Source organism: Dasypus novemcinctus, chromosome 24, assembly GCF_030445035.2.
Source record: "Dasypus novemcinctus isolate mDasNov1 chromosome 24, mDasNov1.1.hap2, whole genome shotgun sequence".
NCBI classification, from domain to species: domain Eukaryota; kingdom Metazoa; phylum Chordata; class Mammalia; order Cingulata; family Dasypodidae; genus Dasypus; species Dasypus novemcinctus.
In genome coordinates this window covers 16,219,557-16,362,470 of record NC_080696.1, presented here as the reverse complement: position 1 = coordinate 16,362,470, position 142,914 = coordinate 16,219,557, and the positions used below count along the sequence as shown (strand labels likewise).

Below are 142,914 nucleotides of genomic sequence, written 5' to 3'. Positions count from 1 at the left end.
TGCACCCCACCTTCCTTGTGTGACTCCCAGCACACCTCTGATCAGAGGTGGGGACCTTTATAATGGTATTAGTTCCTCCCGTTGTCCCTCTGTCAAAGAAAGCTCAAGCCCATCTCCTCCTAAGCCTTCCTAGACCCTCAACCACAATGAGCCATTCCTTTGTCTCTATCACTCACCTAGCTCAGGGCATGATTGGTTTATTACTGTTTCACCTTTTACCTGCCTTTACTAATGATAACATTAATATAATATTCAACATCTTAAAATATCAATTGCATACCAGGCTTTGAACATACATATTTGTATAAAAGTCAACGCATCCTTATGATGTAGGTAATGGGGTTATCCTCATTTTACCATATGAGGAAATTGAGGCTCAGGGAGATTTGGTCACAGCTGAAAGCAGCAGAAGTGGTGCCCAGACCAGGTCTGTCTGGCCTTGAAGCCATGCTCTTACCCCTACCCTACGGCCTCTCCAACTAGACTGCAGGGTCCCTGAGGGCGAGCATTGCATTGGATGCACCTGGTGGGGGCATTATGCACAGTAGGCACCTTGGCCCCCTTTGGTCATTGCTCCTGGAGCCTCGGAGATCAGACAAGCGTTGCTTGGGTTCGTGCCAGGACAGACCCTCTTATAAAGCATCCAGTGCTCTGGGCACATCCTGGGCTGTACCCTCTCAGCATCCACCAGTACACCAAGCCCGTGCTTCCCTCTTCTGTACTTCCTGCTCAGTCTTGGTCATTCCAAAAACCACAGCACATCCATGGGGGTCCTGACAAGTGTCAAGATGCTTTGGGTAGAAAATAACAGAAAACTCAAAGGGGCTTTCGCAAGGAAAGGCCTGTATTGGCTCGTACATCTTTTTAGTTGGTTGATCATTAGTCCTGAAGTAGTTTGGGCTTCAGAAGTGGTTTGACAGGCAGGGCTCCTTTCCCTCCAGTTGTGCCTTATTCTACTTGCAGCTGGCTTCCCTCATGCTCCAAGCCTGCATGCCTTCCAGATGGCTTGTGCCCTAGAATTCCCAGCTTTATGAGAGCTGGATCCCCTCCGACCCACTCCCCGCGGCACCCCGTGGGAATCCCATGTGCTAGACGACTTCAGCCTGGGTTATTTGCACCAGCCCTTATAGCACGGGGGAGAGGACTTACTGAAACTGGTTTGCACCAGTCAGCCCCCACCCTGGAGCTGGGGCTGGACCAGACACAATCTGCGTGGCTCAGTGCAGGAGGAGGGCTGGGAGGGCTGTTTGGGAGCAACCACAAGTCCCTAAGGAGGGACTGGGTGGAGTGGGAGAGCCGAGATGCCGGCAGAGGGGCCCGAGCTAACTAAGTGGGTTCCTAGACCAGGCACCGCCTCTTTCCAGCCGGCGTCTTCTGAGGCTCTCAGCTGTATCAGCCCCTGGCAAAATTAGTCTTTCATCCCGTAGGATGAGTTGTCCATTGGCCTCAGCTGTGTCTGAGGCTGGGCGCTCCAGAAATGATCATGAGTCAAGGACTAAGTGCTTCCAGGGACCCTGGGAAGGGAGAGGAGTTGGCAGAGCAGGGGAGGAAGCCAGGTAAAGCCCCCTGGGTGGCAGCTGCAGCCCGACCCAGAGGGGGAACTCTCGAGTGTGGGTTACACTTCGGAGCTGTCTTGACCCGAGGCCAGGGAGCTGGGCTCTCACTCTCCTGCTCCCGTTCGACGTCAGCCTCAGGTTGTGGACATTGGAAGAGAATGTAGATTTCTAGGCACCTCCAGTGCAGCCCGAAGGGAGTCCCCCCAAGACGCAGCACGGTGGATGCTGCAGGAAGCAAAAGCACATCAGAGCTGGGAGGGGCTAGGGGGAAAATGAAATGGAGCAGAAAGGGATCCAAGGGGTTCAGTGGAGCCCCGACATTGCCCACTCCAGGCTGCTGGGCCCCAACCAACCTGGGAACATGCACCCGTGCTGGCCCGTGAACCAGAGACCTCTGTTCCCTGGGCTGGACTCCACCCACAGACGTGTTCTGTGCAGTCCGCTCTGTGCTGCCCTGCCCGGTGTCTTCAAACCTTTGTATTAGCTGCCAATGTTTAAATGTCAGGAGATTTCTGCATAAAAATCCCAACCCCCAACTCCTCTTGAAAACTCAGATTTGTTATCGGAGGTCCCCATATCCACATGGCCGCGTTGCTGGAGGCCCGAGTCTGTGCAGCCTGGACAATTTTACCCGGTGATCCTGATGCCACAGTCCCCACCACTCTCTATTATATCCCAAACCCTCATGCTATTATTTTCCCTAGAGTTCAGAAATAATTTTTGTGCCCACATCTCTAGGGGGAGGAAAAAGACAGGGCATGAGGGGGGCCTGTGTAGAAAATAAAATGAAGTTTATTTCAGTGGTTGATGTGGATAGAAGGTGTGCCCGCGTCTGATGAGCACAGCCCAAAGATGCCATCCTGAGGCCCCTCCTGGTGCCTGCCGGGCCCCTCTGGGCTTTGAGTGTGTTTCTCCTGCTGGGAGCTCTCTGCCCCCTCCAGACTCTTGCTTTCCCGTGAAGATCCAGCTGTTCTGCCGGCCCCTCCTTCTCCCCATTTTAAGAGAAGCAGCTGTTTGCTCCTTCCAGCTCTCCGAGGGCTGATTTCATTTCTTTCCCGACAAACGTTTGGAGCCAGGAGGGAAATGGTTTGGCAGGAAACCAACATACATTGGAAGGTACCAGATGCCGTGGGGAGGTTGGGAACATGGCTTAGAGGGAAGACTGCATGGAGACTCTGATGACCTCAAGAGGCAAGAAGCACCCAGAGCCCGGGCAGGGTGCCACGTCAGTGGGATTCGCTTGGTCTCCTCGGGGTTGTTCTCGACAACGTTAGCTGGGGCGGGCCCAAAGGGTTCTTCTTAATGAGTTTTCTCTCTGGCCTGGTCCAAGAGGGCTTGAGACAAGCCAGTGGGGAAACGGAGGCCAATGGCGGGCGCCCACGGGAGCTGCCTCAACGCCCTGGCCTTCTTTCTACGGGGGCTTTTGCCAGCGTCTATTTTGCACGCCAACAGTGCAGGGGATGAAAGGAGATTTGACAGATGACGAGACGGTCGGGAGGTACCAGAGCCTGGAAACCAGTTTGCTCTCAGGGCCGGGGGCTCCTGGGAAGGATGGACCCAGGTCCAAGGGCCGTGCCCACACCGTCCTCGGCCACGTCCACTTCCCGGGGCTCCCATCGTCCGTGGCCGCCACCCCCCGGCCCCAGGCCACTCCCGAGTTCACCTCCCAGCTCAACCAACGTCCCCGACTGAGTGCTGCAAAAATTCCTTCTCCTTCACTATGCCAAAAAAGCTTTGAAAATTTCCAAAAGGAACGTCTGAGTAAGACACAAGGGGGAAAACCCGGGCAGCAGAGGAAAGAGTGAGTTTGCAGAGCGCAGCTTGCCGAGCCCCAGTTGACCAAAGGCCTCGTGGAGATGCAATCCCGGCAGAGCGGGGGAGGTGTCGGCTGGCCCCTGCCAGCGCAGGCCGACTTCCCGTGGAGACGCGCCCGCGGGGCCCTGCCTCCGGGCCCGGCGTGGCCCTCAGCGTGTCGCAGGCTGGGCCCGGGGCTGGGCCTGGAAGGGGCTGTCCACGGCCCTGCCCTCCCCAGCAGCCCTCTGGCTTTGTAGGGTCTTGTCCTGACCCCACCGTCTGGCACGAAGAAGGGCCTGGACTTTGTCCTTCACCTTCTGGAAGCTGCGGGCTCTGGGGTGAGGATGGCCCCCCACCTGCTCTCCCTCCCCTGCCTCCGGCTGCCTGTCCAGTTTGCTCAAAGCACGTTCACAGAGTTTAGGGCTGGTGGCATCCTGGAGCTGCTGAGCTCCGCTGACTCCCTGGGGCCCCTTGCCTTTGGTGTCTACCTCGAGGAACTGAACTCATCCTTGGGGAAGGCGTGGCTGACCCACCCGTGTGAAATGGCTTCAAAATAGGGCATACGTGATATCATCACACGTGAAACATAAATGTCCTCCATTCCCGTCTCCCTTCTCCCTCTCCAGAGAGAGCCACTGTCCAGCTTCTTGCGCATCTTTTGGAGATATTTTATGTAGACATAGAAACATATAATTTTTTTTCAGTAATAAATTTTGGAGATCATTGCATATCAGCACATCAAGTACCGCTTCATTAAAAAAAAAACGGCCACTTAGCATCCCCATGGAGGACTGCGTATTTATTAAATCAGGTCCTTATTGCTGGGTCTTTGGGTAGCTTCCAGTCTTGGGCCCTTACAAAACTGCAGTGAGTGTCTTTGTAACTAGATGGTTTGGTGGGCACGTCTGTCTGGAGGATGAATTCTGGACGTGGGATTGCTTGGTCAAAGGATATGTGTATTTAAAATTTTTATGACTATTCCCCAAAGCCCTCTAGAGCAATTGGACTGAGTTTTGTTTTTTAATTTCCATCAACAATATTTGCGAATGTCTGTTTCTCTTTACCCTTACCAACAGAGTGCTGTCAAACTTTTTTCATATTGGCCAGTCCAGGAGCCAAACGTAATTGTATGCAGTAGTGATTATAACTTTTTTAAATACACATGTGGTTAAACATCTTCCTGTAGTTTAAAAACTGTTGGCTTGGCTTTTCTAGGCGCTCTGCTCTAGCCTTGACCATTTTTTCATGTTGGATTGTTGGTCTTTTTTCTTATTGATAGTCAGAAGTGCTTTATAATTTAAGGAAATTGGCCTTTGCCAACCATATGCATTGCAAATACTTTTTCTGCTTTGCTGTTTGCTTTTTGAATTTTATTTTTGCCTTTTGATTTTAAAATGTTTTGTGTAATCAAATTTATTATTCAAAAACATGCCTTCTGGGCTTTGTGTCATGCCTTATAAGAAGATCTTTCCCATTCAGAGATTATATAAAAAAGAAAGCATTCCATTTTTTCTAATGCTTTTAGGTTTCATTTTCAGTGTTTAACTTTCCATTCCATCGAGAATTTCTTTTGGTCTGAGGAGTGAGGAAGGGACCCAGCTTTCTTTTCCCAGTCATCCCAACGCCATCTATTGAATAACTCATCTTTTTCCACTGATAGAAATTGTAAAACTAATGCTCTTAAAATGCTTCTTCAGCATTTACTCAGCAGGGAACTAATGGAAAGAGGGCTGCTAGGAATTCCCTTAGCCTCATGTCTGTTTCCTCTGAATAATTCAGTTTAGGATCCAAACTTGCAAACTCTACTTAGAAAAACAAGGCCCTGCAGCTGATGAGCCCTTCTCACCTTAGAAGACGGCTTAGCGAGGCTTGCTCCGCCTCTATTTCCAGGTTGCTGGCCCAGGAGCTCTGCTGGCCAAAACTTGATGAAGGTCCACTTTGTGCTTAGCCGTGCACTGAGGATCCCAAAGCTTCGTTCGTCTCATTTACTCTTCGCAGCACACAGTAAGGTGGACTCTCACGCTACCCCGTTTTAGGGATGAAGAAAGTGGAGCTTGGAGAGATGAAGCTACTTGCCCATTAAGGTACTACGGCTAGCAGCGGGAGGGGAGCCCAGCTCTGACTGCAGGGCCTGAACTCTTCACTGTCACCAGAAGTTGTAACCTTAGGGCCTCACGGAGGCTGGGGCTGTGTCCAGTGAGGTCTGGGCAGGTCCTAGGCAGCACATTGTCTTCAGCACCCCCAGGTCTCGACACCTGATTGCATCTCAGGATTCTCTCAGGGAAACCATTACTATTTACCATTCCTCTACGAACCTCAGCCCCCAGGTCTTTATCTTCCTTTTTGTTCTCATCAGTACCATATATTTTTTTAAACATTTATTTAATCCCCCGCCCCATTGTCTGTTCTCTGTGTCTATTTGCTGCGTCTTGTTTCTTTGTCCGCTTCTGTTGTCATCAACGGCACCGGAAGTGTGGGCAGCGCCATTCCCGGGCAGGCTGCGCTTTCTTGCGCGCTGGGCGGCTCTCCTTATGGGTGCACTCCTTGCGCGTGGGGCTCCCCTACGTGGGGGACACCCTGCGTGGCGCAGCACTCCTTGCGCGCATCAGCGCTGCGCATGGCCAGCTCCACACGGGTCAAGGAGGCCCAGGGTTTGAACCGCGGACCTCCCATGTGGTAGACGGACGCCCTAACCACTGGGCCAAGTTCGCTTCCCTCATCAGTACCATCTAAACTTACCTCTTCAGAGATCCATTCACCAGGGCCCACTCACTGTTGGGCGACAATGGGTGGCATGATGGTTAGTTTCATGGGTCACCTTGGCTAGGTTATGGTGTTCAATAGTTTGGTCAAGAAAGCACTGGCCTGATTATTACTGTGAGTGTATTTTGTGGATGGATTTGCATCTAGAATCAGTTTAGTGCATCCAAGACTGATTGCATCTACAATCAACAAAGCGACTGCTGTCAGACATGAAAGGAGTCTCCTCATCTAATCAGTGGGAGGTCTTAAAAGTCAGAACTGAGGACTTCAGGAATCAGAAAGAAGAATTTCTGCCTCAATTTCAATCAGCCAGCTTCGTCTGGAGTATTCGGACTAAAAACTTCAATATAAAATTTCTCAGAGTTTCCAGCTTGTGGCCTGCCTTACAGACCTTGGGCTTGCCATTTCAACTTGGACTTGCCATTTCAACTTGGACTTGAGCCAATTCCTTATATTAAATCTCTCTCTCTCCAACAGCTCTGATGTGGGCTGGGAGGAGCATCACAGGGGTCCATGTGACCGACCCCTTCTCCAGCCCTCACCCAGCCATCCCCACTTGCCTGGCACAATGCTTGGAATTCCCATTATAAGATTCACTCTTTAAAGGCCACTTGGATAATTGTTTTCTTTTTATAAATCTGAGCTTATTCAAAGAAAATTGACTTCCACTTGGCATGTGAAAAGGTCAGGACGTTACATTGTTGGAAATGTTTATATGCTTGAAAAGAGCTGAGAATTCTCTCTGCTTTTAAGTGTTAAGACAGCATCTGGAAGCGTGAGCATTTTAACTGGTTGTGTCTTGGGTGGTGGTTGGCAGTGGAGATAGATAACCTGGCTATCAGCTTATTGGGACAGATTTGGTTTTGATTAAAATATTAAGAGTTATAACCGTCTTGGAATCTCCCAACACTCATTCTTTTTCCCTTTCATAAACAAAAAATTTTTTAAAGTATATTAATTTTAGGTTAACCTTAATTTCACCAACCTTTTCAGTTTGAAAATTTTTAAACCATAGAAAAAATTGCAAGAATAACTATTACATTCACTCATTAACATTTGTCACATTTGCATTGTTTCTTTCATATACATTGGTTAAAAACATATTGGCAATATTTATTTTCTCTTTCTTTCCTCCCTCCCTCCCTTCTATCCTTTTTTCTCCTTTCTTCTTTTTCTTTTCTTTTCTTTTTTTGCTAAGCCATTTGAGAAAAGTTGTAGACATCCTGGCATTTCAACCAGATATTTCTGTATGTATCATCTCAAGATCATGAAATTCTCTTACCTAAGAATGAAACCATTGCCACACCCAGCGAATTTAGCATAGATACAAATCTAGTCTCTGTATACAGTCCATATTCAAATTTTGCCAATTTTCCTAATCAGCCCCTTTCCCTTTTGACCAAGGACCATTGCCTTCTGTTGTCCCCTCCATCTCCTTAGACCTGGAACATTTCCCCAGCCCGAATTACCTTTAAAGAGTTCAGGCCATTTGTTTGGTAAAACATTTCTCAATTTGGGTTTGAGTGATTGTTTCTCATAAAGAGATTCAGGTTAACTCTTTTTGTGTGTGAAGGAGGGGACAGGATTAATCTTAATTTTCATTTTAGTTTTTGGTAGCTCATACTCCCAGGAAATAAAATCCAGATCTTTTAAAAGAATATATCCAGAGAAATCTCCTCCTTCCCCTGTCCCCCAGCAACCCAGTTCCCTTCCTGGAATACAAACCATTTTCCTAGTTTCTTATTTTATTTTTTTTTGAGGTACCAGGGATTAAACCACTCAACCACTGAGCCACACGGGCTCCCCTGGGTTGGTTTTTTGTTTGTTTTGCTTGTTGTTTTGTTTTTGTTTGCTTGGTTGGCTTTTCAGAGTCACTGGAAACTGAACCTGGGACCTCCATGGGAGAGGCAGGATCTCAATCATTTGAGTGCATCTGCTCCCTTCCTAGTTTCTTTTTTGCTTTGTTTTATTCTTTTTTTTCTTTTTTCTTTTTTTCCCCTAGTTTCTTGTGTCTCCTTCCAGAGACAACACAAGTGCAGTGTTGCATGGCAGTGCCCACCCTTCTAACTGGGCAGCAGTGGGCAGGAGTGTCTGGTTGTGTTACTCACTTGCCTAAAAACCTCGGGAACCTCTTGGAGGGGGCGTCAAAAAGCCTTCCAGGGCCCCAAGGGTCTGTGAAGCTGCCCGCCCACCCCTCCGGCTTCCTCCCTCCACGCTCTGGCCTGGAGAAGCCCCGTCGCAAGGGCCCCCCTTCCAGCGCCTCCAGTGTGGAACACACTCTAGCTCCCTGTCACCAGCCTCTCGTCATCCTACATGTCTCGGCTACTGCCCCTCCTCAGGCAGCGTCCCCAGGTCCAGCGAGGTGCTCTCAGGACACCCTGTTCCCTCTCCTTGCTCCGGGAGGCAGGAACCAGATCCCACATGGTGCCAAGCGCCGTGCCTACCGTGCAGAAGGCTGTCCATAAGGATTTGTAGAGGGGGTGCAGGAGCCCACGTCACGTGGGGCAGCACCAGCAAGGCATGGCTGGTGGGAGCACTGTGAGGACCACGGCAGGGGTCTCGGCAAGCACTTTTGTCTGCCTGTTGGGACGGCCACTTCTCCCATTCAGAGATGGAATTGGCTTTCCTACTCCTTCAGTCTGAGCTGGGTTTTAATTTCTTCTGATGAAGAGAAGGCAGGGCAAAGGATGATGTGTAAGTCCTGAGGCTGCCTTCACCTCTTTCTTCACACCTTCTTGGAGCTTTACGGCCATTCTATGAGGAAGCCCAAGCAGCCAAGTGGAGACGCCCACCCAGAGAGGAATGCAGGCTTCTGGTCAACCCCACCAGCTGAGCTCCAGCCCAGCTGGGAGGCCATTCTCTCTCTTCAGCCATCCCAGAGTCCCAGCTGATGCCACACAAAGAAGACCCATAGATTTGCGAAAAATCATGAATTTTTGTTGTTCTAAGTCACCGAATTTTGTTACAGAGAAATAGGTGGCCAAAGCAGGGTCCCTTCTTCTCTGTAGATGGAAGCAGGCCAGCTTATCATAGGGATACATGGGTCAAACTGTCTGGGGCCTTGTGGGGACAGAGGTGAGAGCAGATCCCAATAGAGCAAGGGTTTTGTTTTTTTTTAAATATTTGTTTATCAAAGTAATAAATGCCCATGGCAAAAACTCAGTTATATCAGAAGAACTTACAATGAAAAGCCACCATCCGTGTGCTACCTGCAGTGCCTGCCCCTACTCGCAGCCCCACCTTCCAGAGAAAACATCCTTTTCTAACATCTTTTCTGGTAGTCATTTCAGTACTCCAAATCATGCCCTTAGACTTCTATTTCTCAATTACCATCTTTAGACAATAGCGCTTCACTCTGCCATATCCAAGATGAGGATTCAGCTTGCTCTTCCCAAGCCTCGAACTTCCAGTTACTAATTTGGTTCTTATATGAGCCTCTGAGCATCTCCTAGTCCAACAACAGCTGTGGCCCTCTCTCCATCCCCAACTTTCTGAGATGAGGCCATCAGTGCCCCATCCCTTTCCTTCTGCTTTTCTCCTTCCTTCAGTAGCCCATACTTTGCAACTCTACTTCTACCACTTCGTAGCACTGCAGTGTTAAACTTGGGGTGCAGGGACTCCTGGAAAGCACCCATGAGTTTCTCAAAATTAGGTGCATGGTTTGTGTGTGTATGCTGGAACTTTCATTAGATTCTCAAAGGTGTGTCAAAGCCCAGGAGAGGAATATTGGACCAGTTGTCTTCCATCCGCCCCCCAGATCTGCCCTCCACACTTCCCCACCCACTCTATGTCCCAGAAGGCTGATCCACATGGACTGCATCTTATGCACTTGGTGCTGCCAGTGGGGAACCCTGGCCAGAGCCAGAGGTGAGGAGGAGAATGAGGAGGGCACTTGTTTCTAGGGCCTCCTCGCTGCAGCGCCATCTTGGCCGGCTGTGTCTCAGCTGAAGGATGTCTGACTTGCAGGCCGGCTGCCTCCTCAGCTTGTGACTTCAGGCCGGGGGGTGCTGATGGCCTAGTTGCCCCTGCCCCATTTCACTGTAGCTTATGGGTTCCTACATCCCACCCACACCTTTGTAATAGTCCCTTTAATAACCCACCTTGAATCATCCAAATTTGATCATGGCATTTTCTTCCTGTTGGGACTAAAACTGGTCAGAGACGGAAGCTGTGTGCAGGAAGGTTTTCGTGAAGCGTCCTTAGAACTGTCCACTGCAGAAAGAAGCAAAGGGAAAGGGTGAACTGCAGTGTCCTCTCAATGGGTGTCTGAGCTGACCCCACGGGGAGCTGGGATGCTGGGATGGCCTTAGAGCATCTCTTAGTTATACTCCCAGTGCCCAATGGTTGAGGCTGGGAGGGAAGTAACCCTGGGCAAAGCAGATCTTTCCAGGTGAGGGAAATTCCTGGAAGGGGCTCAGCCAAGAGCCGGCAGTGGGCAGCAGCCCAGCCCCAAGGGGAACAGGAGCCTCAGTCTTGAGAGGGCACAAGGGGGTCCACCACAGGCTCTACCACCGGTGCCTGACCCTGGCCTGCTCTGGTCTGCTGGGCTGGTCTTTTATTCTTCCCCTCCCTGATACCTGACAAATGTTGGACATTTGTCAAAGGAATGGGTTTAAGCCCAACAACAAGATTCTCTGATAGATTGACATTCATAACCTCAGAGCATTTGTGTATCACTGTTATTTTAAATTTTTATTTTTTAACTTCTTATTTCAAAATACTTATAAATTTACAGAGGGAAGTGGACTCGGCCCAGTGGTTAGGGTGTCCATCTACCACATGGGAGGTCTGAGGTTCAAACCCCAGGCTTTCTTGACCCGTGTGGAGCTGGCCCACGCGCAGTGTTGATGCACACAAGGAGTGCCGTGCCAAGCAGGGGTGTCCCACGTAGGGGAGCCCCACGCACAAGAAGTGCGCCCCGTAAGGAGAGCCGCCCAGCGCAGAAAGAGTGCAGCCTGCCCAGGAATGGTGCCGCACACACGGAGAGCTGACACAACAAGATGACGCAACAAAAAGAAACACAGATTCCCGTGCCAGTGACAACAACAGAAGCGGACAAAGAAGAACACGCAGCAAATAGACACAGAGAACAGACAACTGGGGTGGGGGGGAGGGGAAATAAATAAATAAATAGGGCTATGGTGTGGACCATTGACCATGAGGTGCAGCGATGCCCAGAGATGTACTTACCAAATGCAATGGATGTGTCATGATGATGGGAGAGAATGTTGCTGTGGGGGGAGTGGGGGGTGGGGGCAGTGGGGTTGAATGGGACTTCATATTTTTTGAATGTAGTATTTTTTAAAAAATGAATAATAAATAAATAAATAAATCTTAAAAATAAAAAATAAACTTACAGAAAACGTATAAAAATAGGACCAAAACCCCCTGTCTGGATTTCACAACTGTTAACATTTTGCCATATTCTCTCTCTCTGTATACACACATACACACACACACTTCTTATTATTAAAAGAAAAAATTTGCATGCAATTTAGGATCTGATAGCCCTATTGAGCAATTCATGGATGGGGCAGCATCCCATTCAGAAAGTAGAAGGGAGCTCGGCTAAGGGAGTGGAAAGGGGAAGCTGATACAGCAAGGACTTGGAAGCAAGCCTGGAAATGTTCTGATCAACTGACGTCGAATCTCCATTTTTCGTAAGGGGCAGGTCTGACCGAGTGGCAGCAGGTAAGCCTTGGTCAGTACGGTGCCCGGGTCCATTCTGATGAGCTGTCTCCTGGGTGTTACCTCCAGGTGTTGCTTATCTGCAGCAGTGCATTCCCTTGCTCCATCTTCTCAGGAATCTCCTTCAAGTCCATTGTTTTTGTCTTCTGAAAACTTATCTCAGAAAGAAGCCTCTCCCACAATGCCCAGTGAAGGCGGCCATTTTATTTTACTTACCATTATTATTTGCTTATTTCTGAAACACTTGAGAAGGTCGGAGACATCATGCCTTTATCCCTAAATACTGCAGGGTCTGTCTCCAAACCCAAAGGCACCTTCTTACAATCCCACACCGTACAATGATCAAATTCAAGAGATGTACCATTGACTCAAAACTATTATCCAATGCATATTTGTGACCAAATGTCCCCAATTGTCCCTATAATGTCCTTTATAGAGACCCCTCCCCAGGTCCAATCCAGGGCCACACATCGGACCTCACTATCTCGTCTCTCTATCTCCTTTCTTTGTCCTTCTTGGGAGAACAGAGCCCAATCGCTTTGGGGAGCATTCTTCGGTATGCGTCTTTCTGATACGATCAGATTCATTTTCCCCTTGGCAGGAATGTGACCCCACCACATTGGTCTTTATCTTAAGACCTAGCAGGCCGTGTAGCATGAGATGATCTGGGTGGGTCCGACCTAATCAGATGCGTTCTTTAAAACCCGTTTCCTCTAGCGGGACGCGGAACGGAAGGGCAGAGATTCAACGCGCATTGCTGGCTTGAAGGTGGGGGGACCACGTGGAAAGGAACGCAGGTGGCCTCGAGGGGCCAAGAGCCGCCCCTGCTAGACAGTCAGCCGGGAGACAGGGACCTCGGTCCTCTAGCCTCAAGAAACTGGATCCTGCTGGGGAAGGGCGAGTTCGTGCCTAACGGACGCAATCGACTGTTTGGAGGGATGGGTGAGTTTGGGTCATGCTCTGTGACTGTCGTTAATATGGCTGAACTCTAGACTTAAAAGTGGCTAAAATGGACAACTTTAGGTTGTATACATATTACCAGGATAACCTTTTAAAAAATAAGTAAAAAGAAACTGAATACTACCAGCAACAACAAAAACGACCTAGCGGGCCCGGGCTCACGTGGGCTCACTTTGCTGTGCCCCTGCCCGTCCTCAGAGAGGGGCTGCTACTCCCCGGAATTAGAGCACCGGCTTTACGATGACAGAGCTGGGATAAAATCCAGGCGCCCCTGGCTGCAGAGCAGAATCTTTCCCTTTGCACCTGGTAGGACACATGACAGCGAGAACCACGCTTTTATTCCCAGCCTTGCGCCTCTCCCTCCATCCCCAGGTGATTTCGCACCTGCCTTCCTAACACAGCCCTTCGTGGTCCTAATTGGGATAACGGGTGGAGAGGCAAGCGAGGAGCTCGAGAGGCCGGCTCATTCTTCAAAAGAAAGCACTTAGAGCTACTCAGAGCGGAGGAGTAGCTCTAAGAGGGCGCGTGGCGGAGAGGGGGGAGGAGAAGCTGGCCGGGGCTGGAGAATTTGAGGAGGAGAGAAAGTCTTGATGAGCTCTGCATGTGGGATTTTGGAGAGAGTGCGTCTTAAAAGGCTTTTTTTTTTTTTAATTCACGAAGGTAAAGGTTCACAGAAAAATAAGGCATGAAATACAGTGTTCCCATATTCCACCTTATCATTAACACCTTCCATTAGTGTGGTACATTTGTTATACTTCATAAAAGAAATTTTTTATAACTGTATAACTGTACTAGTAACTACAGTCCACCGTTTACAGTAGGGTTCACTGTGTGGTGCCTTTTGAAATACACTTTGCAGGGGGGTGTGGGATTTGCTTCCCGGCCACTTACACCTTCCTCTTCCCCCATGTTTGCCTCTTAAGAGGCTTTTTTTTTTTAAGATTTATTTATTTATTTATTTCTCTTCCCTCCCCCCCAATCCTGGTTGTCTGTTCTCTGTGTCTATTTGCTGCGTCTTCTTCATCCGCTTCTGTTGTAGTCAGTGGCATGGGAATCTGTGTTTCTTTTTGTTGCATCATCTTGCTGTGTCAGCTCTCCGTGTGTGTGGTGCCATTCCCGGTCAGGCTGCACTTTCTTTCGTGCTGGGCGGCTCTCCTTACGGGGCGCACTCCTTGCACGTGGGGCTCCCCTATGCGGGGACACCCTTGCGTGGCACGGCACTCCTTGCACGCATCAGCACTGCGCATGGGCCAGCTCCACACGGGTCAAGGAGGCCTGGGGTTTGAACCGCGGACCTCCTGTGTGGTAGACGGACGCCCTAACCACTGGGTCAAGTCTGCCGCCTCCTCTTAAGAGACTTTAGAAAGAAAAATCTCCAGGCTTTGGGGGAGACGGTGCTCCCCCTGAATGCGCTCTGTGCTCAGATCCGCACCAAGGTGGCCCACTTATATGCCGTTGGCCTCCGAGTGGAGGTGGTTTCAGGGGGATCGACTTTGTTCAGTAAGCGCTTAGAAGCGAGACTGGTTCCCAAAAGGGTTTTTCCCAGGCCAAAGGTCATCAAGCGCTTTAGAGCAGCAGCACGGAGGAGACCGTATCTTTACTTCCCCCCAGTGATTCCATGAGGCTGAGCTCTGCGTCCCCAGCTAGGCCGGACATTCCAAGGCGCCAGCCCTTGCCGGGCCACGTGTGTCCGTTCAGGCCTCTCGCCTCTGTGGCCGCCCGGGGCCCCGGATGTTCCAAGGCCGCATCCGGGTCCTCCTCTGGCCTCGCCCCTTCCCACTGGGGGGCCGTGGACTCCCGGAGCACATGACGTCAAGGCCAGGCCCTGTGTCCCCAGGACCCTGGATGTCCTGGCCAAGTGGCAACGTGCCTCCGTCCAGGGTGGCCGGTCCCCTCTTTCGGTGTGTCCTCCTGAAAGCGACCGCAGCTGGGACGTGCCAGTGCAGGGGTGGCCAAGGGATGGCTCTTTGTGGAAGTGTGGGTGGACTTGGGCTTGTGGGCTGCGGGTGTGCATGCACATGGGCTTTGGGGGGCTGTGGGTGGGAGAGGAAAGGGTCTGGGCCCCAATCTGGAGTGACCGCTCCCTACACCCCACACCCTGGAGGGAAGCTCTGCAGACGCCAAGACTTCCAAGTTCAAACCTGGCCTCCCAGCTCTTGTGAAAGTCTTATTTGTCAGGGTAGGAGCATAGAATGTATTTTATTGAACAGCTTGTTTTTAATCACTTTACAATATTTAGACATGTGGCGTGGGGGCCTCATTTGTCCCCCTGGCCCTGGCCCCACAAATGTGAGGGGCAGGCCAACAGCTGGTGCCCAAGCCACAAGCTGAGCTCTTCTGGGGTCCCCAAGAAGACTGGGGACCACCAGCTCCTGGCTCAAAGAAGAGTGGAGACGAGGGGTGGACACGCTAAAGGTGGAAGCACATCATTACATTTCTTTTATTTTTTAATTTATTCCGCTCCCCCCCCCCCGCCCCCGTCTGCTCTCTCTGTCCATTCTCTGTGTGTTCTTCTGCATCTGCTTCTATCCTTGTCAGCGGCACCAGGAATCTGTGTCTCTTTTTGTTGCGTCATCTTGCTGTGTCAGCTCTCTGTGTGTGCGGCACCATTCCTGGGCAGGCTACACTTTCTTTCGCGCTGGGCGGCTCTCCTTACGGGGTGCACTCCTTGCACGTGGGGCTTCCCTACGCGGGGGACACCCCTGCGTGGCACGGCACTCCTTGCGCACATCAGCACTGTGCATGGGCCAGCTGCACACGGGTCAAGGAGGCCCGGGGTTTGAACCGTGGATCTCCCATGTGGTAGGCAGACACCCTATCCGTTGAGATAAGTCAACTTCTCACAAATCATTACTTTTAGGGGAGCTGCTGACCGCCTGGGACCCTGTAAAACTCCTTCCCAGCTTGGGGCCGTCTCAATGCAGGCGGCTGCGGAGCAGGCCCACCTCTCAGATGTGGGGTCTGAGGATTCAGGGGCGGGCAGTGAGACGTCCAGGAGGGAACGGCAGGGCTGGGGTCCATCCTGAACCCCGACTCATCCTTGGACTCCCAGCCCCGGCAGCAGCTTCAGCTCCCTGCCTGCGGCTTCTGCTCCTCGCTGCCGCCTGAGGAAAGACCCAGAAGGCGCAGGCAGCCCAGGCTGCAGGGCTGGCTGTGTGACAGGGACGCCTCTGTCTCCTGGCCAAGGCAAAAAAGTCACAAGCTATTTGCTGATAATTTAAGGACTCCAAGAGAGGAGGAGACCCTGGAGGTGAGAAATTCTCTTGCCAAGCGATTCTGACGGGGGGTGTTGACTGGAGCCCCCCTTCCCAGGTTTCCCAGATGCGGCCTGTCCTCTCGCTCTCTGACTCTCCCCTTGGCCTGAGAAGGACCTGAGGTCCCTTGTGTCCTCTCTTGATAGGAAATGCTGAGAGCGCGAGGCAAAGCATCCAGGGAGAAGGAACGGGCGCGTGGGAGACGCGGGGAGGAGGCTGCTGGCCCGCCTGCGGGGACAGCCGGGGGCAACGGAGACGGCCTGGCCAGGGCGAGGGCTTTGAGTTAAGTTCCTGATTTTCGGGTGACCGCGAGTGCACAGCCTGACCTGGGACAGGGGACCCCTGATTCAGGATGAGGCCTGGAAGCCCAGGGCCGGCCTGGGCCCTGTCGCGCTCCGGAGCAGGGCGAGGGCGGAGTCGATGGTGGGAGGCTCGAGGGGCGGCTGGAGGGAAGCCGTGGCTCTGTTTCTCGGCCCGGGCCCCAAAGCAGCCCAGGCAGGGAGTTTGGGGAAAAGCCACCAGCCGGGTAAAGCCACGTCCCACTGGGGACTGGGCCGTCCCTTCATTTGGGTCTGGGGGGCCAGCAGCGGTGTTCCCCACTGACCAGGAGTTCCAGGGGATTTGCCACGCTCTGTCCCCTGGGGGCCAGGGCCCCATCTAAGGGGCGCCAGACCCTCTGGGCTCCAGTCCTCGCGGCGGGGGCTTCCTTGGACCTGTCTACTCGCCGGCAGGGTAGGGGAGGGCCGCCGCTTCCGGCAGGTGCACACCCGGCTCAGAACCCGCAGCCCTCGGGGACAGGGATTTTACATATATATCCACACACATGCATTTCATTTTACAAAGACAAACCAGGACAACCAGGGCTTCAGTGGAGCCTTCCTGGGTGAAACTGCTTCCAGGAGCGGCCTCCACCGGGCAGCCCACCGTTCCTGCTTATTTTACAGAGGCATGAGGAGCGGGACCTCGGAAGAGGAGGAAGATAGGACAGAGAACAGGGTGAACCCAGAGCCCAGGCCTGGTGACCCCAATACCCTGACGAAGGGGACCCGGCAGCTGCCCTGACCACAGGCCGTACCCTCTCTTGTCATCCTGGCCCCCACTTTCTGCCTGCCCAGCTCCTCCGCTTTCTCCCTCCAGACCAGCGGTCCTCAATGCCAGGTCCCTGCACCAGCAGCCTCAGGTCAGCTGGGAACTTGCCAGAAATGCAAATTTTATCAGGCCCCTCCCCAGAGCCAATCAATGTGAAATTGGATTGGAGTGTCCTTATTTGATGATAACCCTGAACCGTTCACGAAGTCTTCCATTGGCTGGCAGCACTTGGGCTTACGTTCAGATTTGAACCCTGCTCTCAGAGATGGAGGCTGCCAAGCTAATGAGCAGAATTACAATATTAACTATAATTAATAAGTAATTATTCTAAGAATAAGCAATGTTCTTATTAGCAAAAACTATCTACCGACTGTTTACTATATGGCGGATACAGTGCTAAAGACTTCCTTTGAATTAAATCACATTCAGTCTTTGGAACAGCTGTATGGGGCAGGTACTGTCATAATCACATTCATTTTACTGTTGCACAGTTACAGTGAGGAAGTAACTTGCTCAAGGCCACTTAGCTCATGAGCGGAAAAAGCAAGATTTGAACCTTCAAACTTCAAAGCTTGTGTGCGTAACCACTGCACCATGCTGCCATACGAGAGTATGGACTTCATCCAGAATTTCCCAAAGGAGAGCATGCGGTAGAACCTCCTGGGATAAAGAAATCTGAGAACTTGGCTTTGTTTTTTAAAAGATTTAATTAATTAATTTATTTCTTCCCCTGCTTCATTGTTGGCACTCGTTGTCTGCTCTCTGTATCTATTTGTTGTGTGCTTTCCGTGTCTGTTCATCTTTTTTTAGGAGGCACCAGGAACTGAACCTGGCACCTCCCACGTGGGAGGGAGGGGCCCAGTCACTTGAGCCACCTCTGCTCCCTGCTTGCTTTTTCTCTTATTGTGTTTCCTTGTTGCATCATCACACTGTGTCATCCTGTTGCATCAGCTCACCGCCCAGACCATCATGTCAACTCGCTGTCTTGCCTGTCTTCTTTAGGAGGCACCAGGAATCAAGCGCGGGACCTCCCAAGTGATAGGCAGGCACCCAACTGCTTGAGCCACACCTATTTCTCCTCGGCTTTGATTCAGGTAGTCCTTGCAGTACCAATACAAATAGTGTTGCAGGCAATGATGAGGGAGACATGATGTTTCATACCTCTCCTAGAGGCACAGAGGTGGTGGTCTAGCCACACCATGGAATACTATACAGCAATGAATAGGAATGAGCAATGCATGCAATACTACAACTGAATCTCAAAAACTTAATATTGAGCAAAAATAAAAATGGCAGGCACAGAGAGCACATACTGTACACTTCTATTTATAGTGGAGAAACCTGGTTGACACCAAGTTGACCGAATGATCAAGGTTAACATCGACAGTGATAAAGACATATTGACACCAATTGATATGATGAGGACACACATCTTTTTAAAAATTAATTATTTAAAAAAGTGGTTTTATTAAGATATAGTCACATACCACACAGTCCATCCAAAATGTACAATTCATAGCTTTTTGTATACTCACAGAATTGTGTATTTGTCACTATAATCAATTTTAGAACATTTTCATTACTCAAAAAGGAAAACCCCATACTCTTTAGTAATCACCTCCCAATCCCTCTATCCTCCCCCAGTCCTATATAACCTCTAATATAATTCCATCTCTATAAATTTATTTATATTTACATTTCTTATAAATGGAATCAAACAATATGCAGTACTTTGTGTCTGATTTCTTTAACTTGGCATAATGGTTTTTTACTATTGTGACTTTTTAAAATTAGAGGAGTTGTAGATTCACAGAAAAGTCAAGGACAAAAACACACAATGATCCCATATAACCTCCCCATTGTTGACATTTTGCATTATTGTGGTACCTTTGCTACAACTGATGAAAGAATGTTAAACTATTACTGCTAACTATAGTCTATGATTTACATTTGATATGTTTTCTATATATACCCCTCTATTATTATATCGCCTTATATTATTATATTGCCTTGTTATAATTCATGAGAGAACATTTGTACTATTAACCACAATCATCAACCACAGAAGGGTTCACTGTGTTATACAATCCCATGTTTTAACCTCTAGCTTTCCTTCTAGTAACACACATGACCCAAAACTTCCTTTCAACCACATTTACTCACATAATTCAGTGCTGTTAGTTATGCGCACAATAACGTGCTACCATCACCACTATTTATTTCCAAACATTTACAATCAACCTAGATAGAAATTCTGCACAAATTCAGCATCAGCTCTCCATTCTCTACCCGCATTCTAACCCCTTGGTAACCTGTATTGCAGATTCTCACTTTATGAGTTGGCTTATTATAATTAGTTCATATCAGGGAGATGATATGATCTTTGTCCTTTTGTATCTAGTTTATTTCACTCAAGATAATGTCCTCCAGGTTCATCCATGTAGTTGCACGCATCAGGACTTCTGTCTTATAACTGAGTAATATTTATTGCATGGATATCCACTCTTTGTTTCTCCGTTCATCGGTTGATGGACAACTGGGTTGCTTCCATCTTTTGGCAATTGTAAAACATGCTGCATTGAACACCAGTGTGCAAACCTCAGTTTGTGTCCTTGCTTTCAGGTCTTCTGGGTACGTACCTAGTAGCAAGATTGCCAGATCCTGTGGGAATCCTGTACTTGGCTTCCCGAGGATCCGCCAAGCTGTCTTCCACAGCGGCCGCGCCACTCTCCAGTCTACCAGCAGTGAAGGAGCGTTCCTCTTCCTCCACATCCTCCCCAACGCTTGCCGTGTTCTGGGTTTTTATTATAGTGGCCATTCTAGCAGGGGTAAAACTCATTGTAGCTTTGATTCGCTTTTCCCTAACAGCTAGTGACGTTGAGCATCTTGTCATGTGCTTTTTAGCCATTTGTATTTCCTTCTGGGAAAAATGTCTATTGAAGTCTTTTGCCCATTTTTAAATTGGGGGTGCACATCGTTTTAATGGTATTCTTGCCAAAGCTTCATGACCTCACGCCAATCCTGAGAAAAACATTAAAACAACCCAAATTGAGGGATTTTCTACAAAATAACTGACAAATACTCTTCAGAAGTGTCAGAGCCTTTAGAGACAATGAAAATCTGAGGAACTGTCACAGACTGGACAAGACTAAAGATAGCGACATGCAGCATCAGGTCCTGGATAGAATTCTGGAACAGAAAAAGGCCGCCGGGGGAAAATTCGGTGACATTTAAATACGGTCTGCTGTTTAGGTAACCCATGAGAGCTCCCCAGTCCTGCTGGCTTTCTGAGCTTGCTCGCTGTGCTGTGGTAAGGTGAGAGGTTAACTTCAGGGGAGGCAGTGTGAAGAGTACAAGGGACTCTGTGTGCTGTTTTTACAACTCTTCTCTAAGCCTAAAATTAATTCAAAATTAAAAGTTAAAAAACCCAAGCACCAGGAGGAGGGGCAAGGAGAACCTGGCTTCCATCTCCTTTGTGCTCAGAAGACGCTGGAAAGGGGAGAAGAGGGTCCTGGCACCGCCAGGGAAAAGTGAGCAAGAGCCGCTCCTCGGGCCACCGCTCTGCCCCTCTAGACAGCCTGCCTCCCTCGGCAAGCCTTCGGGTGCCTGTCTGTCTGTCTGCACAGGAAGTCTCTGGAGGGCCCTGCGCCTGGCTGCACCGAAAGGCGACGTGTGGGCTGGCTGGAAAAGCCAACCAGGAACCAGACTTGGCAGTTTGGTAAAGAGAGGAAAATCCCGACGCAAGGTCCCAGCCTCGGGACTGTCATTTGCATTTATGGACTCAAGGTCCACTCAAGAGCAGGCTTGGCTGTGAAGGCTTTTCCAGAAGCACCGGAACACAGGGAAGGAATGCTCGAGTTCTGGCTTTTCTGCCAGGTGGCAGCTGCTCAGCCTGGTGACAGGGGCGCCGGGCTGGGCTAGGGACATGCTGTGGCGCTATGGCCATTCTGAGTGGCCAGCCCAGTGTGCGGCGTGGGGTGGGGAGGGGGCATGTGCTCTGGGGACCCGGGGGGTGTCAGCCCTGCTGGCAGGGGAGGAGGCAGCAAGGGGGTCATTTTTCCTGGCAAGGGGACGGGCTGGTCGTGGCTTGTCACCTCCTCCTGGACAGGGATGGATATGCATTTGGGCAGCCAGGATGGGCCACCTCTGGCCTCCCCAGAACCCCCCAGCCCCATCCCCCTGGGATCGTGCTGTGTCCTGCTGAAACTTCTGGTTTCTAATAAGCTCTGGAAAACAACCCAGGCTCTCGAGGCATTTTCCCTCTAAGCCATAGGGCCCAATAACCGAGCGCTGAGGACTGGCTCCTCGCGGGCGGGGCCTCTGCTGGGAATCTGGCCCCCTCCAGGGCGAGCGTTTAACTCTTCCAGAGAAGCACGGCCTCTCCTCACTCCTTTCAAAACACCAGGACTGATGTCTGGAAGAAGCCCGGGAGGACCCGCGATTGATTGTTAGCCGAGTGTCTGGAAGTGTATTGATCACGTTGTCTAGAAGTATCTGTTGGAACCTCGGGGGTCCCTGGAGCCTGGGGGATTCCTGGATAATTGGCTCCGAACCCCACCGAGAAGCAGCGGGGTCCCTTCCCTGAGAAATCACTCAAATCCCAAAGACCACCCCTCCACCCGGCTCCCCTCCCCACTGATCTTACCCACCTATTTCTCACTTGTTGCTACAACTTTCTGGGCTATGACTTAACGGTTTGGGGCTTTAGTCTTTGACTTGGGTTGGGGTGTCCCAGAGTTCCCAAAACTGGGGAAGGTGAACAGTTTATCTGGAGGCCATCCCGGGAATACTGGCTGGGGAGTGGGCAGGTGAGTGCAGCTCAGTGGAGGCGGGATGGGGGGGTTGGGTGGGGGGTCCCCGAGTCATTCCCCAAGGGCCGAGGGATTGGGGACGTTTGTGTGGCCACACACGACTGCACGCTCGCATCTGCCCGGCACACCTCCGGGCGGCCACGCCCGCCAGTGGGGGAAGTGGGCCCTGAGTCCTGGCGCTCAGTGATCGGAAAGGCCCGGGGGGGGTGAGGTACGCGGTGGGTGCTGCCAGCAGCCACAGGCACCCAGGGACGAACAAATACCTATCCGAGACTGGCGTGGGCAGCTGCAACCATCCCCTGTGTGTGGGAGTCAGGCATGGTGGCAACAGAAAAGGAGATTCTGAAAAGCCCTTTAGGGAAGGGGGGAAGAGTAGTGGTTTTTGTTTTTGTTGCTGCTGTTTGTTTTTGTTTTGTTGTTTTGTTTTTGAGGTTCCGGGCCCGGGATTGAACCTGGGACCTTGTGTGAGGGTGGCTGGTGCTCAACCACTGAGCCACGTCAGCTCCCGAGAGTTGGGTTGTTTTTTTAAGATTTATTTATTTTATTTATTTCTCTCCCCTTTCCCCACCCCAGTTGTCTGTTCTCTGTGTCTGTTTGCTGCATGTTCTTCTTTGTCAGCTTCTGTTGTTGTCAGCGGCACAAGAATCTGTGTTTCGTTTTGTTGCGTCATCTTGTTGTGTCAGCTCTCCGTGTGTGCGGCACCGTTCCTGGGCGGGCTGCACTTTCTTTCGCGCTGGGCTGCTCTCCTTACGGGGTGCACTCCTTGCGTGTGGGGCTCCCCTACGCGGGGACACCTCTGTGTGGCAGGGCACTCCTTGCGTGCATCAGCACTGCGCATGGGCCAGCTGCACACGGGTCGAGGAGGCCCGGGGTTTGAACCGTGGACCTCCCATGTGGTAGGCGGATGCCCTATCCATTGGGCCAAGTCTGCTTCCCAAAAGTTGGTTTTTTATAACTTCCTGCAAGCCCCTCGTCACGACAGACAATTCCACCAGGCAGAGACGGGCTTCCCCCTGGGGGGGGGGGGGCGTGGCAGGCCCCTGGGCATTGCTGAGCCTGGGGCAGGAGCCCAGAGGCCATGGAGGCTGTTAGGATCTGGGGTGTGGCGGGGGCACCCTAAGGCCCTCGTGGCCTGCCCAGAGCTGCCCTGGCGGTGCCCCCCAGTGGCGCTCACCCCGAAAGCTGCCCTTCTCTTCCGTCCCGGGAGCAGCACCAAGTGACCCTGAAACCAGAATTCCTTACAAACATTTTGGGTGAAACAATAAGAAGCACCAGGTCATTATCGGCGACTTTTTTTTTTTTTTTAATTTTTGTCTTTATTTATTTACTTTTTAATGTTACATTCAAAAAATGAAAAAGCTTTGTTTTTGATGTTTTGCCTTCCATCACTGCAATAAGTGTTGCCCTGTATGCACATTGGCAAGGCAACTTCTTCCATCTCTTCCTCGGTGTCTATGTACTTTCTTTTTTTTGTTTTTCTAATTATTAAGCTTGTCTTCACAAAAGTTTTAGACCACAGTAATTCATGTATACAATATACGGTACTCCCCATATTCAACATCAGACACTTTGTCCCTTCCCCAGCAATAATCTTTTTACATGTCTTACTATATTTACTGCAACTGATATACAGATATTGAGACAATAGCTTTCAAACTAGGTTACACTTGGGTTTACATTATGGTTTATATTTTAGACTATACAGTTTTCTAAATTTTTAGTTATCTTATGTTTTACATTATGATTTACATTTTAGCCTATCAGCCCCTATACATTTTTGGTGTAATTTAACATGTCCTATACCCATCCTTGCATACTCTTGTGGAACACTTCCGTTGCCCCACAGTTACACTGATTCCACCTATTCAATACCTCTTTCCCCTCCCCTCAGGGCCCACAGTGACAGTCAATCTTCATTGCTTGAAGGGCCATGTTCAGAGATACTTGCAACAGTGTTGAGGGCTTGACATGCTCAACTGCCCTAATGCACTGGGAGCCACCATTTCTCTCTAGCGATACAATTCCCTCTATTTGAGAACATCTGTCCTCACCAGGATGTGGGTATACCTTCACTCTCATTATATGGGTCTCCATCCAATTATATAACCCACTATGACAAAATAAGCATTCACATACTCCCTAGAAGCCTGTCCTGTGTCAGATTCTCCCCTTTCAGCATCTTAAATAGGTAACCTTCCTTATTATATTTTTGAAAAAGTTTTCTCAACATTATACTCTCAACCACATACCTGACAATCTCCTATGTTCATATGTTCCCCCACCCTTCCCTCAATTCCTTGGGCCATATTACCCATCCTCCCATCCCTAGCCCCCCTCAAGCCCTCAAAGCCCCACCCAAAGGTAACCCTATGCCCCCATTTTATCCCTTTCCTGTACAAATACTTACCTCCTGCTTATCATAGATTTCACCCAGGTAGGTGTCAGCTCGCAAATTCCTCTACCCCCCAAATTCCTTTAAGGCTATCACTCGGTCTCTAGCTCTCTGAAGTCATGTAGTATTTGTCCTTCAATGCCTGGGTTTCTTCACTCAACATAAGGTTCTCAAGATTCATCCATGTTATCACGTGTGTTTGTAGTGTATTTGTTCTTAAAGCTGAGTAGTATTCCATTGTATGTATATACCACATTTTATTTATCCATTCATCTGTTGATGGGCATTTGGGTTGATTCCAACTTTTGGCAATAGTGAACAATGCAGCTATGAACACTGGTGTGCACATATCGGTTTGTGTCCTTGTTTTCGGTTCTACTGGGTATATATCCAGGAGTGGAATTGCTGGGTCATATGGCAAATCTATAGCTAGTTTTTTGAGAAACCACCAAACTGTCTTCCAGAATGGCTGGATCCTTCTGCATTCCCACCAGCAGTGGATGAGTGTTCCCATTCCTCCACATCCTCTCCAGCACTTGTATTCTTCTGTATTTTTCATAGCTGCCAATCTTATGGTAGTAAGATGGTATCTCATTGTAGTTTTGATTTGCAGTTCCCTGATAGCTAGAGATTTTGAGCATTTTTTCATGTGCTTTTTAGCCATTTGTATTTCTTCTTTGGAAAAGTGTCTCTTTAAATCTTTTTCCCATTTTTTAAATGGGTTGTTTGTCTTTTTATTTTCAAGATATAGGAGTTCTTTATATATGCAGGATATGTCTCCTATCAGATATATGTTTACCAAATATTTTCTCCCATTGTGTAGGTTCTCTTTTCACTTTCATGACAAACTCCTTTGAGGTACAGAAGACTTTAATTTTGAAGAAGTCCCATTTATCTATTTGTTCTTTTGCTGCTCGTGCTTTGGGTGTGAAGTTCATGAAGCCATTTCCTATTACAAGGTCCTGTAGATGGTTCCCAACAGTGCTTTCCAAAGTCTTTATGGTCTTAGTTCTTATATTTAGGTCTTTGATCCATCTTGAGTTGATTTTTGTATAAGGTGTGATTTGGTAATCCTCTTTCATTCTTTTACATATGGATATCCAGTTCTCCAGGCACCATTTGTTGAATAGTCCATTCTCTCCCAGTTGAGAGGGTTTGGTGGCCTTATCAAATATTATATGATTATATATGAGGAGCTATATCAGAACTCTCAATTCAGTTCCATTGGTCAGTGTGTCTATCCTTGTGCCAATACCATGCTGTTTTCATTACTGTAGCTTTGTAGCTTTGAAGTCAGGTAGTGTGATTCCTCCAACTTCATTTTTCTTTTTCAATATGTCTTTGGCTATTCAGGGTCTCTTTCCTTTCCAAATAAATTTCATAGCTAGTGTTTCTAGTTCCTTAAAGAATGCTATTTTGATTTTTATTGGGATTGCATTGAATGTGTAGATCAGTTTTGGTAGGATAGACATCTTAATAATATTTAGTCTTCCTATCCATGAACAGAGAATATTCTTCCATTTATTTAAGTTTTCTTTGATTTCCTTGAACAGTATTGTATAGTTTTCTGTGTATAAGTCTTTTACATCTTTGGTTAAATTTATTCCTAGGTATTTGATTTTTTTATTTACTATTGTAAATGGTATTTGTTTCTTGATTTCCTCCCGAGATTGTTCATTATTGGTATACAGAAATGCTACTGATATTTGCGCATTAATCTTATAGCCTGCGACTGTAGACTTCTCAGGGTTTTCTATGTATAGGATCATGTCATCTGCAAATAATGAAATTTTGACTTCTTCCTTTACAGTTTGGATGCCTTTTATATCTGCTTCTTGCCTCAGTGCTCGAGCAAGTATTCCTAAGACAATGTTAAATAGAAGGGGTGACAGTGGGATCCTTGTCTGGTTCCTGATCTTAGAGGGAAAGAATTTAGGATTTCACCATTGTAAATGATGTTGGCTTTGGGTTTTTTCATATATACCCTTTATCATGTCCAGAAAATTTCCTTGTATTCCGATCTTTTGCAGTGTTTTTATCAAGAAAGGGTGCTGTATTTTTTCAAACACTTTATCTGTATCTATAGATATGATCATGTGATGTTTTTTCCTTCAATCTGTTTATATGGTGTAGTACATTGATCAATTTTCTTATGTTGAACCATCCTTGCATACCCGGAATGAATCCCAGTTGGTCATGGTGTATAATAAGTTTAATGTGTTGTTGAATATTATTAGCAAGTATTTTGTCGAGGATTTTTGCATCTAGGTTCATTAGAGAAATTGGTCTGTAATTTTCCTTTCTTGTGGTGTCTTTGTTTGGCTTTGGTACTAGAGTAATGTTGGCATCATAGAATGAGTTAGGCAATGTTCTTTCTGTTTCAATTTTTTGGAAGAGTTTCAGCAAAATTGGTGTTAGTTCTTTCCGGAATGGTTTGTAGAATTCACCTGTGAAGCCGTCTGGCCTAGGGCTCTTCTTAGTTGGAAGGTTTTAAATTACTGATTCTATCTCTTTACTTGTGATAGGTTTGTTGAGATCGTCAATACCTTCTTTCGTCAATTAAGGTGCTTATGTGTTTCTAGAAATTTGTCCATTTTCCTCTAAATTGTCCTTGTTGGAATATAGTTTTTCAAAGTATCCTCTTAATGACAGTCTTTATTTCTGTGGGGTCAGTGGTGATATATCCTTTCTCATTTCTTATTTTGTGTACTTGCATCTTCTCTCTTTTTTTCTTTTGTTAGTCTAGCTAAGGTTCTGTCAATTTTATTGATCTTCTCAAAGAACCAGTTCTTGGTTTTGTTTATCTTTTCAAGTGCTTTCCTATTTTCTATTTCAGTTAGTTCTGCTCTTATCTTTGTTATTTCTTTCTTTCTTCTTCCTTTGGGGTTACTTTGTTGTTTTTTTTACTAATTCCTCCAAGTGTGCAGTTAGTTCTTCAATTTTAGCTCTTTCTTCTTTTTTGATGTATGAATTTATGGCTATAAATTTCCCTCTCAGTACTGCTTTTGCTGCATCCCATAAGTTTTGGTTTGTTGTGTTATCATTTTCATTACTTTCAAGGTAGTTATTAATTTCTTTTGAGATTTCCTTCTTAACCAACTGGTTTTATAAGAGTGTGCTGTTTAATTTCCATATCTTGGTGTGAAATCTGGGCCTCTGGCCCTTGCAGATTTCCAACTTCACTCTACTGTGGTCAGATAAATTATTTTGTATGATTTCAATCTTTCTGAATTCATTGAGACTTTCTTTGTGGCCTAGCATATGGTCTATCTTGTATAATGACCCATGTGCACTTGAGAAAAATGTATATCCTGCTGTATTTGGGTATAATGTTCTGTATATGTCTATTAGGTCCAGCTCCTCTAATATACTGTTCAAACTTTTTGTTTCTTTATTGATTCTCTTTTGAGATGTTCTGTCCAAAGTTTATAGTGGTGTATTAAAGTCCCCCACTATAATTGTAGAGGCATCTATTCTTTCACTTAATTTTTCCAGTTTTTGCCTCACGTATTTGGAGGTGCCCTTGTTAGGACCATAAATGTATATGATTGTTTGTTCTTCTTGAACGATTATCCCTTTTACTAACATGTAGTGTCCATCTTTGTCTCTCACAATTGTTTTGCATTTAAAGTCTATTTTGTCTGATATTAATATAGGTACTCCTGCCCTTTTTTGGTTATTGTTTGCTTGTAAGATTGTTTTCCAGCCATTCACTTTCAACCTCCATGAATCCCTGGGTCTAAGATGAGTTTCTTGTAGACAAAATATAGATGGGTCATATTTCCTTATCCAATCTTCAAATCTGTGTCTCTTAACAGGTGAGTTTAATCCATTGACATTTAGTGTTATTACTTTCAAGGAATTACTTATATTAGCCATATTTTCTTTGGATTTGTGTTTGTCTTGTGTTTTTTAATTTTTTTTCTCTTTTTGTAGTTTTAGTTGTTCTTACACGCTCCTCCAACTCTGTCTCTCCTGTTTGTTTCTTTCCTCCTGCAGAACTCCCTTTAGTATTTCTTGAAGGGCAGGATTCTTGTTGGCATACTTTCTTAGTTTCTGTTTATCTGTGAATATTTTGAACTCTATCATTTTTGAATGCTAGCTTTGCTGGATAGAGTATTCTTGGTTGGGAATTCTTTTAGTACCTTGACTATGTCATACCACTGCCTTCTTGCCTCCATGGTTTCAGATGAAAGATCAGCACTTAATTTTATAGAGCCTCCCTTGTATGTGATGGTTCTCTTTTCTCTTGCTGCTTTTAGTGTTTTCTCTTTGTCTTGTGCATTGGATAATTTAACAAGTATATGTCTTGGGGTAGGCCTGTTGAGATTTATGCTGTTCGAGGTGCGTTGTGCTTCCTGGACATGTATATCCATCTCCCTCAATTGGTTTGGGAAGTTTTCAGCCATTATTTCCTCCAATACCCCTTCTGTCCCCTTTCCCTTCTCTTCTCCTTCTGGGATGCCTATAATGAATACGTTTGTGCATTTTGCGTTGTCATTCCAGGCCCTAAGTCCCTGCTGGATTTTTTCTATCTTTTTATCGATTAATTCTACTATCAGTTTGATTTCAGATGTACTGTCTTCCACATCACTAATTCTTTCCTCTGCCTCTTCTAATCTGCTGTTATTTGCTGAGTGTGTATTTTTGATTTCTTGGATTGTGTTATTGATCCCTATCATCTCTGTGATCTTTTTATGCATGATCATAATTTCTTCTGTGTGCTCTCCAAGTGTTTTTTTTTAAAGATTTATTTTATTTATTTCTCTCCCCTTCCCCCACCCCCCCCCCCCGCCCCAGTTGTCTGTTCTCTGTTCTCTGTATCCATTTGCTGTGTTTGTTGCATGTTCTTTCTTTGTCCACTTCTGTTGTTGTCAGCGGCATGGGAATCTGTGTTTCTTTTTGTTGCGTCATCTTGTTGTGTCAGCTCTCCATGTGTGGGGTGCCATTCCTGGGCAGGCTGCACTTTCTTTCATGCTGGGTGACTCTCCTTACAGGGCACACTCCTTGCATGTGGAGCTCCCCTACGTGGGGACACCCCTGTGTGGCACGGCACTCCTTGCGCGCATCAGCACTGTGCATGGGCCAGCTCCACATGGGTCAAGGAGGCCCAGGGTTTGAACTATGGACCTCCCATGTGGTCTATGGACACCCTAACTACTGGGCCAAGTCCGCTTCCCTCCAAGTATTTTCTTAATATGCTTAATCTCTTCCTTCACTTCATTGAATTGGTCCATGATACATGTTTTGAAAGCTTTAATTACTTGTTCAGTGTTCCACTTCTCTTCCTGGTTTTTAGTTTGTATTGGTATGGTCTGTAGTTTTTTGTTGCTGTCTCATCATCATTATATCTTGTTGGGTTTATTCTGTTGATTATCTTCTTATTCTAGCCTTGGGGTTTAATTAGTTGTTGTTTTTGCATGTGTGTTAAGTCTTCTCTTTGTCACTTTTTTCTTCTTATTCTATTTCCTTGTTGTCGGCTAAGTTCCCTCAAAGGAAAATATTAGGTCCAGAGAAAGCAAAAGGGGTAAGAAAAGAAAAATATAATAGTGGTATTGATAGGGAGTGTTAGCAGAAGAACCATGTGAGATCTAGGAGAATGGATATAGAACTCATGGAAGCTGTGTATAGTTATGAACATAAAAGAGTGGAGTACCTATAATGAGATATTAAACTGACTATGGGGAGGAATATACTATGAATTAAAAGGTCAGTGCGGTCAAGAGAGAGGGAAAATGAAAAGAGAGGACAATAACATAAAGAGTGAATAAATGATAGAAAACAGATTAGAGATATTAGAGATAAAAAGTCAAAAATATTGGCGGTTAAACAGAGAGCAGTGGAATGTAAGAGAAACAATAAATGATGGAGGAGAGAATGATGTAAAGGAAAGGGGATAGCATTGGTAGCCCAAATCAGTACACACAGAGAAGAGAAAATTGAATATGAGGAAGCACAACAAATAAGAAATGTTGCCTGCAGCACTAATATTAAAAAAAAGGGGGGGGCGAGGGGAAGGAGAAAGAAAAAGAGAAGAAAAATAAAAGCAGAGAGAGGGAAGAAAAAAGAAAAAGAAAAAAGAAAAAGAAAAAAAAATTGAAATGAGTCCTTGGTGAACCAACTCACCTGAGAAGATAATGACTCTTAATTTCTCAAAAGAGCACCCACTCCTTGCCAGAAACCCTAAATATACTATTGGAAGTTGTAAAGCACCTCCTACTGTCCCTCTCCCTTAGGTGTGGTACAAGGGGGCTGGTTAATTTTCTGACTCCGCTGTCTCCCAGACCAAGTTTCTTATTCCAGGGCATTTAGGTAAATTGGGCTCTCTCACCAGATTTGCCTCTTTTCTATTCCTAGACTCTCCCCAAGTCAGCTAATATCTCCTCCAAACTCAGTAAAAAGGGGGGGGGGGACCAGAAACTTGAACCTGCACTCCTAGGCCCCTCTGCACCTCCCACCTAAACTCTCCCACTTCCAGAGTTAGTCCACATCTGGAGGGGTGGGGCAATGCTGGATGTCCAGGAGTGCTGGGCTCGGGAAACAGCCTGGGAGAATTGTGGACTCCGGGTATTTAGCGTGGGCCACGGGGGTTCAGGGGACATAGGTTTGGGGTTCACACATTTGGGGGACACGGGGCTTGGAAACTCCACCCCACAATGGGCAGTTCTCAGTGAACGCCAGGGCTCTTAGCCCTAGCGGGGGAGGGATATACCTTCCCACGGCTTCCGCGTTCAGTGTTAGAAACCCGCAGTTCTACCTTGAGCAAACACCAATTCTGTTGCAGTCTCGCCAGACGGATGTCCAGACACCTCCCGCCCTGCAGGTTCCTGAACCAGCCTGCTCCGGGAGGACTCCGTCACCACACAGGCAGGCTTTCGTAAGAGAGACGATGACGGTGGACTTACCAGACGCCACCGGCCTCCCCCATCGGCAACCTTTTAAGAACCGTCAGAGCGAGCGGAAACTTTCAGTGTCAGGGCCATGTGCTTGAAGGGCCACGGGCGCTCCCCAGGTCACCCCAAAAGCTAGAAGGCATTTGTGTTGATTTTTGCTCTTACCCGGGGAACGAGAGGACAGGTGTGCCAAGGGCCGGAATTTTCCGTGGTGAGGGGGCGTCCTCAGGGCCCCATGGAGCTGCGAGAACAGCCTGCCCGGTAGAACCTTCTACAAGGATGGAAATCCTGTATCGGGGCACCCGTGGAGCGGCAACAGGCGCCTGAGGAAATGAATTTTTAATTTCATCTAATTTTTAAATCAATTTTATTGATACATATTAATAAAGCACACAGTCCATCCAAAGTGTACAATCAATGGTATTTGGTATAATCACAGAGTTCTGTATTCATCACTTCAATCATGATTAGAGCGTTTTGATTATTCCAATAATAATAAAAAGACAGACCAAAAAACCTCTACCCTTACTAATCACCTCTCCGTCCCTCTATGCCTCCCCTGCTGTACATAGCTGCTGTTCTGTTTCCATCCTGCTAATTTATTTGTATTTATATTTTGTATAGATGGAGTCAAACAATAAGTAGTACCTTTTGTCTAGTTTCTTTCCCTTTTTATTTTAACCCTTAATGGAAGATTATTATTTTTTACTATACACTATTGTCCATATTTGGCTTTGGTTATGTTTTTGCCTGATATTAACATCTCGTAATATTAACATCAGTTTGTTCAGTTTCAAAGAAAAAACAGTCTTACCTACGCAGCATTACCCATAGTCATATTTCACATGAGGTTTTGCTGTGCTCTGCAGCCCCATGTTACGTTTTTTAGCTCTCCTTCCACTAATACACACGACCTTAATTAACTGAACTTTAGACAGCCACACCCCGAAGGGGCCGTGCCCTGGCGGGAGCCTCTGAGGTGGGAGTGCGGGCTCCCGCTGCCCGCGGGCACCCGCGCTGGGTGCGGGGAGGGGACCCGCAGCCCTCCTCCAGCTGCGTCTCCTCCGGGGCGTGTCTGAGCTGCGAAGATGACCAATTACCAATCAAGTCGTGTGCGAGCCCTGCCCCGCTGCCGGTGATGACACTGACCTTGGGCACTGACGCAGCGCCTGCCCAAGTCAGGGATCGTCCCCCGTGCCGCCTCCCTCACTCTCCTCGACACCTCTGCGATGGAGGTGACCCCCCCGCCCCCCATCCCTGGGGAGGAAACTGAGGCTCAGCAAACTGAGCTCCTTGGCCGGGACCCTCGGGACGAGTAAGTGGATAAAGTCCAAGGTCCCTGGTCCTGGGCGCCTGGAGGGGCCCTTTTCCTTCCCTAGGAGCAGGTGGCGCTGCCCTGAACTTTCTCCCACTCTCTTTCTCCCAGTGACCGGGACATTCGCTGGAATCTTGTTGCGGGGGAGTCCAGCGGATTCTCTGGGATCGGGGATTTAGGCGGAGGAACCTTCCTGGTCTCGTGATGCTGGAGCTCACGACCCTTGAAGCATCTCCGAACATCACCCACCCACCCTGTCCCGGGAGCCTCACGTTAAAAATAACGGAATGACAAGATCGAGTCCCTGCAGTCAAAGAGAGCACGTAGGGCTTCCGTTTTCTTCTTTTCTCTTTGATTGCTCTAGAAGTAGATTAAATATGAAAAGGAACCCTCTGAAGGAAGAGCTGGGAGACACTGGGAAGGATTGTGAAATGGAGAAATTTTTCTCCCGGGAATTTTTAAAAGCCACCTCTTAGTTTTTTAAAAACCCCAAAGACTCAGTTATAAAATTAACACACATTCTATAAAGAAAACTTGGAAAACACAGATGAATTCAATGAAAAAAAAATAGAAAGCCTTGTTACCCACTCAAAGAACCTTCATTAAATATTTTATTGCTTTTGAGTTTTTTCCATGCATAATTGTTTTTTTCCCTTTTTAAAAGATTTATTTATTTATTTATCCCCCCTTGTGGCTTGTTCCATTCTTTCCTGTGTCCATTCGTTGCACATTTTTTCTCTGTCTGCTTGTCTCCCTTTGTTGTGTCATCTTGCTGGGTCAGCTCTTCGAGGCGCACGGGCCGTCAGCTCTCCGTGCCACGGCACACGGGCCAGCTTTGCCTTCACAAGGAGGCCCCGGGATGCGTACCCAGAGCCTCCCGTATGGTAGGTGGGAGCCCAACTGACTGAGCCACAGCCGCTTCCTCATAATTGGTTTTGTTGAGTGTTTGCTGTTGTCACGATGATGGATTTTAGGGGGAATTATAGATTTTGGTGGGATGTTTCGAATCCTCCCTGACGTTACAGGGATGATTTAGATCACTGCTGCTCAATCCTTCTGGGAGAAAGGAGCAGCTTTAAGAATTTCCAGCCTGTCCTTGTCCACATGTGGACACAACATGCTCAGCAAGGATGCAGCTCACATCGCGTTCTCCCCCAGTGGAGTCACCTTGGCTGAGCCAGCCCCAAGGAGAGACGTCCCCGACACGAGCTCAGCGGGCGCAGCTATGTCCAATGGCTCTAAAAGCTCCTAAACACCCTCCGTTTCTACACTTACTTCTTCCTCGCAGTGCTGATCAGGATCAGGCGCCAGCAAACGAAGGCCCAAGGACCAAACCTGGCCCAGTGCCTCTTTTGAGCTAAAGATGGTTTTCACATTTTATTTTATTTTATTTATAATATACTTTTAAATTTTTTAAAAAGATATTTTGATTACATAGATGTTACATAAAAAATATAGAGGATTCCCATATGCCCTGTTCCCTACCCCTCCCACTCCCACATTTTCCCACATTAACAACATCCTTCATTAGCGAGGTACGTTCATTATAATTGATGAGCACAGTTTGGAGCATTGCCACTAAGTGTGGGATTATAGTTCACATTGTAGTTTACACTCGCTACCACAAAATTTTGCATAATTTTGTAAAAATTATGAGAAATTCAAATTTGTATCCACAAATAAAGTTTTATTGAGATACAGCCGTGCTCTTTCATTTACATATGTGAAGAGCAGAGTGGAGTCGTTGCGACAGAGACCCAGGCAGCCTGAAATATTTCCTCTCTGGCTCTTTACAGGAAAAGTTAACTGATCCCTGCTCTAGCTCAATGGTTCCCCAATTCACTTGTGCTCAGCCTCGCCTGGGTAACCTGACAAACAGGGTGCCAGCCCTCCCCCAGCCCTACCCGTCAGGATCTCCAGGGTGGGGCCTGGAGCGCTGTAATGGTTAAAGCCCCCCACCCACCCCATCCTCTGATTCTGAGGGTCAGTGGCTCTGGGAAGGCCCGGCCAGGTGTGCCCCTCCCCAGGGGGGTGGGTGCTTCTGAGCCCAGGTGCTGAGGTTCCCAGGATGGTCCTGCCAGTCTGTTCAGATCTCCTTTGGGACTAAACTTGTGTGCTGCAGCCACATACCTGGCCTCACACCCGGACGCTTGGGCCTGGGAGCCCCTCCTGCTCAGGCTCAGCCACTCTCCCCGCTGCCCTCCTCCTCACAGCCCGCAGCAGGCCGGGTGGGGCCTCCCCATACACCCCAGCCCCAACCTCCTCAGCCTTGCCCCGGCTTTGGGTTTCTAGATTACTGGCAGGGCCCTGGGTCCTTGGCACAGGGCTGCAAGGCTCGTCTGGCCTCAGCCCCACGCCCCCCGCCCCCACCCTCGGGCCCCAGCCCAGTGCACCCAGCGCCTGAGCCAGCTCTTCCGGTGGAGTGGAGGGAGGTGGAGGGGGGCAGGGATGGAGCTGGCCTCTCTCCTGCTTTTTCTTTTCTCCCTGGTTTCCCTCACTTGGAAATGAGGACTTCCTTTTCGCCTGAAATCCTGCCCCCATTGCCCCAGCCTGCCTGCCACCTCAGCCCTGCCTTCTCACCCTTTTCCTGCCTTCCCCTCCACCTGCTCGTCCCTTCTTCTTCTCTTCCCTCTCCCTGTCAGGCTGCTTCTCTCCAGAGCCTGGCTGTGCGGCAGAGGGGCCTTTCCCCTCAGGCCTTGAGAGCTCCTGTCAGACCCAGAGCCGATCCTCCTCCTCAGAGGCCGCCCCCTTTCTGGGAATGAGCAGCGCCCTGAGCCGCTCCGGGGAAGGGCTCCTCAGCTAACTGGGGCAGTGGCTCAGGCCCTGGGGTGGGAAATGTTCCAGATCGTATTCAGGGACAGTGTACTCAGGCCCTGCCCTCGAGAGGCTCACAGTTTATGTGAGACAACTGAGGGCAACCTAAGGGTTAGGACAGGTGCTGGGTGAGGCAGAGCCAGCAAGACGTCCAGTCTCCTTGGGGGAGGCAGGGAGTGCCTGGGAGGAAGTCACCCGCTCACCGCAAGAGAGTCGGAGCTCCTTTCGCTTCAGGGTGGAGAGTTTCCCTGCAGGAAAGGGATGGTGTGAGCAGGTGGAAGCCACTGGACATGCGTCCTTCTTAAGACCCGTCCTCACTGCCCTGACTAAAACCAACCAGCGGAAGGATCTTAAGTGGACGAGGGTCATGATTTGGCTTACACTTCAGGAAAACCGCCATGGCTGCACTAGAAAGCGTGGATGTGAGGGGACCAGTCTGAAGGCAGGGAGGCCGCTGGGAAACCAGTGAGACAAAGCCTAAATTAGAGCAAGGGCAGAGGGATTGGAGAGGATGGGACAGCTTTGAGGAGTACTTAGGCCTTGGGCTTTGGGTGTGAGGCATGAGGGAGAGGCAGGAGTTAAGGCTAACATTCAGGTTTTTAGCCTGGCTGTCTGACTGGATGGTGCATTAGTCAGTTTTGTTTTTTTTCTGTGGTAATGCTGAATAACAAAACAACTTCACAGATTCCATGTCATAACATAAAATGTTCCATAGCAAGAACACTTTAGGGAAGTAGACGGGACTCAACTGATAGAACATCTCCCTATCATATGGAGGGTCCAGGGTTTGATACCCATGTGATGGGGTGGCCCACGTGCACTGCTGCCACACGCAAGGAGTGCTGTGCCCCGCAGGGGCTTCCCTGCATAGGGGAGCCCCATGCGCAAGGAGTGTGCCCCACAAAGAGAGCCACCCCATGCAAAAAAGGCGCAGCCCTCCCAGGAGTGCTGCTGCACACATGGAGAGCTGATGCAGCAAGATGACACAACAAAAAAGAGACACAGTTTCCCAGTGCTGCCTTATAACACAAGTGGACACAGAAGAACACACAGCGAATGGACACAGAAAGCAGACAACGGGGGTGGGGGCGGGGAAAGAAATAAAAATAAAATCTTTAGAAAAAGAACATCTTATTTCATACTCACAGGACTATAGGTTGGCTATAGTTTGGTTAACCTTGAGTCAGTTTGACTATGCAAGGTTGGGTTCAAATCTGCTCCAGATGAGCCCAGTCTCAAGGAGTTGGCAGTAACCTGCCAGGGCTAACTCTTGTCGTGGAAAATAACAAGTGTGCAGGTCTCACAAACACATTTAAAATCTTGCTCATATCACATCAAAGTCACCAGAGACAGCAGGTAAGCTTTCTGTCATACCCTTCAACGGTTTTTTGTTTGTTTGTTTTCCCAAACAGAGAGATGGGGTGTTATAGCATAAAGAGCCGTGGATTGGATTCAGGGACCCCAGACTCATTTCTTACTTACTGGCTACACCATCTAGATAAAGTCATATCCTTCTGAGCCTTCTTTGGCAAAATGGCTGTGGTTCAGATTAACCTTCCAGTGTTACAAAAGGACCAAGAGGGATCCGGAACTCTGGGACTGCAGTTTGGCCAGAGGCACTCCATGAATCTTAACACACTAGTCAAATGTTAATTACTGCTAATTGTAGTAAAACTTTAAATGAAGCAAAAATACCTCTTGGGCTAGAAGGGAATGGCCAATGGCTAGCTCCTACTTGGAAAAAAGTGATTCTTTGAGGCTCCAGCTCCTGCCCCACCCCAGTAGGGGGCCTTACAAGGGCAGAGTTGGAAGGGTGGGAATGGGGGCAGGACTCAGAGTGTGGATGGAATTGGGGGTACGCTTGAGGCAGATGGTTTCTTTAACCCTTAAGAACAAGAAATACCTTAGGAAATATCTACTTTCCAGTTGACTTCTGCTGTATAACAGATAACTCCAAAGCCTGGGAATTGACTGGGCTTAGTTGGGCAGTTCTCACTAGGGGTCTCATGTGGTTATACTTGGATGTCACCTGAGGATGCCAGCATCTGAAGGCTCATCTGGACAGCCAAGGGAGCCCATCCACCTTATTGGCAGGTGATGCTAGGAGATTAGCTGGAGCTGTCAACCAGAGCCACCTCACACGGTCTTTCCACTTAGCTTGGGCTTTTCGTAGCATGGCAAGTTCCAGGAGGAAATGCCTCAAGAGCAAACATTTCAAGAGGAAGAAAGCACTCCTCTTTTTTTAAAATTTATTTTTATGTTGCCATCATTTTTTTTAATTAGAGAAGTTGTGAATTTACAAAATAATCATCTATACCATCTAGGATTCCCCAGAAGTACATCACCCCACCACCAACACCTTGCATTGTTGTGGAATGTTTGTTTCAGATGAAAGAACATCATCAAAATATTACTGCTAACTATAGTCCATATCTAACATTTGGTGTATTTTTCCCACAAACCATCTTATTATTAACACCATGTATCAGTATTGTATATTTGATATAGTTCATGGGAGAAAGTTCTTATATTTGTACTGTTAACCACAGTCCATCATCCACCACAGGATTCACACAGTCCCATGCCTTGCATAATTCATCCAAAGTATGCAGTCAGTGGCTCTCAGTCTTACCACATAGTTGTGTTCTGTGGGTGTAGAGGAATAGATTCCACTTCTGGATGATGGAATGACATGCATGTTGGGAAGGGAAGGAGTTGACAGCCGCCATCTTGGAAACCAACTACTGCATCTACCTTGGCTGTATGCTGAAGTGTCCCTGGGAGGCTTAAAAAACATTGATGCGCAGGTGAACCCCCAGAGACTGATATTATTGCTTGTCTGGGGTATGACTTGGGTATCATGATATTTAAAAGCCCCCAAGGAGGTTCTGGAGTGCAGTCAAGCTTGAGAACCATTGACTTAACCCAACAGGAAGGAAGGAAGGGAAAGAGGGAGGGAGGGAGGGAGAAAGAGAGGAAGGGAGTAAGGGAGAGAGGGAGGGAGGAAGGAAAAAAAAGAAAGAAAGAAAGAAAGACTTGAAGGGAAGGAAAGGGAAGGGAAGGGAGGGGATGGGGGGGAGGAGAGGGAAAGAAACTCAAGGCTTGGACCATGAGACCTGGGAGAGGTATCTAATGAGATGTTTAGTATGTTCCAACCCTTTCACCCCTTGGCTTGCTCTGACTTCCGTGGCTTTCTGCAGCATCTTTTCTTGTATGCTGTTAGCGCATATGGTGGGGAATAGCAGGGCAGCATAGTGCCCAAGGTGGAAAGGGTCATTAAGTGTGGGTGGGACCAGTAAAGTATATAAAACGACCGGTATTCTGCTTGACCCCAGGCTTTTGATTTGAACTAGATCATTTGGCTACTTTTTTTTTTCTGTTCTCTTCATTATGAATTAACTTGTGTCAAAAGATGGTGCAAATTACATAAAATATAGTAAAAATTCCATTTTAAAAGCATTTTGGGTCAATCCAGCCTGCCAATAGTTAATATACCTTTTCCTCAAGTGGGTTTACCTAAAAGAAAGTTCTGAACACCTTCATTTCAGGATGAAGGGGCAGGGAGCCTGCTCATAAATATTCATGGTTCAGCTTACTTGCCTCACATGTAGGAAAATACTACTTATTCCTAAGACTAATGAGCTCTTAAATATCTTTTGTGCTGGAGAAAGAGATTTTATTTTTCTGGATAATTTATTTTTGGTGCTTGTTCATTTTCTGGAAGGGATCTTCCCTTTAAGACACTGGGCACATTTTGCGAGCAGAATGGAGTTTTTTAAATTAACTGCTGCACAGAGGAACCAACCAGCCTGGCGATAACATGAATGAAGGGTGCACCAAGAGCCTGGAGGCAATAGGATGAGAAGTGAGCTGTGAACCCAGTTCCCAGGGGGATCAATGTCTAACTGGAGCAACATAATCAACATCTCTGCAAAATGCATAAAACCAGGCCGTGAAAGACAGAGGTGGACTTGTGAATGTGGACAATACATAGTTGGAATCCGAGACTCTCGTGCATTGAGTGGACCTTATAAAACATCTTTTCAATGAACTTTCAGACACTGGAAGCCCCCTGTCATACCACTGCTGAAGGAGATTCCCTCCCTTGCTCTGTCTCCCTCCCTCCTTCCATTTCATCATTGTCCAGTTGTGTCTATTAGACCGACCTTCCTCATATTCATCCAAATATTCACCCAAAGTCTCTAGGCCCTCCCCCTGAACAGTTGTTTGCTGTTGGTTACATTCCTGTCCTCCAAATTGTGTTCTGTGTCAAAGGTGCTGGAATCCTGCAGGCTGCATTCCCAGGCTCCCTTGCCAGGTGAATTTGACTTAAGTTCAGCCAATGGGAGGCACAGGAGAGATATTGGAAGGCTGCAGAAGGAGAAGCTAATCTTACCTTCTTTTTGTTTCAGACTGCTCCTCCAGCAGAAGCAGCAATGAATATAGGTTCCTGGGTTCTGCTCAAGCAAATCCTGAGGCAGAGTGACTAATGGCTCTTGGTTACCCCACTTTCCCCTTTTGTTCCTCTAGCCCTAGCGATGGTCATAGCTTCCTGCAGGTATTAATATTTGGGCATCCTAACCTTTCCCCACTTGCATCTTCAGTCCTTACAATACCTTTGCAATCAATTCCCCGTATTAAATTCCTAGTGTTTGAAATACCTAAATAGGTTCCTGTTTTTCTGATTGGACACTGAGTGAGACAGAATTAGTGGGATTCTTGGAGTGGTGTAGCAGGTTTATGCATCTTCCAGGTTACAATAAGTATCTGAGCTTGGCTACACTGTCCTCTGCCAGAATTCTCCTTCTTCAACATGTCAAATTTCCTTAGTACGCCAGCAAAAGCCTCTTCTCCCATCATGTGATTTCAAGGTTTGTTGTCATCCTGGTCACTCTCCTCTACATTTCATTTGGCTACTTCTTATTTCAAAGAGTTCCCATAACTGGAGCCAGTACCCCAGTTATAATCTATCCAGGACAAGGAGAACAGGACTTTCTCCACCCTTCCTCTTGATGCCATCCTTGTATTGAATTATCCTGTGATCCTGCTGGAGATTGGCAGGTGTGCCACACTGCTGACACTTGGAACTTACTCTTAAGTCTTTGTCAGTGTGTCCTTGCTAAGACTTCACTTTTCCATGCAACCCCCACATCAAACCTCATCTCAATATATTTTATCCATTGTTCTGTAAAATTTATTGAGGCTTTTGATTCCATTGTCCTACATATTCATTATTCCTCCCCCTGCAAATTTGCTAAATATGACTTGTTCCTTCTTTTCTCAGTCATCGAATGAAAACTGCTTAACAGAACCTGGCACTCTGTATGTTGCCCACTCAATAACCATTGTTCACTTCCCTTCATCTTGCTAACTTTGATTTTGTTCTATTTCCCATTTGCCAGATGCTTACTTTGTCAATTTCCCTGGGGCAGCTGGAGACAGGGAATGGGGAATGTGACCCATGTGGGTCCAAGGAGACATGTAGGGAAGTCTATTGGGGGATTTCTGGTAAGATTTTCCCTCCTTGATAAAAGGAAGGCCTGGCTTACTTTGACACACACACACACACACACACACACACACACACACACACCCTCCCCCGGGAATTCTCTGAGACAAGGATCAAAGGGCAAGTCGTTTTCTGGAATGTAATCCCAAGAAACACTAAAACAGGAATGGGGAAGTGAGACAGGGAAAGGAAGATATCCAATAAAGGGTATGTTATAGAGAAGCAGATGTGGCTCAAGCAGTTGGGCTCCCACCTACCACATGGGAGGTCCCAGGTTCGTTTCCCAGTGCCTCCTAAAGAAGATGGGCAAGACGGCAAGCTGACACAATGGGCTGGCATGGCAAGATGATGCACCAAGATGACATGAGAGAGACAACAAGCAGGGAGCGGATGTGGCTCAAGCAATCAGGCTCCTCCCTCCCACATGGGAGGTCCTGGGTTCGGTTGCTAGTGCCTCCTGAAAAATTATACGAGCAGACACAGAAAGCACACAACAAACAGACACAGAGAGCAGACAGCAAGTGCAAACAATGGGGCAGGGGGGATAAATAAAACAAATCTTTTTAAAAATGGGTACATTAGAGAGCAGGTTACTACTGCAGGCTATGAGCTTAATCATTCATGGGATTCTTGGAAAAGGTGTCATTCCTCAGAGGTGTGAGGGAGCTGGCATCTTTATATGCCAATTCCCCCCAATCATTGGTTGGGGATTGCTCTTGGGGGATGTGCATTTTTTGGTACTTCTAACCTAATGGACAGAGCAGCCTTCAGTGGTTTTGGGGGGAAAATTTTTCAGGTAAACAAATACAGGCATTTGAAAGTTGGCTGGAGCTCACTGAAGTAGGAAAATGGAGGGACATAGAATTGATGGCTCTGTGGCAGAATGGATACAGAGGTGCGAAACACTTCAGTCTCTCCATGTTAAATAATGGGTAAAATTCTTATCCCTTGCAGCTAAAGGAGATCTACTTTGGATTTCTCTGATCTTCTTTGTCATCTGAAAGTCACTTGACACTAATTGCTGACTTCCCAGATCCTCTGCCTGCAGTCCTGCAGTTGTTCAAAGCTCACTAACAATGTCTTGGACAATGTATTGAATAGCTGTAGCTTTTTGCTTCTTCTACCTTCTGCTTAGCTCTGTGCAATGTTGGAAATTAAGGGACATTGTGTTCTTCTAACATTGATCAATCAAGAGCTAAATGTACTTGGAGGCACCAGGAGTGAGGGGAATAAGCAGAGCAGCTCAGGTTTTGTTGGGAAGGCACAACATCTCCCTCTTACAGGAACCCGTTTGGTTGCAAGTGGCAGAAGGCTAACGCAAATTCAGCAAAGAGGGAATGTGTTGGCTCTAGTAACCACAGGTCCAAAGGCAACCTGACTTCAGGGTCTGCTGGATCTAGTGGCTCTAATAATGCAGACATTCTCTCCCCACCTGTCTCTATTTACTTGCATTCCCATTTCGTTCACCTAGGCATACCAGTGTCAGGTTGTGTATTAGTCAGGGATTCACTAAAGAAGCAGAACCAGAAAAGCAAAACCATTTTTTTTGCAAGGAATTGTCTTATAAGATGGTGGGGGCTGTCTAGGCAAACATGTCCACTATCAGGCAGTGCACCTGGAAATTTTCTGGCAGGAGCAGATGCTGCAGCCCACAGGTGAAATTTGTTCTTTCCCTAGGGAAACCTGAGTTTCCTTAAAGCCTTTCACTTTAAGGACACGCCCCACCCAGCTCCTTGAGGATACCTCCTTTATGCAAAGTCAGTTGATGGTAGATGTTAATCACAGCCACAATTGGCAGCAGACTTGGCCCAGTGGTTAGGGCGTCCATCTACCACATGGGAGGTCCACGGTTCAAACCCCGGGCCTCCTTGACCCGTGTGGAGCTGGCCCATGCGCAGCGCTGATGCGCGAAAGGAGTACCCTGCCATGCAGGGGTGTGCCCTGCATAGGAGAGCCCCACACGCAAGGAGTGTGCCCCATAAGGAGAGCTGCCCAGTGTGAAAGAAAGTGCAGCCTGCCCAGGAATGGCGCTGCACACACGGAGAGCTGACACAGCAAGATGACGCAACAAAAAAAGACACAGATTCCCGTGCCGCTGACAACAGAAGCGGACAAAAAAGAAGACACAGCATATAGACACAGAACAGACAACCAGGGTGGGGGTGGGGGAAGGGAGAGAAATAAATAAATAAATCTTTAAAAGATAATCACATCCACAAAATACCTTCACAGATTAGTGTTTCATTGAGTAATCCAGGACTAAAGCTTAGCTAGGTTGACACAGAAAACTGACCCACACAGGGAAGACTCTGATTGGACCTGTTTGGACCAATCACAGCGTCCTGGAGGATGACCTATCCTGATTGGCCAGCTTGGGTCACATGTCCGGTGCCACTGCTGGGGAGAGTGAGGGTGGGCCCCGGGACTCCCAGCCTCTTGAGGACCAGGTCAGGAACGGAATCTTCCTGAGGAATCAGCCGCATGGGGACGGGCAGTTCTTTGCTGCCTTATCTCTCTATGACCCTTGCAGCTGCAGGCAGGGTTTGAACCCTCTCATCCCCTTCCTTGGCATCAAGGGGGGCACCCACATTCTCACGCCCCCACTCCCTTTCCAAGGAATAAACGTATCTCAGTCTGGGATCCCCGTGAGGTAAGGCCTTGGGTATCACTTGAGGGAGGAAGCCATGGGCATGCTGGGGACCACCCACCCAAGCCGAAGTCACCCCCAGAGTGGGCCCAGGGCTTTGGGCTCTGCTGCAACCTGTTGCTTATTTGATCATTACAACTGCCCCACGAGGCGTAACGCCCGTTTACCAGCCAAGGACACTGAGGCCCCAACAGGTTCAAAGCGCTGATTCCCGACTCACTCTCACAGTGGACACTCTGAGATTGCCAACAAACGAACTGGTTTGCAGAGTTCAGGGTTTTAAAAGTGTCTTCCAAAAGTCCAACCTGCGTCCTGTTTTGAAAGGTTGTTACTACAGTTGCTTTCGAATCGGCCTTAATAACGACCCTGGCGGTTATCATCTGATCATCGTGACCGCTTTGGATCTTAGGAAACAGGCAGGCGAATGAGAAATACCAGGGCTTCGCGCTTCAGAACGCTGGCCTGCCTCCAGATCAGCGTCAGCCCTGCAAGGCGTGCAGACAGTCGTTGTGGGGCTTGCGAAACATTTCCCGTTGAAATGCGCAGCCCCTGCTTATCGCCAGGAGCAGTTAATGCCCTTCCATAAACTAGGGGCTGCCGGGCAGCACGCCCCGGCAGCCAGCCTTCTTAAGTTTTCAGACATCACCAGTGTGATATTTGTGTATGGGCATGAAAGCTGGAAAAACATCAATTCTCAGAAAACGAGCTGTGTCACTGTGCTCATAAGGGGCCAGGCCAGGAAACTCAGCACAAGGGCCTGGAGGGAGTGATTTAGTTACGAGTATAAGGAAGCAGGTGTCACCTCTGCTTGAGAGCCTGCTTCCCATGTACGAGATCCCAGGTTCATGCCCCGGTACCTCCTAAAAACAAATACACACATGAATTAGAGGAAAAAAAAAAAAAAAGCCAACTCTCACTGAGGAGCAGATGTAGCTCAGTGGTTGAGCACCTGCTTCCCATGTACAAGGTCCCGGGTTTATTCCTCGGTACCTCCTAAAAAAAATGTCATGATGAGGCCAAGGGATAAACTCAACTTTCCATTTTGCTGCAGAGTAACATCAAGAGGCCTGTTGACAAGCACCCCCCTGGATATAGCTGTGTGGCCTTGGGCAAGTCACTTTTTTACCTCTCTGGGATCTGGATGTTCATATATAAACTAGGGGAGTTTTCTGTTCTTTTCTGGCATTCAAGATGTCGAAGCGAGGACATGGTGGGTCCTCCAGTGCAAAATTCTGGATTTCCCTGGGTCTCCTGGTAGGAGCTGTGATCAACTGTGCTGACAACACAGGCGCCAAGAATCTGTATATTATCTCTGTAAAGGGGATCAAGGGACGGCTGAATAGACTTCCCGCAGCTGGTGTGGGAGACATGGTGATGGCCACAGTCAAGAAAGGCAAACCAGAACTCAGAAAGAAGGTCCATCAGCAGTGGTCCTTCGACAACGAAAGTCGTATGGGAGAAAAGATGGTGTGTTCCTTTATTTTGAAGATAACGCAGGGGTCATAGGAAACAATAAAGGAGAGATGAAAAGTTCTGCTATCACAGGACCAGGTGCAAAGGAGTGTGCAGGCTTGTGGCCCGGGATTGCATCCAATGCTGGTAGCATCACATGATTCTCCACTGTATTTGTGTAAAATATGTGTAAAATAAAATAAAACCAAAAAATAAACAAGCAAACTAGGGGAGTTTTAAACTGGGGGAATTTGGTTTTCAAGGGGTCGGTATGAGGCCCTGCTGCTGTCACTCTCCCCTTCCCTGCTCATGGCACATAGTGTAGTTGAGTTATGGCACGATCCCTCTGAGCTAGGGATTGGCTTCTGAATCCTTTTCCACATGCTGATCCAGGAAGCTGCTATTGAACAGTTAGAGTTGCCAGTGGACCGAAGCCTCTTTGCCCTCCCTGGCCTGGATGATGTCTGAAGTCCCTTCTTGTTCTAACATGGTGGATTCTGTGAACATGTGGAGCAGGGTTGGCCTCCTACAACTGCAGAATTTACTAGAATTCAGCCAGGCCCTGCTTTCATGCCTCGGTGGCAGAGTTGAGTGTAGTTGTGACAGAGACCATAGGGTCTGCAAAGCCTAAGATATTTACTGTCAGCCCCTTTCCAGAAAACAGTTTGCCGCCCCCCGAGGTAGCCCTCCCCTTCTCCCTCTGGCCTCTTCATCGAGGGCACAAACTCCTCTCTGTCCCTGAGGGGCCCCTGTAGGCTGAGCAGTGCCCTGGGCCTATCGTTATCCCTGAGTCAGAAGAAAAGTACAAGGAATGAAGACATTTGGGAGAAGGGGTGTGGAAAGGAGGTGGGTGGGGGGCTGAGGGTATAAAAACAGAGGTAGAGGCGCCTCCAGATGAGAGCGGCAGAGGCCTCCTCTTCCTGCTGTCACTGCACAGCCAGAATTTAGAGATGCCGGTCAGCTTGGGTTCCTGGGCTGGCACCTGGGGTTGGGGCTGAGTCACCTTCTTTAGCTTTATCTTCTAAGGACCATGATGGCAAGCCACCCACCCGCTTCGAGTAGTTTGGCATGAAACCTGCCGGTGTGGGCCTTTTCCTGTCTGCCTAGACTCTTACAGAATTATCTTGCACCCTTGACACCTGTGCCACTGGCCGGGGGTCTGGGTGATGTTCCCAAAGCTAGACCCTGGGGGCAAGTGGATCGCCCAGGCAACGAAGGCCACATGAGTCATTTGTCATTCTTGGTGGGTGCAGCGGACTCCCCCCTTCCTGCCTCCCAGGTCCCTTGGGACCCCTTTTCTGTGTGCCTGGCGCCACGATAGAGCCATTGCCATGCAGACCGTGGCTGAAATCGCCCCCTGCTTGGCTTCTCCCCCATTTTCTCCAGGAGCACTTCCTCGATAAACATGTGTACCCTGCCTTTGGCTTAGCGAAACCTGACCCAAGACCAAGGTTTCTCCCTTGTAGAAAGGGAACAGTTGGTAGAGGAGTGGGACTGGCTTCTCTTTTGCTCCTTACATAAGATCACAAACCCACAGACCAGCTCTTCATTCAGCTAAGGAGAAGCTGCCTAAAACTTCTGAGGGTCTATGTAAGTCTGACCCCCAGGGAGGGAAGGCTGCACAGAGCCTCCTAGACCCCGTGCAGTCTAAGGAAGGGTCCCTGAGGTCGTGGAGCCTTTCAGCCAAAGCTGCCCATGACAGAGGTCTCAGTCTCCCAGGGCGGGGGCTGCCCTGCATCTCCGCCATGCTCAGGCGTTGGCTGGGCGCAGGCTGGGGGCAGCGTGGCCTCCGTGCACAAGAGTGATGGATTCAGAGCAGTGGTCGGGGCCCTTGGTCTGTTATGCTGCTCCTACTTGGTGGCCTTGTGGCTGCCCTAGAAGGGTGTGGTCAACTGGATATACCCCATGCCTGCACCCTTTGGAATCATCTGGGGAATTTTAACTAACCCAATGCCTGGGTCCCCACCCAGACCAGTCAAATCAGGATGTCTGGGGTAGCACCAGCCTTTAAAATTCCTCAGGTGATTCCAACACACAGTCAGGACTGAGAACTGCTGTTAGGTGAACCCTGAGACTGGAAACCTTGTGCTTAACAGTAGTTACAGCCAGTACATGGGATTGCAATTCTCTGTGCCCACATATGTGTGGAGGGGAGAAGGGTTGGAACGGGTGGGAGAGGAGAGACTGAGGGTTTTAAGAGAAGCCATTCAAAGTTGGGGACATCACTGCCTCTGAGAAGTCAGTGCCCTCACGTCCTGCCTCCAGCCTGTGCCAGCCTGAACCTGGGTTGCTGGTGGGTCCAGGAAATATCTGGATAGCCCAAACCCTGAACAGGGACACAACTTGCCCAATCACACTTCCCCTGCCCCTTGCAATTGGAGAGCCAGAAAACGGCCAGCCTTCCAAGAGCAGTGGGGAGGGTACTGGGAGACGGGGCAGCTGGGGCAGCTGGTGCTGGGAGGGCCTGGGCTGTTGGCAGGGAGGGAGAGGGGCCCAGGGCAGCTGGAGCCTGCAGGTGCTTTTGTGCACGGGCCGCTCATGTCCACAGGCCGCCCAGAGGTTGCCGTGGCCTGTCGTGGTTTCTGGGTCGGAGTTCAAGGTCATCCCTTGGTCCAAGTCCCACTCTTAGGAAAGTTCATCTATAGCCAGAAAAAAATGTGAATAAAGCTCTGGTGCAAAACCAGTGCAGCCCCCTTGGCACTTGCCAGCTTCTCATTTCCTTCTCCAGGGACTTCTCTCTGCAGACGTGGCCTTCCCAGGCAGGGTGCTGGGGAGAGAAAACCTTGGGGTGCAAGGGCTGGGGGGCACGATTTCATGGGGGAAGCTCAGCCAGGCAAGGGTTCTGGGAAAAAGAAGTGCCCTAAGGCGAATTTGTATCTGGGTTTCAGCAACATCCGGGTGAGCAAAGGTAATCTCCTTGCTTTCTTGTTGACATGCTCGGAGCAGGTAAAATGTACCCCCTCCAGCCTCCAGGTCGGGACAGAGGGCGGGCAGCCTGTGCCCTGGGCTGGCCACAGGGGTGGGCCTGGCCTTGGAGGGCTCGGCAGAGTGTGGACAGGTGGGGAGGCCCCTCCTGATAATTTTGATGGGTGTCTTTAGTTCCTGGAAAGCAGGCCTGAGCAAGGGCTTGGGTGCAAGTGGTTTTTTTGGGTGGTGATCCCAGGAAGCAGGGGTGGGGTGGGGGGAGGGAAAGGAGGATGCCGAATCAAGCAGCTGGATGCTGTGGGCGCTCCCCACCCAGGAACCATGTAGAATGTGGCCTCCCCAGGGCTGGGCCTGTGCCTCTCAAGGTTTCAGAAAAAAAAGCCTGAGACAGGGAAGTGGAGAGAGGCCCCGGCACAGCTGAGAAGGGCTGCTGGGACATGTGAGAACTGACATCGGGGGGGCCGAGGGGAGGTGGCCCGGGCGCCAGAGACATCGGCCACCGGTTCTGACTGAGAGAAGCCACCGGTTCTGACTGAGAGAGGCCCGAGATCAAATCCCGGAGCTGCCATTTGCTGTCTGTGTGGCTTTGGGCAGCTTGTTCAGCGCTGGGACCTCAGTTTCCCCATCTGTAAGGTGGAGTTGGTAACACTGCCTCTCTCACCAGGTTGAGCCCCCGTGTGGTGCTCACTGATGACATCGCTGTCGTTACCAGGGAGCACGGCGGGCAGGACGGGACAATCCAAACAGCTTTGTTCTTGTCCCCGTGGGCCCATTCCCTGGCCCCAGGAAGAAACCTCTAGTGGGTCTTTTCTCATCTGCTTGCTCTTAGGGAATCAAACGTCCTGTGGCTCTTGGTCATCGCAAGCGTGGACTCATTTTGTGACTGGTATGTCCCGTCCCGTGGAAGCCCTCAGACCATCTTCCCGCCCACTCAGGCTGGCCCTGCCTGGCGAGGGAAAGGGGCAGGGCGGCTTTTCCCCCCTCCTCTTTCTCTGACTTGGGCTCACACCCCTCCTTGCCTCTTATTCCGCTGCCCTTGGCTCCTCCTGGGAGGAAGGCTGAGGGGAGAGAGCCGAGGCCAGGCCAGGGCTAACCTGCCTGACAGGACTTGAAACGGCTCCTGGGCCTCTCTCCCCTCATCTGGCACCCACAAACCTGCAGGCATCACGGATGCGGGTAGGCTGGCTGCTGTGCTCCCCCAACTCGCCCCCACCCCCTGTTCTCTCTTTCCCTCTCTCGCTGTCCATCCACCTCCTCAGGCTAATGGCCGCAGCCTCCTGCCTTCAGATTCCCCAGACAGAAGTGAGCTCCGGGGCCATGGCCCCCCAGACTCCAGGGTCTTTTTTTTTTTTTAAGATTTATTTTGTATTTATTTCTCTTCCCTTCCCTGCCCCCCTGGTTGTCTGCGCTCTGTGTCCATTCACTGCATGTTCTTCTGTGTCCGCTTCTATTGTCAGCGGCACCAGGAATCTGTCTCTTTTTGTTGCATCATCTTGCTGCGCCAGCTCTCCGTGTGTGGGGCACCACTACTGGGTGGGCTGCGCTTTTATCACGCTGGGCGGCTCTCCTTGTGGGGCGCACTGCTTGCGCATGGGGCTCCCCTACACAGGGGACACCCCTGCCTGGCACGGCACTCCTTGTGCGCATCAGCAGTGTGTGTGGGCCAGCTCCACATGAGTCAGGAGGCCCTGGGTTGGAACCTTGGACCTCCCATGTGGTAGGCGGACGCCCTAACCACTGGGCCAAGTCCACTTCCCTCCAGGGTCTTCTTGAGTTCCTTTGCTCTAGGCTCCAGGTGAGGTGGCAGCACACCTGCCGTCTTCCCAGGAGGGTGAGACTTACCTCACATCCTGAGTACTTTCTTCCAAGAAATCTCAACTCAACCTCGCTGGACACTCCAAATTCAAGCCTTTGGAACCTGGTGGTGGTTGAGATGCGAAGGGTCACAAAACTGGCTTCTGACCTTCTCCTCTGCAAATCCTCCCTGGGGTCCCTATTTTGTTGGACTTGGCCTTTGGGCCTCGGCCATAACCACCATGGAAAGAGTCCTCTCTTTCCAAGGGTAATGTCCAAGTATGTATTATGTCACAGGATGTATTCCTTTCTGAAGACTGCTGTGACAGATTACCACAAGCTCTTTGTGGCTCAAAACACGAGAAATGTGCTCTCAGCTTCTGAGGCTACAAGTCTGAAATCCAGGGGTCGGCAGAGCCATCCCGTCTTCCCTCCAGAGCTCTAGAGGACAATCCTCCCTTGCCTCTCCCAGCTTCTGGCAGCTCCGGGCACTCCCTGGCTTGGCACTGCATCACTCCAGTCCCCTCTGTCTGCACATGGCTGCTTCCCTCTGTGTTCCCCTCTTCTGTCTAAGCTCCTTCTCCCTCCCTCTTATAAGGACACTTGGCCTTGGATTAGGGCCCACCCAGGTACTCCTGGATGACTGCATCTTGGGATCTTTATTTATTTATACCTTTTAAAGATTTTATTTTTATTTATTTCTCTTCCTCCCCCCCGACCCTGTTGTCTGCTCTCTGTCCATTCGTTGTGTGTTCTTCTGTGTCCACTTGCTTTCTCAGCAGCACAAGAATGTGTCTTTTTTTTTGTTGCATCACCTTGCTGCATCAGCTCTCCGTGTGTGTGGCACCACTCCTGGGCGGGCTGCGCTTTATTCACTTTATTCCTTGTGGGGCACATTCCTTGTGCATGGGGCTCCCCCACACAGGGGACACCCCTGCGTGACATGGCACTCCTTGTGCACGGCAGTACTGCACGTGGGCCAGCTCACCACATGGGCCAGGAGGCCCTGGGTTTGAACCCTGGACCTCCTATATGGTAGAAGGATGCTCTATCAGTTGAGCCACATCCGCTTCCTGAGATCTTTAAATTAGTGACATCTGCAAAGACCCTTTCTCCACACAAGGCCACATTCCCAGGTGCTGGCAGTTAGACATGGATATATCTTCTGGGGGTCACTGTCCAACACACTCTATGTACATAGAACTTCTTATTCATATATTTTAGCTCTACTCCCTACTCCAAAATTCTTTCCCTGACACTGGGAGCTGGGGAGGTTTGTGCTCACTGTCTGCTCTCTGTTCATCTTCTTTTTAGGAGGCACTGGGAACTGAACCTGGAAGCTTCCATGTGGGACAGAGGCACCCAGTCACTTGAGCCACCTCTACTCCCTGCTGGTCCTGTTTCTCACTGTGTTTCCTCACTGTCTCTTTCTGGTGTCATCTCACTACATCATCTCGCTGAGTCATCTTATTGCATCAGCCCACCATGCCAGCCCTCTTCAGGAGGCACTGGGAACTGAACTTGGGACCTCCCATATGGTAGGCAGGCACCCAGCTGCTTGAGCCACTTCCACTTCCCTGGGGAGTTTTCATCCAGGACCACAAATTCATCAAGAAGTAGGGTCTATGTGCCCTTCTCCTGGATCCTGGGTGGGCTTGTGTCCACTTATACCAGTGGAGGACTGTGGAAGTATGCTACTGACCACAGATGCTGGGCCGTAAAAGGTCATGTGGCCTCTGCCCTTTTTCTGGGATTCCAAGCCACCATGTACAAAGAGCGTACCCACCTGAGACCACCATGCTGGGAGGCGACGTTGAGGTGCTCCACGGGACAGTCCCAGCTGACTCCCACCCATGTGCTGACATGTCGGCGAAGCTGTCTTGAATCCTTCAGACCAGCTCATCCTCTTGCTGGGGGCATCTCCTGGGACCTCAGTCAAGTCCATGTGGAGCTGAAGAATCTCAAAGCCAAACCCTGCCCAAATTCTTTACTCACAAAATCAGTGAGATGATATCACATGCCTGTTTCAAGTCACTAAGTTTTGGGCTCTTTGGCTGCACAGTGATAGTAACCAGAACAGCAGCCATTCTATTAGGTTTATTGTGTTGGTGTATGCACGTACTTGAAAAAAGATATGGTTTTACGTGCAGGTATTTGCAATGCACATAAATGCTGCTGTGTCACAGTCACTCTGCTTATTCTTTTTATCACTCAGCACTGTTTTCAAGATCCATCCATGCTGCTTTGTGAGCCTCTAGTTCATTGCTCCAGACTCCTGCACGGAACATCCACCATGATTGCTCTCTCCATTCTCCAGGAACGGACACCCAGATTGCTTCCAACCCCTGACATCGCAAGTGACATGATGCACACCTTCAGCTTGGTTCATTTATGACTATGTGAGAGAAGCCCTCTGGGTATTTACACAGGGGCAGAATTTCTGAGTCACAGAAGGAGTGACTACTTTTTTTTTTTACTAAGGAGTATGTTGGCTGTGCCAGTTCACATCCATGCACACCAGCGAAGTCTTTTTTTTTTTTTTAAAGATTTATTTATTTATTTCTCTCCCCTTCCCCCCCTCCACCCCGGTTGTCTGTTGTTGCATCATGTTGTGTCAACTCTCCCTGTGTGTGGGGCCATTCCTGGGCAGGCTGCACTTTCTTTCGTGCTGGGCGGCTCTCCTTGCAGGGCGCACTCCTTGCACGTGGGGCTCCCCTACGCGGGGGACACCCCTGCGTGGCACAGCACTCCTTGCACGCATTAGCACTGCGCATGGGCCAGCTCCACATGGGTCAAGGAGGCCCGGGATTTGAACCGCGGACCTCCCATGTGGTAGACGGATGCCCTAACCGCTGGGCCAAGTCCGCCACCCACCAGTGAAGTCTTTATAGCCCTGTTATTATCAACACTTGGGGTTATTCAACTTTCTAATTGTTGTCCATCTAAAACATATATATTGTCTCATTGTTATTCTAATTTTCATTCCTCTGATTACTAACAAGTTTAAGCATTTCATCAAATACTTGTTAGCTTTTAGGTTTCCTCTTATGTCAATTGCGTGTTCATATTCTCTGCCCATTTTTCTATTGAATTTGCTTTTTTTCCCCCTGTTGACTTTCAGGAGGTCTGCAGATATTTTAAATACTATTATCTTGTTCTAGATATGGAAAAGATTTTCTCTCATTTTGATTCTGTCTGCGGACTTTGTTGAACAGAAATCCTAAATGCCAATGAAACCAAATTCATCACCATTTTCCCTTATGATTTGAGCTTTTGCAGGTGTGTTTAACAAATCCTTCCCTTGGGTCGCAAAGATATTCTCCTAGAATTTCTCCTGTTAATTTAAATTTTTTTTTAAGATTTCTTTATTTCTCTCCCCTTCTCCCCATTGTCTGCTCTCTTGTGTCCATTTGCTGTGTGTTCTGCACTCTTGGCAACCTGGGAATCTGCGTCTCTTTTTGTTGCATCATCTTGCTGTGTCAGCTCTCTGTGAGGCGCCACTCCTGGGTGGGCTACGCTTTTTTCACACGGGGCGGCTCTCTTTGCGGGGCATACTCCTTGCACATGGGGTTCCACTACGTGGGGACGCCCCTGCGTGGCACAGCAGTCCTTGTGCGTGGCAGCACTGCACGTGGGCCAGCTCACCACACAGGTCAGGAGGCCCTGGGGATTGAACCCCGGATCCTCCGTATGGTAGGTGGACGCTCGAGCAGTTGAGCCACATCCACTTCCCTCTCCTGTTAACTTTAAAGTTAGCTTTTCCTGTTGAGGCCTTTAGTCTACTTGGAGTTCATCTTCCCATATGGTACGCAGTGGGGATCCAACTTCATTTTTCTTCCTGGGATGGGACAGTTTCCCCACCACCACCCCTTGGCAGCCTGTCCCTTCCCCATTGATTGTGGCAGGGCCCAGCAGTTCTCAGCAGAGACTTCCTGCCTCCACCAACTAGCAAATTCCTTAAGGAAGGAGGCCTTCTCTGCCCACTCCTCTTCCTCCTCCTCCTCTCTCTCCTTCCTGCCCCCCCCCCCCCCCCGGGCCCGCCTGGCCCTGGGAGCAGTGATGGCTTACCTCCTGGTTTCGTAAAGGACTTGGCTTAGAGCATCATTTTTTATAAAAGCCCTGCCCTGTCTGGAAGGCACATAGAATTGTGTGTCCACCCAGCCTTGTGAAAACACGGCGGTGGGGGGAGGCCTGGGGGGTGACTTTCAGAGGGCAGTGTTCCAGTCAGACGGAGACCACTGCCAGCTTGGCATCCCCGAGAGAGAAGGGGGCAGCTCTCCCCTCCTAGGGCCTGCTTTCTTCGGGAAGCAGGGAATCGAAACCAGCAAGCAGCCTTCCCGCTGCTTCCTAAGGACCTGGAAAACAGATCCCGGAGTGTTGCCTCTGGCGCGCTTTTTGTGGGGAAGGGGAGAGGAGCAGCACCTTCTTGAGCTCTTACTCCAGACACCGTGTTGCGCAATAAGGCCACCAGAATCAGGCTTGGCCCTGCCTGCAACAAGTGTCTTGGGGTGGGGAACGAAGAAACGAAACCGAACAACCTGACACAATGTGTTCAGTGCAGAGATGGACAAAGGCTACGGGCATGGGAGCGGGGAGGGAAGTGCAGTAGGTCCAGGGAACGGGGCTGGGGGGCTGGGTGGGTGGCGAGGAGCCCCAGGAACCACAGGGGATGCGTGGTCACAGCCGTGAGCGTCGTGGGGACCCTGCCTGGTGGGTGCTCCCTGTGGCCCACGGTCACCCCTCTGGCCACCCCTGCCCACGGCTGCAGTCCTGGGTGGCTCCTGTACACCCTGGCGACTTCCTGCCTCAGCGGGACCTTGTACGCAGTTCCTCAGAGGGCGCCGGGGCCTGAGCCTGAGTTCCGCTTTCCCGGTCTGGGGTTCCCTGCATCTCCCCCTGCCCCTGGGACCACCTCCCAGGGGGGCTGCCTGCCCCCGCGGCCTTGCCTCAGGCACTGCTCTGGTACTAAGAGGACAGCGTTTTAAGTGTAAGGGCAGGAGGGATAGTTTCAAGTGGAATGGAGAGAGGAGGTGAGATAAATTCTGAAGAGCGGCCCTTGGATTTAGCACCCAAGAGGCGCGATCTTGGAGGGGCTGGAAGGCAGCGGGGAGGGCTGGAGGGTGCAGGCAGCAAGTGTTTGGAGGCGCTGAGGAGAAGGGGAGGAGAGGGGCCCTGCCCGCATCGAAGCTTCCGCTCCCTTCCAACCTCTGCGCCCTCCCCTCCACAGAGCTCGCTGGTCTCCTTTGGGGGGTGGCGCTGCTGTGTAATTTTTTTTTTCTGGAATTTTCCACCAGGAGGGTTCTAGCACCTGAGGAGGCAGAGTCTCTGCCCCCCTCTCAGTGGGGCGGAACGACGGGTAGAAATACCAGTGGCTGCTTTTCCAGGCCCCAGACGTCCCCCCGGGGCGCCCCGGCGGTGAGGTCAGCGCAGCTGACGGTGGAAAAAGAGGCGCAGAGAAAATGCCGCCGTTCGTCCAGGGTCAGCCCGGCAGCCTGCGGTCGCCTCACGTCTGGCCTCAGACCCCGGGACCAGGCGTGATGACGTCAGCCCGCAGGCCTCCAGAGGAGGGCGGGCAGGAAGTTCTGGAGCCGCCGCCGGCTGCTGGGGAGACCCGGTGGGTGGGGGGTGGGGGGGCCCCCCCGCCGGGGCCTGTGCTCCTCAGCCGGCGCCCAGTGGTGACTAAGTCAAGACGACCGCGGGCTTGGAAGAAGAAGAGAAAAGAGAGAATGAGATGGGGGAGGAGAGGAGAGGCCTTACACCCCGAGGGCCTGGGGAGGCCAACCCGGCCGCAGGCGACCCTTCCCTGGGAGAAGCCACCGTGTGTGTGTCAGGGAGCGTGATATATTAAAAAAAAATCTACAGGATTAACACATCTTCCTAGGCTTAGGAAAATACAATTTTATACTTTCAAGTGTGTGAGGAAACAAGAAGCACAGATACATTCCAATGACCACTGGAGATTTTAAGGCACAGCCTCAAGAGGCTGAGGTCCCAGGCCCGGGGCCCCTGGTGGGCAGCCCCTGGTCCTGTGGCCTGCGGACAACTGGTGAGCACCGCCTGCGGGACAGGTGTCGTCTTCACTGTCGTATGAGCTCCTGGAAAGGGCCTGGAATCTATTCCTTTATTTGTCAAACATTTATGGAGCACTGGCTGTTGGCCAGGCACTGCTTGGTTCCCTAGGAGGGCCTGGGTTCCTCTGCCGTGAGGGTGTCTGTCAAGGCTGCCCTAGTGAGAAGAGGTGGCCGAGCTGGGATGAGGGCGCAAGCGCCAGCTTTGCAGGGGCCTCGGCCAGGTGCCCAGTGTTCCATGATCTCGCCGCCCCAAAGCCTGGTGGAGGCCAGCGGAGTGGACCAGGACCCACCGCTCTTTCTCCTCGCCCACACCCACCCTCCCAACGCGCGTGAGAACAGCCGGCACTACTGTGCCCAGCACTCAGCCCTGAGGGAGGCCTCGAGCTCCTGGGTTTCTGTTCTTTGCCTGGGAAGTGTGGTTCATGTAAAACCTCGGTGTCTAGTCAGGGCTATGGTGTTCTTACCGGAATAAATGATTAATGGTGACACCATACAACTTAATATCTAGGAGTATCATTTTCTCCAAAGCCCAGAGACTATCAGGTTCACATCCTGTTCAGAGAGGGGCCTTGAACCTGATCTCGGGCCATTTAACTTGATATCGGACCTTTCTTCTCAAGGGATACCTTCCAGAAATACCCACGCCACACATGGCATATTTGGAGCGAGGTCTGCCTCAAACAAATGATTTTTTTTTTGCCTACTTATGACCCCACTGCTGACGATAACACAGTGTCATTATACTTCCAGGCCGTTCAAGGAAGAAAAATGATCTCCCTCTTTCTCTGCCTCCAACCCACTGCCCAGATTCTCCCCCTGACTCAAGACACCAGGCTGTTCGGCTCCATCCAGTGGGATGTGGTCTTACACCGTCCTCCCTGAACCCCAGAATAGGGGGGCCAGTCCTGTGGGGGGCTGTCCTTGCCAGGGGACATCTAAGCTCCCCTACCAGGGCAGAAGCTCAGTTTGGTGTGGCCCCAGGATGGCCCCAGGAGGAAAGAGGCTTCCACTGTTGCTGAGCTGCTGGCCCCAGAAACCCCTGGAAGACTCTGGTCCAGGAAGGGCCTTGTAGCAAAGACTCATGAAGAGGGAGAAGAAAACCTTCCCAGTGAGCAGCGGAGGCAGCAGCCCCAACGGGCTGGCAGAACCCACTGTCTTGGTTTTCCAGCTGTAGGTACATAAAACAAACATCACATGCTGGGTTGGCTTAAACAACCAGAATTTATTGGCTCACAATTTTGAGGTGAGAAGAAGTTCAAAATCGAGGCAGCAGGAAAGTGATGCTTTCTCCCTGAAGAGTGTGGCGTTTTGGAGCTGGCTGCCAGTGATTCTAGGCTTTTCTACCCCATGGTAGCATCTTCTTTCTTCTCTAGGTTCCATCGATTTCCGGCTTCTTCCCGTGGCTTTTTCTTTCGATGTCTGATTTTCATTCTACTTATAAAGGACTCTAAAAGTCCAGGTGCAAGCCCTGGGCCTTACCTTAATGGAAATAACATCTTTAAGAGATCCTTTTTACAGTGGAAAGCAGAGGGTTCTGAAGATTGGTGCATGAATTCTGAATTCTGTGCTTGTCTCCTAGTAGCTTTAGCAACGTGTCACATACCATTTGGCTTCTTTGAGCTTGCTGATCATATTTAGTTCATATTAGTGAGACCATAACAATATTGGTCCTTTTGTGTCTGGCTTATTTCATTCAGCATAATGTCCTCAAGTTTCGTCCACGGTCTGATATGCATCCCAAATTCATTTCTTCTTTAGCTGACTAATATTCCATTGTATATATATGCCACATTTTGTTCATTCACCAGTTGATGGAAACTTGGTCTGGTGTCAGATCACATCCTGGCTTTCAGTTCTTCTGAATATATTCCTAGTAACAGGATTCAGGATTGCTGGGTCATGTGGCAGTTCTATATTCAGCTTCCTTTTTTTTTTTTTAGGAGGTAATAGGAATTGAAACGGGGACCTTGTACGTGGGAAGCAGACACTCAGCTACTTAGCTACACCTACTTCTCCATTATATTCAGCTTCTTGGGGTTCTGCCAAACCATCTTCCACAGAGGCTGCTCCACTCCACATTCCCATCAACAGGAAAGGAGTGTTCCTATTTCTCCACATCCTCTCCAACACTTGTAGTTTTCTGTTTTTGAAATAATGGCCTTTCTATAAGGTATGAAATGGTATCTCGTCGTTTTGATTTGCAGTTCCCTAATTGCAGTGATTTTGAACATTTTTTCATGTGCTTTTTGGCCCCATTTGTATTTCCTCTTTGGAACAATATCTGTTCAAGTCTTTTGTCCTTTTTTTTTTTTGAGATACTGGGTGCTGGGGATTGAAACTGGGACCTCATGTGTGGGAAGCTGGTGCTCAACCACTGAGTCATAATGGCTTCCCTGAGTTGGTTTTTTCATTTGTTTTGCAAGTCGTTTTACCAGGAGGCACCGGGAACTGAACCCAGGACCTCCCATGTGGGAGGTGGGAGCTCAACCACTTGAGCCACATCCGGTCCCTTGCCTATTTTTAAATTGGGTTGCTTGTCTTTTTATTGGTGAGTTGTATGATCTCTCTATATAACATGGATATCAAACCCTTATCAGATATGTGGTTTCCAAATATTTTCTCCCATTGAAGAGGTTGCCTTTTTTACTTTCATGACAAAGTCTTTTGAGGAACAAAAGTGTTCAATTTTGAGGAGGTCACATTTATCTACTCTTTCGTTGCTCGTGCTTTGAGTATAAGGTTTAAGAAACGACTGCATTTGGCCTCTTTGACCTTAGTTTTCTCATCTGGAAAATGGAAACAATAGCATGTCTGCATTACAAGTTTCTAGTAACCACATAAAAATAAGTGAAAAGAAACAAGAGATTAATTTTAGCAAATTCATTTCAGCAGTTTTCTGACTGACTATAGAAATCTCTCCTCCTTGGGGGAAGAAAATAGAGGTTTCATATCTAAGACTCAAGGCAACCAGAGCTTCTCTCGACGGCAGCTTCTCTGCCCATCCCCACCCCATGCTCAGGCGTTTAGTTTTGGATCCAGGGCACTGTAAATATCCTGCCAATTAGATGGGATCTATAGTTAGTTTTGAAGGAACTGGAGCCCCGACTGAGGAGGGGTCAGCAAACTTACGACTTAACCAGGATCCTTGAGCCAATGGGTTGTTTCTTAAGGCTTAGTTCGGGGGCGGGGTCCCAACCCGGGGGCTGGGTGGGTGTGGGGAGATCATCCCATGTCCATAGCGGGCTCCGTGCTCTCCACGACCCCCAGCCTCCCTGCCGTCCCCGCTTGCCCCGTCCTCCTCCCAAGCCAAGAAGACACCCCTGATGGGGAATTCCAGGCCTGCAAGTTCAAGACCACCAGGAGACCTGACCTTGGGCCCTACTCTCAAATTGACGCTGTGTGGCAGGGTGTCAGAGGCTGGATCCTCCAGCCAGGGAAGCCTGGGAATGCGGCCCGGGCTCTACTCGATCCTCTAGATTTCCCTGCCAAGTAAAACAGAGCTGCCAGCACCTTCCAAGCTGGAGCCTGTTGCTGTGTGCTTTATCAGCACATTGTAGAACTCCGGACCTGCCAGGGCCGAAAACGTGGCAAACGGGGCTGCTGGTGCCTTTCAGAAAGTTCCGACCCACACCGGGGCTCTGTGGACGCCTCCCATTCCCATCCTCGGTTTCTGCTCTCCCCGCCTGTCACATGGTCCCATCGCCTCACAGCTCACCTTCGCCCCTGGAATCCTGGCTGCTTCTCCTAATCCATGCCCCCCCCCTTTTCTGATGCCCACCCCTCTCAGTGCAGCGCAGGACATGCAGGCAGGGCCCCGGGGCTGGGCCCTCGAGTTCCAACTCACAAGCATCTGCGGAGCCCCGGCTCTGAGCAGGGCGAAGGCCGCAGGATAAGAACCTTGCTGGGGGAGACAGGGTGCCCAGGACTGGACCCTGAGACAAGGAGTCAAGGGCAAGAGGTTGACTGCGGAGGTGACCCCAGGACACACTGACTGGGGTGGGGGCGTGAAAGGGAAGGGAGCTGCTCGCAGGGTGAAGCCGGCTGAGGCTGTGGGCAACTGGGGCGCATCCCCGTGGGGACGCTCTGGGGAGCAGCGAGCACACACCCCTCGGAGTTATTCCCCGGGAAGAGGGAGCTGGGGGTATTTATACACCTCAGCTGTTGGCTGAGGCCTGCTGGGGAGGAGGCTCCTTCCCCTGCCACTTCCGGTTACCCCGCTCCTGGACTGAGCAGCCTTCTGAGGCTTTGCAAAACCTTTCTCTAAACGGCTGCAGATCCTGGCAGAAGGAATTGGTAAAGGCCAAAGGATACAGACGGGTGCCCTCACTCTCTAAGGCGCCCTTCCGAATAGGTCCATTCATCCATCCACTCAACACTTTTTCTAGGTACCAGGGGCCAGGATCGAACCCAGGACCTCATATGTGGGAAGCCGGCGCTCAACCACTTTGCCACGTGGGCTCCCTTGAGTTGCTTTTTCCGTGTTTTGCTTGTTGTTTTGTTTGCTTTTTTAACCCCCCTCCCTTGTGGTTTGTGGTTTGTGCTTGCTGTCTGCTCATCTTCTCTTTAGGAGGCACCAGTAACCAAACCCGGGACCTCCCATGTGGGAGAGAGGTGCCCAATTGCTCGAGCCAGCTCAGCTCCCTTGGTTCGTTATGTTTCTCATTGTGTCTCTTTGTTGCATCATCTTGTTGCATCAGCTCACCGCGCTTGCCTGTCGCACTAGCTCGCCTTCTCCAGGAGGCCCCAGGAACTGAACCCAGGACCTCCTATGTGGGAAGCAGGCACTCAACCACTTGAGCCAGATCTGCTCCCCTCAACACGTGTTTTTGAGCATCCACCTGTCAGACATCGGACTGAGTGACTGCAGTTGCTATGGTGAGTGAGACAGACACAGCCCCTGCCTTCCTGGAGCTTAGTCCAGCAAGAGAGAAAGATGAACAGGCAACTGCCGTACCACGCAAGGGCTGGGGTGAGCACAGGATTGGAGGAGTGGACAGGAGAGGTTGGGGCGGGCTCTTGGAGGAAGAGACATCCAGGCTGAGAGTGGGAACACGAGCTGGGGGGACGATGGGGCAGTTGCAGAGGCTGGTTGGTGTACTGGGAAGGGCACTGCTCTTGGCCAGGGAACAGCATATGCAAAGTCCTGCAGGCAAGGGCGAGCGGAGGGGAGAGTGCGCCTGTGCAGGAACACGCATGAGCCATAGTTAGGGACCGAAGAGGATTTCTGTGGAGGAGAGTGTGATGAGGGAAGAGGGAGGGGGTGTGGTAAGAGACGAGGCTGCAGCCAGCTCTAGAAAAGTCCTGAAAACCATTTTAAGGAGTTGAGAATTTATCCCAAGGACAAAGCAAGCCTTGAAGAGCATCAATCACGGGTGTGATGTGTCCAGATTCCTGTGCTGGAAGGATCCCAGATGGCTGCGTAAAGAGAGGAGTGTGTGTGTATTTGCATGGGGGTGGGGGGTGGGTAAGAGGGGCAGTGGGGGGCCCAGTCGGGGCTAGCGGTGATGGTGGCTTGGACCAGGATGAGGTCAGGGGAAGGGAGAAAAGGACACCCTTCTAGGGAATCCCTAGTAGGACAGGAATGGCAGGCAGCTCTGGGCGCCTCTCTCCCCCTTTCCTGCCTTTCTTCTTCTTTTTTTACTTTTCACTTTGTTGTAAAGACAGTGACGTGGGTGGATGGTACGTGGGCAGCGAGAGGGGTTTTCGGATGGGTACCCGGCTGTGGGTCACGTCACGGCAGGGCCTGTCCAGGTCCCGGCAGCATGCCCCGTGCTCCCTTCAAGGCAGCTGCCCCCCCCACCACGCGCCTCTGTCACCGTCGGTTAATGGAGTCCGTCCTTGACCTTCAACTGAGTGGAATCCCACAGTAGGTGCTTTCTGATGCCTGCCTTGCTCTGTTCAGCATTGTGTCTGGGGCTCATCAGTGCCACTCTGTGTCGTCGTAGTTTATTCTTTGTTTTATCGTGTCGCAGTCCACCGTGTGACCATGCACTGTTTATTTCTCCATCCTCCTGCTAATGGACGCTTGGGCTGTTTCCAGTTTGGGGCTGTCATGAACAGCACTGGCACGAAAACTCTTGCTCACACAGGGCAGGAGCCCTCGTGTCTGCCCCGCACACACCCGGGAAGAGAATGTCCAGCCCTCATTCATAAGAAGGCCTCTTCCACCCCCATCCCCAGTTTCCAGGAAAGATGGAAGGTTTTAGGGGCGGCGGGAGGTGGGACCATCCCGACACCAGGCCCACGAGCCCAGGTGCTCCCTGCCTGGGGCGGCCACAGGCCTTCCACGGCCCGGTGACCATGCTTTCTTGCTCTTTTCAGGCTTGTGCCTTGCTTTCCTTTTTGTGGCGATCTTGAAAGGAGCTCTCACAGGGGACAGGATCAGGAGCAGATTGCTTCTGATTCATAAAATGGTTTCCCCAGAGACGATTCTAATGCATTGTTGCCTAAAGTGGTCCATGGATGTTTGTGTCGCGGGGAATTAATAGCAGTTAACTTGAAAAGATGTTCTTTCCTCAAAGAAGCAGTGGCGTGAGGTACATGCTCATCAGTTTGTTGCTTCTTGCACGGAACAATACATCTTGTAGGTGTTTCACTAAAGGCCTGCCTTTGAAAGGGCCACAGAATAGTCCATTATCGTCACACACTTCACCCCCACATCCACCGACACTGAGGCTGAGTCCGGTTTTTGCTTATTATAAGCAGTGACACAGTGTGGACACTTTTTGCTGAAAGAAGGAAAGAGGGAGAGAGGAAGAGGGGCAAAAGGGAGGGAGGGTGGAAAGGCTACCAGTACAGGTTCAGAACGTATTTGACAATATTTTTTTGGCACATACTTGTAAGGGCCAGGCCTGTTGTTAAGCGGTGAAGCTCCGGCGCTGGGAGCCAGACTTGCAGTGAGTCTCAAAACCTGCTGCTGCTTCTTCCCCATGGCATTTCCTCGTGGCTTCTCCTCCAGAGGATGGGAAGAAGTGGGGAAAATGACAGGGGCTCGGCTTAGCTTTGAACTGCCCCGCGGGCTGGATCCCCCCCCCCCTTTCTTTTTATGAGAAGGCATTCGACCACCAGCGGGTGGGAGGGCTGGCGACTCTCACAAACATGCATCTGGGCTGCCCAAGGGTGGTGTGTTGGTCCCGATGCATCTAGAATGAGCCCTTCAGTGCTGCCAGGCCAGAGAGTAAATAGCTGCTTACGTGGGCATTTAAAGTGACTGCAGAAAGAGGCCGTAATTGCACAGCTCGGGAAACTATGTGCTTGAGAGGTCTCTAAAATGACATGCTATTTGGCCTAATATTTTCCAGAATGTTGCGGTTTCTTTGATCTCTGAGACACGCTGCCCTGACGGGAAGACTGGCTCACTCAGGGCTCTGGGCTGAGCACGCCCAGCTAAGGGTAGTGGCTGATAACCTGGCCGAGAGCTGCTGGAATGTGCCCTTGGGTTGAATTCTCCCAGAAGCAGACCCTGAGATAGGGTTTCAAGGGCAAGTACATTATTTGGACGCTTCCAGGAAGCTCCAGTAGGGGGATGGGAAAGGAGACAGCAACAGGGACGGAGTCAGAGAGCGTTGACTCAGTACTACTGGGGACGTGGGAGACGGCACAGAACACGCACCGGAGTTTCCCACCCGAAGGCTGAAGGCCGAGGCTGCTGCATATTTAATGCACCAAAGTCCATCGGTCATTGGCTGACGACGCCTGGGGGCTGTTGGAGGTCAAGTAGAAAGCCCGCCTGAGGCTGGGGAGAGAAGCTGTTGGGTTGGCCTCCAAGGGATTTTTAATGAAAAACCTCCCAAATGATAAGCCCTGGCAGAAGAGCCACATACTTTCCAAATGCTCCAAGCACCAGGTAGGACGAATTGGATTCCCAGATGCTGTCTGTGGACTTCCACGGCGTGGCCCCTGCTGGGGAGGGGGACAGAACCCCTCTCCCCTCCCTCCAGCAGGTGCTTCCATGTCCAGCTGGGAGATCTCGCGCCACAGTGTGGTCTGTGAATCAGAGAGCTGGAGATGGCCGTGGTCTTCCCCGGGCTCCTCAGGGGCGAGGCTCTAAGCGTGCCGTTCGCCTGCCCCTCTCCAATCCTGGGGAGCCCCTGGGACCTGGCACCAGATCCATGCAGTGACACAGACCTGGGACAAGGCGAGAGCAGGCTTTGAGTTGAACTCAACTCTCCTTTCTGGCAAGTGTCCGTCAAAGAAGATGGCCATCTGCATGGGGCATTGCCCAGGAGGGGACCCCTGTCCAAGAAGGGCTTTTCCAGAAGACAAAAACAGACAACCTGCTGGTGTATCCAGAGTGAATCCGCTCTACAGGGCTGCTGATAAACACCTGCTGATAAAACTCCTTTTGATTCAGTGGAGACAGCTTATCAGGTGGCACGAGCATGCTGAACTAATCAACGGATATCTGTTCCCCACTTTGTAAGGTCTCCCCTATGTAAAACGGAAACTTAACGTCAGCCAATCAGAACATTTCCTCGTGGGCTTCTGCACTCGTCCCCTGTGAGCTGTCCCTCCCCGCTCCTCCGCGGAGCTCCCCTCTGCTGTCGGAACAGGATGCTGCCCAATTCCTGAGTGGCTGGATGAGGCTGTGGGATCCTGAACTACGTGAAAAGCTTTTCTTTTATCATCTCTGAGGTGATAACAAGGAAGACCATACAAGCTGTCAGGGGCAGTAGCTATTTACAGGTTGTGATTTAGCCTCCCCTTCCCCCCCACCCCCCAAAAATCCCCTCCTTCCCACTTCCCCCAAAATGCTACCACTACTGAACTTCTTTAGCTTATGGCCCAGTGAAAAGTTCCACTGAGTCAGAGAAGGATGACAATTGAGAGCAGAGTTCCTTATACCTCAGTTTAAATGAGTTTTTCAGATCAAAATATTATTGCTGGGAAGCGGCTGTGGCTCAGTAGGTTGGGCTCCGTCTACCACACGGGAGGCCCGGGGTTCGCATCCCGCGGCCTCCTTGCGAAGGCAGGCTCGCCCGCACGCTGCGAAGAGCTGACGGCCCATGCGCCACAGAGACCTGAAGCAGCAAGATGACCCAACACAGGGAGACGAGCAGACACAGAAAAAATGTGCAGCGAATGGACACAGAGAGCAGACAGCAAAAAACAAGCCGCAAGGGGAGGGGGAGTAAATAAATACAGAAATAAATCTTTTTAAAAATGTTATTGCATTTTACTGAAATATTTACAGATGAAATGGTACGGTTGGGATTTTGCTTCAAAATGATATACGAGGTGGAGCATGGGTCAAGTCTAGATGAAATAAGATTGGTCACAAATTGATAATTGAAATTGGGACATCATGCCTCTATAATGTTTTTGTATGTATTTCACGTTTTTATAATGAAAATTATTTTTAAGAACTTTAAAACTTATCGTTTTTATCAACGAGTGGATTATAGATGAATGTCGGGATAGGAGCAGAACCAAACGGCAGTGTCAATAATGTATAGCACCGTGGAGTTAATTTTGTAAATGCCTCCCTATAGGTTTCACTCCAGAGCCTAAAGTGACATTAACTTTGATTTTGGAAGTGGCTGTAAATTCTAGAAGACATTTAGGTTTCTGTATTGGATTGTAAGCAAAGTTTCTTGAGCGACTGTTGGCAAAATTAGCCTCAGAGAAAAGTCTGTTGTGGTTCTGGAATGAGAAGAATTGTGCATGTCCCAACTTTGCTTTCAGTGATGTCAGGTTTCAGTTGGCCACAGTGGGAGTACTTACACCATGGCAATTGGCAGATGCTACAAATTGGGGCTTATATTTTATTTTGAAAGGTGTTTGCTCAGTCCGTACCTGCACACCACTGTTGTAAGGTCTCCTCTGTCTACGTGTAAGGGCCATGTAGATGGAGCCATGGACCGGGAGGGTATGGCGATGGCCCCCTCTGGAAGCAGATAGCTGGAGGTACTTGTCTGAACTTAGGCAGTGATAGGATGGGCAGGGAAGAGGGTATGGCAGCAGGTTGCTGTTATTGGAAACTCTGATGTGTTCAAATGTGTCCAGCACAGGCTGGGGCCCATGGTAGATACCAAGTTCCATCAACAAACTTTTGTTGAGCAATCCTGGGGAACTGGGGCATGTTCTGAGTGGAGGCAACACCTTTGAAAAGGAGCAGTTAGTTTCAGCTAGAGCTGTGCTGAGACGAATTCTGAGGCCAGTCCGTGCTCAGCAGGAAAGAGAGTGGTCATCACTTGGTGATGTCTGCCAGGAGTGCAGATGGCCATGCATGCACCAGGCATTTGCCACCTTTGATCTACTGCAGACCAGGTCCTCTGCTAGGCACCAAAAAATACACTGCTCCTGTTCTCCACTAAGAGCAAGAGTTTGTGACTATAACTGTTTGTACCCTTACTTTTTCATTCATTTATTTATTCATCCTGCTTCTGAGGCTACCAGGAATGAGTTTATCAGCAACTTTCCTGAGAGGCCACCAGATTCAATCTAAGAATCTGCCATTTGGGACTGTCTGTACTTGATGTCCCCTTTGCCTGGTGTTTTAGTCTGCAAAGGGCTGCCAATGCAAAGTACCGAAAATGGGTTGGCTTTATAAAGGGGATATTTGGGGGGATAAAAGCTTACAGTTCCAAGGCCTTAAAGACCCAAGTTAAGGCACCATCAGAGATGTTTTCTCACCAATGTCAGCTGCCACAGGTTGAAGTGAGATGGCCGCAGAGCTCTGCTGAGGTTGGAGCTCAGCTGAAGGCACAGGCCTGGGGCGCGTCCCTTCCCGGGGGGAATCTTCTATCAGTCCCAGCTGCTCCGCATTCTTCCCGAGTTCAGCTACAGGCTTTTTGGGCATGGGGCTCATCTCTCCTTGGGTCCCAGCTCTTTGGGCCTCTTGAAGGCTTCTGTCCTCTTGGGCTGCTCCACGGGTCTAGCCTCTTGCAGGCTTTGTGCTTAAGCAATCCTCTAGTCCTCTCTCACAGGGCAGGGTCAAAAAATGGTGGCTTCCTTTTCCTGTGTCTTTGTGTTTCTCTCTCTGTCTCCATTTTTATCAGACCCAGCAAGAGTGTGGAGACTCAACATGAACCACGTCCCACTGCGCAGCCCAATCAAAAGCCCTGAATCGCTCTTATCACCTCAGCTAATCAAAGGACCTTCAACCAAGTTTAATGCAATCAAAGGGTATCACACCCACAGGAGTAGATCGGTTTAAAAACATAATCTTTCTTTTTTGGGGATTCACAAAATAATTTCAAACCGCCATACCTGGTAATAGCACTCAGTTTCCTCCTTCCCTCTCAGGCTCCCTCAGGTTCCGGAGTGGCCAGTCAGCACATGGATGTCCCTGACCTCAGGAACCGCTTTAAGGACCACCTGACCCAGGTTGGTCTCAGGGGAGTCAACCTTGGGAACCGCACAGCTCCCATCTCACTGGTTTTTCTCTAGTTCTCTGCCTAGCCGCTCCCCTTCCTGTCTCAGGGCCTGCTTTGACACCAATTTAATTTTCTTTTTTTTAAGATTTATTTTCTCCCCCTTCCCCTCTTCCTGCCCCGCTGTTTTTGCTGTCTGTGTTGTCGTCTCTTCTCATTTTCTGTCCTCTAGGATCCACTGGGATTTGATCCTGCAGACCCCTGATAGGGAGAATTCCCTGTCAATTGTGCCACCTCGGTTCCTGGTTTTCACTGTGTTTCACCTTGACACTTCCCTTTCCTCTCTTTTGTTGTGTCATCATCTTGCTGCATGACTCGCTTGTGTGGGGCACTGGCTCACCACGCAGGCACTCTCATGGGCACTGGCTTGCCTTGCAGGCACACTTTCTGTTCTTCTTTTTCACCAGGAGGCCCCAGGGATAAAACCCAGGTCCTCCCATATGGTAGACAGATGCTATATCACAGTGCTTGTCACCAATTACATATTTATACATTGAGTCCAAAACCATTGCTTTATCATTACATTTTGTATATTTGCATCTTAGATCCTGTAGGAAGTAAAAAGTGAAGTTACAAATAAAAAAGACAAGAGCACTGATGCTCGTATTAACCCATGTCATTATCTTTACTGGAGGTCTTTATTTCTTCATGTGGCTTCAGTCAATCATCTAGTAACCTTTCCTTTCAACCTGAGAACGCCCGTTAGCATTTCTTGTAGGGCCAGTCCAGTGGTGACGAACTCCCTGTGTGTTTATTTATCTGAGAGTGTCTTAATCCCTCCCTCATTTTATTGATATATTTATTTTGTATTTTTTTCCCTCATTTTTCACAGACTTTTGTTGGACATAGAATTCTTGGTTGGTAGTTTTTTGCATTCAGCAGTTTAAATATGTCTTCTCTTTGCCGTCTTGCCCCTGTGGTTTCCAGTGTGAAACCAGCATTTAATCTTAGTGAAGCTCCCTTGTATGTGACATGTTGAGTCTCTTGTGGCTTTCAGAAGTCTCTCTTTAACTTTGGCATTCAACAGTGTGATTAGAATGTGTTGCGGTGTGGGTCTATTTGGGTTTATCCTGTTCCGAGTTCACTGCGTATTTGGATATACATAGTCACGTCTCTCATTAAATTGGGGGAGTTTTCAGCCATGATTTGTTTGAATATCCTCTCTGCCCTTACTCTCTTTTTCTCCTTCTGGGCCTCCCACAATGAGTCTATCTGTATGCTTGGTGGTGTCCCACAGGCTCCTCAGGCTCTGTTTACTTTTTGTCATTCCTCGTTCTGCTCCTCAGACTACATTATTTCTGTTGTCTTATCTACAAGCTCACTGGTTCTTCTGTGAGCTCTAACCTACTGTTGAGCCTTTCTAGGGAATGTTTTTATTCCTATTACTCTGGCTTCAGCTCTGTTTGGCTCCTTTTCATATCTTACATTTCTCTATTGATACTCTCTTTGTATTCATCTACCATTTTCCTCGTCTCCTTTAGTTCTTTGTCCATATATTCCTTTAGCTCTTTGAGCAGATTTAGGATTATTTTTTTAAAGCCTTGGTCTGGTATGTCCCAGGCCTGATCCTCCTCATTGGTGGTTTCTAATGCTTTTTCTTCTCTGCCTGGGCCATCTCTTCCTGTTTCTTTGCATTTTGTAATCTTTTGTTCAAACCTGGACATTCTGATATTTTGGTGTGTTGTCGTTGGAATTTAGACTCTGAGGCTTGTGTTCCTTAAGCTTGTGTCCAGCTACTGTTATGGCAGAGCTTTCCTTGAATGCCAGGAGCTAATAAAAAAGAAGGAAGTGGGGAGGAAGAAAAAAGGAAACATCTTTTTCTAGTCTTTAAAGATTGAACTGCACAGTATTTTCCTTCAGGGGTTATCCATACAATCAGTCTATAGAATAGCCTCAGGCCAAAGTGGAGGGGCCTCCCTGGTCCTTTTGCTCATGCTTCCTGTCTTAGGCATGTGTGTTTGGCCCTAGGAATCCCCTCTTATCATAGCTATACATGTCCCCTCTTCCCTGGTGAGCAGTTTCCTTATGGTCCCAGGCGCTGCAGTAGCTATCCTACAGCCAGCAATCCCTTGCCCCAGGCAGCACGACCTGACTACTCTCCCACAGCATTCTGTAGAAGAGCTCGGTGAGCTGCCTTCTACATGCAGGGCATATTCTGGAACAGTGAGTCTCTCCGGTCACCACCAGACAGATTGCATCAAAAATACATGCTCCCAATATGTGCACGAGGGTTACTCTGCTCCCACTGGAACAGGGACCTGCTCTGGAAATGTGGGCCAGCTCCAGGACGAGCCAGTGAGGGGAGGGGCCAGCCCGGGCACCATGAGATCCTACTGCTTTTGAGTGGCCTTTTTCCTTGATTCGGCACTTTCCCAATTACTGCAATTCTTTAACTGTCTTCTGGAACTTCAGTAGAGAGATTCCTGCAAGTTCTTGCTGATTGTTCAAAGCTTCTCTGGGGGCATGGAGCCCTGAGGCATCTTGATGGGGGCAGGGCCACTCCTCCCCCGAGTTATGATTGTCAAGTCTGCTTTAGACCCAGGCAAATGAGGGCTCTGCCCTGAGCCTGCTCCTGCCCTCCCCAGCCACCCCCCTACCCACCCATGGGGCCAGGGGAGGTCTCCCCAAAACCCATGCCCCTGTCTAGACCACACTCTTGGGCTTGGACCCCATCTCAACTCCATTTTGCCCTGGCCCTGCGTCCAGGTGGGCACAGGACCTTCTTCCCTGGGGCCTCCCACGGCTGGTGGCCTCCCAGGTGTGTGCAACATAGGCTGCCTGGAGGGCGCTGCTGGTGAAAGGGCTGGGAGGGGGTCTCCACTGGCCCCACAGTGAAGGTCCTGGAGAAGCAGGAAGGAGCACCTGGGAGGTAGGAAGAAGAGAAGGGAAGTCTTAGCGTGCACTTGTATTATCGTCCGGGGCCATGGGAACTAGGGCTGGCTGACTCTGCTGGATTGTCTCAACCAGTGAAGGCCTCGTAATCAGTAGGCAGTTGTTAGGGTGGATGCCTTCCATCGGTCAGCACTGGGGGACCAGGGTGGATGGCCAGCATCTGGCACAGAACCCAGCTCACAGCAGGTGCTCAAGCAGCATTCCAAAGCTTGCCCCATCCAGCTAGCGACCTGGAGGAGGATGTGGGGAATGAGGTGTGGTCCAAGATCCCACCCAGTAGAGACGCTGGGCGACGGTGGGGGGGGAGGCCCTGGGGCAGCGATGGTGTCGGTCAAATGAGGCCAAGTCCCTGTGACCGCCCGGGTGGGGAGGTGGGCCAGTGTGGGGAGCCCTGCACTGAGGGGCATCGGCTTTTGCGCTGGAGGGGAGCTGTGGGCCCCTGCTAGGCCTGGCACCCCTTCCCACGCCCCCGTACCACTCATGAGCCCCACCCACAGGTGGTCAGGAGGTGAGACAGCTGCTTTTGGTTGTGTCACTTGTTACTAAATAGAGCAGCTGCGCAGAAAGGTGCTCGCGTCCTAAGTGTACAACTCGTGGCATTTTCACACACTGAACACATGTCGTAACCAGCACCCGGGTCCAGAACCCCAGTAACAGCAGCCCCAGGTCCCCCTCACCCCCCCGCAGGCAGCCCCCTGCACAGGACAGCGGGGCTTTGCATTTTTCGCGCCGTACATCACAGAATCATCCAGCACGCGTTCTTGGTGTTGGCGTGTTTCTTCCAGGTGTTTGTTGTGGATGTCGACTGTGTCTCCTCTTGCCGTCGACTCTCCCCGGGGGTGGCCTTGCCACAATTTCCTTCCCCTTTACACTGCGGCTGGACCTCCGGGTGCTTTCCAGGTCGGGGCGATGGTGACCTACGCAGCCGGGCGCGTTCCTGCGTCCGTGTCTTTGGAGAATGTACGGCTGTTTTTCTGTTCCATCTACGTCTAGGCGGGAACGGTGGGGTCAGGGTGCACGGGCGCGGTGGGCCAGCTTCCGATCAGCCAGAGCGCGGCTGGTTTCCGTGGGGGAAGGCGCCTGCGCAGTTTTCTAAGGCTCCTGACCTCCTCGCTGGGGGAGCAAGGCAAGTGACTGGGGAGACATCCAAAGACCGGGTGCTGGCGGAGCTCGTTTCTCCTTCCTTCCACCGTGCCCCCCGGAGGCTGGCGGGGACGGAGGGGGACCTTGGGGGCGGGCAGGGGCCTGCGGGGCTGCTCCTTACGCAGCTCGGCCCTGCTGTGAGGCTGTGGGGCTCCGGGACGCCAGGCAGACCCCCAGGCCGTGCGCGAGACGGGGGCAGGGGGCAAGGGGGGTGGGGGGAGCCGGAGCCAGAGCCGGCCAAGAGCCAGACAAAGGCGGAGAGAAGCAGCGGGAAGAGACCGGCGCCGGGAGGGACCCGAGGAGGAGCCAGTCAGCGCCGGCGCCCAGGACTGAGCCTGCGGTCTGGGAAGTGAAACCCCAACAGCTGTATCTTCAAACAGGTGGCAATGGTGTTTTTTTTCTCTCCCAAATTGTTATGAGATGGGGCTGCGATCTGAAAGGCTCCCAGGGCTTGGCTCAGTATAATCCCGGAAGATGAGATCAGCCAGGGCCCTGGACCTGTGTCAGGGCAGCAGTCCTGGGCGCCGGCTGCGACTAGCCCACACCCCCCACTCTCCTGATTGACCCAGCGGGGCTGAAGGAGGGTCACTGAGGGGTTCTTCTCCAAGACAGGCCAGCTGGGGCAGAGGGGGTTTCCCAGCAGCCCTAGCTCCGGCCCCTCCCTTCTTGCACCTGCCTCAAGCACGGGGCCAGCCTCTAGCCTCCTGCCCACAGCGTCGGCAGCCCCTTCTCACCACACCAGGCTCCCTCAAAGCTGGGCATGTTCCCAGACTCCAGGCTGTCTCGAGTAGGAAAGACTGGAAGGTGAGACCAGGACTGGCGCTCAGGTGAGGCAAGCGAGGCATCCACCTTGCAAGCAACATTTAAAGGGGCACTGTAGCAGTTTGATATAATTGATGAATTCCAAAAAGAAATAGTGGATTATACTTGTAATCTGATCAGCACCTGGCCATGAATGAGTTATGATTAGGGTTTTGAGACCCCATCCCTTGTTGGGTGGGGACGCACAGGTAAAAGGCGTGGCAAAGAACAGAGTTGAGGGCTTTTTGATGTTGGAGTTTTGATGTTGGAGTTTCATGCTAAAGACTTGAGCTGGAGCCCCAGGAAGTCAGCTCACAGAGGAAAGAGAAGCCAGCCCCAGGAAGAAAGGAACCTTGAACCCAGAGAAAAGCAAAGCCCAGGAACTAGAAACCCGGGGAAGCTGAACCCTCAAAGATGTCAGCAGCCGTCTTGCTCCAAATAGACTTTGGTGCGGCAAGTAACTTGTGCTTTATGGCCTGGTCTCTGTAAGCTCCTACCCCAAATAAATACCCTTTATAAAAACCAACCCATTTCTGGTATTTTACATCAGCACCCCTTTGGCTGACTAATACAGGCACCAAAAGCCCTGTTAATCTAGATAAATAACATTTTCACACAATATTTTTAAAGTTCAAAATTAACGAAAAAATCCACAACAAACAAAATATGAAAATTGTAACTAAAGACAGGATCCAGTCCTGTGTCTGCCCGACCCTGCGTCACTCACCTCACCTCACCCTTATCCCTGCCCAGGTTCCAGTGAAACCCAAGTTGCAAAAACATGCGGCTGGTCTGCGGGCTACAGCCTTCCCATTTGACTTTTTCAAATACTGGGTGAACCTCTCCATCTTCTCTCATGAATCCATTAGCCTGCTGGGTCTCTGCAATTAACAAGAGACAAGGACTGCAGGTGTCGTGGACATCAAGGTTAGCAGACAGGAAGACAGGATGATGAGGTACTCAACAGCGTGTGGCTGACTGTCCCGGCAGGAAGAGGGCTAGTAAAATGGCTGGTAATCCACCAAAATTTATGCTCCCACTTGTATATATAAAGTTGTGGCTAGGAAGACCGTTGTCCAGCTAGGAACTACATCTCCCAGCACCCCTTGCCAACCCTGTGACCGACCCCCACCAATTAAATGAGAGTATAAGTGAAGCAAATCATTTCTGGGTGGAAGTGGTTAAGAAATGGTGTGTTTTCTCCATTCTCTCTCTATCTTCTTGGCTAAATGCAGAGGACTCTGAAGCAGGGAAAGGAGGAAACATAAAACTGAAGCGGGGGGGGGGGGGTGGGGGGGGGTGGGGAAGCAGATCTGGCCCAGTGGCTAGGGCATCCGTCTACCACACGGGAGGTCCACGGTTCAAACCCCGGGCCTCCTTGACCCGTGCGCGCAAGGAGTGCCGTGCCACGCAGGGGTGTCCCAGCATAGGGGAGCCCCATGTGCAAGGAGTGTGCCCCATAAGGAGAGCCACCCGGCGCGAAAGAAAGTGCAGCCTGCCCAGGAATGGTGCCACACACATGGAGAGCTGACACAACAAGATGAAGCAACAAAAAAGAGACACAGATTCCCGTGCTGCTGACAGCAACAGAAGTGGACAAAGAAGATGCAGCAAATAGACACACAGAACAGACAACTGGGGCGGGGGAAGGGGAGAGAGATAAATAAATAAATATTTTTTAAAAAAAAACTGAAGGAGGGGGAGTGGATATGGCTCGAGCAGTTGAGTGCCTGCCTCCCACATGGGAGGTCCTGGGTTTGGTTCCTGGTGCCTTCTGAAAAAAACAACAAACCACAGATGAAAATACCAACTCAAGGAAGCCCAGGTGGTTCAGTGGTTGAGCACCAGCCTCCCACATATGAGGTCCTGTGTTCAATCCCCGGCCCCCAGTACATCAAAAATAAAAAAAAAAACTAACAACAACAAAAAATCTGAAAGAGAATTTAGATTCCTGAATTAACATGTGGAAGGCAACGTGTCAACTTCAAACATACACCTTGGACTTTTAAGTGAACCAGGGTAAAAAACACTTCTATTGTGTTAACCCACGGAGAAGCAGGGGCTTATTTGCTGCAGCAGCTGGCTTTACCCTCACTCTCAGAGAAGTCATCAAGAATTTGTGTGACCCAAGGAAGGAGGTCTCAGAGGAGGCCCCGCCAAGCCTGGGTGGGGTGTGGGCTACGTCTAGCAGACCTTCCGGGTTAGGAGAGTGATCTGAGCGAAGGAAGATGTGAGCTTTGCGTCCCTTCAGACTGCAAGCACCATGAGGCCAGGGCTATGCCTGCCTCCCTAGAACAGTCAAAATCAGCAGTACAATTGGGGGAACATCTATCGCTGAGTCTCCAGGTGCACCATTTTGAGGAACAGCCCGTCTCCCCCTCTCCCAGTCTTGACATACTGCTAGTCACGGTGCCTGCGTCTTGGCCACAGCGGAGCCATCATTGCCCTCTCCAGGACTTTAAAAGCTGGAACCACAGGACAACCCCTCTGTGCTTCAGGGAGCTACGGATGTGAGGCTCCAGGGCTCACGGCAGCCGTGGTCCTGCGTTTTGGAAGGTGCAGTCTGCTGTCAGAATAAAACCAGAGGGCAGAGAGAGAGAGAGAGGTGGGGGGCAGAGGGAGAAGAACGGCGAGGTGGATTCCAGCTCGTGCGACCAAGCCCCCTCTGCCCTTCCCAGGCTAACTCGAGCTACCACAGGAGCTACTCGTTCTAACAAATGCCCCTGTGGGCCAGGCAAGCGCCAGAGCGCCAGCTGGGCTTCTGTCACTTGTACGCCACGAATTCCCACCGAACCCCATCCCCCAAACCCAAACGTTACGTGGGGAACAGCGTGGTCAGCTTTTGGTGACTCGGAGAGGGGCTGTGGGGAAGGTAACTTGGGGGGATAGTGAAGGAATGGGACCCGGACAGCTGGGCCCGGAGCCTCTGCTCTCCCCTCAGAAAGGGAGAGAGAAGGCGTCCCCTGACCGTCTTCCCTTGAAGGACACCGCGAGGCCTGCCTGCTGTCGCCTCACCTCTGACCTTCTCGGCCTACTCCAGCAGGGGATTTAAATCCACAGCTTCCCCTGACTGCGGCTGCCTCTGCTGACGGAAGCGAGTGCTGGCAGATGTGCACACTGGTGGGGGAAAATAGACACTAGCATTACATGTATTTTGCTTTTCAAAAATCAAAGCGCAGAAATGAGCAGACATGTAACCAAAGAGGATATACAGATGGAAAAGAAGCACATGAGATGTTCAGTATCTTTTGCCATAAGGGAGATGCAAATTAAAACCACAGAGAGATAAGTGAGATATGGTTCCACACCTATCAGATAGGCTAAAACACACACACACACACACACACAAAATAGTGACAACACCAAATCCTGGCAAGGATGCAGAGCAGCTAGATAACTCATTCATTGCTGGTGGGAATGTAAAATGGCATACAACCACTCTGGAAAACAGCTTGGCAGTTTCTTTTAAAAAGCAAACAAATATGCAGCTACATTACAGCCCAGCGATTGTGCTCCTGTGTATTTATCCCAAAGAAACGAAGACTTATATTCACACAAAAACCTGTGCACGAATGTTCAGAGCAGCTTTAATTGTAATAGCCAAAAACCGGAATTGGCTCAGATGTCCTTCAACAGGCAAGTGGTTAAAGAGTGGTCCATCCATCCCGTGCAGTAATACTCAGCCATAAAGGGAGGAACTATTGATATATGCACCATTTTGAATGAATTTCCAAAAAAAATAATGCTAAACAAAAAAGCCAATCCCCAAAGGCTACATGCATAAGATACCATTTATATAATGGTTTTGAAATGACAAAATTTTAGAAGTGAAGCACAGATTAGTGGTTGCCAGGGGACAGGGAGGGAGGGTGGCTTTAAAAGGGCAACATGAGGGATCCCTGGGGGGATGGAAATGTCCTGTGTCTTGACCTCGCAGGTGCTGTGATGTCCTACTAGAGTTTTGCAAGATGTTACCCTTGGTGAAAATGGGTAAAGGGTACATGCTGCATTATTTCTCACAATTGCATGTGAATTTATAATCCTGTCAAAATAAAAATTTTAATTAAAAAAAAAAACCCAACTGGCTGAAGGCACTGGAGAGTGAACAAAAAACAGACAGAAACTGGATGGGGGTGAGGGACGGGGGGGCGTGTCTACACTTGGAAGAAAGGAATAGCATAGAGAGAGAGAGCTTCCTGTTTTTTATTTGTATGGCTTTTGGCCTGAGGGTAGTTTCCAGGCTCAACCCGATGGAGTGTCGTGTGGCTGACACTCTAATAGCAAACCTTTCATCTTTCTGACTTGAAGAACCAGAAGATAATAGTCTGGACAACCACAGCTACTGCAAAGTGAGAGGAAAACCCCACAAAGGTGAGTGCCAAAGAAGAGAAGCCACAAGGTCTGTTTTTTAACTCTTTCCAAACCTCTGGCTGAGCCCTAAACTTTGCCTATGTGGGAAAGACTCCCAACAGCCCAGCCCAGGCTGAAAGAACTGAAGTGAGATTTGAACTGCTGCCCCAGAGGCAGAGAGTTTGAGTCCAGCCACGTTAACCGTCTGCTAAAATAAACAAAAATCAATACTCTTCAGAAAAATGTAACAGAAGCCAAAGTCTCCACAAAAATAACACCCTCATTGCCTAAGATATAATCCAAATTTACCAATTTAGGGAAAACCTAAGGATCATCTTTGATTCCTCACTGTGGTAATCACCTTCTACAATACAGACATTAATGACACCTGTCAGCTCTAACTCAAAAACACAGCCTTGCTGCGTCTGCTTTTTGCCATCTCCACTCTCACCTTGTTGTCCCAGCCACCACCATTTCTGACCGGGATTTCTACCAGGGCTCCTCACTGGTCTCCCTCCTTTGACACTCGTTCCTCTGCAGTTAATTCCCTATGCATATAATCCATGCTGTGCAGCAGTGCTCTAAAATGTATTCCTCAAAAGCAGTGAATGTGCCACACTGATGAAAGAGGTTGATGATGTGGGAGGAGTGGGGCGGGGGGAGTGGGGGTATATGGGATTCTCTTATACATATATTTTTTTAAAGATTTATTTTTTGTATATGTCTCTCCCCTTCTCTCCTCCCCCCCCATTTGTCTGCTCTCTGTGTCCAGTCACTGTGTGTTCTTCTGTGTCTGCTTGTATTCTTGTCAGTGGCACCAGGAATCTGTGTCTCTTTTTGTTGCGTCATCTTTCTGCATCAGCTTGCTGTGTATGCAGCGCCATTCCTGGGCAGGCTGCACTTTTTCCGTGCTGGGGCACACTCCTTGCTTGTGGGGCTCCCCTACGTGGGGGGCATCCCTGCGTGGCACGGCACTCCTTGCACGCATCAGCACCATGCATGGGCCAGCTCATCACACAGGTCAGGAGGCCCTGGGTTTGAACCCTGGACCTACCATGTGGTAGGCAGACACCCTATCCATTGGGCCAAATCTGCTTCCCCTCTTACATTTTTTAATGTAATATTTTGTATGATCTATGAATCTTTAAAAAAAAATTTTAATCTATTTTTAAAAATGTGATATCTCAAAAAAAAAAAAAATTCCCTATACAGTGGCCAGAACCATCTTTTTTTTAAAAAAAAGATTTATTTATTTCTCTCCCCTTCCCTCCCCCTGTTGTCTGCTCTCTGTGTCCATTCGCTGTGTGTTCTTCTGTGTCTGCTTGCATTCTTGTCAGTGGCACTGGAGATCTGTGTCTCTTTTTGTTACATCATCTTGCTGCGTCAGCTCTCTGTGTGTGCGGCACCACTCCTGGGCAGGCTGCACTTTCTTTTGCGCTGGGCAGCTCTCCTTACGGAGCGCACTCCTTGCGCATGGGGCTCCCCTACACGGGGACACCCCTGCGTGGCAGGGCACTCCTTGTGTGCATCAGCACTACACACGGGCCAGCTCTACATGGGTCAAGGAGAACCCTGGACCTCCCATGTGGTAAGCGGATGCTCTATCAGTTGAGCCATATCTGCTTCCCGAGAACCATCTTTTTAAAGGACAGGCTATTTCACTTGCCACTTCTCTTATGATATAATCCAGCCTCCTCACCATGACCAACAAAGCCATGCATGAATGACCTGGCCTTCCTCTCTGGCTTCATCTCCTGCCCCATCACTCCCCACTTTCTCTGGTTTCTGCCTTCTCCTCAAACATCCTTGGCACATTTGTGCTTGCTATTCCTCATGATCCTCTTATTATCATTCAAGTTTCAACCCAAATATCACCTCCTTAGGTAGACCTTCCCTGATGCAGCCACCTCCCAAAAAGTGCCATCGGTTGCTATCATATTTCCTGGCATTATTTTTCTGAAAGCATTCATCACTGCCTGAGTGTTCTGTGAGTTTATATGATCTGTCTTCCCTGGTTGGGGTGTTGGCCCCACCCAGGAAGGGAATTTACCTACCTTGTTTCTTGCTTATTTGCAGTGCCTAGAATAGCACTTACAACATAGTAGGTTCTTGTCCCAGTTGCCTCTTGTGTGTAACAACCTTCCCAAACTTCATGACACAAAATAACAGCCGTGTTCTTATGCCCGTGGTTTCTGTGGGTTAGGACGGCCTGGCGGGGATGGCTTGTCTCTTGCACAATGTCTGGGCCTCAGCAGGGAAGCATGGATGGGCTGGTGTGTGTGGCAGTTTGAGATTATTTTTTGAATTCCCCAAATAGAAAGTCTATGTTTTTAAACTCATCTTTTCCTCTGGGTGTGATCCCCTGTGATTGCATTGCATTCAGTTGAGGGGTCTTTGATTAGATTACTTAATCCAATATGTTTAGGGCTTTTAATTGGACTACATCAGTGCTTCAGGTAGAGCCTCTGCCCCCTTGCTGGGTCTGATATAAATAGGCTGACACAAACAGACACAGGAAAAAGGGAACTGTCACGTCCGATTCAGCTATGTGAGAGAAAAGACTACAGTTTTTCCCACAGCTGAGCTGCTGAGAGAGAAGCCCTCAACAAGCCCTGTTCCTGGTTGTTCACAGTTGAGTTCCAAGAGATGGTAGATTCTAGAAGAGAAGGCTGAAACCTTGGCAGAGACTGGCAGACATCTTGCTTTACCATGTGACCACATGCCGAGAACAACCGTAGCTAACTTTTTTTAACTTTTTTTTGTTTTTTATTTCTCTCCCCTTCCCCGCCCCCCTCCAGTTGTCTGCTCTCTGTGTCCATTTGCTGTGTGTTTTTCTGTATCCGCTTGTATTCTTGTCAGCTGCACTTGGAATCTGTTTCTTGTTTTGTTGAGTCATCTTGCTGCATCAGCTCTCCGTGTGTGCACCGCCATTCCTGGGCAGGTTGCACTTTCTTCATGCAGGCGGCTCTCCTTTTGGGGTGCACTCCTTGCATGTGGGGCTCCCCTATGCAGGGGACACCCCTTGTGCACATCATTCCTTGTGCACATCAGCACTGTGCGTGGGCCAGCTCATCACACGGGTCAGAAGGCCCTGGGTTTGAACCTTGGACCTCCCATGTGGTAGGCGGACGCTCCATCCATTAGGCCAAATCTGCTTCCCAACAGCAGCTATCTTTGGTGAGAAAGCATCTCTGCTGAAGTCTCAATTTGGACATTTCATGGTCTTGGAACCAGTAAGCTTTTGCCCCAAATAAATTCCCATTATAAAAGCCAACAGATTTCTGATAGTTTGCATCAGCGGCCCTCTGGCAAACTACCCAAACTTCATGGCGTAAAAGAACAAGGTGATTGAAAGGGCTGGGCTGGGCTCGGTCAGCTGAGGCTGGAGGGTTCACCTGCAAGAGAACTTCTCACGCCCGCTCCTGGTGCCTGGACTGGGTCGGTGGGTTGGAGCCTACTGATGGCCTCTCCAGTGTGGCAACCTCGGGGCTTCTTATAGGGAGGCTTAGCGTTTCAGGGAACTCCTCAGAAGTCACAAAGCAGAATTTCCACCATACCGTTTGGTCAAAGCAGTAACAAGGGAATCCAGACGCCAGTTCTTGACAGGAGGAGTGTAAATGAATTTGTAACCATCTGAAGAAATCTGCAGCAGTTCTCAATGAACACTCTCTGGATGAATGAATGAATCCATATTAAGATAATCCCAGGCAATTGGTCTCGAGTGTTAGCTGCTGAAGAACACCTCCAGTGCGTGGGTTAAAAACCCTGTTCTCCACGCCAGCTAGAAGAGGGGACTCCCCTTGTCTGCTCTTGCCCGTCCTACCTGCACAAACGAATGACTGAGGACGTGGGTTGTTGCACTGGGTCTTCTGTACCCCTTAACCTCCGTCTGTCGTATGAAATATGAATTTTGTAGCTTGCGGCGGCTCCTCCCGAGCCAAATGTGGCGCTGTCACCTTGGTCTCAGGTACAGCACAGGCTGCCACAGAGGACAAAGTCATGCCAATGACCTTGTTTACTGTCAGGGGGCAAGTGCCATTCTAGATTCCTTTGCGCGAAGTGAAAATCTCAATGACACGGGCCCTCCCTTGCCCCTCTTCCCACTCCCGAAGTGTTTGAAACCAGCGGAAGAACTCAGTCAAGCCTGAAATCCGATCAGGAGCGAAGATGTGCGTGAATGCCGGCTCCATAAGCAGCGGTGCGCCCTCGAGATGACGGTGGCAGGAGAGAGGGCGTTCTCCTAAACCCAGTCGAGCACACACGTTGAAAACACCCGTGAACCGCGTGGCTGTGCCTTGGCGTTGAGTTAAAAGTGGGAAGAGCTCCGCTTAGGCGCTGGCCGAGGAGCCCTGGGGGCGGCAGCCTGCTGTGGGGAGACACAGTCCGCTGGGGACCAGAGCCCCTGGCGTCTCTCTGCTCACTGTTGCCAACCCCCTCCTGTTTTCTCTGTAGCCCACTCCGATCTGCCTCTGTCCCCACATAAGTGGCCCTTGCTAGTTACCCAATCTTATGGGCCCTTTTCAGTCATTTTCTTGCTTGATCTCTGAAGAATTTGATCCTGCCTTCTGGAAAATCTTCCCTCGAAGTTTTTGAAGCTGCTTTCTCCTGGTTTCTCTCTGATGGCTCCTTTTCAGTGGCAGTCGTGCATTCTTCTCTATCCTCTCGCCCCTGAAATGAGGCAGTTTCCCGAGATCCTGATCCTGGGTCTTTTTCTCTTCTTGTCTTCCCTGGTAGAAAACATCATCCTCAGCTATGTCTTCACCCTGCCTTCTGATGAGTCCCAAATCTTCCTGTCCAAGCCAAATTCCCTTCCCAACTTCCAGAACTAGAGAACCGTTTGCTTACAAGGCATTGGCCCTCAGAAGCTACACAGGCATCTCCAGTTCAACGTGTCCAAACAGCCCTTGATCATCCTTCCACATGAGCGTGAGTCTCTGCCCGTGATTTCACGTCCCACTACAGTCCTAGCTGAGGTGCACCATTTCTCATCTGGACTCCTGCCATCTCTTGCAATCGCTTCCTAACCTTCCTCCACCCCCTGGCCAAGACTGGGCTGGAGTCTCTGGGGTCCCTGTACTCATCTTTATTTAGCTCATGAAGAATTGCAAATTCGTGGCCTGGCGGAGGGAGGGGGGCAGGTGACAGCCACTGACATGCTTTGTTTGCCCCATACAGTATTTTTAAAATTTTTTTAAATTTCTTACAACATTCAAAAGTTGGGAGGTATAACATGAAAATCTGGAATTCGGACAAGTTGTGACAAATGGAAAGAGATGGCAGCACATCCCATACGCAGCTGGGAGCCGAGTCTGCTCCCTTTGGGTGGGCGAGGCACTCCAGCTCACCCGGGGCCCCACCGCTCCCCATTGTGTAACGCTCAGGCTGCTTCACTCGTCATCTTAGCGGGAGTTCCTTCCAAACCTACCCTGGGGTAGGAACTTGGGTGCAAGTAGTTTATTTGGGTGGTGAACCCAGGAAGCACGTGAGGGGTTGGAGAAGTGAGACCGGGAGGAGAGGAAGCCAGTAAAGAGTCCATTTATGGGGAGCAGATGTAGCTCAGTGGTTGAGTGCCTGCTTCCCATGTGTGAGGTCCTGGGTTCAATCCCTGGTACGTCCTTTAAAAAAAATTTTTTTTTAAACTTTTAATAAAAAAAAAGTCAAGTTATGATCGAGATACCCTGTGTGGCAAATGGGACTCAATCTCAGGGGCCACCAAATGGGGCAGGGAAGCTGGAGTCCTTCTCCACCAGCTGCCATTCCTCACTGGCTGTGGGCTGCCCTTGGGCAATAGAGTCCCGGCGTTCTCAGCCCGACAAGTGTGCAAGCAGAGCAAGGCCCTAGAGAAGCAGAGAGAGGCAGTGTGCCCAGGGGAGGGGGGGGGGCGTGCAGCTGCAGGTGAGCTTGGAGCTGGGCCAAGGGCACAGGGCATGGGCATCTCACAGATCCTACCTGGCCCCTGTAGATGCTTGAGTTTGCAGCCTCTGAACCTCATCGCATTACATTTGTCTGGTTCTGTTTCTTGCCCAACAAAATCATGAGCTTCTTGAAGACAGGTATTGTTAACTCTGTCTCCTTAGCTCCAGTACCTAGCACTGTGCCTGGCAAGAGATACTCGAAGAATGCTTAATTACAGGTCTCGGTGCCTCAGTTTCCCCCATTGTGAAACGAGGTAGTTGCTCTTGGGCAGTTCCAGCTCTGTAATAGACAAAGGCCAGACTCGGCAGGAGGGGAACAGCTCTCCCCAACTTCTTCAGTCTTGCTGCAGAAATTTGTGAGCTGGGGCAGCCGACCTCCCTGCTGTTGTGTCGGCAGAGGTGGGAAAAGTTAGCACGCCGGCATGTCTTTAGGGACGCCCCTGAGTAAGGAACCTGTGAGCGCTGAGTTGTTTTTGAGCCCACAGAAGAGGAGACCCAGAGGCTCTGAGCCTGCGGCTGATGGAAGGATGTTAGCATTCATTCAGCAACTGCTGAGGGAGCTCCTGCCATAAGCGGGGACTCTGAAAGTTGCTGGGTATCTACCACCTGTAGCAGTTTGATATGGTTATGAATTCCAGAAAGAGATATTGGATTATGTTTGTAATCTGGTCTGTACCTGGGCTTGATTAAGTTATGATTAGGCCACATCATTAGGGCATAGAGTCCCCACCCCTTGGTGGGTGGGAACTCACAGATAAAAGGCATGGTTATAGATAGAGTTGAGGTTTTTCTCATGTTGGAGTTTGATGCTGAAGACTTAAGCTGGAACCCGGGGAAGTAAACTCACAGAGGAAAGAGAAACCAGTGCCAGAAAAAAAGGAACCTTGAACCCAAAGAAAAACAAGACCCTGGAAGGGAGGAACCCAGGAAGCCTGAACCCTAGCAGACGTCGACAGCCATTTTGCTCCAACATGTGAAAATAGACTTTGGTGAGGGAAGTAAATTATGCTTTATGACCTGGTATCTGTAAGCTCCTACCCCAAATAAATACCCTTTATAAAAACCAACCTATTTCTGGTATTTTGCATTAGCACCCCTTTGGCTGACTAATATACCACCTTACAGCTGGTTGGCGGGGAGACAAGCATTTTAGAAGTAAATCAATAAACTAACTTTCTAGATCTTTCTAGAAGGTAATAAACAATGAGAGGAAAACCAACAGAGTGATGTGACAAAATAACTGGGGAAGGGGGTTACTTGAGGTTGAGAGATGAGGCGAGGCCTTTGAGAAGGGGTGATTATATGTGAGTTGTACACAGCATTGTGGAGGAATCTCATCAACATAACATTGAAAGAAACCAGACACAACAGTATACATGAATGCTTCCATTTATATAAAGTTCAAAAGTAGGCAAAACAATCTCTGCAGCTGGATGTCAGGATGGTAGATACCACCCTGGGAATGTGGAACCATTGGAAAGGGGCAGCTAAATAATTTTTTAAATTAAATAAAATTTTTTTTTAAGATTTATTTTTTACTTTTATGTATTTATTTTTAATTTATCCCCCAGATGGTTTTCTTTGTCTGCTCATTGTTTGCGCGCCTTTTCCAGGAGGCACAGGGAACCGGACCTGGGACCTCCCACTTGGGAGAGGAACACCCAACACCCTGAGACACGTCTGCTCCCCGCGGGCTGCGGCATCTGCTGGCCTGTGGCGCGGGCGTTGAGCTCTCGTTGCGGTGGGTGTGGGCATCTGCTCGTCTTCTTTAGGAGGCACCAGGACCCAAACCTGGGACCTCCCATGTGGTAGGCGGTTGCCCGACTGGTCGAGCCACATCTGCTTCCTGCCGCTAAATAATTTTTAATTCTTCCCAGAATTCAAGTAGAACTCCAGAGGACAGAGCCTGACCATGCTGGGAATATTAAAGAGAACAATTTGGGGCTCTAGTGGTCATTCCCAAGGAGGAATTCTAGAAACATTCTGAGCCAGAAAGGGGTCCCCTATCCCCCAACTCCTGCCCCAGTGGCTGAGCCCCCTGAGGGGCCTGGGTGGACTGTGAACTTCTGGAATGAAATGGAAGGGAAAACCCTTTGGTCCTCGAGGTGGACTGGGGGAGCTGACTTTAAAACAACTGTGATTTGGAACGTTCCTGAACCCGCTCCCTTGCCGAGCGCCCCACCCTGAGATCATAATCAGGGGGCATCAGGAAGTGGATATGGCCCAACAGATAGGGCGCCCGCCTGCCACATGGGAGGTCCAGGGTTCAAACCCAGGGCCATTCTTAATCCATGTGATGAGCTGGCCCATGCGCAGTGCTGATGCGCACAAGGAGTGCCGTGCCACGCAGGGGTGTCCCCGCGTAGGGGAGCCCCACGCGCAAGGAGTGCACCCCGTAAGGAGAGCCGCCCAGCGCAAAAAAATCACAGCCTGCCCAGGAATGGCGCCGCACACACGGAGAGCTGGTGCAGCAAGATGACGCAACAAAAAGAAACACAGTTTCTGGGTGCTGCTGACAAGAATACAAGCGGGCACAGAAGAACACAGAGCAAATGAACACAGAGAGCAGACAAGTGGGGAGATGGGGGGGAAGGGGAGAGAAATAAATAAAAAATAAATCTTTTAAAAATAAATTAAAAATAATTAGGGAGCAGTGTCCATGGACTTACCAACACTTTTAAAACATTGGCATATGGGTTTGGGTAAGGTTATGGTGATGCATGGGAAAAATTCAATAAATGTAGCTCATGGACATTAGAGCATTCTTGCATCTATGTCAAAGAAGGCCCCTGATCAGCACTAAACGTCAATAATAGGGGGATGGGATTTTTTTCTTTTGAACTAAGGCAAACGTTCAAAATTTTCCTGAGGCGATGACTGTACGACTCTGTGATGAAACTGAGAGCCACTGCGTGTACACTTTGGATGAACCACCCAAGGCGTGGGGCTGTCCAACACAGTGAGCCACGTGGCGGGTGATGGACTGTGGCTGACAGCACAAATGTGAGCGTGTTTGCTCATGAACTATAACAAATGTAAATGTGGATACACGGTATTAATAATCGGGAGTATATGCAAAAACTCTACCAAATGCAAGCCGTGGACCGTAGCCCAATTAGGCTGAGGATGGTCTTTCCTGCTCTGTAAGAAACATTCCACAACAGACAAGATGTCAGTGGCGGGGTGATGCGTGTGAATTCTGCTCGTTGTGTCTGATGGTTTTGTAAGCTCATAACTTCTCTAATAAAATATATGTATATTATAAAAAACACACAGAAAAGAATTAGCACATGGGTTAAGGAATTGGGCTCCTACGCCTGCCCTGGAAACCCAAGGAGCCTGGCAGGAAATGTGACACAAAGGGGAGGGCCCACCGCCTCCGAGTCGCTCCCGAGGGACGCGGGCCTCCAGCCTCTGCCCCAGCAGGGGTTCCCTGCTTCCCGCCGGCCCTTCCTCCCTTCCTCCCCGCCCGTGCAGCCCGGCCTGCGCAGGAAACGGCCTGGGGGGCTGCGGTCGCCGTTGGGACCTGGGCCCCCCCCCCCCAGGCTCTTGGCTGGGGGTGGGGGTGTGGGTGTCGCCGGGACCCTGGCTGGGCTCCGCCGCGTGGCCCTGGGGTTTACGATGCTTGCAGAAACAGACCTTTATCCTCTCGGGACCCCAGCAGCTCACCTGTCAGCTCAGCCTCCCGCAGGTTTCACCGCAGCGCAGAGCACACAGTCCTCCGGGCAGCTGTCCTCCGGCTCGCTCCCGAGTCAAGGAAGCACCGACTGGGGCTTATTAGTTCTTCTCTCCCGAGGCCCAGGAGAGAAGGGAGGGGGTGGCAGGAGGTAGAGGCCCCTCTTTCATAAGGGGGCTCTCAGTGCTAACCGTGTATTTATTGAGCGCCAACCCAAGCCGGGCACCGGGCCATGCTCTCGATGGATTCTCGTGGGCTGAGATAATGAAATAAGTCAGCAGATTATACAGTATTGTAGATGGTGTTACGTGTTACAGAGAAAAATAAAAATAAAGCAGGGAGAGGAGATGGGGAATCCTGGAGGTGACACGTTTAGGGACGGACTTGATGAGAAAGTGACGTGTCAGCAAAGCCTTGGCAGTGGGAGGGTGAGCGGGGAAGGGTGTCCCAAGCACAAGGAACAGCCAGTGCAGGGGTCACATGAACTTCCCCCTGGGGAGCAGGGCTGGGACGGAGAGAAGGTGGTGTGAGAAGACACTTTCAGGAAGAGAACGGGGTGCAGACTGTGGCCATTGCAAGAATCTGGGGTGGGGGGAGGCGAGCAGTGATGTGATCTGACATGTTAAAAGGATTGCGCTGGGCGAGAAAGAAAGCGCAGCCTGCCCAAGAATGGCGCCGCATGCACGGAGAGCGGACACAGCAAGATGAGGCAACAAAAAGAGACACAGATTCCCAGTGTCACTGATAAGGATAGAAGCGGTCACAGAAGAACACACAGCGAATGGACACAGAGAGCAGACAACTCGGGAGGGAGGGGAGAGAAATAAATAAAAAACAAATCTTTAAAAAAAAAAGGATTGCGCTGGGGAGAGGGTATAAGCTCAAGGGCTGAGCACCTGCTTGGCATGTACAAGGTCCCGGATGCAATCCCTGGTACCTCCTAAAAAGCTTTTTTTTTTTAAATTAAAGGGTCATGCTGACTGCTGTGCTGAGAAAGACCATCGGCTTACCCATGATTCACCTCGGGGCACATCAGGACCACAAAGCCACCTTGCAAAAAACCCCAAAGTCCGTGCAAACACCCAGACCAAGTACCTCAGAATCGCTGAGGGGAACCCGAGTATCTGATGGTTTTAAAGGTCCCCGGAGGATTCTGAAATGAGCCAGGTTTGAGAATCACTGAACTATTTACTCCAACCCCAGTGATGATTAACTTGAAGCCACAGAAAGTAGGTTGGTTCAACCTTTCTAGAAAAGCAGTTTCAGTAAGAATCAAAAGTCTTAAAAATGTTCTTGGTTTTTTGGTTTTTTTCACCCGCTATTTCTAAGAATCTTCCTTAAAGAGAGAATGGGAAATTCTGGCAAAGCTTTATATTCAAGGATTCATTTATTCATCTGATAAAAATTGTGTAGCTGCTCATAGAAACTTCATGTCTAATGATGAAAAACTGAAAACCACCTAGACATTAAAACACGGGGGTGCGCAATTAAAGGTATTATTGCACATGAATTTGGTGAGTTGCTATAGAACTGTTAAAAAAACATTTTTTTCACAGATGATTTAATGACGTGGGAAAATGTTCAAAACATACAAATGAGGAATACAGGATGACTGATGTTCAATATGATTTCAATTTATTTTTAAAATGCGTATATAATGCATAATGCAACATAGAAGAACCTTGAAAACAGGAAGTTAAGTGAAAGAAGCTGGTCACAAAAGGCCACAAATTACAGAATTCTATTTACATGAAATGTCCAGAACAGGCAAATCCATAGAAACAGAAAGTAGATGAGTAGTTTCCAGGGGATGGGCAGGTGGGGGATGGCAAGTAACTGCTACTGGAGTTTCTTTTTTGGGTGATGAAAATGTTCTGAAATTAGATAGTGGCACTGGCTGTAAACTCCGTGACAATACTAAAAATCACTGAATCGTTCACTTTAAAAGGATTGAGTTTATGGGATGTGAAAAAAGCTGTGAAAATGTACATACACGCAATTGAAGAAAGACTGGAAAGAAACATATTCAAAGAAATACATTCAAACCCCGTGTGTGGTCTTTTTGGAGTTGGTTATTTTCTTTGGTGTAATCGCTTACATTTTCTAAAATGTCCATGGTGACAAATGGGCAAAATGACACAGAAAAGGGGTAAGAATTGCGAGGGACAGAGGTTCCTTGTGGACCTTTGGGAATCTCACCGCCCCTTCCCCGGCTCGAGGAGGCTTCCTTGTGCAGTGGTTTGTGATGTTTGCCCAAGGTTTCTACTCACCCCTTTTACAAACACGGAGCTACCTGGGCCCCATGTTGGGTGGGACGATGTGACTAATTCTGGCCAATGATTTATTAGTGAAAGAGACATCCCTTCTGAGCCAGAGCATCTAATTGCCAGTGTGAGGCCTCCGAGAGCTCATTCCAGTGAAGCGACCTTGAACCTTCAAGGTGGGGCTCGTCTGTCGTTCAGATCCTAAAGAGAGGAGCAGAGAGCAGAATTCCCAGCAGCCCGAAAACACACATGGAAGGTAAATGAGACATGGGTTTGTTCTGGTTTGGTTTTGTTATCACAGCACACCTAGCCTGTTGAAATGCTGGCAAACAATGACATCTGAGGCATTTCCACTGCCATGAGCCATTAGCTGCTGCCCCAAATAAAAGAAGGCAGGAACGGCACATTAGAGTGCTATCGGGCACTGCACCTCGTTTTCCTTTTCAAAATGCCTTTATGTCTATTTCTGAGTTTCCTTCAAAAACAATGCTGGGAGATTGGGAAACCTGGTCTTTTCCCCATTTCATAGTCTGGGGGACAGAAGCTCAGGCAAATCCAGTGATGTGTCCTTGGTCCCAGACTCCCTACATGTCATTGTCCAGACCTTCTGAAAATTTTCCCTGGCCACCGCGGCCCCCTAGTCTGATCCAAGAAGATTCAATCCCTGGACGAGGCCAAACAATACAACGGAATCATTTTCTTAATAAAGTTTGTCCTTAAAATAAACCAGAGTCTTGGCTACAGAGGGGAGAGCAATGCAGAGCTAGCTATGAAGAATCTGGTAGTAATGGACAAGAAGACAATGCCTGCAAAAGACAGCCACCCTCTTCCATCTCTCCAAGACGACGTGAACTTGGTAAGGTGAGGGCGGACTAGAGAGTGGGGGGAGTAAGAAAGGAGGCTCAAATCAAAGAAGGAAAAAAAATCATGAAAGAAAGAGAGAGGGAGAGAGGGAGGGAGGAAAAGGGAGAGGGAGGGAGAAAGAGGGACCCAAAAGTCTTCCCACAGGGGAATTTTAAGAGGAGCCTCACATCTGCTTAGAAAGAGAGAGCAGGTGAGCAAGCGCCACTCTCGGGGCGGCTCCCGGGCCGTCGGGGTGTCGGGGTGTCGGCTGCACACAAAGGCAATCCTGAGGCCTCCGTCCTTTTCACCTCTAGAGCTCCAATTCTTAGTGTTCCAAAATGGACATGTGTTTTATTATTGTTTGTTCCAATTTACAAAAGTCACACTTCTAAACAATGGAAATGAAGGATACAGTGGAAGGAGCCTCTTTATCCCACCCCACCCCAGGATAACCACTGTTGACAGCTCAGTGTCTGTTTCCAGACTTGTGTCAATGCATGTATCACAAGATAGTTTATTATCTGTCATCTCTAGCTATCTTCTATCTACATGTTTTATAAAAATGAATAAATCCATCTACCCTTCCACTCTCCTAGATTCAAACTTGACCTCCACTCCCCATTCTCTCTCACAGCCTGCCATCTTGCTTCATGCTCTGTCAAGAAGACAGATGCCACTGAGAGAGGAATTCCCTAACAAGCCCCCACCAGCACCCACCTGTCGGCATCAGGCCAGCTGCACTGCCTCCCCTCCTGGACGAAGCGAGGACCATTTGTGCTCCCAGCTAAGGCCCTTCCTTCCTCCTGGGCCCTGCACCCACCCTCTGGTACCAGCTCTGGGGCACAACCCCGGCAATTCTTCCCTCTCTCCTAATCCTCAAAGGGTCCCTCTCTCTTGGATCTTCGGCACAGCATACAAAGATCCTGTCATTCCTCCTATCTTAAAAAAAAAATCCCGGAGGTGGTGGTTGCACAACACTGTGAATGGACTAAATGCCACTGAACTGTTCACTTTATAATGGTTAATTTTATGTTATGTGAATTTTACCTCAGGAAATTATTATTATTATTAATATTTTTGGGGTACTTGGCTGGGGATTGAACCTGAGACCTTATAGATGGGAAGCCGGCTCTCAACCACTGAACCACAATGGCTCCCTGAGTTGGTTTTTTTTTCATTTGTTTTGCTTGTTGCTTGCTCTTTTGTTTTTAGGAGGCACCGGGTACTTTACCCGGGACCTCCCATGTGGGAAGCAGGCGCTTGACCACTTGAGCCCCATGTGCTCCCCCTCAGCAAATTATTTTTAAAAAACAAAACATAACCCCAAGTCCAATCCTGAGCTAAGCATCAGACAAATCCCAATTGAGGGATATTCTACAAAATACCTGACTGGTACTTCTCAAAAACAAGGGCTGTCTGAGAACCTGTCAGTCAAGAGCACCCTAAGGAAACCTAATGGCTAAATGCAATATTTCCTGGGTGGGCTCCTGGAACAGAAAAAAGACACCAGGTTAAAACAACAACAACAACAAAAAAGAACTAAGAAAATCTAAATAAACTGGTCTTTAGGTAACAATCATGGATCAACATTGTTGTTTCGTTTATTGTAACAAAGGTACCACACTAAGGTAAGATGTTAATAATAGGTGAACTGTGGGCTGGATATAGGTGAACTCGCTGTGCTAGCTTTGCAATTTTCCTACAAATCTAACACCATTCTAAAAAACCAGATTTATTAAAAAATAATCCTCTCTTGACTCCAGTTCCCCCTACAACTCTGCTCCCTTTATCTCCTTCCCTTTGCAGAACCCTCAATGAGCTAAAAATGCCCCCTCACTTCCACCCCCCTGCTCTTTTGCTGAACTCGCTCCAGCCCAGCTTTCACGGGTTTGCGCCCTGAGCGCCTCTGAAACCCCACGTCTGGTCGCCAAGCCCTCCGCATTGCAAAGTCCAACGCCAGCTCCTCGTCCTCATCTCGCCTGACCCAGCAGCAGCATTTGGCAAAGCTGCTCCCTCTTTCCAGCCTCCGGAGCTCCCGCCCTCCGGGTTGGCCCCCTGCCTCGCCGGCTGCTCCCTCTCCTGCTCTCTGCGCCTCCTCCTCGGCTTTTTGATTGCAAAGCCGTTGCCTGTCCCAGCGCTCAGTTCTTGACCCGCCGTGCTTTGCTGTCCACTCTCCTCCACACGGGTTCCTGGGGGAGGGCGGGGTGGGGGGGGGCGGGGTGCGATGGCCCACGCATCTGCAGAAGAGGGTTTTGTGGCAACCAGCACAGCTGTGATATCAGGCAGGCCTGGATGGCCCATGTGTCTGGGTGGAGGGTTTCTGTCTGGGGAGATGGGACAGTTCTGGAAATGGTGAGGCCAGAACAACACTGTGAGTGTGATCAATCTCACTGAATGGTTGAGATGTGAAAGCTTATGTTGTAAATACAGTTCCACAATTTAAAAAATAGCAGCTAAAGAGACAAGACAATTAAATGCAATACATGACACTGGACTGAATTTAATAAAGGAGAAGAAAGGCCCAAACGGATATTATTGGGACATATGAAAAAACTGGAATATCGATGATAAGCTTTCTATCAGTGGTAAATTTCTTGAACTTGATAATTGCGCTTAAGGTAGTTACATAAGTGAATATCCTTGTTCTTTGGAAATGTACATGGACGTATTATGCATTCAAGGAGCAGGATGTACACAACCCACTCTCAAATGTTTACAAGATATAGATAGATAGATAGATAGATAGATAGATAGATAGATAGATAGATAGACAGACAGACGGTGAGAATGATAAAGCAAGTGTGGGAAAATGTTAAACGTGGTGGATTTGGGTATTTGGGGGTTACATTGGAGTTCTTTGTATGAGTTTGGTATTTTTATTTTTTTCAATTGCCCTATAAGCTTGAAATCATTTCAAAATATAAAATTTAAGAAAAAAAAATATCCAAGATCTTTTCCTTACCCCATCACTCCCATCCTGGACTCACCCACCACCATTTTTCACCGGGATTATCATGAGAGCCTCCCAGCTGGTCTCTCTGTTCTCAGTCCTGCCCCTTCAGACTGTTCTAGACACAGTAGGGTGATCTTTTAAAAACACACGTCTGGGGAAGCGAATGTGCCTCAACCCATTGGGCTCCCATCTACCATATGGGACGCCCTGGGTTCACTTGCCAGGGCCTCCTTGTGAAGGCAAGTTGGCCAGTGCCTGCGGAGAGCTGACGAACCATGCCTGCGGAGAGCTGGCACAGCAAGATGACGCAACAAAGGGAGACGAGCAGACACAGAACGTGCAGCAAATGGACACAGAGGGCAGACAGCAAGCAAGTTGCCAGGCGGGGGGAATAAATAAATAAATCTTAAAACACACACACACACACACACACACACAACCTGATCGCGTAGCTCTCCAATCTGCCTCAATCCAGCTAAAGGTCCTGCCACTGACCAACAAATCCCCACCCGATCTGACCCCACCCTTTCTCCCTCCAGCCTGGTTTCCTGCTACTCTCTGCCTTGCTCACCCCACTCCTTGAAATCACCAGGCAGTCCCCGGCCTTTGCACTGGCTGGGCCCTCTGCCTGGAACGGTCTCCAGCTATCTCCACACTCTGAGCCTTACCTTTTTTGGGCCTTGACTTAGCTTTTTGAGGCCTTCCCTACCAACTTTATATTTCGTATTCCTCTTGATCCCCTTTCCTTGCTCTATTTTTTTCCTCACAATGCATCGTGAACCTAACATACTATTAGGTTGAACCATACAAAATTACTTACATTCAACCACCTTTGACCTAAAAAATCCAGCAATTTTCTCAGGGTCCAACTTCATACATATTTTACTTATCAGCCTTGGTTTTCTGCCCACCTCCCTCCCCCCTTAGAATGCCAGCTCCCTGAGGGCAGCCAAGATTGTCTGTTCTGTCCTTTGCTGCATTTAGAACTGTGCCTGCCACATAGCAGATGCTCAGTAAACATTTGTCGAATGATTCTTTTAAGTTAACTGCTTTCCCCTCTTAACACATCTTGGTCATCTTTCTATGACAGTTCAAATAGATCTCCCTCATCCCTTTTAATGCCCATCTGTCCCTGGTGCTACCTTCGATTACCTAAGAGCATTTCTGAATAATCAAAATACGCCCCTACTCCCTACTGCAGAAGAGGGTTTTGTGGCAACAAAACAGCTTTGCTATCAGGCAGACCTGGATGGAAACCACTAGCCAAATGTCTTGGCCATGTTACTTAACATCTTCGGTCCTCAGTTTCCCCATCTGTAAAACAGAGAAAATAAGCCCCACCCCACCCCTGGTAAGATTTAGGGGAACATTAGTAAAGTTGTAGTGTGTGCTGCATAAATTGCTCATGTTTCTGCTCATAATGCTTTCGAGCAGCAAACATTTGAAAATTCTCCTTATTTCCAGAAACACTTGCTAAAAGGTTTATCTTGGTGAGTCAGCTTTTTCTTTCAGAGGTTTCCAGGCATAAATCATTCCAGGCCACCCACGACTGGTCACGCAATTGATAACTCTTGTCTCTTCAAGATTTAGTCATGGTTTTGTCCTTATCCATTCTGAGTCAAGCTTTTTGAAAAATAATCTGTTTAAAGTTTAGTATCCATTGTTCTCTCCAACCCACTCCCAACCCCCAACACAGTTGCTTGGTTTTGGAGAGCTGTGATCCCGCTTGTCATTACCATAAACCGGATTATCACTCAGGATATTCTCTAAGAATTAAAGCAGGTTTCCATTCTATACTTGGAGATACCTCACACTCTAGAAGATTCACATGAAAATTGTATCAGTTAGCTACAGCTGCATAACAAACCCTCTGCTTCCAAATTCAGTAACTAAAAACAATAAGCATTTAATTACATGAATCTGTGGTTTAGTTGGGTGTTTCCTCTGGTGTAGGCCAGGTATGGCCTATCTCCCCTGAACTCACTAATGGATCTGAAGTCAGCTGATGGACCAGCTTTATACAGAATGTCCTCACTCACATGTCTTGAGGCCAGCTGACAACTGGCTAAGACAATGGAGACCACTCGGCCTTGTGTCTCTCATCCTCCAGTAGGTTAGCCTAGGCTTGTTCACAAGGTGATCACAGGGTATGAGAGTGCAAGCAGGACCCTGAGATTGACCAAAGCAAGTGACAAGGTTATCCTAGATTCAAGTGGAAGGGAAATAGACTCGGCCTCTTGGTGGGAGGGGCTACAAAGTCATGTCAAGGGTGTAGATACAGGAGTGAAGGATTGTGGGTATATCTTAAAATCAGTTACTATGGGAGCTCTCTGGGAGCAGTGCCGCCATATTCCAGGTTATCAGCACAGAAGGGATCCTGGCCCTCTACAGTTACCAGGCATTAACCTTTCCCAAGAAGGAGACTCTGGTGATGGCTTCTTAAACTGGGGCCAGGCACCAGCTACCACTCAGCTTCCGACTGGGGAATGTGGGAGGAAGGCTCTTGGCCCTACAGAATTGAACGCCACACCTTATCTGTTCCTCCAGGCCAATAGGGTTTGTCATATCCCTCATAGCTCCTTCTCTGCCCCCCCTCACTCCCTTTGCCCCTTCTTCTTCCCCTCCTCCCTCTCCCTCCTCAGCTCCCTCTTTGCCTCCCTTTTTAACACCAAGCTCAAATGTCACCTCCTCCTGGAAGCCTGCCCTGACCTCTGGTCCCTACCTACCTCTCCCTTCTTTAAATAGCAACGCACAGCCGCTGCTGCACTCTTCCGATCGTGGAGCTGCCTCTCAGGAAGCCCTGACCAGGCACCAAGGACTTTAATCTTCCCCAAATGTTTGAGCAGACGCCATCATTATCACGATTTTACAACGGGGGGGCTGGGCCAAGAGGTCGACTTGGTGGCAAGGGGCGGATTTGGTGTTCAGAGCCAGACCTGTGCAACCAAGCCCACCTCGAGGCAGAGGCTGCCGGTGGCCGCCCACCCCTCCCCGTCCCCCTTCAGTGGACGTAGCCCGCCCCACTTCAGCTGCCGGGGCCGTGTGAGCAGGCCCCTGGAATGCTCACAGGGGGCAGTTCATTTTCCCCGTGTGGCAGGATCGAGGGCTGAGGAATGGACTTCTGAGAGGAGCCCTCCACAAACATGCGATAAGGATGGTGTGGAGATGCCCCAGCGCGGGCACAGCTCTGGGTATGTGCTCCACGCTGGCTCCCAGGGGTCCCCAGCAGGCCTGAACCCCAGTTGCCCGTGACGGTGAACTGCTTCACAGCACCCTGTGCTGGCTGCCTTCCCTGCCCGGCCACACTCTCCACTCCTCGTGCGTTTCCTGGGAGCACCACCCAAAATAAGCTTTCACTCAGTCCTTGTCTCTGCTGAGAAAGCCCAAACTGAGCCCTTAGCACCTCTGCAGGCCACGTCCCGTCTCCCAGTCGCTGCTTAGTAAGCTGTCAACTCCTTAAAGCCAGAGAAACTCAGTCTTTCCCACCTGCTTCTTCCAGAACATGCTTAAAACCTTAGACGCTCCATAAATACTAATTAGGACCACAAATTGATCCATGGGTACCGCCAAACCACGGATATCGGGCCAAGGAGGTGTCCAGTGCCTCCTCCTGGCAGACATTGCAATTCCTGTTTAAGAGGCTGACAATTGGTAAATGATCTCAGGTACTAACCCTTCCCCACATCCTTGGAGGGAAGATGCCGCGTGAAGATGCTCCACTGGCCAGGTGAGGACAGACATGCACGCCGGCCCCACTTGCGTCCTTTCAAATGCCTTCAAGGCTTGGGAGGCTACTGTGGTCCATGCAAGATCTCAATTAAAATCAGAAGGAACTTGATTTCCATCGGGTCTCCTTTCTCATCCACCCGCTAGAGGACGTGTAAGTCTCTTACAGTCATGGGTATAGGGCTCCTGTGTTAGGACAGACTTGGACTAGATTGGGTAAGCTGATCTCTGGGCGCCCTTCCAGGGCACAGCTGTGCACTCGCTCCCAGGTGCCACGAAATGACCCAGGAGGCCAGGGCTCAGAGGAGCACTCCAGCATGGAAATGGCAATGGCCATTTATCGTGCCCCTACTCTGCCCCTTACATCTACTAGTTCAATCCACCCTGCAAGGTAGGGTGATCACCTTTCCCCCACTGCTCACCCCCCATTTTACAGGAGAGGAAACCGAGACTTTGATTAATAGAAGCCGATCCTGGGACTAAAGTGAACCCAGGAAACATGCTAAGGCAATGGGGAAGCAAGACAGGGATGGGAAGGAAGCAGATCCAGGGTGCCTGAAAGAGCAGGTGACCGCAGCGGGCAACGGGGGTTCCGTCCCCCTTGGAGCTCAGAGCTGTCCCACCCGAAGGGCAAGGAGGCTGGGGCGTTGCTGCGTCAGTCTTCACCTACAGTGAAGGGCTCCTCCTGGGGCTGCCACCTCCCTAGCACGTCCCCCTGCCCTATGCAAGGTCTGATCCTTCGCCTGCAGCCAGAGAGACCCACAGCAGGGAGTATTCCGGTGCATGCTAAAGGGAGTCGCTGGCCTCTTCCAGAACAGTGAGTGTCAACAGGATCTGGCTGGGCACCAACAGCGTCTGCCACAACCGTTGACATTTAAAGAGCCCGGATAATGGATTAATCTCACATGAATTATGCTCAGTGAAGGAAGCCAACCTCGAAAGGCCAAATGCTATACAATTCCATTTATATGACATTCTGGAAAAGGCAAAACTCTAAGGGCAGAAAAAAAGATGGGTGGTGGCCATCAGAGGGGTGGCGACAGAGAGCCCCCAGGGAACTGTTTGGGGTGATGGAATCGGTCTATATCTTGACTTTGGTGATGGAGACAACTACGCAGCTGTCAATCTGTCACACTCAAAGAACTATACACCGAAAAAAGGGGGAGCTTGACTGTACAACGGTGATGGCTTTAAAAAACATGCCCACGTATCATTTGCTATTTTGAGAAACGGAGCTTAATTGTGCTCCCCTTGAGGACTTAGTGGTGTGCTTCTAATGAATAAAATAAGGCAGAAGTGACGTGGTGTGATTCAGATGCAGTTATAAAAGGCACTGAGCTTCCTGCTTGCTCTCTCACTCGCTCTTGGATTGAACTGTGTCCCCAAAAAGACACATTCAAGTCCCAATTCCTGGTCCTGTGAAGGTGAACTTCTTTGGAAATAGGGTCGTTGAAGATGCTCTTAGTTACGATGAGGTCAAATTGGATTAAGGTGGGTCCTAATCCAGTGTCACAGATGTCCTTATAAGGAGAGGGAATTTGGACACAAGAGTGGACGGCCGTGTGACAGAGGCATAGCCGGCATTTCCAGTAAGCCACTGCCAGGCCCTTCAGACTCCAGAGGGAGCACGGCCCTGCCAGTACCTTGGTTTGGGACTTCTGACCTCCAGAACTGGGAGACAGCACATTTGCTGTTGTTTACGCCAACTAGACTGTAATCATCTGTTACAGCAGCCCCGGCAAACTGAACCAACTCGTTTTGGGGAAAGCCAGGTGCCAGAGCACGGAAAGGCCCATGTGGTAAGGAACTGAGGCCTTCTGCCCACAGCCACAGGAGTCAGCCATCTTAGAAATGGCTCCTCCTGCTCCAGTCTGGCCTTCTGATGCCTGCTGCCCCGGCCAACGATTTGACTGCAACCTCATGACAGATGCTGGGACAGAACCCCCAGCTAAGTGCCTCTAAGATTCCTGACCCTCAGAAACTATGCGAGATAACATTACTGTTTGAAGCTGCTAAGTTTTGGGGTTATTTGTTACACAGCAACAGCTAACTAGTGCATTGACTTTTAAAATTTCAGCTTGTATAGACTAACTCCTATTTTTAAATTAAAATCATCTATCCATTCTTTTATGTACATTTCTGCGGGGAGATTGTGAACATAATATTCACCTAAGGTGAAGGATAGGCTTTTTCCAGGTGGTGGCATTTGGGGTAATTTTGATGATACATGCTCATTACAAAAAGTAGCTCAAGAATATAATAAAAACTTCCAGCCCAGGCCTCGGTGTCAAGAGCACGTTTATCCAGGCCCTGCAGGGTGGCGTGGGATCACAGGAAGCAGGAGCACCACTCCTTCAGACATTTAGAACTCTCTCGGGCCTCGTACTCGGTGGCGCCACAACGACAAATGATCCACCTCTGAAATTCCGCTTCGTTCTTGTGCATCAGAAGGAACTGTCCCAGCAGGATGTAGGCCTGGCGGGAGGGGCAGGGCAAGGAGGGAAGCAGAAAGGTTATAATAAAACGTCTCCGACCAGCTCCTCCCTCCCCAAACACGGCGCAGCACGTTGAGCTCCGAGGAGGAGGGACACGGGGCTGGTCCGAGGGACAACGGCAGACCCCGAAGCCCTGACCTCAGCCGTGAGGACGAGGGGATGGACTCCCTGGTGAGTCCAAGGTCAAGTCAAACGCCCATCTCTCGGGGCTGGATTTGGGGGCCGTCCAGCCTGGAATGAACTAGAACCTATCCCTCTCCTACGTTAATGAGCACAGGAACCACCCTGAGTTCTTGTTACAATGCAGGTCTGGGGTGGGCCCTGAGAGCCTGTGTCTCTAACCAGCTCCCAGGGGATGATGTCGCCGGTCCAGGGACCACCTTTTGAGTCTGTGCGGATTCTGGAACCCTCCAAAGCTCCCCCTGGCTCTGATCTAGTGTCTCTCTCAAGCACTTGCACACAGAATGAGTTAGAGACGCTCCCCACCTGCCTTCTCAACTGCTCCAGCACAGGGTTTCAGTCTCAGGACTGGTGGCATTTGGAGCCAGGTAATTCTTTGTTGGGGGCGGGGGGGGGGTTCCCTGTGCACTGCAGAACGTTTAGCAGCACCCCCACCTCTCCCCCCCTGGAAGCTGGGGGCACCACCCAAGGCATGATGGTGATCAGAGCCATCTCCAGGCAGGGCCAAACGGCCCCGGGGGCAAAGTCCTGGCTGAGAACCACTGCCTGGGGGACTGGCAGGTAAAGGGCGTCTCAGCGCCCAGCTGCTTTTGCAAACCAGCTGGGTGACCTCAGGCTCAGGCCCTGCAACCGAGGACGGGAAGAACCTGGGTCTCAGTTTCTTCCTCTCCCACCGGGCCAATAGTGTGCCCTGCCCTGCTCTGATTAAATGCGAAAGCATTGGAGAAATGCAAATTCCTCGTTTGGAGTGTGATCCGTAGGCCGGCTAGGGGAACAGAAGGCAAGAAGCCTGCTCACCGCTGCCCTTCTTCCCTTCCAAAGAGTCTCTATGGGATTAAAACAAATATAAAATAAATATTTGGATACCATGAGTCATATTTCTATGGTATTCCGTAGTTGTCTAACGACAGCTTTTCATTTATCCTTTACAATATTATCACAACAAGATGACCAGGAGCAAGGACCACGTGGAGAAGGGAACTCCAAGGCCGTGAGTGGCCACAACTGGCCGAGCCGCTGAACGCTGGATCCTGGAGGTCTAAGGCCACGTTGACCAGCCATCTGTCAGGACCAATTTGGGGCACTCCAGCCAGGAGTGGACCACAGCCAGTGTCCACACTTCCAAGCTCTGGGTCCTTTCCAGGAAAACTCGCTGGTGTCTATTTACTTTCAGTTACATAAAACAAAGCAAACTTCAAGTCCATCAAAGTGAACATAGTTTTAAAAAGAGAAATCAAATAAAAAGCTGGATCCCAGTCATGAAGTATACTCAAGCGGAGTTCTGGGGTTTTTATTTTTAGTCATGGTCCAGTTGTTGAAAAGAAAAAAAAGGCCAAGATTTCATGGTGATTTTAAACTGCTATTTTAATCGTCTTTTTCAAAAAGGCAGTATCATTGCTTAAAATGATCTCAGTTTTACTCTATCTGTCGCCCTGTATTTTCAGTGGTGGATTTTACCGAGATGTTTTTAATTAAATAATGTCTTAAATTAACCTTTATTAATTGTGCCAGATGCTGTATTAGGTGTGGGAGATACAGAGGTGAATATAACAGGATCAGGAAGCACAGATCTTTGCCCAAGGAGAGAACGTTAATGATAATAATTAATACTAATAGTTAATAGTAAAAAGCACGTGGGTACTTACGACATGCCAGGCACTGCCCCCAGACACTGAGCATGTTGGGGTTTTTTTTTAGGTTTTCTTTTTTAATTTTTATTTTTTTAAACTTTAATTTTTTCTTCACTGAGCAAGTTTGAATCCAGAAAATTCTCCTGTCTACCCTCTTAACGGGGCCACCAGGAATCAGAGCGGCTGGCTCCCAGCCTTCTCTGCCCGGTCCTGCATATCCCGGCCACGTACTGTCTGGCCTGGTGGAAAGGCGTCCTCTGCCCACTTCTGAGGCTGAGCAGCTGGCATCCGCTGGCCCTGGTCACTGGAACCTCCACGTCCTCACCCGGCCCAGCAGCCAGGAAGCCGGGGAACGTGCTGCACGCACGACCCGTGACAACTTTCCAGGAACGTTACAGGAAGAAGGGCCTCAGCTTGCAGCCTCCGGAGCCAAGTTGCAACCTGATGCTCCCCGCCCTGCTCTCCCCTGCCAGCCTGCCAGCCGCGGCGAGGGAAGCGAGCGGCCTTCTGCTTCTCCCCGGGGGCTGGCCTGGAGCTGCAGGGAGGAGGGCTGGTGGTCTCCCCATCAGGCCTAACTCGGGCCGTCCCAAACCAAGCAGGGGACAGACTGCCCCTCGCCCTCCTTAGGCCAAAGCTCCCCAAATCCTGCAGCAGGGAAGGGGACAAGAAACACAGACACCCGGAGCCCACATTCCCACCTCCCCACTGCCCCGGAAAAGAGGCCGCTGTGAAGCCAGGGATCCCCTCCTCCCTCCAGCAGCCTTTGCCCTGATGGCTAGAGGACTGCCCCAGGGCAGAGTGGCACGCCCAGCTCCCCGTCCTCAACTCCAAGCTCCAGCAGCGAGGCTCGGCCCAAAGGCCTGCCCAAAGCCGGCTCTGAAACACCCTGCCGCGGCCCCGGCTGAACAGCAGCGACTGGGCATGCGCCCAGGCAGTCACCCAGGGCCACGAGCTCAGGTGGGTGTGTCTGGCTTTAGGCGCCACGTTCACCATGTTGAAATTCTTCATAGTTTTTTAACTAGGGCCCCTTGTTTTCTTTTTGCACCGGGCCCCGCAAATTAGGTTCTGGTTTGGAATAATTCAGTTTTTTCAGTCTTTACAGTAACACCTGGCCTGGTCACACAGGTAAGTTGCTTTAGCATTCTCTTATTCTCCAACTTCTTAATGCTTCTCCTTAACCTAAATTCCCAAGTCCTTAGTGTCACAGGAGTGCACTAGGCAAGACAAACCTTTCTCTGTTTTTCCCTAACTGGGTGCTGGCTCTTAAACGCTCAGTCCCCTGTAGCCAATAGCAGCCTCTCGGTCATTTGGGGTATAAGACTCCGGGTTATATAAATGCTCAGTCCAGTGCAGCGCTTGCCCCTCCACCTTTCTCTTCGTTTCCCTGGGACGTACTTATATTAAAAAGTATCTATTGCTCATCTGAAGTTGAAATTTAACAGGGCACCCTGTATTTGATCTGGTAACCCTGCATCAGGGTAACCCCCAAATTTAATTCGACTGACTCCTTGCAGGGCCCAGACACGAGGCAGGGGAGAGCCCAAGCCAGCACGGCCACCCAGCCGAGGGGACAGTCCTGAGCTCAGACCTCTCTCCTCTCCAGCAGCGGTGAGGAAGCTGCATCACGAGGAGATGGGGACCCCCCGAACCCCCATCCCCACCCCGGGAAGATGGGGAGGAGGCCGTGGGTGATACCAGGCAGAGCCCTGGCAGGGAACCGAGGCAAGGGATGCCACCAGACAGGCGCCCTCAGCCTGACTTCAGTTTTAGGGTGCAGACAGCACAACGGTTTCATGTCCAGACCCTGGAGCCTCTCTGCCCAGATTCCTATCTCAGGTCTGTCACCTCATGTGACTGTGGCCAGTTACGTGTCTTCTGTGCCTCAGTGTGCCCATGGGTAAAATGGAGATGAAATCACGGGCCTCACTTTTCGATGATCAACTCAGATCGATGCGTGTAATTCACTCAGAACAGTGCCATGTGCTAGTTTTCTCCATTAGGGAGACTCAGGGAGCAGGAGGGCAGCCGTGACATTCCCTCCCCTCCAACCCTGTAAGCAAGGTACTTAAGAAAGATTTAGTTTTTGCGGCTTTATGCATGTCTGCGAAGAGCCCTGCACCAAGGCAGATTCCCTAGGATGCTGATCTGATACCCACCCTACGTGGCCGCCACATCATGCACTGGCCCCACACTTCACTACCCCCAGAACTGACTCCTCTTAATCCACCAAGCTTCTCTCAAGGCCCTGGCCGAGTTTCTGTAGGGAGGGGAGGAGTACAATGCACATACAACCATTCTCTAGCCCCAAAAGTTTATGGAGACATCCCAAGGCAAGCTGTGGCTCACCACCGATTCTCAGGCCACGCATGGAAAAAACCACAGTCGACAGTTCAGGTGCCACCAGGAAAGGCTCCCCCGGAATATTCAAAGTACCCACAGAAAGAGTCTTGGCAGGGGAGTGGGCAGAGGCAGGCTTCCCGGAGGAGGCGGCAATGAAGGGGGTCTTGAAGGGGAAGGGAAGCCCAGATGGCAGGAAGGTGTCTGTGGTTCACAGAGAGTCTGGCTTGAGGATGCAGGTGTGAATGTGGTCCAAAGAATATCGGAGCTCGATCCCAGCCATGGAAAGCCCGGGAACCACGGGCACAGTGTATCGTTCCTTCTCAGGAATTCCTTTCTTCCTTGCAGCCTTCTACCATTAAATCCAGACCAGCGCTGTTCAGCAGATATATAACATGAGCCACACTTGTAATTCTTAATTTTCTGTTAGCCACATTAAAAGAGGGGAAAGAAACTCGTGAAATTAACATTTTAGTCCATATTTCTAAATTATTATCATTTCAGCATTGTATTAGTCAGGGTTCTCTAGGGAAACAGAATCAACAAGGGATATCCATCGATAGTAAGAGATTTATCAGAGTCTCTCACGCAGTCGTGGGGATGCACAAGTCCAGGTTCCGCAGGCAGGTTGCAACCAGGAGCTCGGATGAAAGTCCAGTGAAGATTCTTGATGAGTTCTGGGAGCTGGTGGCTGTCTGAAGATGAGCTGGGAAATTCTCTCTCAATGCTGGAATCATTTCCCCTTTTAAGGGATTCAACTGATTGGGTTAAGCATCACGCATTGCTGATGGCAATCTCCCTGATGTAATTATAACCAGCTATCTATGATTTACCTCTGCAGTAAAGTCAATGGTGACTAAAGTCCATAAATGCCCTTGTATTACAGTTAGGCCAGTGCTTGTTGACCAAACAACTGGGCACAACTACCTGGCCGAGCTGACACAATAGCCTAACCATCACAAGCATGTAATTGATTTAAAAAGTTTTGATGAGGGAAGCGGACTTGGCCCAATGGAAAGGGCATCTGCCTACCAAATGGGAGGTCCGTGGTTCAAACCCCGGGCCTCCTTGACCCGTGTGGAGCTGGCCCATGGGCAGTCCTGATGCGCGCAAGGAGTGCCGTGCCACGCAGGGGTGTCCCCCGCATAGGGGAGCCCCACGTGCAAGGAGTGCGCCCCGTAAGGAGAGGCGCTCAGCACAAATAAAGTGCAGCCTGCCCAGGAATGGCACCGCCCACACAGAGAGCAGACACAACATAACGCAACCAAAAAAGAAACAAGATTCCTGCCGCTGATAAGGATAGAAGCAGTCACAGAAGAACTCACAGCGAATGGACACAGAGAGCAGACAACTGGGGATGGAGGAAGGGGAGAGAAATAATTTTTTTTAAAAAGTTGATGAGATATTTGACATTCGTGTTGTGGTACCTAGTCGTTAAAGTCACAGTGTGCATTTTATGTGCATCGCATGCCTCAATCCAGACAAGGACTCAGTCAGCCCTCGTGGCTCCCTGTTGGATAGCAGAGGCCTAGATGCTCAGCCAAAGCTGACCACCCCACAAGAGGGCCAGCACAAAATGCCCCAGAGAACGCAGTCCAATTGTTGGGTTTTGATTTGCTAAAGACTCTTGAATGACTCCATAGTAGAATCAAGAGTTTTGAAAGTCATGACTTGAACTGTGAAGTTAGAGAACAATCCAGACATAAGCCAAAGCTCTGGGGCAAGTGGAGGACATATGAAAAGGTGCATGCTTGGGACTGGGGAGGTGGGAAAGTTCACGGTGTAGATGTGTTCCCACAATTCTAAAAAGAGAGACTGAAGAGACAATGGCAATTGAATGCAAAACGTGATCCTGGACTGGATCTAATGATGGAGGAGAAAAGGTCCAAAAAGACATTATTGGGACAAACGAAAAAAATTGGAATATAGACTGTACACTTTCTATCAATGTTAAATGTCTTGAACTTGGTAACTTTAAGTTGGTAATATAAGCAAATAACCTTGTCTCAGGAAATGTACATGGAAGCACTAAAAGTTCAAGGAGTACTGATGTATGCAACCTATTCTCAAATGCTGAGAAAATAGATGATATATAGACAACAAAGAGATAGATGATAGATGATATAGGTAAGTAGTCAGAAAAGTAGCTAGGTAAGTTGATAGATGATGGATGATGATAGATTGATATAGATCGGTAGAGGAGAGATGATAAATATATAGAAGATTGATGATAATAGATTATAGAGATAGATGATAGAAAAAAAATGGTATAACAAAAGTGGCAACTTGTCGGTATATCTGGGTATCTGGGTAGGGGGTATATTGGGGTTGTGTTATTTTTGTATTATGTTTGCAACTTTCCTGTAGGTTGTAAATTATTTCAAAATAAAAAAGTTAATAAAAAAAAATTTAGAAGAGATGAAGTCAGACTTGCGCAGGGCAGAAATAGAGGCTACTAGATTTTAGAGGTGATGTGGGCTTTTAACGGCACCTCCAGGCCTGCCTTGGATTCTGGGCCCTGGACTTGGGGGCTGATAGTGACCCGGATGGACCCGAGGGCCCGGGCAGGGGGCGGGGCCTGGCCTCCCCTCGCGCTCGCGTCTTGCCAGTCTGAGGGCAGCGTGTTGGCGGGCCCTCAGGAAGGATGCAGAGCGATCCCGGGGGGCCAGCACCCACGGGACAAGGCCGAGGGAGCCAGAGACGCCGAGGCGGAGCCCTGTCTGAGAGGAGCGGCTCCACCTCGGCGGGGACCGCCCAAGATGACGGATGGCCCCAGGTCCCAGAAGATGCCCCTTGCACTTGGCAGGCCTAGACCCCTGCGGCGAGGTGGCCAGGCCAGCAGATGAAAACTCGGGACCCTGCATGTTTATTTGTAAAATCTGACAACCCTACCCTGCTTGCATTTGCCTGCCCCAGACCCTCGTCCTGGCTCTGCCCCATGGACAGGTCATCCTCCCGAGGCACTCACTGCCTCGGAAGTGCCCCCTCTGGGTCTCCTCGGTGTCCCCACAGGCCCAGCCAGGCCCTGGGCTCTGATATGGGGTCTCCCCACCAAGGGTCAGCCTCAGAGCCCTCCCTGCGGGGCGCATCCACCTGGCCCGGATCGTCTTGTGCAGTTTATTGTCATGTAACTAACCCATGACCTCGGCCTCACTCAGGACCGCCACCAAGGTGCTAACTCTGGAGCCTTTGTCTCCTTGTTTGTAAAATGGAGATGGCGGCTCTCGGTCCAGGTACAGGTGGGTTAGGGTCTCAAAGCAAAGGATGAAGGGGAACTCCCCACCTCAGCACCTGGAATTAGCAGCTCTCGGAACCAGCAGGGCCTAGAAGTCAGTACTGCTCACTGCGCCAGCCAGGAAGTCACGGGCACAGAGGGGGCCCTAGCCAGGAACCTGGTTCCTCACCTGCCAAACTGCCTTCTGCCCCACAGCCCTGGCTATTTAGGCAAGTCTCAGATGCCTTAAAGTTTCCCATTTAAAATTTGTTTTAAATGTGCATATCATTTCACCTATAATCTTTAAAAACACAGTTAAACTAGTAAAGGCAAAACTCTAGGGACAAAAATCAAGTGGCTGCCAGGGGCTGGGGGTGGTGAATATGAAAGGGACAGGGAAGTATTTTGAGATGCTAGAGTTGTCCTAGATCTTGATGGTAATAGTGGCTACAGGACTGTATGCATTTGTCAAAACTCACAAAACGGCTTACTAAAAAAAAAAAAAAAAAAGATTTCTAGATTAATTGTGCCTTAAAAAGAAAAAATAGATGAGTAAAACTCCAAATTTACAAAAGCGTTAAGTCAATGGTAGTAGAAGCCAGAATCAGTCTTTGGGGTTGGAGGATGGCAAGGCCTGGGAAGATTCACAAAGGAACCATATGAAAGTCTATGAAAGTTCAATAGCTGATCTGGGTGTGGGGTACATGGTGGGTACATTGAGCCAAACACTGAATATTAATGCGCTTGAGACGCTTTACCATGAGGATGTTATGCCATGAAAGGAAAGCAAAATGAATAATTCCTTTAAATTTTTTTAAATTTTAAATTTCTTGCTTAATTGGACTTGTCTACAAAGAATGTGCTTTCTCCTGTATCTGGGAGGAAAGACTCAAATCTGCCTTTGATTGTCGAACTCCTGTTCCTGACAATACTGCCTATTAGGTATGAAATTGGCTTGTAGATGGCGTTGATGGTCAGAACATTTAACTACAGGTACAGAGCAGCATCTCATTTAGAAAACCCAGGCCCCCCTCAGACTAGATGCTGCTGAGAAAAATCTCCTGCCCTGACCTGGTACAGCCCACACTGGTTAGCAGGCATATGTGCGGCAACTCCCAGCCTCATAGGGTTTCTGCAACGTTTTCCTGCCCTGTAGAACAACTTGGTTGGTTTCCTCTCTTGAATGAGAGTGCAATACTGTGTGTGAACCCCCAGCTTCCTTTAATGTACTTCCTTTCTCTGGGTTCCCCCATTCTCTCCTAAGGTTCCAAGCAGCTTTTTAATATTCCCATAATAACAAATAATTTTGTAGGAAAGAATGTTCAGACCCTAATGGATATCGGTGAGGTCAGTCTTCGGCTAGGAACGACATCTCAGTACAACCCACACATTCCCTTACTCTGGTGAACACCTCGGGCTATGTTACTCCATCTGCTAATGCCAGACAGGTGCCCTGACAGGGGCGAGCAAGAGCTCATGAGCACTACTTCATGGGGATGGGTGTGGACCCAAACCACCCACCCTGACAGGGACCTGGTTCACATCTGTTCACTCATACGTGTTTGAATGCTGAGTGGATCTTGCCCAGCCCAGCTGCTCTGAGCTGAAGCAATTCTCTTTGCCCTTCATTCTGGGGTCCTTGAGGCTCCCAACATGTGGGGTCAGGAGCACCAAAGCATGGGTGCCCAGCCAAGTGGCAGCTTTGCTCCCTGATGGTCCCTTGCAGGGACATGTGGCAGGAGTCACCATCTTGCAGAACCAGGGGAAGAGGAGTTGGGAAAAGAAGTTGGAGAAGTAAGAAAGAATTAATTACCTTGTTGAAACCTTTGGTGACCAAATTGACTGCAAGCTCCCGGCTGATCCCATCTACGCGGTCAACATCCTTTTCTCCAATGGGTTCAGAGAGGAAGGCTCTCAGCTTAGGAGACATGTTTTCCATCTTCTGCAAAGTAGAAAGGGAGAAAGGATTAGGAGGTTCCTGACTGCTTACTTGTGAGTGGTCACTGGGGGACTCCCTTAGCCTAGAGAGCGATGGCAGCAACAAATGGCAGGCTTCCTTCCAGCATCCAACCTCCACTGGTTTCAGATGCCAAGTTCAGTGACTAAGTATAATGATCACCATACAGAAGCCAGATAAATCCCCATGAAAAGGGTATGTTTAACGTTAAGAGCTGCAACTCATTCTTTTCCAATTCTTTGCACCCTAAATGCTTAAAGGATTGTCTCACCAGGGACCTACCTAATTAACCCACTTTCTTTCTTAAGCAGTACTTTTTTCATACTTTCATTTTAGCATTTGTCACATTCTATAGTGGTTGGTTTTAAGTAACAAATCTCCTCAAACTGGCTCAAATATTAAAGAAGACAGTATGTAACCCAAAAATCAAGAAGGAAGGTGGGATTCAGGTATGGTACAATCAGAGTTAGAGCTCCAGCTCTCTGTGATTCAACTTTTCCTCCTTGGCTTGGTTTCATCCTTGGTTGGTTCCCCTCGTGGTGGTGAAACGGCTACTCCAGCTCTTGATTCCCCAACGACTCCATCCAAAAGGAGAAAGAAAAAGAGAACTCCTCTCTCAGAGACTCCAAGAAGATGCCTCATCCAGTTTCTAAGGTCTGTACTAAGTCACCAATGTGAACTTCTCTGTGAGCCCCATGCCCCAGTCTTAGATCTGGGAATGGAATTACCTTCTTCTAAACCATGAGTGGTGCATTCAGATGGAGTTACCTGAGCAAAATCAGGATTCTTAACCAGAGAAGAGATAGGTATTAAAGCAATGACCCCTGTGGCCATCTAAGCTCCACCCCTTCAGCTGTCCAATATCCATACACTCTCCTTCACTTACATAATTATCAGAAACACTCATACTTGGCTAAAATAACTCACCCCCTACCCAAGAGGTGACAGTCCCATGATTCATCTGTTACTGGATCTAGATTCAAGCTCATATTTTCTGGGAGATGCACTGTACTCTCCATCATGTCTGGAGGTAGGTAATCATGGTCTGGTAACCTATGAACCAAATTCTCAAATTCACCACCACCAACATAGCCAATAACGGTAGAAAGAAAACAGGATGCCCACAATAAGAATATCCAGTTGGTGAGGGGGAGAATGGGAATCACATCCATCATCATTGGTTAATAGTACATGCAGTATCTTGCTGGATGGAAATATTGAGGATTCCCTGCCCCAGTGGTAAAGTGAGTTCCTTGGTCAGACCGTATGGCAGTGCCCAGTTCTAGGTCTGGGCACAGCTCCCTTTCACTGCATTGGTAACATCTGCATGGGCCTGGGGAGGATGCCTTGGTGGAAAAATCACAGTTTTAGCACTCCCTTTCTTGTAGGTACAAGTACAGGGACTGCCCTGAGGGAGGGGCAATCTAAGACCATTGTTGGTCACTTTTCTTTGGCAGTTCAGCTCCCTTAAAAATTTAATGGTTGTTAATGTGGGGAAAAGTGGGAAGTGTGGGGAGTGAGGCATATGGGAATCCCTTATTTTTAAAAATGTAATCTAAGTATCTTTTTAGAAAAAATAAATATATTTTTAAAAATTTTAATGGGTTTCTTCTATTCAAGTCCATGTGCTAGTAGAGATGGAGTTCTTCTCAGGACATAATCCTTGAACTGGCCACTGCCCTCTCTGCCTTGCCAAACACCCTTGTCCTCAAATCAGTGGCCTCTTCCTTCATCTTTGGAGTGGGGAGGCACCCCAAATTTGCTTCTTGTCCCCCCGGCATTCATCCAGGTGCATCATCACAATAAGCTAATTGTTGCCTTTATCAAGCATGGCATCCTAAAGACAAGATGTTTGGGAGAAACCTGGGAATTTGAGTAGATGCTTTTCCAGGGCCACAATCTTTTATTTAACTTTAACCAGATAAGTGTTCTCTTCCAACCCAGCAAGACTTGCTTTTCCATTTCCAGTCGTTTTTAGATTGCAGGCCACAGGCAGAAAGGCCCTCTTCTACCAAAGCTGCATTTTCATCCCTCTGCACTTTCAAAAGGGTCACTTCTCCCTACATTCAACTCTTTTTTTTTTTTAAGATTTATTTATTTCTCTCCCCTCCCCCCCCCCCCACCCCAGTTGTCTGTTCTCTGTGTCTATTTGCTGCATCTTCTTTGTCCGCTTCTGTTTTTGTCAGCGGCACGGGAATCTGTGTCACTTTTTGTAGTGTAATCTTGTGTCAGCTCTCCGTGTGTGCGGCGCCTTTCCTGGGCAGGCTACACTTTCTTTTTGTGCTGGGCGGCTCTCCTTACAGGGCGCATTCCTTGCACATGGGGCTCCCCTATGAGGGGAAACCCCTGCGTGGCAGGGCACTCCTTGTGCACATCAGCACTGCACGTGGACCAGCTCCACACGGGTCAAGGAGGCCCGGGGTTTGAACCGCGGACCTCCCATATGGTAGACGGACACCCTAACCACTGCGCCAAGTCCGCTGCCCACATTCAACTCTTAAAGGACCATTATGAAGACAGCCAACACCCTGGGCATTTCCTATCAAATCTCCAAATGTCATGTTCTCCATAAGCATAAGACCTGAACCTCAAAACTGGCCCAACATCACCATTTTGTTGAATGAGGATCACCATCCTCCTAATTTGAGGAAAGACATTCTTCCTGCTGTCTGCTGAACATTCCTTCTAGGCCGATCCCACATTTAAGGTGTGTTCATTGCAGCACCCCCTTCCTTGTACCCAGTTCTGCATCAGTGTTGACAGTTTATGTTGCAAGTTAACAGAAAACCCAGTTCAAATTGGCTTACACAATAAGTAGGTTTTATTAATACAGCTACCAAAAAGCCCAGATGTAGATCAGGTGTGATTTGGTCAAGGCTCCACCTTGATTTCCCTGCAACAATCTTGGCTCAGCCTTCCTTTGTGTGCCAGCTTAATTCTCAGCTTAACTCATTCTTGAAACTAAATGGGCTACAGTGGTTCCTGGCATCACTTTTGCAAATGACAGCTCTCTTTCTTTCTGAAGGAAAACATGGTGTATTTTTGCACTCAAAACCTCCAACAAATGCCTTCTTGGTCCAAATTGTCATATGCTAGAGCTAGGGTCTGATCCACATGTCCTATGAGGTCCAAAAAGAGGATCAGTGGCCCTCAAAACTCATGGGCTGCATGGGTGGAAGCAGGGGAGATGAAAATTCAGACGTCATTCATCGTGATACAGGACAATGTTGGAAGAGCAGCCCCAATGCCTATTGCATAGGCCCCGGTAGATCGTGGGGCTACAAGGGCCACAGCCACCTCCTCATGGCCTTTGTCTTGCCCACCCTCCTTCACCACCCGCTGTGCCTGGCATGTGGTAAGCACACAATGACAGAATAATTGAATGCATCCATAGCTTTCGAATACCTCCTTTTCTTGGCACTTGCCCTATAACATATCATGAGCTTGGTGTCTGAAAAGAGCAGAAACTTCTTGTCTCATAGTTCTGGAGTCTAGAAGCCTGATTTCCAGGTGTCAACAGGGCTGTGTTTCCTCTGTCCTCTGTGGGGTTCAGGTGGTGGTTTGCCAAGAGTGCTTGGTATGACTTGATCCCCACCTCCGTCCCATGGCCATCTCCTCTCTGTGTCTCCTACCTGTGCCCAAATTTCCTCTCCTTAAAAGGATTTGGATCTACCCTAATCCAGTTTGGCCTGATCTTAACTAATAGCATCTTCAAAGAACCTGTTTCCAAAGAAGTTCACATTCACAGGATGGGTGGGTTTAGGTCATGAGCATGTGTTCTTGGGAGATTTTTGGGGAATCAATTCAATCTACAACACCCCTTCACCAACATCAATCTCCCACTTCTCCAGTCTTTTCCATAAGTTTGAGCTGCCCCTTGTAAGCCTTTCCCTTGTAAGCCCACTTGCCCATTGTAAGCCTGCTTTTCCCAGGTGACCTTTTGTAACACTTCAGATGCACCTAAACTCTGCAAGAAGAGATAAAGCCAAAGGTGCTGGTTTCAGATGTCAGGGGGCTCCTAAGGAAAGTGAACTCAACTCGGCTGATTCTGGGAAGGGAAACAAGAGGCAAGAGAATGTGTTTGGCATTCCCCGACTCTATGGGTCTTAGGTACACAGACGTGTAAGCTGTCAATACATTATTTTACGGAGGGGCATATATTTCCCTCTTTGGCAGCTCAATATGAAGGTCTCTATCCGTGAAAATATATTTCCTGAAGGCCAAATGGACTTCAATGCCGGTGTACACAGGTGACCCTATGGGAGCATGAATCAGGATGGGTGGCCCAGCCCAGCACCCAGATGGTAAGAGTACGGGATTGCTGAGCAGGAGGCAGAACCCCAGAGTGCCGACGCGCCTTACCAACTTTGCCAAGGGAAAATTCCATTTCCTATCCGTGTTGGCCATCTTAAGTCAAACATCTCTGCTTGAAAGAATTAATGGAAACTACAACACTGTCATCAATTATTGTTATCAATGCAGGAACAGCATCAAAGTCTGGTAATGGTTAGGTACACCTTGTTTGTGTTTGCTTTTCTCACACACATGATCTCACTTTGATCCTTGAAATACCTCTGGGGTATCAGTGGGGATTTTGTCCTCATAAGAACCATAGCCAGTGAATAGCAGCACCACGTGCACAGGCCAGAAGGAAAGCTCTCTCCATTTTGCTCCCCAGAGGATGTTTGGCAGTGTCTGGGGGTGGTTATTGGTTGTCACTCCTTGGGGAAGTGCTACTGGCATCTAGGGGGTAGAGGCACAGGACAGGCTCTCCCAGCACGGAATTATTCATCAGGTCCCAAAGGACAATCATATTGGGGTTGAGAAACCTTGGCTACAAGTAACCGAAAAACACTGATTCACATGGTCTTAAATAATAAATAAATTTCTACTCTCTCATAATCAGAAATCCTTTAGTGAGGTGGACCCAAGATTTATCATTCAGTGGCTCAGTGTTACCAAGGACCAGGCTAGCTGACCCCAAGTTCCCTTGTTGCCACCAAAATTTGCTTGGGTCCCACCCCAAGAAGGAAACTTCCAGAAGGAGACAGCATGTCTTTCTTGGGTGCTTTTCCTTCTCCAAAACCTCTTCAGCCACTCTTCCCTAGTTCCACAGGCCAGAACCAGACAGCAGACTACCGGAAGCCAGTCACTGGCCAGGAGTGAACTACCATGGGTGTGCGGTGAATCACTTTCCCTGAAGCAAAAGGCTCCGGAGAGAGAATGAGGCGCTGTTCCGAAGTAGGAAGAGGGGGAATGGGTGCCAGGTGGGCAAGATGACAGTGTCTGGTACATCTTCTAAGCCCTGATCTAATATTCAGTCCATTATCCTAGTGCCTCTCAGGGTTTAAGGTGTGCACGGACAACCCGGGGATCTGATTTAGCACATCTGGATGCTGCGGTTCCAACAAGCTCCCACGTGACACCAATGCTGCCGGTCTGGGAACTGCACTTGGAGTAGCAGGGCGTTATATCATGTCTTCAGCTTGATAGCCCATTACTCTCTCGGGGGTGGGGGTGGGGGGATCTAAAACTTACTGCTGCTTGGGTGCCACCTGCAGAGGTTTGGATTTAATTAGCATGGAGTGTGGCCTGGGCATAGTGATCCCAAGATGCTTCAAAGTTTGAGAGCCTCGGCTTCAAGGGTTTCCTGGGCCAGCAGCAGCAGCACCTGGAGCATGGAAATGCAAATTCTTGGCCCCCATCCCCAGACCTATTGCATCAGAATCTCTGGGGATGGGATGCAGAAATCCGAGTTTGGGAAGCCCTCCAGGTGGTTCTGATGCCCAGGAAAGCCTGAGAAACACTGCATGAAGCAATTGTTTTGCCTCACGTATGGGTAATTTACAAATAGGATTGTGATGGTTTTAAGCTGTGTATCCCCCGGAGAAACATGTTCTTAAATCTAATCCATTCCTGTGGGTGAGAACCCATTGTCAGGAGGACTTTTTGATGAGGCTACTTCAGGTAAGAAGGTGTGGCCCACCTCTGTCTGCATGGGTTTTAATCCTGTTACTGGAGTCCTTTATAAGTGGAATGAAATTCAAACACAGAGAGAAAAGGCTAGGGAAGCAAGAAGTTGAGATTAGACAAAACCTGCAAGAGAAGAGAGAAACCAGGAGATGCTGCCAGGTGCCTTGCCATGTGACCGAGGAGCTGGCAGCCGAACGCCAGTCTCTGGGGAGAAAGTATTGCCTTGACGCCTTGATTTGGAATTTCTTCTAGTCTCACAACTGTGAGCTAATAAATTCCCATTGTTAAACTCGTCCCTTTTCACGGTATTTGCTTGAGCAGCATAGGAAATTAAAGCACACACGTACTTAGTTTTATTTTGAAAAATATATTTTTCAGGCTAACTTTTAAGACTAGAAGATGATCCTTTACCATAGCCCAGTTTTGGGACGGGACAGGAATGTTCCAATTATTGAAACTCATCCACCGAATTCCTAGCTATGGCAGGCCAATTTCCAAAGAATAAAACTGTATTAGAATATGCTTTGAAGACATCATGTTGAGTGAAAGAAGCCAGACACAAAAGGACATTGTATGAGCTCACTGATTTGAAACAATTAGAATAAGCAAACTCAAAGAGTTAGGATCCAAAATGTAGGTTACCAGAGGACCGAGTAGAGATAGAGAATGGAAGTTAAGGCTTAAAATGTACAGGGTTCCTATTTGGAATGATGGAAATGTTTTGGCAATGGATGGTGCTGATGCTAGCACAACATTGTGAACTCAATTAACAGCACTGAAATAAATATAAATATGTATATATATGAAATATAGTTAAAAAGGGAAGTGTTAGATGGTATATATAACAATAAAAAAATTTTAATTCATGGGAAAAAATGTATACTCAACATTAAATTTATGCCTAAATTCAGTTTAATCTTCCTTCCCTGACTTAAGATGCTCCCTTAGACCTGATGGCCATCAAAGTAACTGTTCATTTTTTTTTAACTTATTGAAATATATCCCTCATACATAAACAATAAGTGTGCAATAGTTGTGAAGTGACCGTTCATTTTTATTGCTGGGACTGATGACTTAAAAGGCCTAGGAAACCTGCCTGGGCTCACTAGCCTTGAGAGGTCATCTTAGAGGTTGATGGAAAAATCAAATCCCTGAGCTCGATTTGCTTCCTGTCATTTACTGCTGTCCCCTGTAATTATGGGCAGGTTTTCTAGGATGACTCCAGCTAAGCAGAACTTGATGTGGGATGGGCCCGTGCGGCCATGCGGCCGTGCTTAGCAGCTCGCAGGCAGTATCTAACCCCAGCCGCCTTAGGCACCGCCTGTCTTCATCAGCCACCACAGGAAGATTTTAACCAAGTCCTTTTTTAAAGATTTATTTATTTATTTATTCATTTCTCTCCGCTTCCCCGCCCCCCATCCCTGTGTCTATTTGCTGCGTCTTCTTTTTCCTCCGCTTCTGTTGTTGTCAGCGGCACGGGAATCTGTGTCTCTTTCTGTTGCGTCATCTTGCTGTGTCAGCTCTCCGTGTGTGCGGCGCCACTCCTGGGCAGGCTGCACTTTCTTTCGCGCTGGGCGGCTCTCCTTACGGGGCGCACTCCTTGCACGTGGGGCTCCCCTATGCGGGGGACACCCCTGTGTGGCAGGGCTCCTTGCGCACATCAGCACTGCGCGTGGGACAGCTCCACACGGGTCAGGGAGGCCCCAGGTTTGAACCGCGGACCTCCCATGTGTTAAACCAAGTCTTGATGGCTTCCAAGCCCTTGAACTTCAGAGCAGGCGGAGCAATAACCACCTTCTGCTTTTTTTTTTATTAAAAAAAAGGACCCTAAATTTCAAAAGAAATTTCGCCTTTAGGTCAAAGAGATCCAAGCAGAATTACTCTGTTGACCTTGAATGAGGTGAGGGCACTACCTCCTCCCCCATGATCCAGAGGCAACTCCATGGACCCCACTTTGTGTCCCACAATCTAACCTGAAACCCTCATTTCTCCCAAAAAAGAAAACAGAGGCCCAGGAACTAGCGAAGCGTGGCTGGTCTGAGTCTGTCCCCTGCTAGATCACATGGCCCCTCCCGGGCGAGCTTCGGGGCTGGTTTCATCCGCAGATGAAGCCCCCGGGGGCCACGCGACAGAAACACCACAAATGCTGCGGCACAGCCCTGTCCTTTAAAAGCTTCTTGTACTACAGGGTCTTTCCCAATGACTTTATTCTGAACCACAAAGTGCTCTTGGGGACGATGCATCAGCAGGAAATGACCTCAATCAATTCTGGTTGTAGATGCTTAGAGAAGTCACCTGTTGAAATAAGGACTAGAGGCGGCAATGGGATTTAATCATGACTCCTGAAGGAATGACTTCCCAGTTGCATATGATTGATATCATTTCTGAAAGCCAGACCGTAAGTCTTTATGAGGAGGCAATCACAAGTACACCCCTATCGGATAAACGAGAGGGCAGAGACTGTTTTACTGTCACCACAGTAATGGGTATTGGGGGCTTAGGATACAATTTCCGGTGGCAGCATTATACACGATTTCAAAAAATGATACAACTCATCAACAACAATTAGCGGGAAGTGCAGTAGTTATTCTCGGAGTTATTCTCAGAACACTGTAGAAGGCGACTCAAGAAGCATCTCCCATTAGGAAGAAACTGGTGTGAACAGCGCATGAATATAGTTAGAATAACAAAGTTGTCTGAAATGTGAATGGGGAAAAAAAAAGGCAGTATTTCTAAATATCTTCTTTTGTGTGTGTGTGATTTTACATGTGTAATAGATTTAAAAATCAGATGGCATATTTGACTATTTTATCTACATTCCTAAAAGTATATCTATTCAAATAGTCACAAAAAAAAAAAAAAAATGAGGGGGGGGCAAAATTTTCTCACTGAGAAAATGAAGGATTATCTTATTTTCCTGTTTGCTTTAGATTTAGGCACAGGTGGTATTTATTGTCTACCCCAGGACCTGAGATGTTAATACTTAATGTTTCGCCCTCACTTTTATTGAGGGTGGAATATAAGAGGGGGAAAATCTGCATATCTAGTAACATTTTGTTGAGGCTGCTGCCGCCCACATTTTCTTCTATAAAATGTCTCACATGATAGATTTCTTTTGGAACTTAATGCCAAGAAATAGGTGTACCTTTAAAAATCGACATATTTCTATTGTTATGATAAAAATCATTTGTAACAGATCATATTTCCCTTTTTACTTGACCTACTAGGAAGCCCTGGGCGAAATATGACCACAGAGAAATTAGCATAATTGAATACTTCCTGCTCTTTGCGGCTATCATATTTGCTTCTTTGGTTCAATGGCTTGAGTATCTTTACAACTTACATGCATAGGCTCAAAATACATGGACCCTTTATTATAAGCTGTTTTACCATACGTGCAAAACCTCAAAGATATGGAGACTATAAATAACTTCTAAACTAAGCAGATTCATGGGGAATTTCAGAATCCTTCCCTGTGCCCTCAAAACATTGGAGCCTTGTAACTACCGTGGGAAGGGAAGAAAATGCTGGTGAGAAAGAGACCTCAGGATTGTCCTTACAGATGTCTGCTTGCCCGCGGCCTCCGGGGCGAGGCTGGGGAGAAGTTTGCACTGATGAGTTGGACTGGAGGGTAAGGGAGGCCACATACCGGTCCCCCCGTGAGTACCTAAAGTGACTGGCGGTCTGAGCCCACATCCTGGTTCTCTATGCTTCTGCACCCACTTCTCAAAACTACGACTTCTCCCTTCCAATGACTAAGTCTGGTCCTCCCCAAACTTTCCTAGAGAAAGGATGAAAAGGGGGGTACTGTTCCCGTGACCTTGAGGTCTGACTCAGGAGCTCCTCCTCCTTAGAGCGTTATGAGTCTGAAGAGACACTGCTAGGTCGCTTCATACAACAGGTGGAGAAATGCCCCCCCTTTTTTTTAAGGAGCTACCAGGGAGTGAACCCAGGACCTTGTACATGGGAAGCAGGTACTGAGCCACATCCACTCCCCAGCGAGAGTTAGTTTTTGTTGGTTTGTTTTTGAGTGGTACCAGATCAAAACTGGGACCGTGTACAAGGGAAGCAGGCACTCAACCACCTGAGCTACATCTGCTCCCCCCCTTTTTTTTAAATGTAAGCGCACAGGCTCCAGACACAGGGCTCCATCTTGTATACTCAATTCAATAATTCTTAAATAAATAAATAGAAATAGAAATAAAAGCAAAAAGGGAAGCAAGTGGAGCTCAGTGGTTGAGCTCCTGGTTCCCATGCACGAGGTGCCGGGTTCAATCCCCAGTACCTAGAATTCCTTTTCTGCTCACCAAAACATCCTAGAACACGGTCACTCCTCACCGCTCAGCGGGTGGGTGCTACGCCGCTGGCAGCCGTCTTGGCCTCCACCTGGGGAGAACCCCCAGAGCAGGGAGCCGACATGGAGGAAGGCAGAGCTGAGAGACGGATGCCTCCAGCAAACCAGATGGGCAGAAGAAATGCCCAGACCAGGGAGGCAGAAATATGTGGGTTGAAATCTCAGCCTCTCCCCTTGGAGAACTTGGGGGAATTCCTGCATGGAAGACTTAATTTCCTCATCTGTAAAGTGAGGCTGATGAATGTCACCTAGCCACAGGATGGGTGTGCAGGACACGTGAATTAACTGACATAAAATGTCTAGCTCAATGTCTGGAATAGAGCAAGCACTTACTATATATATGTTCACTAATATGTGTTGAGGTAGTGTTTAAGCGTTAGTTCTCATGTCTAAGATACAATTCCTGATGGTTATGTGATTGAATTGATTTGTGTTGCCTCTAAGCCCTTTCTTAGCTGCTAGCACATGAGCTAAAGGCGTCCTTAGGCAACACGGAAAGACCCTTCGGCAACCACCCCCCGTAGGAGACATCTATTGTCTCTACCTGCGCAGCACCCACCATCTCTACTTCTAGGATCCGCCCTGTCACTTCCCTTTAAGGACCCACTCTTCCTAAACCTCAGTCCCTATCTTTCCAAAGCCTTGGCTCTGGGAGGCAACCATGTTCAGGCCTGGCCAACGAAACTATCATATCGCTTTGACCACCGTGATTAGTTAGAAACAGACCAATGATCCTAGTCCAAGTCTAGGACTTCTGTTGGAATTACGGGTCAGTAGGGCTACCTTTCTCTGCAAGGAATGTTCAGCTCAGGATACAGAGAGCTGGCAGCTATCGTTACCACCACCTGTGGAGAACCTGCCTGAGAAGGAAGCCAACGTGGAGGAAAGCAGATCTGAGAGAAGGTAAGAGCGTAAATCGTGTGCGCCTGGACCTAGCCACACCTGAAGGCATCTACCTCTGGACTCTACAGTTATATCAGGCAATAGTCTCCCTTCTAGCTAACTTCAGTTTAAGTTGTGATTGTTCCATTTGTTACAGAATCCTAACAAGCATCCCCTCATTCATTAATTCACTCACTTGTTCATTCATTCAACAAGGGTTTGTGCAGTACCTACGATGTGCCAAGCACTATGCTACACACAAAAGCATCTTCATTCCACCCAGACATCTGGGGTAGGATCAGTCCCATCCTTAGGCATCAGGGATGGAAGAACTCAATTTTCCATGACCAGTAAAGCTCATCTTTCGAAAATAAAGGTTATTTCTCCTCTTTGTCCTTAGCTTTCATTCTACAATGGCAAACAAGGTCTTCTATCCCCTGCTCCTTGTTGACTGTCTCACATGTGACCCTTTAGTTAGAGAGCTATCTTTTGATCAGTCTACAAGTGAAAATACCCAAACAACTCCAACAGTGCTTGGATATTTGTTGGGTACCATCTACACGCAAGGCCTTGAGTTAGGCCGTGAACCTCTAAGACAAAGCCTTCTACAGGTGCTTTTTCCCATACTAGGCTTAACTGACCCATGTAGGGGGCACTCAGCAATAACGGGGACAAGCCCAGAGGCAAGGGGTGACCTCCGCCCGGGACTAGGAGGGAGAGGGAGGGTTGTGGAACTCAGACTCCAGACTCCACGCAAAAGGCAACCTGGGCACGAAGGCCCCTGCTAGGTGCTGCTGGAATGTTCCAGGTCAGGGGCAGGAGACCCGAGTCGGAGCTCGGCTCTGCCCATGCCAGCCGGGCGGCCTTGGGCAAGTCGCCACCCTTTCAGAGCCTCCGTTTTGTCATTTAAAATGCGAGCGTTGGATTAGCTGGAACCTGTCATTTTGGGCCCCTCTAGTATTCCGCGTCTTTGCTAATTTACACTCCTGAGACGGCACGAAGTTCATCCGGGTCTCTATTCTCCCATTCTCCAAAAACTCTCTGAAAACCAAAAGATACTTTTTTCTGAAATTTATTTGGCAGCAAAACCTGGCCTGAGCTGACTTGAGACTATTTATAGTCTTTATTATCCTACTTCGTGTGAATATTTATATGTTTCGCCACAAGAATATTAATGAGTTTCTTTGCAGGGTGCTGAGCCGGACCCCACCGGGGTGGTTCTGTAAGATACAGAAAACGCACCATACTGCTTCTCCAAAATCCCAAAAGGATCTGACCCTTCCGGCCCCAAGGGTTTTGAGCAGGTACTAGGCTCGCTGTGCTTGCAACCAAGACCCCCCGGCTGAGCCCCCTCGGTGGCCCGCTGGCCTCCCCAGCTCCTGCAGACTGAACTTTCCGGGCCCAGGACTCTATGTCTCCCACCCCCCTTCCACCCACGTGCAATCGTCCCCTTTCCCTAAAATCCTGCCTGGGCTGGACACCCCTTGTCTGGAGAGTGGTTCTCGCTGGGGCTGTTTCTGGTTGCATCTTTCCTTCCTGAAAGTATTTCCAGCCCTTTGGGGTCCCTGCTCTCTGCAGAGGAGCAGGAGTGGATCTGATCAAATAAGTCACATGTAGAAGGGATGAGGGCATGCGGTGCCCTCCGCAACAGCTGCATTTGAACATAGGTCATTTTTTTCATTAAAAAAAATGAAAAGTTGTAGACTTACAAAAAAAAAATCATGCAGAAAGCAGAGTTCCCGTGTAGCCACCCACCCAACACACACACACACACAGTTTTCTCCATTATTAACATTTTGCCTGAGTGCAGTACTTTTGTTGCAACTGATGAAACAATATCATAACTATGGTATTAACTATAGTCCATAGTTGACGTGAAGGTTCACTCATAAAAATATCTTTAAACCTCTTGATTTACTCCCCCTTTGTTTCCTCTTTCTCTGCAGAGGCTCGGGGCAAGCAATGTCATCTTGGGCAGGAGTTTCCCCAGCAGAGAGAAAGAGAAAGGGAGCATCTCCCTCCTCTGCACACGGATTCTAGAGAAGGAAGGAGAGCGCCCACTGCGCCGTCAGCTCCCCAGGGCAGGGCAGAAGAGAAAGGCGCATGTTTGGGAAGTGGCTTCCGGGGCAGAGGCCTTGGCCGTCTGGGCCGGCAACGCACAGTGGGCACCGCCGGCGCTCCGGGTGGGCTGTGCAGCGGTGCCCAGGGGCGGCAAGTCCAGGGCCACTTCTGCCGTGTCCCGGGGCGATGGGCCAGCAGCCGGACACTCGCGTGACCAGGACCACGTGAGTCAGAGTGGGGATGTGCCCAGGGGTGGGGCCCACCCACCAGGACTCCAGCAGTGGGTGCGGAGGCACCCCCGCGGCGGGGAGCAGACCCAGGCAACGACGCAACCGCCACCACGACCACGCCGCCACCCGCGCAGCCCACGCAGACGCAAAGCTCTTCCCTAAGGCCACACGGAGCCACGGCGAGCCCCCCTCCCTCCAGCCACCTGCCACCTCGGGGGCGGGGTCAGAGGGATCAGCAAAAGAAAGCGCCCCCCAAGGCGACCGCGGCTCTCAGCGGAGATGCTTTAGGGCAGCTCTGCACGAAGCTGGCTGTGGGCACGGCAGGGGGGCAGGTGGGCCCCAGGGACAGTGGTAGCTGCTGTCGGTGGCCTTGACCAGCCCCTCGACGCCCTTCCCCCAGCCGCCACCTGGGCTGCCGCTGCCGGCGCACAGCTGCGGCCTGCTCAGAGGCGCCCTCGCGACTGGAGCTGCCACACCTGGGGACACCTGGGAGCTCACAGGCCTCCCTGCCTGGGAGCAGGCGGTGACTCCTGATCCTGCCGTTCAAGGTCCCTCCTCCCCGCCTCAAGGTGGGGGATTCTCGGGGGCCCTCCTGCTCCGGGGCCCCCAGAGCTCCTTGCCCAGCTTGGCCTGCCTCCCCCCCCGCCCCCGTCTCCTCCCCACGTTCTCGGGTCCTCCCTGAACCCAGGCCCCGGAGGCCTGGCCTCAGGCCCTGCTTTTAGGGGACCCCGCCTGACACAGGAGGCTTTGTTAACTAGTCTCCCTTCCCGTGCCCCACTGGGGGGCGGTGCCTGAGGATAAAGCTGCGTTGCTTTCTTCACACATCTAAGTGTGGGGAGAGTGCACGGTGTCCACTCCACTACACAGTTCAGCGGCATCATAAGGCACATGTGGGTCCAAGGAAGGAATTCTAGGCCCCGGCGTCAGCCCCAGGAGAGACCATCTGGGGGCCTCTGGCCCCTCAGCACCCTTCTGGGCCTGCAAGGCTGACTGCGCGGTTGCTGGGCTGATTCTGACCCAAATCCCACGAGGGTTTGCTCCTGGGTCCTGCCAGACTCGGGTTGCCTGATTTAGGAAATAAAAATCCAAAACCCAGTTAAATTTGAATTTCTTTTTTTTTTTTAAGATTTATTTTATTTATTTCCCCCCCCCACACACACACACACACAGTTGTCTGCTCTGTGTCCATTCACTGTGTGTTCTTTCTGTGTCCGCTTGTATTCTTGTCAGCGGCACCGGGAATCTGTGTCTCTTTTTGTTGCGTCATCTTGCTGCATCAGCTCTCCATGCATGAGGCACCATTCCTGGGCAGGCTGCCCTTTTTTCATGTGGGGCAGCTCTCTTTGAAGGGTGCACTCCTTGCATATGGGGCTCCCCTACATGGGGGACCCCCCAGCATGGCACGGCACTCCTTGTGTGCATCAGCACTGTGCGTGGGCCAGCTCACCACACGGGCCAGGAGGCCCTGGGTTTAAACCCTGGACCTCCCAAGTGGTAGTCAGATGCCCTATCAGTTGAGCCAAATCCGCTTCCCAAATCTAAATTTCAATAAACCTTTTAGTGTAAGTATACTCCAACTATTTCACAGGACAAAGAATGATCCGTGGTTTGTCTGAAATTTAAATTTACCTGGGCACCCTGTACTTGACCTGCTGACCACCGTATCCCAGGGCACTGGGCTCAGGAAAAAGCCCCGGGATCTGCCCAACGCCCCAGCCCTGGGCTGCCAGGTGAGCTGCAGGGATTTGGAAATTCCTCCCGTCGGGAGTTCGCTTCCCGCCTGGCTTCTTTCAGACCAGCCGCGTCCTCCTCCCTGGCTGGAAGGGGTAAAAACCACAGACTCCTGGAGCTCGAAGGGAAACAGCGTAATACACGGCCAGGGAGGTAACTGCGGGAGGACAGCATGTCGCTCGGAGGCGCGCGCTGGTTTGGACGTCCTCGTGTGCCTGCTCATCTGGAAAGAACGTCTGGTGCCGGCCAGGGCTCGGAACAGAAGAAGGACTGTGGGCCAAGCGCGAGCAACTAAACCAGGTCACGCTGGCCAGGAAGGGGGCTCGTGTTTGTCGAGCACCTACTGTGCAGCTCCCTCTGTGGCTTTTTATTTATTTATATTTTTTAAAGATTTGTTTTTATTTCTCTCCCCTTTCCCCCCACCCCCCCACCATTGTTTGCTCTCTTGTGACCATTCGCTGTGTGTTCTTCTGTGTCCGCTTGCACCCTCGGCAGCACCGGGAATCTGTCTCTTTTTTGTTGCGTCATCTTGCTGTGTCAGCTCTCCGTGTGTGCGGCGCCACTCCTGGGTGGGCTGCGCTTTTCACGCAGGGCAACACTCCTTGAGGGGCGCACTCCTTGCGGGGATACCCCTGCGTGGCAGGGCACTCCTTGCGTGCGACAGCACTGCACGTGGGCCAGCTCACCACACAGGCCAGGAGGCCCAGAGTTCGAATCCTGGACCTCCCATATGGTAGGTGGATGCTCTATCAGTTGAGCCACATCTGCTTCCCTCTGTGGCCTTTATTCTGTACTAAGTCCTTGACATTCGTTTGTTCAGCAGCTCTGAAGAACTGCTCCTATTTGTACAGATGAGGAAACTGAGGCCCAGAGAGGGACATATCTCATAAAAGGAAGTGATGAGAGGTAAGCTTCGATCCGTGTGGCTCCAAAGTCCATGCTCATTCCTCTCCTGGATAAGAATCCGAGCTATAACTGCAACTTTAGCAGCCGCTGCCCTGCCCATATCCCCTCAGCACTGCTGCTGCTACGAGCACCTGAGACTCTCTGCTCTGGAGTAGGCTGGGCCGGGCATCCTCAGGATGAGTCCCCAGCTGACGGCACATGGGTAGGTGATAAATACCCAGATCCCACACCACTAAGCAGGTGCAATTCTGAGCCACATTCCACATCATCTCCCACACGTCCCCAGTGGGACTGAGCCTCAGTTGCCCATAGCGGTAACCTGCTCATTAGCACAGTTACTGGCTGCTTTCCCTTCTTTGTCTCACTTCCCCATGCCTCTACTTGCATGGCCTGGGATCTCTTCCCAAACCACTTTTTGCTCTTAAATTAGAGGCTCAGGGTCGACGTATGGGAAACCCAATCTAAAAGAGCAGCTAATGCTTATCCAGGCTTACCAGGGCACTAGGCCAAGCTGTTTATGCATAGTGTCTCATTTAATCTGCCCATTAATATGACAAGGTCAGTTCTATTATTATCCCCATTTTTTAGATGAAGATGCATTAGCTGACCCCATGGCAGAGCCAGGCCTTAACCCCAAGTGTGCCTCAGATTCAGATCTGTGGTCAATCCTCGAGTCATTAAGAAAGACAGCCAGTTTTAATCTCAGTTGATCTAAGTCTTGGTAGAACACCCTGTGTTTCCTCTAGAACATGAGAGCGTGGGAGGCTTGGAAGGAGCATTTTAAGGCCATTTCTCACCTGCCTCCCTGGAGGCTACCATGTGACAAATTCTTATCATTTCCCAGGTTCTGCAAAGACATGTAAGGGCTTCTGCCTTGAAACCCAACGCCCACTCCCTCATGCCGCCACTCTTTCCTCCTTTGCCCCCATTTCCCTCACTCCACCCCCATTTTGGTACAGCTACACAATATAAAACTGCTTCTGCTTGGCTGCAGTAGGAAATTGGCTCCTCACAGAGCTCCCTACCATCCATTGTGATGGTTAGGCTAATGTGTCAACTAGGGCAAGCAATGATGCCTATTGTTTGGTCAAGCAAACATTGGGCTAATTGTAATTCAAGGGCATTTCATGGACTTTAACCATCAGTGATGTAACCAGTAGATGGCTGGTTACATCTACAATCAACTAAGGAGATTGTCATCAGCAATGAGTGACATCTCATCCAGTCATTTGAAGACAATATCAGGGGAAGTGATTTCAGCATTCAGGGAGAGAATTCCCATCTTTAAGTCAGACAACCAGCATCTCCTGGGAACTCATCAAGGACCTTCATCGAGCCCCTGGGTTGCAGCCTGCCCTGCAGAATTTGGACTTGGGCATCCCCACTGTCTCAAGAGAGAATTTTTATAAAATCTCATACTATTTACAGATAGCGCCTGTCAGCTCTGTTTCCCTGGAGAACCCTGACTAGTATACCCATGTTGTGTTACCATCTGTCCCCTTTATTTTGTGTTGTCTGGTGGGGTAAGGGAAATGGGGAGTTAGCATCTTTGCTCATCTTGTGATTGCTGTCTCTACAAGTGACTGCCTGAATCGAAGGAAAGGAGGGAGGGAAAGAAAGAAGACTTCCACTGGATTTCTGGGCAATGGTTTTCTCTCCTTGTAGGCGCTGGACTGAAGTCCTCCACTTGGGTGCAAATATGAACTGGGGCTGTTGGCTTGCCAGGGGACAGCAAGGTGTCACTGTCCAATTGAGTGGCATTTTATTCATCCCACTCATAAAGTATTTAAGACCCATATGCACTGTCCTTCTGCTTGTTCTTTGCCAGACATAATGCCCAGCCCAAGACTCAACAACTTCTTCCTTCTGCACTTACATTGCTTGGGTCCTGCCTTGCCCAGCCAGTCCTCAGCACAGCAGTTCTCGTGCTCTTTAACCACCAAGGCAGGTCAGTGCCTCCCGTTCCACGTGTCTCAAGCCATGAAAGGATGAGTAAGTGTATTCTGTACCATTCAGTTCAGAAATCGCCTCTAAGTGACTCGTCAGATCTTTCCAAATGCAAGGCCCTACTTGAGACCCTTTAGGAAAATCATTAGCCCTCCTGGCTCCATCTTCAGAAAAGCAGCTTCAAGCAAGGGAGAACAAGTTCTTCTAGCTTTCTGATTTGTCTCCATCCAAAGCTGGTTCTCAAGGCCATAAAGAAAGGATTTCCCAAAGATTGCCATTGTTGTCATGTAATGCATTCTCATCTGAGCCGATAATAGGCTATTTGTGTTGCTAATAGGTCTCTGGCAGAGAGGCTAAGAAGGAGTTAAAGTGGTTTCGGATACCTTTGGAGGTTTTTGGCAGGACTTTTGGTGTTTTGTAGCCATCAAAAGATTAGCCTGGGGCCGCGGACTTGGCCCAGTGGATAGGGCATCCGTCTACCACATGGGAGGTCCGCGGTTCAAACCCCGGGCCTCCTTGACCCGTGTGGAGCTGGCCATGCGCAGTGCTGATGCACGCAAGGAGTGCCGTGCCACACAGGGGTGTCCCCCGCGTAGGGGAGCCCCACGCGCAAGGAGTGCGCTCCGTAAGGAGAGCCGCCCAGCGCGAAAAAAAGTGCAGCCTGCCCAGGAATGGCGCCGCACACACAGAGAGCTGATGCGACAAGACGACTCAACAAAAAGCAACAGATTCCCGTGCCGCTGACAACAACAGAAGCAGACAAAGACGACGGTGGGGGGAGAAAGGGAGAGAAATAAATAAATAAATAAATAAATAAATAAATAAATAAATAAATAAATCTTAAAAAAAAAAGATGAGCCTGCCCATTTGTAAACAGGTCCTTGGACACAGAACATAATCATATTCTTTAGTGGGAGAGAATCTGTTTTCCTGGCCTGGATACACCTGGTGGTCTACTCCTGCTAAGGATTGTCAGGGAAGAATTTAAGCTGGAAAGGATCTTACTTTCAATGACCTTTTTGAGTCTGGCACCCATGGAGCATCTATTAAAAGATTAGATCAGGCTTCCAAACTTGAAAGCCAGAGGGGTCAGACAAGTTAAGAAAATGAATCAGGGAGGAAAAATAGGGCAAGGTCAATGAAATGCGAGAGCCATCGGGCCTCTGTTGGCCTAGGGCAAGCTGGGGCTCCACACGTCATTAAAAGGGGATCGCCCCTCTCAAGTGTAGCCAGGAATGTGGGTTCCCAGTGGCAGGCTCTTGGTTGTGTTGTTTGTTTGTTTTTTTTCAAGAGAAGCCAAACATTTACATTTTTATGTGCAAATCCCCAATTTTTAAATATTAAAAATATTTAAACGCTATGTGGACCCAATAAATCAAACCCATACCATCGGTTTGTATCTCTTGCTGTAGACCCTCCTTCCAGAAAAATGCCACTTGCACATATAAATAAAATTTGACATCAAATTTCAGGAGGGTCCTGGGCTGGGGACCCCAGATTCAGGACTTCTGCTCTCAAACTTCAGCTCTTCTGGAACCTTCATCATGGGCTGAGTGGTTCTCATTTTCCACCTTGGATGTGGTTCCCATGACCCATTGTTTTGAATCTCCCCACCAGAATATCTACAAACAGGAAACCACCATTCTCGCCTGCACTTCCATCTTCCCCCTCAGGGGCCAGCTCCACTCCCAGCACCTTTCCCGAAAGCCTCACCTCGATTTTCACCTCCAAAGCTCCCCCGGTGAAGGCTTGATTTCTAGCGCATGCCAGCCTGGCTGAAAATGCCAAGGCGGCCCAGACTCCTCCCTCTGGGTGGAAGGGAGCCGAGAGGAGGGGCCTTGGAACTTATGGAGGGTCCACAGCTCACCGGGCCTCTGACGGCCAGCACAGACGCAGGGGGCTCTTCAGCCAAAGGAGAACGTCAGCACCAGAAGTGACTTGGAAGTTGTTCCAGGCACGTTCCAGGACGCTGGGCCAGGGCCTGCTCATGGATGGTACTTATGAGGCTGTGCAGTCAGGAAGGTTAGGGACGACGGGTTAGGCCGAGCCACCAGCTCTCTTACTGCACAGGACTTCTCAGAGCCTCAAATGTGCCGTAGCGCACTGTGAATCCCCAAGAGTGGAAGAAGATTGGGGGGGGGCGCTAATTTTCTGTTGAACACACTTTGGAAAATTAACCTAACTCTGGCTTACCCATTTTATCAACAAAGTAACCAAGGCCTAGACAGAAATTGACTTGGGGGAAGCGGTTGTGGCTCAACTCTTAGAGCATCCACCTACCATATGGAGGGTCCAGGATTCAAACCCAGGACCTCCTGACCCGTGTGGAGCTGGCCCAGGTGCAGTGCTGCTGCACACAAGGAGTGCTGTGCCATGCAGGGGTGTCCTCCTATGCTCAAGGAGTGCGCCATGCAAGGAGAGCTGCCCTGTGCAAAAAAAGCACAGCCCATCCAGGAGCGGCGCCACACACACAGAGAGCTGATGCAGCAAGAAGACACAACAAAAAAAGCAACAGCTTCCCGATACCGCATGACAAGAATGCAAGCAGACACAGAAGAGCACACAGCGAATGAACACAGAGAGCAGACAATGCAGGGTGGGGAGAGAAATTAAAAAAAAAAAAAAGAGAAAGTGACTTGGGCAGGGTCACACAACGGCTAAGTCCCAGGCTAACCCCTACCCTCTGTGACAGGCCCCTGTCTCCCAGACACTGGTGGTTTTCCTTCCATCTGCAGGGAGTCGGCCCGGCCTCCTGGCAGTCGTCCTCGGCCTGCGGCCCCCCCTAGCTTCCAGAGCCCTGTCCCCCGGGGGAGCCTGGAGTGCCCGACCCCTGCCCTGAACTTCCTCCACCCTGCCGAGGGCCGGAAAGGAACTACTAAAGGGAGCAGAACGGGATTTAGGGAACCGTGCCCACCCCCCAGCGCGGAGCCAGCCCTGGAGACGTGGAAGAGGCTTGAGGCCTGGCCAAGTGCGGAAGGGCCAGGGCTTGTCAAGACGCTGAGCGTGCCAGGCAGGGAGGGCCTGGAAGGCAAAGAGCACTGCCGGAGCCAAGCACCCACTTTCCGTCCAGACGGGTTCCGCGTCAGCGCTGTGCAGTGCTGATGTGGGCAGAAGAGTTCTAACGACACCCCCACTGAGGGCCTACCTCGTCACGCGTGCTCGCTCAGCGCCACTCCACGGCCCCGTGCGGCCAGCATCATGATTGGCATTTTATAAAGCAAAGTGCCCGTTGGCGGCTCGGCTGAACACACAGGTATTAGCTGAACAGGAAGGATCCCAGCTCCGGCTCATCTCCTGGCCGGTTATACCCTCTGGAGCGGGGCATTCAGCTCCCAAAGCCTCCGCTATTTGCTCATCTGTCAAATGGGACTACACTGAGTTCCTGCCCCACGGTCTCCTTCAAGTGTGGTTTGTGCTCCTGGAGTCTTGGCCTCTCCTGGCATGCTTGTTAGGAACGCAGAGTCTCAGGCCCCACCCCAGACTTTCCCAATCAGAATCTGCATTTTAACAGGATTCCCAGGCGACCCACGTGCATATCCAAGTTTGAGAAGCAGCTCTGCAGGGTAATGGCGCGTGGCCGCCATCGATGCCCCTCTCTCCCTATCTGTGTGAGCTGTTCCTCCCAACGAGAGGGGCCGTAGCTCCCTCCCACTTTATCTGGCCTGGCCTTGCCACTGACTTTGACCAATAGACCAATAGAATATGGTAGCCTGGGTCCAGCCCTTGCATGGCTGGCACCTTCTCGAAGCCACTGCCACATAAAAAGCCCTGAGGCCTCCTTGCTGTCGGGAAGCCCCGGCTGGCCATGTGGAGGTGCCCGGGAGGACTTCCGTGTTGCCTGATGAGGTGCTTTGGAGCTGTGTGTCCCCCAGAGAAGCGTACATGATCCATTCCTGTGGGTGTGACTTCAGGTACGGTGTGGCCCACCTCAGTGAGGAGGGGTCTTAATCCCATCCCTGGAGTCCTATAGGAGAGAGAGAGAGCCAGGAAGCCAGAAGCTGAAGGTCATATGAACCTGGAAGAGAAGAGAGAGGCCAGGAGAGGCCGCCATGTGCTTTGCCAGGTGACAGAGGAGCCCAGGACCAAGCATTGCCTGCAGCCGGCCCCAGAAGGCCAGTCTTCAGGAAGAAAGCATCACCTTGATGACACCTTGACTTTGAACTTTCTCTTAGACTCAACACTATGAGCCTAAAAACTATAAGCGAACCCATTGCGTGGTGTTCTCTTGAGCAACCAAGGAAACTGAAGGGCTGGGTATGTGATGAGGCCTTTCTGGTCCCTCTTCTCCGGCCCAGCCACCAGGTGAACGCAGCCGATGGGCAGCTGTTTTAGTTTTCAAAATGCTATGGCTTTTTACTCCTCTGTAATAAAGGGCTCCAGTAAGAGGATTAAGACCTACCCTGGGTCAAGCTCTACTGAAGTGATCTAATCAAAAGGAAGGCCCCTTAACTGAATCTAATCGAAAGGCCCCATCTGCACTAGGTTTACATGCACAGGAATGGATTAGCTTTAAGGACAGGCTCTTCTGGGGTCCACCCAGCTCCAAACTAATACAGGGACCCTGACCATTGTCACCTGGAACTGAATCCCACCCAAATTCCTGACACACAGAATCATGAGACTTAATAAATCATTGCTGTTTTAAGCCTCTAAGTTTCAGGGCTAGTTTGTTACACAGCAAAAGGTAACTCATGCAGTGACTGTCTTTACTCCTCACTAAAAAGCAGAGATGTGGCCATGGGCAATCTGCAGGGCGCTCCCTCTCTGGACATTGTGCTGAGCATGTTCCATACAATAAGTGCTGTTCCACATGCCACACAGCCTTCCAGGCACAGGGATGAAGTGAGCCAGGTAGACCACGCTCTGCTCTCATGGAGCTGATGTTCTGGTCAGGGGAGGAGGCAATAGACAAGAAAACCACAAGAAAGATCTTTTCAGGGAGATAAAGAGCAGTGTGGAATGGGGATGGGACAATATTAGATATAATAGGGTAGGTCTCTCTGAGCGGATGCACTTGACCTGAGACCTGAATGTTGAACAGGAACAAACTACAAAATGATCAGAGGAAAAGGTGGCCCCCGTAGAAGGAATAGCTTGTGCAAAGGCCCTGAGAAAGGAACATACTTGGCTTGTTTAAGGACGAGCAGAAAGTCTGAGAGGCCGAGGGTGAGAAAAGGAGCAAGAAGGGGGTGAGAAAAGTCAGAAGGGGCAAGACCTGAGCTGTCCAGTTCCGCAGCCATGAGCCATGCATGCCTACTTAAATCTAAAACCAATTAAAATGAAGCAAAAGCTAAATTTCAGTTCCTCGGTCGCAGTAGCCCATTTCAAGTGCTCGATAGCCGCTTGTGGCTTGTGGCTGCTGTATTAGCCAGCACAGATATAGAATGTTTGCATCAGCATGGAAAGTTCTATAGGCCAGGGCTGGTTAAAGAACAAAATCAGAAATTAGCCAGGATTGGAGTTGGAGGTCAGGCTAGGTGCTCTTGGACTTGGCACTTTATTAAACCTCTGGAGCCCCCTTCTCTCTGGGGTTTAATGAGGCTCTTCCAGCCCCAAAGCAGGTCCAAATTACCCAAAGAGAGATGCCGCATCCACAAAGAGTTGAACCCGGGTCTTAACTGAGAAAGCACTTTCAAGGACTCCTCCATGGGAACTGGCAGCAAAGAGGCTTGTTTAACTGACTCTTTTGCAACCTCATTTAGGCTGCCAATTTGGGGCTCCCTGATGTGAAAAAAGAACCCAGCATGGCTACTATTTCAGGGCAACGCGCAGAAGAGAAATTGCTACAATTAGCCGGAGCTGATTTCGATTAGCATATTTTCTTCCTTGGCGCATAACATCTGTTGGTGTGGAAACAGGCGCTCCGTCTTGTCCTGTCAGAGCGGGAAGCGGAGACCAGCATCAGCCAGGACAAACGTCTAGAGGGGCTGGAAATAGCCGCTGTGCAATGGGGAAGTCTCTGGCAATTTGTTTCCAGACAAGGCCGCGGAAAAATAATGCTTCCCCGTGCCAGCCAGGAGGCAGCAGATGAAGATGCGTGTCCTCCGCGGAGTTAGCGGGCCCTGCCGTGTGCGATAGCCCCACAAATTCCCTGATCTCCTGGGCAATCTACCGAATCGTCCTCAACTCAGAAACAGGGATGGTCAGGCCCACCTGTCAGGGCAAGGGCAGATTCCAGGAACTCTGTGAACACACCTGGCATACAGTAGGTGCTCAGTAAATGTTGGCTGGGTCATAATCTTGATATGAAAGAGTCTTAGGAGAGGAAGCATGATGAGCGCAAAGAACATTAGCGTTTGGGCCCAGTCCCCATCCTGACTCTGCATTCATTCATTTTTTCATTCATTCATTGAACAATTATTTATTCCATGAATTGAAGCTGGGGCCTTGAATGACGCCCTCACCCAGCCCGGACTTCTGTTTCCTACCTGGGCAGTTTCCTTCCAGCTTTTGCATCCTAACGCAAAGCTCACGGCCGCCCTGGAAGGCCTGGCCCATTTGGCCTCCAGGGTAGAGTGTTAGCAAGGTAGCAGGCTCCTACGATCCTGGAGTTGGAAAGGGCCTTGAAGGCCTTTTGGTCCAGCTCCCAACTGCGCTGCAAGAATTCTGTCTCCAGCCCTGCTGAGAGGGGCACCTGGCTCGTCTGGCTGCTTCCAACGACACACTCACTGCCTTGCAAAGCAGCCATCCACTTTCACAGCACTCTAACGGCGGGGGCGCTGGTCTGTTTGTGGAGTGTAGACAGACTAGATTAGTGCCCTCTTTAAATGTGGCGCCAGCCCAGAACACAGTTCTGCATTGCCCAAGGTGTAAAATGAGCTCAAGCTAATTTGTTCGCAGAGCTGTGGTATGTATTAGTCAGTCCAAGGGGTGCTGATGCAAAGTACCAGAAATGGGTTGGCTTTTAGAAAGGGTATTTATTAGGGGTGGAAGCTCACAGTTACAAGGCCCTAAAGAGTCCATCTCAAGGCTGCTTTCTCACCAAGATGCCAGCCTGGTCTCTCGGGCCTTCTCAGCTGCTCAGCTGCTCTGTTCTCTTCGACTGGAAACTATCAGGCAAATGGCTCATCTCTCTTCCCAGGGCTTTAGCTGTTGGCGCTTTCTCCTTCCTGTCACATGGCAGGACCGAAATGGCCAAGTTCTCTCCTCTTCTGTGTGCCTTCTTGAGTGAGTGTCCATTTATATCAGCTCACCGACAGGGTGGGGACTCAACCAGAGTCATGCCCTCCTGACGTGGTCAACTCAAAAGCCCTAAATTGATTTAATCAAGTAAATTTAAAACCTTTGAATTTAATACAATTAAAGGGTATCACGCCCAGAGGAAAAGACCAGTTTAAAAACAATCTCCCGTGTTTGGCATTCATAAATCATCTCAAACTGCCACAGGGTAATCGTATTGGTCACTGGTCTGGTTGGTGACACATGCTTAATCAGTGCTTGTTCCTTCCCTCCTCTCCAAAGGAGAAGACTGGAGGCCCCTCTAGCTCTGCTCCTAATCTCCTTTGATTTCAGCAGGACCTAAGACGGAGTGAAACTTTTCTCAGCAGGTTTGGTGACCCCTGGCATCTTGGACTCTCGAGTGTGAAGTGAGGTCAGTTTCAGCCCAACACGTTCTTCATTCATATAAGACAAGGAGGACTTGCAAGACTGCAGGGTAAAAGATTTCTCTGACCACCTGGTTTCGTTTCCTAGGCTGCTCGAGTAAATACCACGAGATGGCTTAGCTTAAGCAATGAGTCGTTATTCGCTCAAGGTTTTGAGGTCAGGAAAATGTCCAAATCAAGGCAGCGTCAAGGCGTTGCTTTCTCGCATCTGGCGTTCTGGGGCTGGCTGCTGGCAGTGCTCGGTTCCCCTGGCCCATGGCAAGGCACATGGCAGTGTCTCCCGTCTCCTTCTCTTCCAGGTTCTACTGCTGTAGCTTCTCGCTCCCTGTGGCTTTCTCCCTATTTGGCTGAATTTCATTTTCTTATAAAGGACCCCAGGAAGGGAATTAAGACCCATCCTGATTGAGGTGAGCCACACCGTCCTACTTACCATGTTCTACACCCACAGGAATGGATTACAGTTAAGGACATGTTTTTCTGGGGTACACACAGCTTCAAAGCACCATATCAGTCACTACCCTTTCTGCCTCTCACAGTCAAGAAAAGCCAGAAACCTCCTCAAAATCATGGGGTCCCCCAGCAAAGCAACAACTGTGGGTGAGGAGGTGAGCTGCTGCTGTACAGACATTCTGGTACTTGCAAGTAGCAAGTGGCCCATCTGGACACCTGGGGCTGATGGACAGACTTGGGAGAGCTTGAGGAGGATGTGGCAGGGAGGCTGGCTCTGCCTCCTGGTGTCCCCCCTACTGGTTTCCTTGGCCCTCAAGCCTCCCTTGACCCACTGCTGGTGGTCCCTCTGGGCGGAGCCAGCACACTCTCAGAGATTTGGCTTCGGTCTCCGCCCCCTCCCCACCATGTTCTGCAACGTTGGCTCCCTTCCCAGGGTCCTAATCTATCTGATCCATTCCTGCAATAATCCCAAAGCTCTCTCACTGCAAAGGTATCCCAGAATGGAAGGAAGAACGCCGGTGTTCATGGTGGCATTGTCCACTATTGTCAAAGGTGGAAGCCACCCAAGTGCCCATCAACAGAAGAATGGCTAAACCAAATGTGGGACAGCCATTCCATGATTCAGTCATAAAAGGAATGAAGCTCTGGCACCTGCTATAGCGTGGATGAACCTCGAAGACATCATGTCATGTGAAATAAGGCAGACACTAAAGACGGATAGTGTATGATCTGATTATATGAGATACCTAGAAGCAAATTTCAGAGAAACCTACAGTAGATTACAGGTTACAGGTGCTGGGGTGTGGTGGAGGGGACGACTTATTGTTTAATGGGTGCTGGACTTCTGTTTGACATGATGAAAAAGTTGGAGAAATGGATGTTGGTAGTGGCAGCACATTATTACAAATGGAATTAACACCAGTGAGTTGTATACTTGAAAACGGTGAAAATAGGAAATTTTGAGTGGTATTCATGTGTTACTACAATAAAAAGTTAAAAAAAAAAAAAAAAAGGAGGGGAGGCGGGTGGGGAAAGATTGGATGCACTGAAGAATCACGGGGAATTGGATTGAAAAGCAGCCAAAGTATTGGTGTGGAGAAAGTGGCCATGATGGCTGCTGGGGGTAGGGAGTGGGAGGAAGAGATGTGATGTGGGGGCATTTTCGGGGCTTGGAGTTGTCCTGGGTGGTGCTGCAGGGACAGTTACCTGACATTGTATGTCCTCCCATGGCCCACTGGGTGGACTGTGGGAGAGTGTGGGCTATGATGTGGACCATTGACCATGAGGTGCAGCGGTGCTCAGAGATGTATTCACCAAGTGCAATGAATGTCTCATGATGATGGAGGAGGTTGTTGTTATGGGGGGAGGAGTGGGGGGAGGGGGCTGGGGGGGATATGGGGACCTCATATTTTTTTAATGTAACATTAAAAAAATAAATAAAGACGAAAGAAAAGCAGCCAAAGAGAGAAGGCAACGTGGATGGAAAGGAAGGGCCAGCGTGCGCGTTTTGGAAGGGGAGGTGGTTTTGGCATCCCTCTCACTAGAGCCAAAGCCACCTCTGCCCCTCCTGCTGGGACGACGTGTCACTCGGCCAGTGGCTGCCTGTGACTCCAGTCCATTTGCTGTGTGAGAGCCGACCTCTCTGCCCCTGGGGCTGTTATCAAGCGCTCCATCGACCTTTGCCCAGGGAGCTGGGGCAGGTGGCAAGCAAGCCCGGGTGGCGATTAGATTACGGCTTCCTGCAGATGTTTACCCTGCAGGCCAAGGCTCAAGGGACGGGCGGGACGCCCGGGCCGCGGCCCAGCGCTGCGTTTGTCCTGCACGCCCCTGACCGGCGATCCCGCCCATCTGATCCTGGTGTGAGGACGAGACCCCAGAGCTGGGCCCGCATCTCCTTCCGAGGGTAAGGTCTGAGAACTCACCAGGGATGTGCGACAGCTCGGCGCCGCGCGCGACAGTACGTGACAGCTCGGTGCAGCAGGCGCGTCTGTCTGCTCGCCTGGATCTGCAACTGGAGGCCACTCCAGGAGGTGAAGCACATATCCTGGGACCCGTGGGGCCCATCAGGCCTGAGACACTGCAGGGCCTCCATTGTGATGTCACTTGCCCGGGGCAGGTCCTGCCAGAAGGGGTCTGGGGACAGGAGAGGGCAAGGAGTGCCCCTACTGAAAAAATGAACACGCCTGGGGGGAGCCCTCTGCCAGCACAGCTGGAGAAGCAGTCCTTGTCTGACCTAATAGAGAACATGGCGTGAGGCCACGCGGTGCCCTTCGCTGGCGCCGTGCCCGCCCCTGCCTCGGCCCGGCACGACTCAATCGAACCAAGTCCACCTTTTATGGAAGTTCCCCCCAAACGGACCTACTCGGGTACACTCACCTCCTAGCTATTTCCTTTGCATATTTTCTATGACTGATTTAAAATTCCAAGGCAGCTGCTTCTTCAACCTGTTATACCCCTGACTCTACCCCTACTGCCCGCCTGGTGTGTCCTCAGAGAAAGCAAAAGAATTCAAATATTAGCTCAGGAAAAGAAACTGGAATATAAATGGTAACCCTCGCCCCCTTAGTTAAATCCAACAAAGAGGTCTTTTGGTTTATCTTCCATTGTATGTATGCCTGGGCTACCTTCCATTGGAGGTAAGTGATGATTAGGTGCAATTTACATTTCATAATTTTAAAAAGCAGTTTTTAGAGGGTCCATCCCAATTGTCTTCTGGCGCCTGGGGTTAGAGGTGGGGAACATTCTAACCAAGGAGCAATTGGCTTCCCCTTGGCTGTTGGGTTGCTCTACACTTCAGATTCTAAAACAGTGATTCTCAAATTTAGGGTACATTGGAATCACTTGGAGGGCGTGTTACACTACAGAGTTCAGACCCCACCTCCCAAAGTTGCTGACTCAATAGGTGTGGGACAAGGCCCAAGATTTTGTATTTCTAAGCATTTCCTGGGTGCTGTTGAGGCTGCTGGCCCAGGGACCACTACAAGAAGCATTGACCTAACATGCCAGGGGCACCGGGCTCCTGGGCTTAAACCAGTGCAGCCAGCGGATGGCAGTGTGCAGGAGCTGCTGGCCAGCCAACACGAGCTCAGCTTTGGGGATCGAAGCTGGCGGAACCCTTGGGCTTCCCTGACGATCTCTCTTTGCCAGCACTGAGCCAAGCGCTGGGGAACACAGCTGGTACTGCCAGTGTCTGCCCGCCCCTCCTTGGCTGTGCCACTTCCATGCAGAGGTGGGCTGCCTTCCACCTGCCGGCACAGTGCCTTTGCTCGAGGGCTTTCTCCAGCTGCTGGAGCCCACGCTGCTCCCTGCAAGCCTCGCAGGAGTGGCCTCCATCAATGATTTAGGGGTTGGTGGATAAACACCCCAGCTCCCGACCTCCTCGGGTGGGGTAATGCAGAGGTGTCCCACACCATCTCCCAGAGGTCCCCTGCAGAGCTGACTGGCATGACAACACACCCCGTAAAGCTGCCCTCCCTTGTCCATCTCATGCCCTCACCCCCACCGGTGTTTCCTGGGGTCTACCCACACCCCCAAATAAACTACTTGCATTGATTCTCTGTTTCAGAGTCTGCTTCTAGGGAAACCCAAACAAGATGACTAAGGAATGGTTTTTGTCCTTGCTAGACCCACATTTAGAGGGGAAAGATAGATAGATAGATAGATAGATATATGGACGGGCTTAACAAAATGAAAAGTTTCTTGGAATCACTGGTAAGGGTGAGGTCTCAGGGTGGACAGAAGTGTTCCACTGGTTGCCCTTGGGGTCTTATCAAGGTCGTCCTGCCAGCTGGGCAAAAGTCCCCGCAATCCAGCAGAGGGCCTTTGCTTCCACACACGGGTAAGTACAGACACTGGTTTGCTACGCAGCTTCCTCCTCTTTCCCACCTCTCTGAACAATTCCTCCCGCAATGGGAATATGGAAGCACACATGGAGTCACAGAGAATGTGGCTCTTGTTTGCTCCTTGGGGGACTCGGGGATGCTCAGAGAGGGGTTGGCAGGGTCTCTGGTGGCCTTTCTGTGGCTATGCCCAGCCTCACCTACGGCAGGTTCACTTCTGTTCTTCCGTGATCTTGGCGGTGGGTTGTCCCTACCTGTCTCCATCATTGTCATCCCCATCATCAGCCCCTGAAAGTCCCGCAAACAAAGCTACACTCCAAAAGAAAACCCTGCATGATCAAATCTTGTCCTCAACTCGAGTTCCCAACCATGTTCCAATCAGACTCGCCATGTACCGAAATTCTGGAACTGTCACAAAATTGGCCCCATCGCTGCTTTTGGCAGGTCATTCTTAGGGGACAAGTCATCCTAGTCTCTTCTTTCCCACTTTTCAATTTGGTTAGGGGAAGAATGAATCTTGAATAGCTGCATTAGGAAAGCGGATTTGGCTCCATGGATAAGGCGTCCACCTACCACATGGGAGGTCCGCAGTTCACACCCCGGGCCTCCTTGACCCGTGTGGTGAGCTGGCCCATGTGCAGTGCTGATGCGCCAAGAAGCGCTGTGCCACACAGGGGTGTTCCCTGCATAGGGGAGTGCACCCCATAAGGAGAGCACACACAAGGAGTGCACCCCATAAGGAGAGCCGCCCAGCACGAAAGAAAGTGCAGCCTGCCCAGGAGTGGCACCGCACACACGGAGAGTTGACACAGCAAGATGACACAACAAAAAAGAGATGCAGTTTCCCAGTGTCCCCGGACAATGCAAGCAGACACAGAAGAACACACAGTGAATGGACATAGAGAGCAGACAACTGGGGGGGGGGGCCAGGGAGAGAAATAAATAAAAAATAAATCTTAAAAAATAATAGCATTAGCCTCTTCAGCCGTACTCAGCCCTCAAAACGTAATTAGCACGATGCAGTCGTTAGCTCTGCCTCCTGATGAAAGACTAATCTTCGTGAAAGGGGCCTCGGGGAGTGCAGGATGGAGCGAGGAGGTGGAGCCACTCTTGCTCAGAAGAGTGGCAGTATCAGTGCCGCATGTTACACTCCCAGGTTTAAAGCCACAAAAAATGCCATTGGCCTGGCCACTTTCGTTTTCATGATTCATTTATAGGAAATAACCTAAAACATGGGGGGAAATACAGGCACTAAGGTGTTCATTTCAGTGTCATTTATAATTGCGGAAAATTGGAGATAATTTAAGTATCTAATAGAGGAATGATTAAATATGTTGTAGAGAATTCTCCTGATGGAATGTTAGAAGCCATTAATACAAGGGTTATGGGGCAGCATAGAGGAATATGCATATTAAGTGCAAATTTAAAAAAGATACAAAGAATTACAGCTCTGAAGAAACTTGAATGTTGAAAAAATGCTCACCATCCTTAGTGATCAGAGAAGTGTGTATTAAAACCACCACAGGGCAGCAGCTGTGGCTCAAGCAGATGAGCTCCCGTCTACCATGTGGGAGGCCCTGGGTTCGAGACCCGAGACCTCCTTGTGAAGGCAGGCCAGCCCACAGACTCCACGGAGAGTTGACTCAGCAAAGGTGACGCATCGAAAAAAGAAGGGAGATATATTACAGTTCAGCTCAACTGCCGCTTGAAGCTCTTCCCAAGCACCCTAAAATGCCCCCAGCTCCATTATCATGTTCTGTCCCATCCCCCACTTTTACTAGCACCTGAAGTGTCTTTGTTATATGCTGACTGTGTACCCTCTTCCCCAGTCTAGCTGCCAAGAGGGTCCCTGTCTGTTTTTTTGTTTTTGTTTTTGTTAAAGATTTATTTTATTTATTTCTCTCCCTTTCCCGCCCCAGTTGTCTGTTCTCTGTGTCCATTTGCTGTGTGTTCTTCTTTGTCTGCTTCTGTTGTTGTCAGCGGCACCCAGAATCTGTGTTTCTTTTTGTTGCGTCATCTTGCTGTGTCAGCTCTCCCTGTGTGCGGTGCCATTCCTGGGCAGGCTGCACTTTCTTTCGTGCCAGGCGGCTCTCCTTACGGGGCGCACTCCTTGTACGTGGGGCTCCCCTACGCGGGGGACACCCCTGCATGGCACGACACTCCTTGCGCACGTCAGCACTGCGCGTGGGCCAGCTCCACACGGGTCAAGGAGGCCCAGGTTTGAACCGAGGACCTCCTATGTGGTAGATGGACGCCCTAACCACTGGGCCAAGTCTGCTTCCCCACTGTCTGTTTTGCTCACCACTGTATCCACAGTCCCTGGAGCACAGCAGGTGCCAAAAAACATTTACTGAAAGAAAAACAAACAAACAAACAATATAAAAAAACAACAAAAAGCATTTACTGTATGAATGAGCAAATACTCTGATAAATCAGCAACATGTTGCTGGAGTCAGTTCAGCCTGCCAACAGTTTTGCAAAAACAAAAAAAAGAGAGAGAGGGAGAAGGAGAGGTAAACACTGCTTGTTCCTACCTCTGCTCAAGGGGGGACCCATGGAGCAGCTGAAGGAACCCGCCTACGCCAGCCAGCGTGCCCGGGGGCTGCGGAGAAGGAGCACTTTGTGCGGCCGGCCCAGACTGACGGACGCGCGCCTGGCCGGGCTGCGGAGTCCCCTCTGGTGGCGCCTGCCCCTCCCAGCCAAGAGCTCTGCTCCCTTGCTCCTCGCCCCCTTTCTTTCTCCCCCCGCCATGGTGAGCAAGGATGTCAGGCCAATCATACCTTTTCTGCTCGCAGCTTTCAGTGTGGGTTTTCTTTAAAATTCTGGTGCCAGGGTTAGCCCTGCCAGCGCCACAGTGGGATTTTCTCATCCACGCCAAAGATGGAGCTCATTAATTTTGGTGCCTGAAAGAAAGAAAACTCTTCTTCAGGAATTGGCACGTGCAGGGCGCTGCCAAATGGGGACGAGGTCCCCCTGCAAGGAAGATTAATCTAGGTCTGTAGGTGGGTCAAGGAGGGGGGTGGCGCAGAGAAGCACCCTGCAAACGTTCCTACAGGCCAGCCTGTGCCCCGCTCCTGGCGGCGTCCACCCCTGCGGGGCTGCGCCCAGCGCCCCACCGGCCTCCGGGGGTGTGAGCAGAGGCTGGGATGTCCTCCCCATGTCTCCCCTAAAGGGCCTGTTCGGTACCCTTCCAGAAAGTTCTTCTGCCTTCCCTCTTCTCAGATGTACATGAATCCTGGAGGGGTCACACTTGAGTCTCTGCCTTTCAGACTGGAAAATGGGGGTTCAGTTACCCAATGTCCGGACCTGATGCCTTCAGATAAATAGCCAGAATCTTTTTACATGACGGTAAATAATTTACTATATTAAAACAAAATCTACCTATGCATTTATAAACAGAAAATAGTGTAGAAGGTTAAAAATAGCAAATGTCATATGGGGCAGTTAGGATTTCAGGGGATGTTTTCATAATTTTCTTGATAACTCTTCCAGTGTTATCAACATTATATATTCATAGGTACTACTTTTATGTCCAAAAAAGTAACAAAACTATTTCCGTTTTGAGAAACACCACCTAGGTGGATATATTTTGGAGAAGAATGTAAAATTCATATTGATGTTTAACATAAACCTGGCTCTTGTGGGATGGGCAGTTTAAGAGGCCAGAGCCCCCATCCTCAGAGTCAGCCGTCACTCACTCTCTCCCTTCTCATTAGAGGCAGTTTGGTAAGTCAGTAAAGCTTTAGTGAGAATTAGTCTAAGTTAATTTCCATCTCTCCTACACACACACACACCAGATGGCACCAAAAATTCCATGAGAATCTGGGGCCTCACAACGAATGACACTGGAAAGAGGAATGAAAGTATCTGAATAACCCTGGCTAAGCTGGGCTCAGGCCTGGTTTTCGTGACCGCAGTTGACCGTAGGAAGAGGAGTTCTGCTGGGGCCAGGCTAAGCGCTCAGGAAGCACACCTACAGGCGGGAGCCGGGGCGGCTGGGCCGAGCTGGGCGTCTGTTTCATCTGTGAGCTGGGCGAAGAGCTTGCCAGGCCAAACTCAAGGCGCAGAACTCAATCGCAGAGTTGTACCTTCCCGGAATTATACTTTCTTTTTTGCTTCTGTTTTAAGGAACTTCTTCAAAACTCTCACTAATTAATTTTTTTTTTGATTAACAGAGTTTGAGAAGAGTCACACAGCGATTAAGTAGTTGGGGGAAAAGATGTGGAAGAAAGGTTTAATGAGCTGCAGCTTTTAAATTTGGAGGGAAGAACCTGGAAGAGGGAATCGAATGATCTTTCAAGCACCAGCCACTTGCTAATTAACTGATGTGCAGCTCGTGAACACTTAGCAAAGCCCAGCACCAAGTGGGGGCCTTAGCTCTGCCCTAAAGCCTCAAAGAGGAAAACTTTAAGAAATAAGTACACAGTGAAGCAGGAGAGAATTAAGATAGATTTAAGGAAGGACTTCCTGAAGCTAAAAGCAACTCAAGGCAGAATGGGAAATCACAGGGAATTCAGAGGAACAAAGAAGGACTTGGGCCTTTGGTGAGCTTTTATCATTGCTGCAGAGTCATGATTCCTCTGTATAGAATCTACCAGTGAGCGCTGGGACTTAGCTGGGAGGGGCAACCTCTAAATTGAGCCAGTGCTGGGGGCTCTTCAAGGGCAGAAAGAAACCTAGTTCGTCCAGCGTGGCGCGCCCCACCAACAAGAGGGAGCACCGGAGCGGTGGAGAGGGTGGAAATGGGTGCTCACCATAGGGGAAAGTGTGCTTTGGGCACAGACAGGAAGCGGTGGAGCTTGGCAGGTTTAGGCGGGCACCAGTTCATGCAGCTCCATTCAAGTCAGGTAGAGGAATAGGGTCTGATGTGGTGAGGGAGGGGGAAGCAAGCCAAGGCAGGAGGGGCTTGGAAAGGGTGAGTTGACTCCTGGTGAACAGGCTGGGTTGGAGAGAGAGAGAGAATACAGACCGCCAAGTCTTCACCAGCTCTTCTCCAGCACGCCACCCTGCGTGTTTGCTTCAGAACACTTGCCACACGCTGGACGTCAGTCTAGCGACGCAGACTGTCCACCCCTCCACCCCGCTAGCTCGCTGGGGCTAGAGGTCCTGTTCGTTGGGTTTGTTGGTCAATTCAGGAACGCGGGGATGAAGGGCTGGACTAGAGCGTGGAGTCCTGAGCTCTTCGTCCCTGGCAATTGCACATTGGCGTATGCAGTGCAGTGGTATTAATTGCACTCGCCACCATCTGTCATATTTAACACAGTCACTTACAAGTGTGTAGCCCTGGGCAAGCTGCTCGACTTCTGTGAATCTCAATTGCCTCATCTGTCAACTGCAGGTCAAAATAATGATACTCCCCTCACAGGGTTGCAGCAAGGGTCGTTTGCAAAGCACTTTAGAAACAGTAAATTGCCAGGAAAACGTCATTCATCTGTTATTTTGTTTTTCCTCATTTTCT

General features: G+C 49.7%; 1 protein-coding gene and 1 long non-coding RNA gene across 3 annotated transcripts; one reads left to right on the top strand and one right to left on the bottom strand.

The window, feature by feature from the left end:
- The first annotated feature begins 88,262 nt into the window (after positions 1-88,262).
- On the top strand, positions 88,263-89,941 carry LOC139437527 (uncharacterized). Its single transcript, XR_011647392.1, has 3 exons — positions 88,263-88,399; positions 88,874-88,999; positions 89,621-89,941. It is a non-coding gene; the product is annotated as an uncharacterized lncRNA (long non-coding RNA).
- An 8,004-nt stretch (positions 89,942-97,945) lies between these two features.
- On the bottom strand, positions 97,946-135,795 carry BANF2 (BANF family member 2). 2 transcript variants are annotated; one of them, XM_004472391.4, is made up of 3 exons: positions 135,540-135,795; positions 107,336-107,464; positions 97,946-98,140 (listed from the first exon to the last, which is right to left on the bottom strand). In XM_004472391.4, the coding sequence occupies exons 2-3, from the start codon at positions 107,459-107,461 to the stop codon at positions 97,994-97,996; spliced, it is 273 nt and encodes a 90-aa protein (XP_004472448.2). In that variant the 5' UTR covers positions 107,462-107,464; positions 135,540-135,795; the 3' UTR covers positions 97,946-97,993. The 2 variants fall into 2 exon arrangements, with proteins under 2 accessions (XP_004472448.2, XP_071067664.1); XM_071211563.1 differs by lacking the exon at positions 135,540-135,795 and adding an exon at positions 128,709-128,798.
- Between the last annotated feature and the right edge of the window lie 7,119 nt (positions 135,796-142,914).

Bases quoted from the DNA above. Each gene is read 5' to 3' on its own strand.
- BANF2 (XM_004472391.4), bottom strand. From the start codon at position 107,461: ATGGAAAACATGTCTCCTAAGCTGAGAGCCTTCCTCTCTGAACCCATT. The intron at 98,141-107,335 runs GTAATTAATTCT...CCCTCCCGCCAG, and splicing joins TCACCAAAGGTTTCAACAAG to GCCTACATCCTGCTGGGACA.